The sequence below is a fragment of the Rhinolophus hipposideros genome (assembly GCF_964194185.1).
Source record: "Rhinolophus hipposideros genome assembly, chromosome: 3".
Lineage (NCBI taxonomy): Eukaryota > Metazoa > Chordata > Mammalia > Chiroptera > Rhinolophidae > Rhinolophus > Rhinolophus hipposideros.
This window is the reverse complement of record NC_138049.1, coordinates 10,757,287-10,901,465: the sequence shown is the minus strand read 5'-3', so window position 1 is coordinate 10,901,465 and position 144,179 is coordinate 10,757,287. Positions and strand designations below refer to the sequence as shown.

General features: G+C 39.0%; 2 protein-coding genes across 7 annotated transcripts in view; both read right to left on the bottom strand.

Annotated features, from left to right (window-relative positions):
- TFB1M (transcription factor B1, mitochondrial) overlaps positions 1–25,846 on the bottom strand; it is a 56,577-nt gene extending 30,731 nt beyond the window's left edge. Inside the window, exons 1-4 of one of the 6 annotated variants that reach the window (XM_081034004.1) lie at positions 25,649–25,846; positions 22,501–22,652; positions 8,558–8,666; positions 7,003–7,154 (exon numbers count right to left, since the gene is read on the bottom strand). In XM_081034004.1, coding sequence (XP_080890130.1) covers positions 7,003–7,154; positions 8,558–8,666; positions 22,501–22,652; positions 25,649–25,781 — 546 coding nt within the window. In that variant the 5' untranslated portion in view covers positions 25,782–25,846. Of the gene's footprint in view, positions 1–7,002; positions 7,155–8,557; positions 8,667–22,500; positions 22,653–24,231; positions 24,349–25,030 lie in introns of those variants that run through there. The other 5 variants (XM_081034007.1, XM_081034003.1, XM_081034005.1 and 2 more) reach the window with 5 other exon arrangements.
- Positions 25,847–82,183: 56,337 nt separating this feature from the next.
- On the bottom strand, positions 82,184–138,879 carry NOX3 (NADPH oxidase 3; the record flags this gene model as incomplete). Its single annotated transcript, XM_081033972.1, has 13 exons — positions 138,817–138,879; positions 138,083–138,178; positions 137,865–137,975; positions 136,808–136,892; positions 127,800–127,945; positions 125,102–125,283; positions 121,028–121,157; positions 115,962–116,054; positions 113,934–114,187; positions 107,892–108,054; positions 97,041–97,187; positions 92,749–92,873; positions 82,184–82,310 (listed from the first exon to the last, which is right to left on the bottom strand). Exons 1-13 carry the CDS (start codon positions 138,862–138,864, stop codon positions 82,184–82,186), a joined length of 1,707 nt encoding a protein of 568 aa, XP_080890098.1. The 5' UTR covers positions 138,865–138,879.
- Positions 138,880–144,179: the final 5,300 nt, after the last annotated feature.

The following is a 144,179-nucleotide window of genomic DNA, read 5'->3' as shown; positions in this document are numbered from 1 at the left end:
TTTGTAGGGAGTCAGATGGGTACTTGTCATATTAGGGAGACCACTTTATGCACGATGCAGATGCCTGACCACTGCAGTGCACACCTGAAGCTGAATAATATGGAATGTCAACTATAATTAAAAATATATACCAGGGTGCCAAAAAAAGTATACAAGTGGACACTTTGGTCAGCATTGCTCAAGGAGTAGTTCACCATAATCAGAAGTGTCTGGACACTGATGGTAACCACTCTGGAGCCCCTCTTGTAATTGCAGAAGTTAAACGTGACTTATATTCATCTTTTGTTATCAGTATATATTGAGTATTACAATTTTAATAGTTTTTCCTTTCTTAAAATGTATATACATTTTGTGGCACCCTCTGTGTGTGTGTGTGTGTGTGTGTGTATGTGTATATATATATATATATATATATATACACATACACACACACATGTATATATATATATATATATATATATATATATATATATATATATACACACACACATGTAGTCACAGGATGTGGAGTGCAGCAGAGGGAATAGTAAATGGAATTGTAACAGCTATCTACAATGTCGGAGGGGTAGCAGATTGGTGGAGGAGGGGTATCACTTTGTGAGGGGTGTAAATGTCTAACTATTACACTGTTTTGTACAACCTGAAACTAAAAACAAAACAAAACCAAAACAAGACACAGACATTTAAGTCATCTCGCTTATGTGTTAGGCATCCATTCCTGCCAGGGCAGGGGAGGTCCCGACCATTAACTTGACCCATCCAATCTTTGTAGTAAATACGCACATGGTGTGGAGATGAAAACATGTGAACCATATGGCTTAACTTAGAAGGAAGCAGCACACACACCTGCCCTAACTCATTAAAGAACAATGGAAGCCACAGACCAGAAAGCTCTGCAAAGGACTTCATTAGACTAGCATAAGAGTTAAGTGGTCAATCAACCAGTCTAACTGAATGGATATTTCTGTGATACAGATATTATAGGTAAAGCTATGAAAATTCAAACTCCATTATAAGATAGATGACTGCAATAGCAAAAAGGCCAGGAAACCAAACCTTAATTTTTCAGTAAAAGGAAACCGCTAACCCTGGAACTTTTTTTTTTTTTTACTTTTTTTTTTAATTAAATTTATTGGGGTGACAATTGTTAGTAAATTTACATAGATTTCAGGTGTACAATTCTGTATTACATCGTCTATAAATCCCATTGTGTGTTCATCACCCAGAGTCAGTTCTTCCATCACCATATATTTGATCCCCTTTACCCTCATCACCCACCCTCCACCCCCTTACCCTCTGGTAACCACTAAATTATTGTCTGTGTCTATGAGTTTTTCTTTCTCATTTGTTTGTCTTGTTCTTTTTGGTTTATATACCACATATCAGTGAAATCATAGGGTTCTCTGCTTTATCTGTCTGACTTATTTCACTTAGCATTATACTCTCAAGATCCATCCATGTTGTCACAAATGCTCCTATATCATCTTTCCTTAACGCGGAATAGTATTCCATTGTGTATATATACCACAACTTCTTTATCCATTCATCTACTGAAGGACATTTTGGTTGTTTCCATGTCTTGGCCACCGTACACAAAGCTGCAATGAACGTTGGAGCACACGTGTCTCTACAGAGAAATGCTTTCAGATTTTTTGTAACCCTGGAACTTTTAAAAGCATTCTGAATATAAGAATAAAAGGGGTCAAAGAATTTGCAAGGACAGTGTTACTTTTTTTTTTCCTGATTCATCTAAAAATTTTTAAGTACAAGTAGAAAAAAATGGCTTATTTTTGAAAAGTGAAATAGCCACATATCAGAGACAAAGAAACTAATTAATGAAGAGGTGACTCTCTCCCTGCTAGGGATGTGACCATTAAACTGCCAGGGTCCCCTGGAGATAAAGGGGATAAAGGAGATAAAGAGGCTGATGCTGGACCCAGAAAGAAAAGATCATAGGTCCAGCCACACGGAGAAGGTGAGCATCATGACCTTAGCAGAAACATATGACCTGTGTTCAAGTTCAGCTTTCCTTGTAACTTTAGCTCCATGACCTTTCTGAATGCATTAAATTACTGAGTCTCAGTTTCATCATCTCTACAGTAAGGTTAGATGAGATTTGTTAAGGTTTCATTTATTGCTACCCAGTCTGATTCTATTTCATGACATGTAACTATATACTGTCTGTATGTCCCTTAGTGTGTGTGAGATGAAGCCTTACATTTAGACAGTACAGTCCTAGACAGAAAGGAGTAAGAGGAGCACGCTCATTTATTTCTGTAATGATGCTCATTTATTTGTAACTCACACAGCCAAGCAAAGAAACTTTAGAAGAGCTTTCGGTGACTAAAATACAAAATTACAAATAGTATTGTCAAGAACAAAGAGAGGGTATATAAGAAAATGATGCTATGTAGTCTCTCACTGAAATTTTCACTTGCAAAATGTGAAAAATCAGTCAGAGGACCAGTGTTATCCGTACTTCTAAAGCATGCCATAAATTATAGGCTCAATATAAATTCCTTTCAATATTCATACTAAAAATTAACTGAAATAAACTTATTTTTGTTAAAGAAAAATAATTGCATACGGTGAAGTTGAAACAACACTATTATTAATAACTGCAAGTAACATTGAGTCATTGAAAATATTACTCTACCTCTTAAGCCTGTTCCTTTGCTCTTTCCCAAAAAAGAATCTGAGTACATATTATTTTGCATCTCTGTTGTTCTTCAAGAACAGAAATACTATAATAATCATGTCCGCTGAGAAAAAAAAAATCCAAGGACAAATCCAAAGGTTGAGAAAACCAACAAAGAAAACTATTAGCATGGCCAACAGAAGAGAATGAACAAATTCATGAGCACAGATTCCAAAGCCCTTTGGAAAGTAGAGATGTCATCTTAGAGTTTCTAACAAACACAAAAAGGTCCTCCATTTTTGAGATGGATTTTATGGCCAAATACTCTAAAGCAAAATTTCTCAACCTCGGCAGTATTGACATTTTGGGCTGGTCAATGCTGAATAATTCTTTATTGTGGAGGGCTGTCCGTGCACTGAAGGATGTTTACCAGCATCCCTCTTTTCTATCTACTAGACACCAGAAGCAACCCCCCCACTTGTGACAACCAAAAATGTCCCCAAGGTGTGGGTGGGGCAAAATCACTCCCTTGAGAATCACTGCTCTCAAGGGGCAGATGGGTAAAGAGAGAGGGATGGTTCTAAGAAGCAAAATTCTCATGATGCACTCATACAGTATTTGAGAGCAAGGCATCTAAAGAATTGAACTAATGTAGTCTATTCTCAAACAAATTCTGATATTAAAGTTTTATACAGAAACTAAAGAATTGAACTAATGTAGTCTGTCCTCAAACAAATTCTGATATTAAAAAGTTTTATACAGAAACAACCATGAAGTTGAATAAAATATATGAAACAATAGTTTTCATAAATGGGACAACAGGAAGCGTGGAGATGCGATCACTGGCAGGGAAAGAGGGTGAGCTGAACACCTGCCCAGCTTAGAGCCTGGAGGCCATTGTTAGGCTGCAGCACAAGGCAGAGAACCAACGTAAAGCCCAGAGGTCTCCCTGACTTGAGGAGACAGAGGCTGGAGTTTGGGGAGGCCCAGGCAGCCACATCTGTGGGGCCAACCACTGGAGATATGGGAACAAACGGGTGGGGGAGGGAGAGAGAGCCAGGATTATATTATTATATTATATTAATTACATTACATTACATTATAGTAAAATAAGACCAGTCTTATGTTAATTTTTGCTCCAAAAGACTCTTTAGAGCTGATTGTCCGGCCAGGTCTTATTTTCAGGGAAACACGGGTCTATATGCCCAAACAAAACCCACAACTCAACTCAATACTACAAAATCCAGCCCTCAACATTAAAAAACAAAAAAACCTCACAATATTTGATATCTTGTCAAAAATTACCAGACTTGCAAAGAAGCAGAAAAATGGGAGCCATGGCAAAGAAGGGGAAAATGTCAACTGGTGAAACAATACAGAAATGACAGAGGTAATGAAATTAGTAGGCAAGGTCTTAAAACAGCTGTGTATATTATACAAATGCACAAAGGTGCCAAGGAAAACATGAACATGAGAAAGAAAGATACAGTGTTTCCCTGAAAAAAAGCCCTAACTGTAAAATAAGCCCTAGCATGATTTTTCAGAATGACATCGCCTGAATGTGTCTTTTGGAGCAAAAATTAATATAAGACTTGGTCTTATTTTCAGGGACAATAAGACCCAACTGGAACTTCTACAGATAAAAATGCAATATCTGAAATGACAGAGTAGAATTAATAAGACTAGACACCGCAGAAATGTGTGGTGAATTGGAAGACACAGTAATTGGAATCAATTTTTACATATGATGAATTGCTATATTTTTTTCATAAGAGTTAACCAAATATCCATGCATTTGCTAAGTTATTCTTTGTTTTCTCTGACTTATAATCTGATCGTTATCACACGCGTATGCTAAGTGGTCTGATTCCCGGCCTTCTAATCTAGCCAGTGACCTGTCTCATGCAGTGTCGCAGAGCTCTGATTACTACACTAGAGCTTTACAATACATTTTAACATTTGATAGGCAAGTCTTCTTTCATCGCTCTTCTTTTTCAAAATTTCTTACCCATTCTTGCAGGTCCGTATCTCCAGGTGAACGCTGGGACTTCACTATATGATGTTATTGAAACACATAATTTGAAAAAAAATAAGCATCATTACACTAACCATTTTGCCTTCCAGGGCTATGATATTTCTCTTGATTTATCTCAGTGATTTTTCGAGACTTGTAGTAAAGTTTTGTGGTTATTTTTATATAGTCCCTCTTTTTTTTTCTTGTTTCCAATATAAATAATTATTTATCTCCAAGTATTTTTTACTTCTCTTTCCAATAGTTATATTTTTTATTTACATCAATCCTTACTATAGTTTCCTATTTTTCACTAATTCAATCTTAAACTTTCCCCAACCTGTGTAACTATTCTTTGAATATATGCAAACAATAGGTAATTTTACCAAATTCTTGATCTGCTCTGATGTGAACAGAATATTCTTCCTGAAGATTCCCTCTTCTGTCTTCTCTACTGGGCCTTCTGTTTCCTAGATTTCACATCATCTTTCTTCTTGGTGTCTCTAATCAGACCAGTGCTTATATAGGCTTTTGATAAAGGTCAGTGAAGGGCAGACTTTTCAATAAATGGCACTAGGTTAATTGGAATCGTATGCTAACAACAGTAAAATGGGTTTCTACTTCAACCATACACAAAAATCAACCCCGAGTGGATTATAGACATAAATGTGAAAGGTAAAACAACAAAGCTTCTAGAAGATAACATAGAAGAATATCTTCATGATCTCAGGATATAAAAGTATTTCTTCCTCAAGACACAAATAGCACTAGCCTTACATTTAAAATTACACCAGCTCCTCAAAAGACACTTATAAAAAGACTGTAATAACATGTCATGGTGGATGGAAGAATATCCGTATCACATTTAACTAATAAAGGACTGGTAAGAATATGTAAGAACTCCTCTAAATCAATGAGGAAAAGATAAATGTGCAAAACGCATGCACTTCACAAAAACAGAGGTTACCCAAAAGGCCAATAAACATGTAAAATGGTGCTCAATTTCATTAGAAATCATCAAAAGACAAAATAAAACCACAGACAACACCATTCTCCCCAGATTAACAAAAATATACAAGTCTGGCAATAGCAACGACTGGCAAGGATATGGATCAAAATGAACTCGCACACACAGTTGACGGGAATAGAAATAGGCATAAGGACTTTCGAGAACAATTTAGTATTATCTAGCAAGGGTGAGGATTCGCAGACCTTCCAATCCAGTATTTCTCCTCCCGGGAATATATTCTAGAGATATCTTGGCTATGTGTTCCAGCTGATACAAATGTAAGAATGTTCATGACAAAACACTGAAATTCAGGGCCCCCAAACAGAAGAATGGACAGATAAATTATGACATAATCAAAGAGTGGGCAGTATATATTAGCTAAACAAATAAACCACAGCTTACGAGCAACATGAGAAAATCAGAATAAAAAGGATACATACTGTATGAATCCATTTGTATAAAGGTCAAAAATGGACAAAACTAAAGTACATTAACTATACAGATAAGAATCTACGTGATAAACTATGCAGAGAATAACAAACTCCAAATTCATGGTACTGATTACCGAGGTAGTAGGTGGGGGACAGGAGATAGAATCAAAACGAGGCATACAAAAGGGTGTCAAAGATGTTGGTAATTAATTATTAACTTGACTTGTGTAGTGGGAATGCAGGTGTTCTTTTTGTTAAGCCCCATATATACATTATATACTCTTTTCCATTTGTATATCACAAGAAATTTTTTTTTAAAACAATTACAGTCTGCAGATCCCCTCCTCAACCTCTGCAGCTCAAAACCTGCCCTCGCCTAACCTGTAAGTTTACTTTCTGGAGAGGGAACCTGAACACTCCAGCCTTCGGAATGCAGGCGTAGCACAGTTCAGATGTGGGATTAGATGAAAGTCTACAGACTGAACAGTGAGACACCAACCCCCTTCCTTTTTCAGCTCCAAATCAGTTATAACATTCTTTATCATCCTATTAAGTTTAACACATCAATTATAACATATCACACATCATGCCCTATGTATTAATGCATTACCAGTGTTGCACAGGGTGTCTTCCTCTACAGGTTCCATCTTTCTCTAGTTGTTCCATGGCCGTTGTGTCCCACGTTCACTAACTATACTGCCTTCTTACCCAACAGCACATCATTCACGTTCTCCACAGAAAGCTTACAACGATTACATCTGTCAACACTACATGCTTCACTTTTGGGTGAGCTACTGTTGGGTTTTTCCGTGTGTGTAATTAACTTAGAAAGCAATCTATGATAAAAATGCAGTATTATTTTGTTTTGGAATTCGATCATGTAATGACATAGATGGAAAAAGTTAAAACTTACCTCTGCTACTTCCTTTTGAAAAGTCAATGTCATCTGGGTTCTGCCATAAGCAAAAGGTCCATCTCTTTGAGAAACGTTTTCAAGCCACTTGATAATCAGTGGAGTTGATACACTGAAAGGCAGATTTCCGATAATGTGTACATTTGGAGGATCTGGTTGGCAGGAGAAAAAACAACTTGGAATGGTTTCATCAATATATTCTGAATACAATCTTAGTTAAGAGTAAAATCAAACTAAACATTAATAGCATCAAGTAAAAACATGCAAAGATATGGCTGAGTATTTTTCAGTCCATTTATTCTTCAAAAGCTTTTTTTCCCACAATCAGTTCCATTTTTTTAATAAGGATTTTTTATTAGTTTCAGGTGTACAAAACAATGTAATAGTTAGACATTTATCATTTATATCCCTCACACAGTGATAACCTCCTCCCCCATAAACTATCACAATCAGCTTTGAATTATTAAGGAAAAAATTCTACCTAATTAGTGTTCAGTCAGGGAAGTTCTCAGGTTTCTGGTTTAGGAAAAATATGAAAAAAGAGTTGCTTTGAGGGAAAAGATAATTTGCAAAGTGCCTATGGGGCACGCAAATGAAGCTGTCAGAAGGTCAGCTGTTAGATGCCCAGGAAGGGGACACAGGCTGGATATAAAGTTGTGTCTGCAATATGCAGGTGGGAAGTGAAACCGCAGGACAGGAGCAATCTCGGCAAGTCTGCAGCATGAGGAAAGAGCATGCCCCCCCCCCAAAAAAAAAATCTCAGAAAACAACATGTAAGAGGTGGGTGAAAAAAAATAACCCCCGGCAAAGAATAGTTAGTGAAAGCTCACAGCAATGTAAAAGGAAAAACAGGAGGGCCTGGTATCAGAGAAGACAGCAACTGAGAAATCTTCCATAAGAGAGTAGGTAACAGACAAATGAAGTCCGAGAACTGTCAGATAAGAATTGAATCAATTAGGAGGTCACTGTGACGGGAGCTTGGTGGGGCAGGGACGGGGCGCTGAGAAGAGAATGGCCTGATGGAAGGTGGAGCAGGGAGGGCAGCACCAACCACTCTGAAGGAGCCTGGCCGTGGAGAGGCCGGACACCTGGAGGCAGCCAGATGGGGTGTACCAAAATTGCTCGTCCATTTGTTCTGAGGTAAAAACCATAGGCTATTTATCTATGTAGTCCAAAGAGCTGGAACAGATAAACCCAATAAACACTGCCCACGAATGAGAAGAATTCGTGGATGTAAAGCTTAAAGAAAGGTTTGGGTCTGGCTTCATTTACTAAAACATTTCTTAGTTTACCCCATCCCTATACAGTATCATAAAAATGACAAGCTTATTTGAGTGGAACCCAAAACATTTGAAAAATGAGACAAATAAATCAGAAGAAAAAGTAGTTAGATTTTGTATTTTAGAAGAAAGTGGAAAGCAGAAAAAAATTACAGTGCATATGAACTATTTAATTCTGTTCAGATAATTTTAATAAGTATAGAATATTTGTAATATATATTTTTAATATAAATAATTACAAAAGAAAGTAAGAAAACCAACCCAAAGTGACTTACCATCCTCCCACTGTCTTTTAAGACTTTCTGGAAAAGCCTTTTCTATCTTAAATGTCAACACATCTCCATGGACAATTCTCAGTTTTCCAGGTGCTGCATCAGAAAGCATCTAGTTTACAAAAAGGTCAATAAAATGAGCACCTACACTTTGGTGAATACTGAAACTAATTTTTTTTTTTACTTCAAATCTGTACATCATTAAATCAATCTGAAAAGCTAGAGACTAAAAGTGACCACTAATGAACAGATAGTACACGGTAGCCACTGCAACAGACAACTGTGGTGTTTCACTTTTAACACATATGAATCAGTGGGGACAGTAACAGATAATAGTATAACAAGAGCTTATAATTTCACAAATACAGAGGGTGCCCAAAAAATGTATACACATTTTAAGAAAGGAAAAAAACTGTATCAAAATCACGCTGATGGTAACCTCTTTGAGCCCCTCTTGTAATTGCAGAAGTCAAACGTGACTTGTATTCATCTTTTGTTATCGGTATAGATTGAATATTACAATTTTAATACAGTTTTTTCCTTTCTTAAAATGTGTATACATTTTTTTGGACACCCTCTGTAATGTTAACATAATTTTTGACTCTCAGAATGACTTGCATTTCTGCAGAGATTTAGCAAAAACTCAACTCTTATCTCTAAGTTTATAAATTAAAGACATTATAATGAAATACTGAGAATTAATTAGGAGTAAATCACAAACGTCGAGCTTAATTCAACTCAATCTTTATCGAGTAAATATACACAAATGATTGTACGTATTACCAAGAACTTTAACTTAATTTACAGGCAGATTCAAACCAAGCAGAAAGTCATTGTCAAGGCCAGGCTGCACGGGGCACTCTGAAATACTCTCCCAGCCACAGCGTCCCTAATCCTAATATTTCTTCATCCACAGGTACTTTCAACCTAATGAATTATCCTGCGGGTTTTAACAGTAGCTACATCCCAGCCTATTTTTACCTTCCAACCATTTGCTTCCCTTCCACTTCCTCAGACTTTCTGAGTCAAAAAGATAAAAAGGGAAGATGTGAAGTACCCCTTCGTCTTTTTTTCCTTCATTTCATCCACTTTAGCACCATACCTCAAGATATGCTGTCATAGCACTAGTGCTGGCGCCTAGCTAAAAAGAACCTTATAGCTAAGCCATCTATAAATTGGTACTGTTTAACATGTCCCTGTAGCCAACACAAAACTTGATTCTGAAAGTCCTTGGTAAATAAAACCAGATGCAGCCCCAGGGTTTATAAAGTTTAAGATGCAGGAGTGAATATAATCAATGAGAACAACATCACTAAAGTAAATTACAAAGGAAGAGATGACCCTCTTCCCACATTTTCAGCTCAGGTTGCTCAGAGAACCTGGACTCCAATTCAGAGACTTTGGTCCTGAGCATCCCTTGGGCCTGCTTTTCTAGCTTTTATAAAGCCGATTTTCTCTATCCCTCCCCTTGCCTAACTCTGGCAACTGACAGGAAGGATGAAAGAAGCATCACAGACAACAGAGGCCACGTGGACCAAGGTACCCAGTTTGTAGATTACTTTTGCCTTTGGGTCAACATGTGCACGTGCTTCTTTATAGCACTTATAACACACTGCAATCGGGTACCCGTAGGTTTCTTTCCCCTTAACAACACACGCTCCTTACAGCACCTTTTGTCTATCAATACCTGAATATCCCCTGCAGCTACAGTACAGAGTAAGTGCTTCTTACACATTTGCAAAGTCAACGAAGGAGTGAATGACCTATCCCATTCAGCTTTCTGTGAAGCTGGAAACTTCCTCTCCTAACTTCTGAAATTTGGGGCTCCCCAAACCTGTAAGGTCAAGAAACTCGCAAAGATTTATTTCACTGATAACTCAGGTAGAATTACACAGGTAATGTTTCAGAAATACATAGCTGAATTGTCTATATTGGTAAGAGGCTAAATAGTTTTAGTTTGGGAATCACCTCATTGGGTATGTTTAGCCATGATAATTTAGCAAAAATAATTGCATACCTCTGATATTAAAGCACTTATGGATTATTTTAAATTACCATGATTCGTTAAAACTTAATCTAATGAGTTCCAAATAATAAATCTTAGAAAACATATTAACCTCAATATACCATAAATAAAAAAGGAGATAGCTCTCTATGGAACAGGCTGTTAGTGTATAAAACTGTGTATTTAATGATAGCATTTACCGTCAATGAAGAACATTAGAATTTTTTCAGTAATTATGCTTCACATAATTAAAACAAAACAAATTAGCATACCAAAAACAAAGAGGCAGAACTAAAAGCTTATGTTTCATGATGTCAATATATAGAAAGTAATTAAGTAATTAGTAATTAAGCCTAAAACAAAACAATGTAAACTTGGCTCTCTGGCATTAATTTACATGCTCTGGTAACTCAACCACATTTGAAATGTTCATTTCTTCCTCACTGACACACACACACACACACACACACACACACACACACACACACACACAGAGCTGCATACCAGAAAACTGATGTAACACATATTTACCTTTCTTTTCTAGGTTTAAAGTTACATTTCTATTATGTCTATTTTGGATTCCCCTTATGTCTCACTCCATGACAAACCAAATCTTCCCATTGTTTAAAGGTCTACGTCTTCCATGACTCCGTTGCAGCTTGATCTTCCCTCCCTCTGACTCCCCATTGTAGAAGGAATACTTGTGTTCACAGCATAGCTTTATGTGAAGGGTTTGAAGCAATTGTGGGCAGAGGGGAAAAGTGCTATCCAAACTGAAATGATAGTATGATTACAGACAATAGTCATTTAAACACCTAATGATATTCAGCAGTGACAGAGAAAGACTTTCTAGCCCACAACTAATAGAGAACAATGTTTTCATTGTCATAATGATATTTGGGGATGATGGAGGCGTGGGAAAGATCCATGTTATAGCCCTTTCGGAATAACTGTGGTGCATTACGCTTCAAAGCCCTAGAGGTATTACCCATAATGTGCTCAAAGGCACCACGGACTATGAATGCAGGCACTTGATTACAGCCAAATGAGTATTTTTACAGACACTCTTAAATTGTTCTATCGTTTTTATTTCAGTTTTCAATCCTATATTCTTCCAAAATGAGACATAAGTAAGCCAGAGTAAAAGTTATTCATTATATAAGGCTATAAAACAAGAAATAGAAAACCAAACCATGAAAAGGGGAAGCATATTTAAATTGTGAGAGCTAACAATTCCAGAGATGAGAGAATTGTTAGCTCTTACAAGCGACATACTGAATTATATAATTCTTACTCTCTATTGGAAGTAATTATACCAAGCCTCCAAGAGAGAAAATGTTTTCTTCTGGTATTCAGTTTGTAAAGGGTAATGGCGCAACATAATGGAAAATGCCTTTAATGAAAGGAGAAAACAAAGGCAGACGTATTTTTCACATGGTCCCTTAAACACATTTCTTCTCTAACAAGATCTTAGCACACACTTTTCTGTAGGGAGCAAGTAACGATGGTCTGCCTAGGCAGTTTGTTGGTGATCTAATATGATGAGGAAAGAATTTATGCAATTCTTGGAACTCTGTATAATGATAAATTCCCTGAGAACAAAAACTGTATCAAATAGCCATCTTGTATGCTTCATGCCACCTTCTCATGGTGAGGGGCTCATGGTAGCCCGCCAACCTTGCACAGTGGGCTAAGCACAGATCACACAGCCCAGTGTGAACAGTCTTCCCGACTTGCCACATAGTAGGAACTCAAAACATTGTTGAAATAAGAGCTGGGCAAAAGTGTTAGGATACAAGAATTAAAAAACAAACTAAACTATAACATGGAATGTAATACGTAAAAAATAAATTTTTTATTCCTATATAGAATACACAGAAAGACTAGTGCTATTTTTCAAAAGGAACTTAAGATGTTATAATAGACTTTTCTTAGGGTGAAGATTATAGCATGATTTCAAAAGGTCAGCTGGCTTTGCTTTTTAAACAGGACCACGACAAGGAGAGTGGATACTCATTTACTCAGGCTCATCAAGGAATTAAGATGTTTGATTTTGTAAATTTTCTATTTACTTCTTTAATTGTTAACATTTCTTAAAAAGAAACTTATAGATGGAAATCTTTCTAAACTGTATCGCACAATTCTCTTGTTTTTAAGCCAAGTACAATGAACCCAATTTTACCCTTTTCTTGATGACTTTTTCATTACTGCTTGTAGAGTAATGGACTCCATGGTTACGATCCCTCACTTCTGTACTTTTTTTCAGGTTTTATATTTGCTTTTTATAGCTTTTCTGCCACAGTAATAACTGTTACTTCTTGCTGTTGTTAGTGCGTCTGCTTCTAGCACTGATCTCTGTACTTATAATTTGTAGTGGACTAGGAAATCACTTTGGCTGTAAGCCAACTTCTGCTTATTTGTTAAGTTTTGCCTATGTTATGATTAACCATGGTTATACCTGTATCAAGTTAGTTACATGTGTAAAATATGTAATCATTTCACAACACAAAGTTAAGCAATATTCCTTTTTAAAATTTGCTAGAGATAAAAGAATTTCAGAACATTATTATCTCTGATTAAAGACCGCTTCTTTTGCCAGAATGACTACATTACTTTCTATGTCCCTTTATAAGATGACTGGAAGGAGAATAATTATAATAGCAACCATTTATTGGATATTGGCAATATACCAGACTCTTTACATGCCTGGCTGTTTATATAAATTTCTGTCTATCCTTATAATAACCAGAAAAGATAACTTATTTCCATGCTGCAGATGAGAAAGCTGAAGCTAGAAAAGTTTCAACAATAAGGTCAAGGTCAAAGCTAGTTAAGTGTCATACTTGGGACTTGAACACCAGCTTATTTGGTTCTCAATCCTGTGAACTCTCCACTTTGCCTATCAAGTAGAAATAATCATTCTGTGTACCTATTATAAAATGCAGAGGCAATATTAACAACAATCAATGCCTTCCTATCTCCAAAATTATCTGAAATAAGCACATTACTTAAAGGTTAAAAAAATCCTAGAGGTTCTTACTCTGGCCAAAATGGACTATAAGGGATGAGATATACTCTTTTGCCTTAAACAAATAAAAAATGGACAAAATAGTTGAAGCAACAATTTTCAGACATTGGAAAACAGGAAGTACAGGAAAACCTGCAGAAGCTCAATGAGGCTCACAGACAAGAAACATGAAGGAAATGACATCAAGGCACATCATGATGAAATTGCTCAAAACCAGTGATAAAGAGAAAATCTTAAAAGCAGCCAGAGAAAAAAGACAGGAGCAAAGATAAAGAGGACAGTCGATTTTTTTTTCAGAAGCAACACCAGAAAGAAGAGTGGAGCAACATCTGAGAGTACTCACAGAAAAAAACTTCCAGTATGGTTTTCAAAAAAGAAGGCAAAATAAAACACTTTTTCAGACACACACATGCTGAAAAATTCATTACTAACAGTTCCACACTACAAGAAATGCTAAAGAAAGTCTTCCAGTAGAAAGAAAAGGGCACTAGATGGAAATATGGATGAGGATCACTCAAAACCGTAACCACGTGGGAAAAGATTTAGGAATTTTTGCTTATTATTTAAATCTCTTTAATACAGAATTGACTTTTACAACAAAAATCGCTTGTGTCATGAACTTTGTAACATATGGGGAAGTATGACAGTAATAGCACAGAGGCCTGGCAGGGAGAGATGCAAGTATTAGGTTGTTGCAAAAGTAATTGCGGTTTAAAAGGTTAAAAATACTTGCAAAAACTGCAATTACTTTTGCACCAACCTAATACACTACTGGAAGATCTGTATACTATCACTGAAATGGTATAATTACTTGAAGATAGATTGGGATATGTGAAGATGCGTATTGCATACTTTTGATAAACCACCAAAACAACAGAACAAAGAGTTATAGATAATAAGCTGCAGGAGGCTGAGCACTGGCTCACAAAGATGGCCACGTCCTAATCCCTGGAACCTGTGCCTATGTTTGCTGGCATGGTAAAAGGGACTTTGCTGATGTGATTAAAGAGTATGAGGTGGGGAGATTATCCAATGTAATCACAAGGGTCCTTGTAAGAAGAGGCAGGAGGATTAGAGTCAGTAGTAGGAGACGTAGAAGCAAGCGGTCTACAAGCTAATGAATGCAGGTGGCCTCTAGAAGCTGAAAAAGTAAGGACACAAATTTTCTTCTGAAGCCTCCAGAAGAAATGCAGCTCTGCTGACCTTGATTTTAGACTTCTGATCCCCAGAACTGTAAGAGAATAAGTTTGTGTCATTTTAAGCTGAATTTGTGGTCATTTGTCATAGCAGCAATAGAAAACTACTAATAAGGTAGACATGGTCAGATTGGTTAGAAAAGAACAAGATCCAACTATATGCTGCCTACGAGAAACCCACATTAAATGTAAAATCACAAACCGTGTTTCCTATTTGGAAAAAAGCAAAACACCATTCTAACACTAATCAAAAGAAAGTTTAAATGGCTATATTAATATCAGATAAACTAGATTTCAAGGGAAAGAATATCACTAGTGATCGTGAAGATCATTTCATAATGAGAAAGGAGCCGATTCATCACACAGTCATAACAATCCTAAACATTGATGCACACGGGATAACAGTGCTTCAAGATGGACAGAACAAAAACTGATAGAACTGCAAGGAGATACAGACAGATCTGCAGTTAAGAGTCTGAGATTTCAATACCTTTCTCTCGATAAATAATAGAACAAGTAGACAGAAAAATCACTAAGGAGACAGAATGCTTTAATAACACCAACTTGACTTAATAGAAATTTATGCTCCATCCAACAGTAGCAGAATGCATATATTTTTAGGCAGACCGTATATCCTTTCCAAGTGCATGAGGAAATATACCAAGAGAGATCACATTATATGCTATAAAACAAATCTGATTTAATTTAAATGATTCAAGTCATTACCTGATCACAATGGAATGAAATTTAAAATTGTAACAAAGATCTGAAAACTCTCCAAATTTGCAAACTAAATGAAACACGTCTAAATAACCCACAAGTCAAATAAGAAATTAAAAGGGAAATTGGATCTGAACATTATGTAGGAATTTGGAACTGCTTTTGGAGGTTTTTCTTTAAATCTAACAAATTTAAAAAACACTTAAAAAAAGAAAATTAGAAAGTATTTTGAATGGAATGATAATGAAAACAGAACATATAAAAATTTGTGGGATCCTGCTAAAGCTGTACTGAGAGGGAAATTTATATCACTAAAATGCCTATAAGAAAATAAGAAAGCCTTTAAAATCAATGACCTCAGCTTCCACTTTAAAAAACTACAGAAAGAACAAATTAAACCCAAAGCAAGCAGAAGGCAGGACAAAGATTTCAGAGCAAACACCTATGAAATATACAAAAGAAAAATGAGTGAAACCCAAAGCTGTTTTTTGTTTTAAAGATCAATAAAATTGACCAATCTGTAGTTAGTTTGATGAGGAAAAAAAGAGATACCCAAATGGCCAATACCAAAAATGAAAGAGGCACCTCTGCTGCAGATTCCACAGATGATTGGTTTACCATTAGGAAAATCAACATAATTCACCACATTAAAGAAGAAAAAAGAAGAGAAGTCATATGATTATCTCAATAAACTCAGAAAAATTATAATATTTTTGTAAATCCAACATCCACTCATCAAAACAACAACAACAACAACAACAACAAAACCCAAAACACCCCCGAAAAAACAAAAACAAAAATACCTCTCAGCAAACTAGAATAGAAGGGACTTTCATCCTCTTGAAAAAGAAGATCTAGGAAAAATCTACAGCTAACATCACCTCACTGGTAAGAATCTGAATGCTTTCCCCCTAAGATCAGAAACAGGTAAGGATGTCTGCTCCTACCACTTTTATTCAACTTTGTACTATAGGTCCTAGACAGTGCAATAAGACAAGAAGAAGAAATAGTGGCCAACAGATTGGAATAGAAGAGGTAAAACTGTATTTATTTGCAGATGGAATACTAATATATACAGAATATACTAAGGAATCTACAAAATAGCTACTAATAAATGAGTGAACCAAGGTTGCAGGATACAAAATCAACGTCCAAAAATAAAGAGTATTTCTACATAGTAGCAACAATTAGAAATTAAAAACCAATACTGCGCAGCATAATAGCGTAGTACAATATAGCATAAAAGAGTATGCAATAGGGGTAAATTTGACAAAAGATGTGCAAGGCTTGTCTACTAAGAATTATAAAACACTGCTGTGAGAAATCAGAGAAAATTAATTAAATGGAGAGCTATATGTACCATGCTCATAGGTCAGAAGACTGTATCAAGATGCCAGTTCTCCCCAAAGTAATCTATAATTTCAATTCAATCCCAAACAAAATCACATCAGGCTTTTTTTAAAATAGAAATTGACAATCTATATGGAAATGCAAAGGACCTAGAATATCAAAAATTTTGAAAAAGAACAAGGTTCAAAGACTTACATTACCTACTCTCAAGTCTTACTACAAAGCTACAGTGATCAATACAGGTTGCTACTGATGAATATAGATCAATGAAAGAACTGAAGTCCAGAAATGGACCAACACATACAAGACTACTTGATTTTTGACAACAGTAATAAGTTAATTCACTGAGGAAAAGATAGTATTTTCAACAAATTGTGCAAAAAAAAAAAAAAAAAAAGAATCCCTAACCTTACCTCACACTATATGCAAAAGTTAACTCATATCATACACCTACATGTAAAAGCTAAAACTAAGAAAGTTGTAGAAGAAAACATAGAAATTCTTACTTGGGGTTTTGGCAATTAAAATTTTTTTTCACAAAGTACTGTTACTCTGAAACATGTAATTTTTTAAAAATATGGAACGCTTCACGAATTTGCGTGTCATCCTTGCGCAGGGGCCATGCTAATCTTCTCTGTATCGTTCCAATTTTTTAGTATATGTGCTGCCAAAGCGAGCACTGAAACATATTTTTAAGTACTAAAATTTCATACACTTACATGGGTTAAGTTTGTTTGGAAGAAATTATATTGACTCCATTTTGAGAATGTAGGGTTAGAATGATCTTGCTTAGTGTCTAAACAATCTTCCCCATGGAAAATGTTTTAGAGATATCTTCATAATGTTTCTACTCATTGTAAAAAGCTAATATTACCCAGTGATTCATAGGGATTTATTGTAATATTTTATTCCAAACTGTAGATTTGTATCAAGGTTCGTGTTCCCCTCATTGTGTATCAAGGTTGTGTATCAAGGTTCGTGTTCCCCTCATTGTGTAAGAAGATCAAAGTGAGACTTCTGTCCTTTCTTTTGTTTTGTCGTGGAGTGTTCATAACAAAGAGCAAATTCTGGCAGGGTTATAATTTAATTCACCTGCAGCAGTCAAACCACGAGGTACTCTAACCACCAAATTAAGTGCTCTACTTAACTGACCCTTGGAGAATTGGAGGGGATTTTATTTCTCTGCTTCCCATTTATTTTGAAAGCCATCGGATCTTATGTTGCTTAGAATTTGTTATTGATTCTCTTCTAAGAATTTGCATATTATTCAAGAAATAAGCTTTCCACTCAATTTAACATTCAACTTCTTTTAAAAACTTGAGATATAATTCACATAGAACATTATGTTAGTTTCAGGTGCACAACATTTGATATATGGCCACACTTCATTTACTGTGCTTCACAGATTTTTTTTTTTTCACATATTGAAGGCAAGACCTTCCATCAGCAAAATAGTGGTGAGAAATTTTAAGATTCACTCTCTTAGCAACTTTCAAACACACAATACAGTATTATTAACAATAGTCACCATGCTGTATATTAGATCCCAGGACTTAATTTATTTTATAACTGAAGCGTGTATCTTTTGACACTCTTTACCCATTTTGCCCACTCCCAGCCCCTGGCAACCACCAACCTATTTTCTGTATCTATGAGTTTCATTTTTTTATTTGTTTGTTGTTTTAGATTCCATATTTAGATAAAACATCTAGAAGAAAACATACGAGAACTTCTGAGCCCCAATGTTTCCATAGCACTAGGGATTTTTTAGGGCTCCAAATGAATAACCTTACCTATACCTTTCTAGATTAGCAGTCTCCTGATCAATCCTTAATTAACAGAAGTGCCCAAGGCATGGGGTTAATAATTTAAGTGATTACTTAAATGGAAAATTGTATCGAGTGCTCACTAAATACAAGGTATTCATTTAATCCTCATAATCCTATGAGCAAAATGAGAAACAGACAGAGTTACCTGCCCAAGGTCATACAAACAGTAAATGGTAGAGCCTGAATTCAAACCCAAGCAGTCTGACACTAGAGTATGTGTTCTTATTTTTTTTTTTTGCTGTTATTTCCATCTATTTTTAATGTATTTTAATGGTTTTCATTTTTAATTGACAATTGATTGAATACATTGTCCTTTCTAAATATATACACATGTACTTGAATATATAGTAAAAAAGTGTACTTTCCCTTTTTTTTTTTATTGGGGAAGGGGGACAGGACTTTATTGGGGAACAGTGTGTACTTCCAGGAATTTTTCCAAGTCAAGTTGTTGTCCTTTCAATCTTAGTTGTGAAGGGTGCAGCTCAGCTTCAAGTTGTTGTCCTTTCAGTCTTAGTTGTGGAGGGCGCAGCTCATCTCCAGGTCCGGTTGCCCTTGCTAGTTGCAGGGGGCGCAGCCCACCATCCCTTGCGGGAGTCAAACCGGCAACCTTGTGGTTGAGAGAAAGCACTCCAACCAACTGAGCCATCCGGAAGTTCAGCGGCAGCTCAGCTCAAGGTATCGTGTTCAATCTTAGTTGCAGGGGGCGCAGCCCACCATCCCTTGCAGTACTTGAGGAATTGAACTGGAAACCTTGTGGTTGAGAGTCCACTGGCCCATGTGGGAATCGAACCGGCAGCCTTCGGAGTTAGGAGCACAGAGCTCCAACCTCCTGAGCCACCCGGCCGGCCCCTACTTTCCCTTTTTACCCTCCAATCCTAGAGAATCTCCAGAGAAAACCAACTTTAACTGTTGGTTTTCATTTTCAAAATATTATTCTGGATATTTTGCTATAATTTTACATGTTAATGTCCATATATACATCTACAGAGTTTGGATTTTTTAACAACAAATGGGATTGTGTTATGCATGTTACTCTATATCTTATTTTCTTGTACAATACGTCCTGGAGAGTTTTCTATATCAGAGTATGTGTTCTTTACCGTAAAGCTATACTACAGTGCTTTCACATATTAGACATGTCTTCTCACTTCACAACGTGCTGATAGTGAAACCTATATGAACACTATGTTCTTTCCCCTGAGCTGCTTCATGATAACGTAAGAATTGAATTAAGCTACAAATCACATACTTTCAACTAGAAGATATTTTATAAATTATTACAATTTCTTTAAAAAGTAATTCTATTAGCTTAGAAATCACTAAAATGGAATCCTTAAAATAGATCACTTTTCTTCTCACTTTACTCAGTTTTATGATTAATTCAGTACCTCTAAAAGAAAGTGGTTTTACATATTGAAACATTCTTTAAAGGAAAAAGAAGTCTATTTAATATTTTAGTACCCAACATTTCTTTTCAAGGCAAATTCCTTTCCAACACACAAGGAACTAAGAAATAATTTTGCTTCTTCTACAGAAACAGATAAATCAAATATATATTTCCTGTATAGTAATTTACCTTGAAATCAACCGTCTAATATTTAGAAAACAGAACACATAACTTTTTGATAATCAATGCTACCAATTATTCACTTTCACTATTAAATGATAGAGTCAGCTAATTAGATAAATGATACATAGCTAGAGAGTCAACCTTTTTATTTTCCTTGTGAAACATTACTGAACAGATAAAAACTGCTACCGTGTTTTCCCGAAAATAAGACCTCGCCGGACAATCAGCTCTAACACATCTTTTGGAGCAAAAGTTAATATAAGACCTGGTTATATTATATATTATATTATATTATATTATATTATACCCAGTCTTATAGTAAAATAAGATCGGGTCTTATGTTAATTTTTGCTCCAAAAGATGCATTAGAGCTGATTGTCCTGCTAGGTCTTATTTTCGGGGAAACATGGTATGTGCCTAACTAACTCTTATATGGTAGAGATGCAGCAAGGAACAAAAGAAACAAAAATTTCTACCCTAATGGCTTACACTCCAGAGGGGTGAGACTGACAACTAACAAATAAGAACATGTACATACTGTGTCAGATGATGGTAAGTCTAATGAGACAAGTAAAGCAAGGTGAATTAGAAGTGCAGGGACTTGGGGGGGTGGGCAGCTGAAAAGAGAAGGGTGTAGTAAGATCTTTAGTTGAGATCAGAGAGAATGTGTAAATTAACTGAACAAAAGTTTGATTCACCTACTTGCCTAATAACAAAGAATTGAATATAACAGATTGAGTGTTAACAAGTTTCATTTAAGGGCAAAAAAGTCAGATAAGTATTCCCTATGTCCAGAAAGGGCTAGATGATTAAACCTGAAGGGAATTATGTATTATTATTATTCAGTTTCTTTTTATCATTTCCTAATCTCCCAATAATAATCCCACTTCCACCTCCAATTGAGATACAGATCTTAAAATAAGAAAGCAGTTCAAAGCAAAAATCATGATTAAATTTCACATTTGATCAAGGAACATGTACCATATAATATCCCAAAATAAAATTATAAATCTGAAATCAATTCTGTCAATAAAGACTGGCAAAATTAGGTAAATGTAAATATCATATAATTTTTAAATTAGAAAAACTGGATATAGCAAAATATAATACGAAAAATATCACTAGGTTGATTTAAAAAATCAGATGCATGCACACAAAGTCCTGGATTTTCCAACAAAATTCTCCAACTGTTCTGGCAGAAATTAAACATTTTTCCATTAATACACAAGTATTAGAATGTACTAATTTTAAACCAATTTGTCCTCTTGTATGAAAATAGTAATGCAGATAATTTTACTATTCTATTGGCCTCACCTAATAAATTGCTACTTATCTGAGCCAAGGGCTAAGGGCTCTTTTAAAGTTTTAGAATTAGGGAGGAATCAAACAAAGGCCTTTAAGCCATTAAATGCCCCCTATGAAGAATTCCCCTTAGGAAATTCCAGCCATGATCTTTTCTACTCTTTGCCAAAGTTTTAAAAATTCTTGTCTCTCTTTATTTTAAATCCACATCTGCCTCCCTCCCTTCCCAACTATTTGTTTTCATTCTTTCCTAGAGAAAATCAAAATAAGTTTATCCTTTCTACTGCTAACCTTTTATAGACAGCTCTGAATTCCTTCATTCAAGGCTTTTCTCTAGTTGAAACGTGCCCAGTTCCTTTAAATAGTTCTCATATATTAACAGTTCAGACTGATTGTTTTAAAGATGCTTGTATTACTTCATTCACACCTCATCTTAAATCTCTATCGACAGTGGTACAACTTCATTCCTTCACTTAAAGGATTCTTATATGAATGCCTAAGCTTAACATTAACAATTAGCCTCTAGATTAAGCATCTCTTCTCCATTTTTTGCTTGTAGAAATGATTTTCTGAACTGACAAGAAGTTCTCAGAAGTCATGCTGAGTCATTATTGGCATTATTTATTTTTACTTGTGTTTAAAGGAATGGACCACCCTGATATGCACAACTACTAGTTTTTTTAAAAAAGGTGATACAAAACAATTTGTTTAGCATAAATGCATAAAGCAGGTTTATTCAATTGTGGTCAACAGGCCATGCGAGGAAGCTTGTTAGAAATGCAGCTTTCTAGACCTCTCTGGACTATAGAACCAAAATCTCTGCAAAGGGACCTGGGGATCTGCAGTTTGAGGAGCAACCTATATAATCCTTGGGTACCCTGAGGTTTAAAAGTCATGGCCGAAAGATTTAAATTGGGTTTTTAAACAGACACTGTAAGTATCTCACCTGTAATCCAGGAATAAAGCGAATGTCCTTTTCAACCACCAGAAGTTCAGCAACACCGGCATTGAGAATGGATCTTGTGATTCCTCCTGGCCCAGGGCCCACTTCATACACATAGGCATTTGTCAGATTGCCAGCTTTCCTCACAATTTTATCTAGAATAAAGAGTTTTCGTTACCTTGATTATTTTGGCAAATTTTGGTGTATGGAATTTAAAAAGAAAAAGAATCTCTACAAATTCTTATCAGCCATTACTCTACATACAATATTTATCCAATTATTTCTCTCTCAGTCTAAACCAACATATAGTGGCCTTTCAATATTCTACCACATCAGTGTTTAAAAGTACCAGTCCCTTAACAAAAATAGGATTATCATGATGAATTTCCTCAACTCAAATTTAGCTAATACTGTGTTTCGTATCTGTTCCTCCTCCAAACCAATCATTTCCTAAGAATTGACTGGATCAGCACGCATCACGTCCCTACAGTTGTTGAACAACGAACATTTGAGAAGCAAGACTCATTTCACATTCAGAATTTTCAATGTCCCTAGTTAAAAATCCAGAAGACAAAAGTGCTGTCTGTCTCCATTTCTACCTATAGACACCTAGTTCGTGTTCAATATGGCAGTGGCAACAAATTTCTAGATCATAGGACTTGCAGAAATTTGGATTCTTGGTCATTTTCGGTTTAAAGTTAAATTTAGCAATGGAGGATTTTAAGCTTTGCAAACACGCAAGCTGATATGGAAAAATTATTTTAATCAACTTCTTTAAATTAGCACACCTTAAGAAATCATGTGAAAGCGAGTTTTTAAGGACTCACTGCCAATTAATAATCACTTTTTAAAAAAATCACAATAGACTGGTCATATTGAGATATTAAAATCCAAGCAACTGGGTTTAGTGGAAATTTAGACACTGAAAACATACCAGCACTTCTTGGTTGTTCACTGATACTGTACTTAGTTCCCATTTTTGCTTCTGTAATTGAGAATCTACCTTCGTACCCTGTTTCCCCGAAAATAAGACCTAGCGGACAATCAGCTCTAATGCATCTTTTGGAGAAATAAAATTAACATAAGACCAGGTTTTATATTATATTATATAAGACCCCAGTCTTATAGTAAAAGAAGACTGGGGTCTTATATTAATTTTTGCTCCAAAAGATGCATTAGAGCTGATTGTCCAGCTAGGTCTTATTTTCGGGGAAACACGGTAGGCTTAAAAAGCAAAAAATGACTGAACCATCCAAAAACATGTTTTTAATGGCTGCAGGGAGGTAATCAGCATCCACTGACCATCTGTCTGTCATGGGTGCTTTACATGCTTTCTCACGTCCTTATAACACGTTAACTAAGAACTACTATCCCAATGTAACTACTCCGAACTTCATAGGTTCCTTGTCTGTTTTATTTGGGCCAGGTCATCTAGAAAAAAAAAAAAAGCAAGAGAAGGGGCTCCAGCTCAGGCGTCAATTCTACAACCAATCTTTCTTTTGCCACAGATCCATGCCTCTCAGAGGATACAAATGTGATGCATTACCCACAAGCATTATGGAGTGAATCTAATATTCTCATTTTTAAAAAGCAGAGCTATGACAGTAGGCAGGTCAGTGACTCAGCCCTCAAACTTTTCAGGCACTTTCAAATATAAAGGAATAACAAAGAGGCACCGTCAGCTCACTAAAGCTTGGGTTTCCATCTTGTTCTGCTCCCACCTGAGCTGCTCACCTCAGACAAGTACATGTCTTAATTTCCCTTTATATTGATTCCCAGAGAAGAGAGAATAGTATTTAGATTCTGGAATTCACTTCTGAGGGTGACTGCATCTGGGTTCCACATATCCACCTGAGGGTGAATAACGGCTCACATGAGAAAATATATGTGACTTAAAATAAATATATATATATATATATATATATATATATATATATATATATGTATATATATATATATATATATATATATATATATATATATATATACCTTTATTTTCAGTCCTGAGAATGAAGTTTTATACCTGGAATATGGGGAATGACCGGCAGAAAAGGCTGGTTCTGGTTACTACCAGAACCAAAGAATTTTAGAGGTGGGTAACCTTCTAAACCTTCGTCCAATTAACAGATGAAAAAACCTGAAGCTGAGTTAAGCTATTTTACCCAAATTCATATTGCAACTGGCAGAAAAAAGGCTCCACGTCTAAGAAACAAAACATCTTAGTCGAGCTTTGCGGACGATACCTCTTTTAACTGAAAATGAACTACTTGGTGTGATTTCCTGGTCTTTTTAGCTTCTGAAGAGGGGGCCAAATAGAACGAAACACTAAAACTTCAGTAATAGTAAGTAAGTCCTCCCACAGTGAATTAACAGACACACTGGTACATACATCTTATTCTTGCAGCCTCGTCTTTTATTACAGAAGGGAACATCCCTAAGAGACGGGTGGTAGTTAATTAAAACGCACCAAACCGCGTTTCAAACTGTGAGAATTTTAGTGTACATAAATTCGACCGCATGAAAAGTGACTTACAACAGGGAGCGGGAACGTAAGCACGAAAACGTTAGTTCCGCGTGGACCAACTTGGCCTCGTTCACTCCCACTGGCCGCCCCAGCACTAACACAGCGCGTGTTCAACGTGCATTTACCCAAGGAGCATTTGCGCCCTCTAGGATTCCTCAGGCGCGAGCAAACGTTTCAATGACCAATCCTACGAGTGACACTCCTCTTCGAGGTGTTATTGATGAAACCCCTGCACGCGTTTAAATTCGGGTCACTTGAAACTGCACGGAAAGCAGACCTAAGCAGCACGTGCGGTACCGGGCCACAGTGTCAACACAGCGAGATTCGACTGCCCACAACCTTCGACGACGCGCGGACCCTTCCTCCCCTAGGGAGGCGTCTGCACAACCCGCCTGCACGCGCCCACCGCAGTCCCGAGCGCGGGATTCCGTGGGCACACAAGCGCTCCACGCGTCTGCGGGGCATGGAGGTCTTCTTGCACGAAGCGACGCAAGGACCCGACTGAAGGCCGGTTGGACACGTGCGCCTGACCGGGGTCACCGGCCCGCAGGGCCCGCGCGAAACGCCCCGGCCCACGCCCCCACCGACTGACGGAAGACAAGCCGGGAGTACTGCTAAGCGATCCACCTGTCAGCCTCAAGTCCAGGAGAAAATTCTGGGAGAGCTGCTTCACCGCTTGCAGTCTGAATAACTTAATGATTTCTCGAATCGTGGGCAACGGCGGGAGACGGAAAGTGCTCAGGGTCCCAGAGGCAGCCATGAGCCACCGCGGGGACGTCCCGGCCTCGCGTGGGTCTTTCTCCGCCGCTCAGACCGCACCGGCGGGGGAGGAGCCTGGGAGCACCATGGCCCGCCTCCGAGCCCATCTCATTGGTCGGACCTGTCCCGTCGGAAGCTATAAGCGCGGACAGGAAACTGCGGCGGAGCGCCTGAGCTACTTCCGGCCAAGTGCGGTGCAGGCTGGGTAGGTGCTGTTTTTCTACGCTTGTGGGCGGGCGGTGGAGGAGCCCTGTGGGCCACGCCTGTCGTGGGTGTGCGGTGGCCCCGGCGGCCAGGAGGGCGGGACAAGGCGGGGCCTGGGCGCGCTCCCGGAGGCCGGGGCCGTGGGTCGGTGCAGCCCAGCCACCCGCCGGGGTGAAGTTCTGGCTGGGGGTCATTCCTCCTTCTCTTCTGAACAGTTGCGGGAAAGCTGGTGAATAGAGGAGCGGAGTCAAAACTGTGGGTCGCCGGCCATTCTGTCTTCTGATGAGATAGATGTTGAGTGCCGGGTGGCGGTTTTCTGACTCCCGACTTCAGTGCTCGTTTGTCCCTGTGTGAAGGGGACCTGCCTTCCGATGGGCAACGCCCTGTGTGGTGCGTTAGGACGCGTTTCCGTATCGGTCGAACGTGCGGTTTTTGAACCTGGCGCTGACAGTCTTGTGAAATAAATGGGGTATTAGCAGCCTGAGCTTAGAGCGGAGGAAACACAAACCCAGACGGGTGACGTAACTTAGTGACATCGACACCGCTAGGAACTTGTAGGACCGGATCCAGGCCAGGCCCCCGGACGTGTGCGGTGGCCTCTCTGTCCTCACACCGGCCTGTGCACTGAGGATGGGCTGCCCATCCTCGCTCACCTCCCCACTTTTTCTTGCTCCCGCTGCGAGTTGCAAGTGTTGCAGCCTCTCCTTGCAGTAACTGGAAAGCCAAGGGCGGAAGGGAAGAGCCGCGGGGATGCTAGTGATAGTAGACATTCCTGGAGTGTTTTCCAAAGTACGCAGCCTCGCAGCGGAATGCTTTGCAGCTGTTGCTCATTAATTGTGAAGTTTGCCCGCGGCTGCGCGAGAGGCGGGCCCAGGATTTGAATTCTCGAGTCTGTGCAGAGCCTGCCTTGTGCATAGTGCAGTCAACGTACACAGGCTGTTTGACTTGCCTGGGATGCACACCCAAGTTCAGAGAGCAGGCTCAAGTATGACTTCTGCCTTTCCATTGCACCCGGGAAAACAGCAAAGCAAAGAAAGGTAATAGGATCTCGCTGATCGACGGGAGAATTTACAGGGAGAATAACCCTGGGTTTTTTTTTTTTTTGCAAATTGTTGCATTGATCACAAGTGAGTCTTAATTTTTTTTTTTTTGTATTTCTCAGAGTAGTAAGTTGAAAATAAAGCTAATGGGAAACTACAGAACTACGGGTGTGACATGAAAATAAGGAGTCTCTTGAAATCCCAATGGAAAACCCAACCACCTTTTGTGATAGTTACCTTAGAAGGAACTGGGAGGCAATCGGACGCACCTCGCTTTAGAAAATTGGGATGTGATTTTCACAGAGGTAAGGGGATTTGCCCATAGACACGTAGATAGAAAGCCTCAACTCTTGGTCCAGAGCTCTTACTGTAATCACGACATTCTACACCCGAGAAGGCACTCACTCACGATTACATCCATTGTTTCATCAATGGCCCTATGTGGATGGCATTATTATCCCTATTTTACCATGAAGAAATAAAGATGAGGTCATTCGACTTGCTCAGGGCCACATAGCAAAGTACAGAGAGAGGATGTCCCCTGAGTTCTCTCTTTTCTGAGTTCTGATCTCATGGGCCGCACCCAGGAAGTGTTAAATTTTTAAAGTTAATTATTTAATTAATGTATGTTAATTTTATAATGTTTAAATATATAGAATTTGAATCTGAGTATAAACTTTAATCTTTTCATATGACTAACCAAAATCCAATTACAATAAATACACACAAAGCTGCAAAACCAACACAAAAGATGCATGACGTTAAATCACTGCTCTCAATACAGATGGGCGGGATTCTTTTTTTAAAGTTCAGTTTACCAGCGCTGGAGTGTGCCATGTAATGATGGGATTTTTTTCCATCAGTTTCTTCTGGATCCAAACTATCACCAAATCCATATTCAGAAATTTTGCCTTTGTTGCTTACCTGTCTCTTGGCGGAACACGGAAGCTTCATAATAAGTCGGCTTGTGTCTGTTTTCATTAACTTGGAAACAACTGAAATTGAATTACTTTGGCACTAATGCCATCATGAATACACACGTTGCATGGCAACTGTCGGGAGAATGTTCAGATGATCCAGAATGTGCTCACATGAACTTTTTAAAAGATTAACGTTAACATAAGAATACAACAAAATTTTTAAAAAAGAACAAAAGCGTTTACATGGAGAACTTGTGTATCCCTGAAAATATGTCCTCAGACCTAAATATGAGAATTACTGTCTTATACCATACCATCTTAAATAACCAACATTTGTGAGGTTGTGCGCTATTATTTATTTACAAAGCGTTTTCCCATGTTACTTCACTTAATTCTCGTTTGAATTCTGTGATGTAAATTTACAGAGACATTCAGTGAGCACTGTTACAGTGCTAGTATATGAGTGTGCAGTGGAGTCTTAAATTCTGATCTGACTCTATTCTTTTACTTCTGGAATATGTTAAATAATTGTTGAACTGAATACAAAATTCCATCTTAGGAGAATCTTCCTAGTTTTTAATAGTTCTTGAGATCTTATTTTTATTGTAAATATCTGATTCTCAGTCTCTTAATTTTCAGAAAATTATTCATAACTCCTCGCAAAGCCTATGAAATCAGCAGGGGGTGTTTTAGTAGTGTATTTTACATATTAATGCAAATGGTTTTATCCCTTAAAAGAGAAGTATGCAGTTTCATCAGTTTTGAAGCTTTGAAGTGTGTGCTTCATCTAGATACAGATTTTAATATGCTAAAATATTGTAATTAATACAGAAATTACTAGCGCCACCTATCAATAAACATGAAGAACTACAAATGGTTCATACTAAACTAGAATGCAAAATTCTAATTTGCACAAATCCCAGAATGGTTATGTAGGAAAATTACTTATAGTATTTACTTTAATGAAAATGCACATGTGACTTTATTTGGCATAAGTAATTTAGTGTCTATTTATAGAAAAAGTGCTAATTCTTAAAGGTTGTCATTTTACATTTCCCTGGAAGAGACTTGTAAGTCACAAAGAGCAATATCTTCTTGCCACGTGGGGATTTTCAGAGAAAATTAAATGTGGCTTAGAATTATCAAATTGAACTTTATAAAATAATTATTGTCGTATGTAAAGTGCCTTTTTCTGATAGTATTTTATAATTCTGTATAATATGACTAAATGCTCTAGAGAAATATTAAGAACTGCATTTTACACAAATTTGGGTTTTTTTTTAATGGCTGTTTGATGCCCACTGTTCACAAAGGAATCTAGTGACCTACCTGGAGGGAAGAAAGAAATACATGATAATTTTGAGCAGACTAAATGCTTATTTTGTGGGGATGGAAGCAGGGTAACTTATGGCAAACAACACCCGTTAATTGCCTGAGGAAACCAAGTAACAGTTTGACTATTTTTTTAAGTATAGTGTTTATCACTAGTCCACGCAGCATTTGAAGTCCTGCTGATTATCCCCAAAGATCTGTGAATTACTGTCACGTCCCCTAATGAGATGATGAGGACAGGTGATCCTTCCCACTCAGGATGAGCTGACTCAGGGGTTTTTCCTACACAACAAAACAAATCTTTTTGTGAATGAAGAAAGAGTCAGCATGTGCCAAAGGCATTGGAAAACTAATTAACCTTTATTATATTAGTAGTTTATTAGTTTATGTCTCAATACTCAATTGAAAAAAGATTAAGAATAAATAAAACTATGAATACACTTGGATTTAAGGGTTTTCCATGCAATTAAAAATTGATGTGGGAAAAACCTGTTGAAAGAATGGGAAGGCTCTGGGTTCAACAAGTAAATGGGTCTCTATGTCATCTTGGTGACAGACTCCCTACCTCAGCAAAGGAACGATGGGTGGACTGTTCAGTATGGCCGCATCTATTCCTTCTTTCCGAGTTCTAGGTCCCCGGTCCTTGCCCATCTCTGCCTCAGTCCCCAGAGAGTGTAGGTCAGGCCCTCGGAGGAGGGCATCGCTCCTGTGCGCACACTTGGCCCGTGATGCACTCTTCTCTACAAGGGAGTGATTTAAACTCATTCACAGCAACAGGCTGCCCATTCCTCCAGTGGAGAAGGGGTAGGTGAACACAAGAAGCAGAAGAGTGGGTCGGCTTCCTGAACCTTGTAGAGGGGGTCCAGAGCAGGTGTGCAGGCACCTTCCCGTGTCCCTCTTGGCCCCCTCCCCCGGAGCCCAGTGCCTGCAGACTGCTGTTGGACTTAGCGACTTCCTCTACTCTAGTACCTCCTCCGCTCCCCTAAATCATCCCAAATGAATGCTCTCCTCACTATTCTCTAGAGTACAATGTAAACCCTCATTCCCCTAGGGAATTCTAGCCATTGAATTAAATGACGTAGAGCCAGCTTTCTTACTGTTCCCCAGAGATGGTTATGTTTCTCCACTTTGGGAGCTAGCACCAGCCCGACATCCTGGTCTACAGTTTAGGTTGGCAGCTTTCCTCCTTCACCTAAGGTGAGAGTCTAGACAGGCAGTTCCTGCTTCAGGGAACAGAGTAGATGCTCACAAGGTCGGGGAGGACAAAGCTACTGTGAACTCTCCCATGTCAGCCTTTGAAGAGGAGGAAGGCATCCTGGAAGGGGTGGGAATAAAGGAGAGTCTCTGGCTCCCAGCAATCGACATAGCCTGCACGTGTCGCCTATCTTAAATGAAAAAGGAAATCATACACCTTTTGAGTCAACAGTCCTCTTCAGCTCCTGCCCCATGCCCAGCCCCTCCTTGCAGCCACACTTGTCCAGAGTCCAGTACACCTGCTGTTCTGATTCCCTCATTTCCTGCTCAGTCTTCAACCCACTCTATCCTTGCTTCTAAAACTAGTGTCATCAAGATTCCCAAGGACCTCCATGTCTCCAAATCCAGAGGACACTCATCTATTCTCACCGTACTCGTAGCATGCTGAATGCGAGGTGCCCTACCCATATAGACTGTTTAAACATGCACAGCACGTTCTCCCCTTTTACTAATGAGGAAACTGAAGCACTGAGAAGTTGAATGTCCAAGTTCACACAGCTCTTCACTGACAGAGAAGGAGTTTGAACTTGGACAGTCTGACTGCGGCGTCTACACACTTGCCCTCTGGGCTGGGCTGACTCACACCCCATGGCGGGCAGTATTTCAACCTCTTTTGGAAGTGCTCCGTTCTCTCCACTTCTTCCACGCCTCATGTCTTTTTTTCTTCTCACATGCTCCTCTTCCTCTACACAAATTCTAAGTATATGATTTCTTGGCTCAATCCAAGATCCTCTTCTTTCTTTCCCTGCTTCTTCCCAGGTGATCTCATTAATTTTTATGGATTTAATGCCACCGTTAAACATGCATGCATGACTGCCTGCTTTACATGCCACGGGGATGTCTCTCAGATATCTAAAACTTGGTATGTTCAAATGGAATGCTTACTCTTCTCCATGAAACTTTGCCTCCCCACAGACTTTCTCATACAGTAATTCCCCCAAACTGGGTCTAGCTCTCCCTTCCCTCAGCACCCACATCTCATCGCCATCGTCAACCCCTGAAATCCCGTCTTGACAATAGGTGTCACACTTGACTCCCACCCTCCATTTGCACAGCCAGCATCTTCCATATACTTTCCTATAGCAGCCTCCAATCTTCTTGCTCTACAATCCATTTATATTCATCAGCAAAATAATCTTTAAAAATGTAAATTGGCTCATCTCAGTCATCTGCACACAGTCCTTCAGGGGCCTCCCGTGGCATTTAAAATAAAAATACAATTCCTTGTTATGGCCTTAAAAAGGGAAATCTGACCCCCGCCTAACTTTATCCTCATTTAGATCCACCTTCCCAATGAAGGACCACCATGCTGGTCTTCTTTGTTCTTGCTTCTTCTCTTTTCTTGCACATGTAGTTTTCTCTGCCTAGCATGATCACCTCCTCCTTCGACCTGCAAACATGAATATCTTAGGTTGTATGGCAAAGTGAACTTAAGGTTGCAGATGGAATTTAGGCTGCCAGTTGGCTGATTTTTATTTATTTATTTTATTTTTAAAGATTTTATTGGGGAAGGGGAACAGGACTTTATTGGGGAACAGTGTGTACTTCCAGGACTTTTTTCCAAGTCAAGTTGTTGTCCTTTCAATCTTAGTTGTGGAGGGCACAGCCCAGCTCCAGGTCCAGTTGCTGTTGCTAGTTGCAGGGGGCACAGCCCACCATCCCTTGCGGGACTCGAGGAATCGAACTGGCAACCTTGTGGTTGAGAGCCCACTGGCCCACGTGGGAATCGAACCTGCAGCCTTCGGAGTTAGGAACATGGAGCTCTAGCTGCCTGAGCCACGTGGCCGGCCCCAGTTGGCTGATTTTAAGACAGGGAAATGATCTGGATTATCTGGGTGAGCCCAATGTAATTACAAGCCTCCTTAAAAGTGGAAGAGGGAATTGGAAGAGAGACCCAGAGTGATGGCAGCATGAGAAGGATGTAGCCCAATGTTGCTGACTTTGAGGATGGAGTGAAAAGGTTGAGAGCCGAAAGCGGCAAACCTTCAAGGTATACAGAGCCTCTCTAGAAGATGGGAAAGTGGAGGAGATGGATTTTCTTCCAGAGCCTCCAGAAACAGAGCCCTTCCAACATTTTGATTTTAGCCCAGTAGACCTATTTCAGACCTCTGAGTTGCAGAACTGTAAGATAAATTTGTATAGTTTTGAGCCAGCGAGTTTGTGATGATTTCTTACAGCAGCCATAGAAAACTTAGTTTCTTAAACTGCAATGTGAGAGTTGTAATGGATAATTTATAGCATTACCAACATTTTGTAATATTAAAATATTACAAAATATGCATTGTTATACGTCATAAGATAATGCATATAATAAACCATTGAAACCAGCACATTGAAAGTATTTCACAAATGTTTATTCTCTTCTTCTTCTCTTTTCCAGTCTGAATACACTCATCTAACTATATATAATAAACATATGAATTGTTAATACTCTCATGGTATTGAAATCAAATAACCATTAGAATGTAGTTCCCTTAATGTTGTAACATATGACAAAGTAAGCTCAGAGAATTGCCTGCCCATTTATTATTCTGCGACCCTCATGAAAGATGTTTCCTTCTGCAGATTTTTATTGAGTGTGGCTGTTGCATATTAACTCTGTTCTTTTGCTTCATTATTTAGAGGCATTGACAATTTTAACACCAAAGAATTACCTTAAGGATAGAATTACAAATGTTATACCTTGAAATAAATATGTCATTTGATCTTACTATTACCCAGTTAAAAAACTATTCATTTTAGCCTATTCCATACTTGTTTTGTTTTTTGGGGGAAGGGGAGGGTGAGGAAGGATGAGTGATTCTTCCTCACCCTCCCCCCTCCCACTCTGGTTCAAGCCGTTGTTTCTCAGTCTAGTTGTGTATGACGCAGCTCCCTTGCCCATGCTGGTGGTATTATGAGCCTTGTGCCCCCCACCTCCCCAGGCTGAGGCAGTCGACGGCAGCACACAGCATCCTACAGCAGCTGCTGGCCACTCATGCTGGCACACGTTAGCTGGCAGCTCATGGCTGGCACACGTTAGCTGGCAGCTCATGGCAACCTTCAGCTGCTCATGGCAGCCCAGCTTCAGGGAGAGCTGTTGTTCACAATCTTAGCTGTAGAGGGCGCAGCTCACTGGCCCATGTGGGAATTGACCTGGGTGACCTCGTTAGGAGCTGGCGCTCCAAACACCAGAGCCACCCGACTAACCCCCAGGGATTCTAATTAGGCAGAAAGGTTCAGGTAACAGCTCTTTGTACTGAAAACAAATGGCAGTACAAAACATGCAATGACCATTATAAAATGTTATATAGTATAGTGGAATGTATACACACGATGTTGTGACTGAAATACTGTAATTTTACTGCCTTAATACTATAACAATATTACCTTTAAAACATTTGCAAAGGAATCTTATGATGGGAGAGACTATGGGAGTACTGGCTTAGGGCTATAATAGCTATACCAGTTAATTTATACTGTGTTATGTTTATGATATGACATATCATTGCATGAATCATATATATGTATATATATATATATATCTCATCACATTGGACCATATGTTATATCCCATATCATATAATTTACATATTGCTTATATCATGAGTTAAATAAGCTTTTGTGGTTTCATCCATTAATCCAATCATGACTTAACTGTTATTTCTATAGGCATAATGCCTCCCAAATTCTAATGAATTTACAAATAATTTGTCACAAATTGCCAAACTAAAGTCTGGTAATTGCCCCTGTCATTCTTATTCTCTTGTGCTTCAACTGGCAGCCACTCCATACTCTTCATATGTACTTTTCATACTTTTTAGACTGATCCACAGTAAAAAAAAAACAAAAAAAACTTTTACGTTATAATCCTGTACAGAGAACCCCTTCCCATACACAAATGTTTCATAGAACACTTATCCTGTATGTGATGTAATCTATTTTCTGATCTACTCCATTTAAAATCATTTCTTTCTTTTCTAAAAACTGATTGTTATAATATATTAGATTAGATTTTAACGCTCAATAATGGATTAGATGACCTGCAGTTTGTCTTCTTATTGGCCCCTAAGCCTAAGGAATGGAACATGATATGCTTTTCCGAGATCCCCACTAGTTTTCCTTTATTCTCCTGATGATTTGCTCTGTAACTCACAGGACACATTTTTTGTTTGTTTTTTAAGTTTTGGAAGAGCTAGCAGGGCAAGTCACTAGCAAATGTAGTAGGCAGGTAAAAGATTATATACTGTTTTCTCTCTCTTTCATATGTATTGATTTTGCGGAGTCTCATGGTACATACCAATTTCTGGTATATTAAGCAGGACATAGAGCATTTTGCTGCTTTTCTGTTGTAAGACCAAGGACGGATGGATCACCTTCACTGTGAGAGGAAGCCTTGGGAAGAGATGGGCTCGGAGGTTTATATGAATTAGGAGACTCTTATTAAGACAAAGAATACAAATTATGAATACAAAATTAGATATGAAAGTCAAGACTTATTTGGAATAAGGAAAAATTCACAAGACATGACAAATATTTAATGATAAAAAGCACAAATATCACAACATACAGAAAGGTAACCTGATACTTTTATTAACTAGCTACTTTCAGACTTCTTTGATAATTTTTCCCCTATATTTTTGGGACGCAAACTCTATGGCTGCCTCTTCATATGATAATATTTAGGAATTATTTTCACAGAGGGAAGAGAAAGATAATTTAGTTTTCACACTACCATGATGGATTAAAAATTGTTTTTTATGTTTGATAGTTTAGAAACATTTCTTGCAGCTTCCCAAATCGTTTTTGTTAATGTCATATACATTGTTTGGCTTGTTGTCAGATTTGGAAAACCTCTGTTAGGTTTTTCACATAGATGATCTGTATGTTTTTAGGGGATCCCAAGTTTCCTGTGCAGTGTTTAATTTTAAATGCTTTGAATTGATGGTACTCATTAACCAGCTTGTCATAGGTGTCTTCATTGTAGTGACATATTATGAGTTTATATTATATTAATTGATGTCAGTATTTGGTGTCACACAATCAGGATATTTAATTTTTTCCAATGCATTCATGTGATTCATTCCTCTTTATAAATTGGGTTATCAAACAGCCCATAAGCCTATTCATTACGTCTACTCAATTTATTTATTCCTGTTAGTAAATTACTGCTGCATTTGATATGATGAATTTTTTGGTTGCAATTCACATCTTGGTGGCTGTGAGTCAGAAAAAATTTCTGTTGATTTTATTGCTCTATATATCTCTGTTGCTTTTGTTTCTTACTCCATTATATTTTTATATACAATTTTTGTCTAAGCTCTTTTAATATATAAAATGTAAAGATGGGAGAGAGCACATGCCATATTTACGCAAATCAGGAGTCTATAATTTTGCATTGGTTTTACTGAAATGTTCTAAAACACTGTTCCAAATTGCATTTAAAATGTGTATTCCTAACTCAAATCCCCTCTTCATCAGATCCCAAAGTGTCCTCTGACATCAGGATACCACCTGGAAAGAGACAACAGTCTTCACTGTGGTTAAAATGTCTCACTTTTGCAAATTTTACAAAAGCATACCACCCTGTGAGTACATTTCCAGGGCCCATTCCAGAGCCTTGAAAGCAGCTTGTTGAGGGAAAGGTCTGACTCTTCACATTCCTGAGCTTCAGGGTCAATCTGCCCACATGCAGGAGTAAGGGCCATACTGGACGACCTCCTGGGGACACTGCCATTAGAGGACTAGGCACGCCACCGAGGCCAAACAAGGACTTCTTTACAGTATGAGCATTGTAATTTGTGTTGCCTTAAAATCAGAGGCAAGGATGTGGATGGCGGTTTATATGGGAGGTGACCCCAGGAAGCACAAATGAAATGGGAAGCATGCAATGGGAAAGGGAGAAAGCCAATTACATGTGGTTCAAGAGCAGTTTAATACTAGGGCTCTAGGACAACTAGCCCTCAGTCCCACTGAGGGCGCTTTGAAAAACTTCGGGAAACCCAATTCAGAATTTCCTGCCAGAAGTTGGAGAGGCTCCCACGGGGGAGGCAGGAAGCTGTCAGCCCCCCGGAACCATGGCTGCAGGCGAGCTCAGGAGGACATGGGGAGATGGGCACGGACAGGCACCTGCTGTGGTGTGCGGACCCCATCCTCCCTGAGGACTTAGGAACTCAGAGTCATTTAGAGTGATAAGGAATGTTCAGTGTTACGTACTGTAGTAAGATGACCTAAGGTCAGAAGCGAGAGGGCTGAAAGACAATGTGGAATCATTCCAATTTGCCAAGGAACGTGCTCTAATCCACACAGTTAAATTCTAGAAGCAAGACCTTCTGAGCTAGAGATAAGTATTTTCTTTAAGCCAAATGAAAGCGTAGTTAGAATTTCTAATTCCCTCTACTTAAATTTATTAACTCCTAAGTATAAAGAACAGCGGGGAAATATCTTTGTATATACCAACAAGGAACAATTCATTCGCGAGAATGAATTTTGCCTTTCTAAGTGCTCCTGTGCTGTGGCCTTACTCATTTTGAGGAAGGAAAAACTGGACGACTTTATTCCCAGACGCTGTGGTCACCTGCTAAACACTGGAAATATGGTAATTCAAGGGAGAAACATAAAACATTTAAAGTGAGATTGGGCTAGTAGGAGAATGAAAGCCAGGCTAAGTGTTATATAGAGGTGAGTTCTTGTCCAAATTCAGTAAGCTCTGTGAACCTGGGGAAGCCATTTCCATTCTCTATTCCTCAGTTTCCTCATATAGAAGGCTTGGATCAGTTGACCTTGAAATCCACTTGTAGGTCTGAGGTACTGTCATTAAAAAAATTAAGGGGCTTTATGTATAAATGCATAAAGACACGTGTGCTCCAGTGTTCATTGCAGCTTTGTTTACGAGGGCCAAGACATGGAAACAACCAAAATGTCCTTCGATAGATGAATGGATAAAGAAGTTGTGGTATATACACACAATGGAATACTATTCTGCGTCAAGGAAAGATGATATAGGAACATTTGTGACAACATGGATGGATCTTGAGAGTATAATGCTGAGCGAAATGTCAGACAGAAAAAGCAGAGAACCCTATGATTTCACTGATATGTGGTATATAAACGAAAAACAACAAAATAACAAGACAAACAAATGAGAAACAAAAACTCATAGACACAGACAATAGTTTAGTGGTTACCAGAGGGTAAGGGGGGCGCGGGGTGGGAGATGAGGGTAAGAGAGATCAAATATATGGTGATGGAAGGAGAACTGACTCTGGGTGGTGAACACACAATGGGATTTATAGATGATGAAATACAGAATTGTACACCTGAAATCTATGTAATTTCACTAACATTTGTCACCCCAATAAATTAAAAAAAAAATTAAGTGTGTAGCATGTCATGAGGTATAGGTCTTACTGTGGCGTTGTGGGCTTGATGAAATAGGTTAGCCTTTTTTTGACCTTCAGTTTTCTCATCTGAAAAGTGTTAGATATTCTTTAAGGACAACTCTGCTAGATACAATCCAATGAAATAAAAATGCGTGGGGGTGAAATCTGGAAGGATGCACAGAAGTATGCCCAGCCTGGCCACTGGGTGGCGATCTTGTTCCATGTTAAGAAAGATTTTTATAGTTTTCACCAATAGTGCCAAAGTTTGAATTAACTAAGCATAGTGAAAAAAGATTCTTGAAAGGATACTGAAATAAAATCAGGTCAGCAAAAATCCAGAATTATGGAGGAATGACAATAAATATCAATGCCAAATAAGAGACATAAAATTCCTATTGTCAAAGCAGTAAAACAGGGGTAGATGACAGTTGTGCTTTGGGTATTATTTAAAGGAATATAGGGAGAGGAGCACATTGTAAATTTATATAGTTTTTGAAACGCATGGTTTAAAAGTTACTCTGACATTTAAAGATTTAACTTGTAGAGTAACCTTACAAGTGTACAAGAGCATAAAAGTCTAAGCCTGCAAAGTCGAAAGCAAATCAACGAGCACGTTATTTCTTTTGTCTAAATCTAAAGGAAACACACAAGGGAATTGTAATCCTGTTCCAATATTTTAATGTTAAAGAAAAGGAACCAATCAACAAGTTTTGAGCTTTCTCACATTTTAGAGGAAAATGTGGTCTCCATAAGACAGTCTGGCTCACCTTTTGAATTTTAGAACAATAGGTCCTGGAGTTAATGACCTACCTGCCTTGGTATCTGCAAGGCTTTGAGTAGAGGTCCGTTTCTGTGGAGATAAATGAGCCTCTGTAGGAATGCAGGGGAGGATAAAGGCTTTCTGATCAAAGCACTGCCCACCTCTATCTCTAGAAAAGGTTATATTCAAAATAAAAACATAATCTCCCCAATAAAGCACCAGTGAACGTGAAGGAGAACACCCAGGGGCTTGAGGAAGAGGGTAATGATGGAGAAAGCTGACCCTTGCATGACACCTTACATTCCCCAATATTTCAAATCATGTCTCATAGAGTAAATTGAGGGGTGGTGGCCTGGCATTTTCCACCGCTGACTCCTTTGCTGTCCGTGCGCATGTTTTTCTTCCAGTTACTCTTCACCCTCCCTTGGGGGTGGGGTTGGGGTGGTGGACATAGGTTTCTTCTGAAGGCCAGAGCGTGGGCCTTCTGGCTCTGGTTGCCATGGCTGCTTCCTTTCTCTCCTTTCCTTTGATACATTAGCCATTAGTTTACATAATCCTCTCACAGGATGATGTCCCCATTCAAAAAGAAAAAAAAATGTTATATTGCTAAGTAACCTTTAATAATGCATAGCATTCATTATGCATCTGCTTAATGACACAAAGGCATTGTTTGCTCTATTTAAGGTGATAACAGCAGATCAAAGGCACCGAGACCAGAATGTACTTTAGAAAAGCCAGCAGAGACTGTATGGAAATAATGCTTAGCATTTATGTCGCACTTTATACTCTCAAAGGATCCTGCGATTATTAATTAATTATCCCCCACAATAGCTCTATGAGGAAGGTCAGTGTCATTAGCTCTGTTTTATGGATGAAAAAACAGATAGCAGTTTAAGTGATCCTTCCCCCACCCCAAACATTTAAAGATCTCATGTCAAAGCAGACCCAGGAGTGGGGGCAGCAGGTAAATTATGAAGTGGCTGAAGGGTAAACAGACCAGAGGTGCCCCTTGTGGAGCTTCCATTTCCTTTGATCTGTGTTGAAAACCCTCTGAACAGAATTATGTTCTGGACTGGCGTGCTGCCTCCCTCTGTAACCTGGTTCCTCTGTGTGCTTGTCTTTTCTACACAGTACTGCTTTGCACGTAATTTCATTTTGTTTCATTCATTCATTCATTCATTCATTCATTCATTCAATGAACCTCAACTAGGTACTTAATGTAGTTGAAATGGGTTGGAATAAGGAAGTGAAAAACAACCGATTTTTTCAAAGGATTCTTGCCTTCAGGAACTTTATTTCCTAGGAGACACACACACACCCTCCCTCCTAGGGGACGTCAAGGAGGAAGGAGTCGAGGCCCCTTGTGGCGTGAAGCAGAACCGCACTGAGGAGGTGATGTTCCGCCAGTCCCCCACCCGATGCCTGCCATTCAAGCAGTAGGGCCCTGGAGACCTGGCGGAGACCAGGTACAGATCAGGGGGCCTGAATGTTGGCTACTTGACCTTTTGCCTTAGGACACGCCTTCTGTCGGCGAATCCGATAAACTCATATTCTGCAATGTTTTAATTATTTGTGTGAATATGTTTTCCTTTTATAGAACTATGAACAACATGAAAATGTGAGCTAATTCCGGTACCCATAGCCTGCGGTAGGTGATAATAGCACGAGGCGTCACCAAGTATCAGTGCCCACTCTGTCCTGTGGTTTGTACCAAACGTTGTACAATCTTGATCTTAGTTAAGCCTCGCACCGACCTTTGAGGCAGGTAATGTAGAGCTCCTTTATTTTAATAGTGGAGGAAAGAGAGACTAAGAAAGTATAAACAATTTGCTCAAAGTCACATACAGGTAACCCCTGTATAACATGGCACTTCTATAACACGGTTTTGCTCTAACAGGGTACAAGAATTGGGGAAAACCCTCGCACAACACAGCATCGTAGAACACGGTTTCACTCTAACACACTTTGAGAGTTAGCGAAATCCCAGAACAACACGGAGCATAATAAGAGCTTTTAAGAGCAAAAAATATCTCATTTGAAATTACGGAAATCCCTGAATAACATGGAACATAATAAAAGCTTTTAAGAGCAAATGATATCTCATTTGAAATTTTTCATTTGAGCGTGAATGTCGAGTCAGATTTGACTGCAGAATTTTAAATTTATTAGAATTTTAAATCCATTTTGTCCGTGGAGTATTAAGTTCAAAGGATGAAGATAACATGTCAAAAAGAAAATGCCCTCGGTTAATGGTGCTTAGTAGCGATGATGAAGAAAACATTATTTAATACATATTAATATGTTATACTTTTGGTGAAAATTGCTTTAATAAAGATGTTTCTCTTAATTATAAAACAATGATACATTTTTGTAAATTTTTGGAACCTAACCCCCTTTTTTGTACTAGTTCTTTGTTTCGTACAACACGGATTCGCATAACACGGCCTTTTTTAGGAACCTAACAACCGTGTTATATGGGGGTTACTTGTAGTTCTTTCGGCCATTAAAAGGAATTTAGTGACCTATGCTTTGTGCTAAGCACAGGCATCCAAATGGTGAGCACAACAACACACTGTCTTCCTATTTTTACCTGAAGTCCACTGAGGAAGACAGACGTTAATCAAATAATAACAATATGTCGACATATAATTACAACCTATGAAAATGTCTATGAAGGAAAAATAAAAGGCACAATACAGGAGAGGCTAGCACATTGTGACTTGATCTTATCACAGATGAGTAGGGGTGGAGACAGATGTGGGGGAAAGGCCAAGGTCAGGAAGCTTGACCTTACTTGGAGGCTCTGATGTTTAAGCTGAGTTTTGAAACATAAATGGGTGTTAAGTAGGCCAAAGACCTTAATGTAGGAGGGAGGTGGGAGTGTTTGAGAATCGGAAAGCAGGTCTGCTGTGCAGGCGAGGGAAAGTGTGTCAAGGGGGCGGGGGGGAGATGACAAGAGGAGTTGGGGCCTGACCTTGTAGGACCTTGTAGACTAGGGTAGAATTTGGTGTTTAGAAACAATACATATTCAAGGGTTTTAAGTAAATGCATGCTATGATCAGATGAAAAGTCGGTCTGGGTGAAGTGGGGAGAATAAACTGGAGAAGAGCCAGAGCGTAAAAAGGGAAACTGGTTAAGTGGGTGTTATAGTCATTTTGGTGTGAGATGATGGTGACACCAGGGTGGCAATGGTAGAGATGGCAAGAAAACATACTGTTTGTGAGATATTTGGAAAGTGAAGTGCATAGTTCTTGGTGATGGGTGGGGAGAGGCAGGTGGAGAGGAAAAGCAGGTGTGAAGGTTGATTCCAAGGTTTTTGCCTTGGACAAGTGAGTGAGTGGAGATGTATATTGGAAGGGTAAACGGCAGAGGCAGAATTTGAATCTAAATCTACTCATCAAAATACACTCCTGTCTCCTGAGGGCAAGCAGTATTTGGCACCCTAAAATTTTATGCCTCTGTTAAGATATCGTTGTTTTAACTGGTTATTTTTAAGAAATGAAAGACTCAGGAAAACTATTTGACTGTCTCCCTGATGGCCTACAAGAATTTAGGTAGAGCACCTGCTCTACAAGGGAGCTCTTGTCGTAAGTGACTATAGTTTAATATGAGCTAGTGTGGTGGACAAGGAGAAACCACGCAAGGCCCTTTGATCAAGTCCTCTTTGTGTCCCATTGTTAAAGACGGCCCAGCAAATAGGTGTGTACCAAACATTAGCTTTCCCATCTCCATGTGAGTTGCCAGCCCCCCTTCTCCTTAGCTCAAAATGGCATTATGAGCCTTAACTACCCCATATTCTTAGGGAACCTCAGTATGTGCATACATAATATATTTGGTTATTTTTCTCCTGTTAAGCTGTCTCATGTTATTTAATTATTAGACCAGTCAGAAGAAACTAGAAGAGTGGAAGGAAAATCATTTTTCCTGCCCCACACTCCACAATCTGCACATGTGTTGGGAATCCAGTGCTGAAAATTCTTTTAGGTAGTTAGGGGGATGGTCAAATACTTTTCCTGAGTCTTTCATTTCTTAAAAAGAACTGCACTTCTGGCTTGCTAATATGCATGATTGGCTTCCATCGCCATCACTGGAACCGTCTGGAACAAATACCCTTCACCTTGCTAGTCTAATCTGTCAGTGGCATCAGTCGTAGAAATGCCCATCCAGGCAGGAAGGCAAGAGAGGTGTTTTTTGGGGGAAGGGGTATCTATCATTCCACACAATTTGTCCTTTGACAATTAGACAGGAAGGTTCTGGATCAAAGTGTTAGGGTTTGACACTTTCCTCCACGACTGGCTATCTCTGTGAATCTGGGCACATTATTTAACATTTCTAAGCCTCCCTTTCCTCCCTGTAAGGAGAGAATTATAATAGTATCTTCTTTATCCTGGGGTTGGTGGAAGAATCAGGGCTGCTGCTAGCTTACAGGACACCTTTACATGAATTAGAGAAGAGTTGCCATTCTCAAGTAAAAATGTTTTTGAAGTTCGTATGTTATATCTATCTTGTTAATGACTATTATACGTACATAAAACATGCTGAATAAATAATATAAATTAAAGTATCGAAGATAATATAATATACTAATTTGAATTTTTAATTACAATAATTAGAAAATCAAATTTAAAAATAATAGATATCTGACAAGCCCCAAATTTTAATAACAGTTAATTATGAAATTTCCATAGCAACAAATAAACAAGCACTCTAATGCAATTAGCAGATCATTATGTAGTAATTTCTAATTTATGTCAATTTAATCCTTACTTTGTATATTGTTAATGCTAAATTAATATTAGTTATTATCAGTTATTTGTATCATGAAACTGCCTGGATTTAAAAATAGGAACTTTGCAATCCACTCAATACAAAAAAACAAGTGCAGAGTATATGAGCTGCAGGATATTGATGCTAATAGATGTTTTCAAAAATTTTTTAAATGTAAGGATACTAATCAACCAGTACTTTAGTGAGAAAAGCAACTTCTTATTTAGGAACAAAGGTTATTTTGAAGGTTGTTAGATGATCAAGTTCTTTTAATTAAACGTATTCTTCCTTTGTAAGTACAATTGGAGAGTAATTCATGCAACAATCCTACTGAAAAAAGACATTTTACAGTTACCTGCCACAAAACTGCCTTAATAAATATATAGCTTGCTTATCTCTGAAGTTAAAAAAGTTATGGTAAAAATACAAAATAATTTCAGAATTGTGAGATGGCTGTGATGTGACAGTCTCTTAAAATGGGCTACTTTTGTGCAGTGCACAACCTAAACCACTGTATGCAGTGGTTCTGGGCAGGATTACCAGAGATAATTCTATAAAGTACTCAGCATACACAGGAACTGTCACACCCTGAGTGATCAATAATGTTAACTTTTCATTTAAGTTATTAAACTTACACAGTAACTGAGGTGCTTTAGGAATAAAATGCTCTTCTCCATAACCCAGTTCCCTTTTTGATCAGTACTGAATGTGCTTCATCAGCATGGATCATGTAGTTTAAAGAGCGGTGCTCAGCTGCATTGCACAAACGCTTTCTCAGTTAACATCACCTGCTCTCTTCACCAGCACTGCATTACAGCAGGTAGCTCTGTAATGATGGGATGTACAGTGGTTTGCTATTAGTTGAAATTGCTTCCTCGTTTTCAGATTCACTACAGAGAAAAATCCACATTATGTTTTTTTCAGTGTTTCTCTTTAGTCTTGGTAATGGCAGCAGGCTGGGAAAGGAACCCTAACGCTGACTGCTGAAATAAAAATAACTAGTTACCCCAGTGCACATCTGTACTGGGATATTCAAGGGAAAGCAGTGGGGATCATTTAATCGTGAAGGGTAAGTATATTTCAAGAAAAAGTAAAACTAGAACTTAGCAACATGATTGAAAATGATTCAGGAGAAAAAAGAGTCAAGGATATGGGAGAGATTTTTCAGATTCAGAGCAAAGTATTTAGCCAAAATTCTGTTATGAGCAGAAATGTATGAAAATATGAACATAAGGAAGCAGCAGGAAGTGATGTGGAAAAGATTAGGGCACTGGTTTGGGAAGCAGTGTGGCAGGTAAAGGTGAACGCTTAAAGTTGAAATTGAAGGTTGAAGGCATTGGAATGAGATGAAAGCAGAGAACCGGCTAAGATGTCGGAGCCAAGCCTGACATTTCCACACATGGAGGTGGGTAGAGCACAGCAGTCATTTTCTGCAGGAACTTGGAAGGAAAGATAACTAGTTGAGAGGAGACAAAATTCCTCAATTTTGTTTTTGTTTATTTTCAAGAAGTTATTTTGTTTTTGAGATCATGTCCCAGTATTTTTCAAAGGCCTTTCTTTGCCTTTTTAAAGAAAAATGCCAAGACCTTTCTTTGGCTTTTTAAAGAGAAATATCAATTCAAAGCATCATTAGTTATATGGGGTTAATTCTAGACAAATTATTCTGAGAAAGGAGGACATTATAAGAAAGGTGAGAGAGATGAGGAGACACAAAGAGAAACAATTGGAAAAACCTTGAAAGGGAAGTAAAGGGTGACTGCTGTGATGAATAAGAAAACTGCTAGAGAAAAAGAGAGAGTGAAAAAAAGATAAGCCTAGGTTCTGAGGAAGTGATAGCACTAATAATAGGAACAGTTTTTCTATTATAGGTATGGATTTCCATATTTGCCTATCTGTATATCTATACATATAAAATCAAAAATAATTAAGTCTGGTAAGGGCAAACTTTTCCTGCAAAACAGTTAATATTCTGCCACGTAATGAATACTTCAGGCTTTGTGGGCAATACGGTCTGTTGCAGCTAGTCAGCCCCGCCATTATGAATCAAAAACAGCCATGGGTAATATGTAAATGGATGAGGGTGTCTGTGTTCCAATAAAACTTTATTTACAAAAGCAGATGCCAGGCTGGATTTGGCTTGTGGGTTAGAGCGTGCTGACTCCTGCTCTAAGGAATCTATTCCCCTCACTTCCAGATAAAAATAGGAGATCCAGAGTGTTTCAGTAAGCTACCTTCTGCATAACAACTTGGTGTGGGGGGGTACAAATTGGAGAATAAGAAGTGTTTAGGTGTATGCTAATTTTGGAGGGATCCTGATCTTTTTAAGTAAAATGACACTCAGCTGTACTGAAATTTGGGCTCTCGGACACTTTTTAAATGCTTCACTCTGGATAATTGAGGCTTCTGAGTAGCTCAGCGGGCTTACTCTTGAAGCAACCAAGTCTTTCCATGTTAATTATTTTGGATGGATCACGTTTCTGAGATCTATTACATATGGCCACACCTTTAAAACAGCATATAATTTAACTTTTGTGAAAAAGAAGATCAGGTTTATCACTGAAAGCCAATTTTAGTGCTAAGAGGACCATTAGGTGTCATCCAAGCAAGGGCCCTCAGAAACTACTGGGACTCAGAATCCTGCTTAGCCTATGCAAGCCCCTGTTCACTTATTCAAGGGCACCTGTCTCTTCCCCAGTGTCAGGTGCTTAGCATTTCTCTGGCTGTGAGAGCTCCTGGTCTAGCAGCATCCATTCCCCACCTGCAGCCAACAACCAAGGTGGTCAGAAGATGAGGCTGGTCAGAACTGGGATTCCCATGAGATTTTTTGTTCTCACCTCCTTCTTCCTGACTACCTGCCACCCCTTCCCCAAGCCGCTAGCCTAACAGAGATTAGAAGCCTCATTCCTGGGTTCATTAGTATTGCCCCAAATCCAATAGTTAGTCCTCAGGTCCCTAGCCACGTGAATGCCCAGGCGCTGCTGTTTCCCCATTGGTTCCCGCCACACATACCTGGTCTGTGTCCCTAATTGTTTGCTGCAGCTCCCGTTTAGCTCTGTTCCTCTCTGTTGGGGTTGGGGACGGCTTTGAATTTTAGCCCTCTTGTTCCAGACTTACTTATTTCTTACCCCTCCTGACTAATCCCTGTCGCCCACCTACTCCCAGGAAATACTGGGCACCGAGTCCAGAGACCAGGGCTTCCTGCCTGCCTCCCAGTCTGGGCACAGCGGGTGTCCTTAGCACTGACTGGACATTCGAGCCGGACATGAGCCGCGGGTTTTATTAAGTGCCCTGGTCATTGTGATTTGAACCATTGGCCTAATTCATCTGTGATAGACTCTCAGGTCTAATCCTGACCTTCCAGGCTGAGTCGTCTGCGCGCCTTACCTGCCAGTAATGGAATCACAGTGGAGATACAGCAGCTATTTCAAGGAGAAAACAGGCTCTGAGAGAAGACCCGAGAGGCTTGCCTCCAGTCAGCACACAGCTTTGAGCCAAAGTACTTTTAGGGTGACTGTATGTCCGGTTTGCCTGGGCTCATGCCAGTTTATGTTTGTTTTCCTAGCAGCATTATTAATAGTGCCCCAATCACCGTGCTGATTTAGATGACATTGTATATGGTAACCCTACATGTCTCATCTGAAAAATGGGGGTAATATCGTCAACTCTTTCTTTCTTCTAATGTTGTTAGGAGGACTGAGTGAGATTATGTTTGTAACAGTGTTTGAAATGATTTAAAGAAAACCTACCCTGGCAGCATTGAGGTGGTGCTATTATTCTTTGTTGTTATTAATCTATTTTGGCTCTCATAGGCTTATTAGTTCAATTCCATTTTCTTGGATATGTTTTAGATTGTTAAGGTCATGAAACAAGTTATCTCTAGATTAGAGGGGTGTTAGTATATATACGGTTCCATTAGCAGTAAAAAATCTCATTTTTTCAAGTTAACACTTCATTTAAAAATGTAATCGATTTTTACAAAATAGAAACCTTACCACCATAATTTTCCCCCCACTATTCATGCTGGACTTCTAAATGATAAAAGAGGGAAAAAGATATACAAATAGAATTTTCAGCAAGGGATTAGCAATGAAGCACCCATTGTAGTAATATCATAAAAGAAAAACAAAACACAGAAAAACCTAACCCTGTATGTACAAGTATGGTGTGTGTGTGTGTGTGTGTGTTTAGTTTCAATTCAATTTAAGACATAGAAACTTGATAAATGTACATTTTGCTGTATCTATTTATGTTGAAATGGACAAATATTCTAAGCAAGAATGGAAAGAAAATTGGGATTGGGTAGCCGATATGATGATGAATTAGATCCTGAATAACTGACAGGTGATGGTCTTTTAAACAGTGACATTTCTTCTTTTTAGTAAAACAGACAATCCCATTTGTAATTAAACGTTGGTCTGATTGTTCTGCTGTATCTGAGTGTTGCCTCTGGTATAACAATGTGCTTTCTCAAATGGGATTGCTTTTCTCTTGCTCTTTATCCTGAATGACCTGATCTTCCCCGAATAGGGAGAAAATGTGTTTATCTGAAGGAAATAATTATTTCTTTCAAGGTCTGACAGCACTATTTGGTATGTTACCTATTTCCAGGCCTCTGATGATGCCTCTAGGCCATGAAGGAGTTAATTTTCCTTAAATGGCCAATGTGGGTTCCTTAAAAGGGAGAAAAGCTTTTATGGATTTCACAGGAGGCTTCTCTAGCGGGCGCTACACTAGAGCTACTTTCCTGGGCTTGTTCATTGCTATTTTGTTTTCACGTGGTGAAATGTGATCTGTATTAGAATGACTCTGACGTTGAAAACTGGTAGCCTACACGCTCTGTTTGACTGGTAGCACTAAAAAACCAACCAACCAAACAAATAAATGAAAGCAAGCTGATGAAATTTCATATAATAAAAATGTAGATCTCTGGCTTCTTAAAAAAAAAATTGGAACATTTCATGTCACCAAGTTGGAGTTGTTGGAAGCTAAGTAGTGAGTGGCTGTCCTTCTAAAGCTAACTCCATAACAGGCCTGGGGCACTTGGAACCCTCTCTAGTCTAAGAGACTTGGTGTCAGAGTTTGCAAGTCTTAATCTATACTTTCATTCACTTAACTAATTATAAAGACCTGTCGTATGCAAAACCCTGTTCAAGGAGCTAAGCCAATATGTACCTGGCTCCATTACCCAGAGGGTCTTCTGGAATATCAGTGCCCTGAGATGCTCAGTGGAAGGCATTCCATAGACACTTGAATTAGGATATGCTACATAGTTCCCTCTTGGAAATTCATAACGCATATTCGCAGATTAAAGGCTCTGAAAAGCCTTTCAGTAAGGAAACTTGTTAAATACTCCTTAACCATTGTTTCTTTACTAAAAAATATATTTTTAACTAACATGTATTACCTTTTCAAGAGCTGGTTCTGGGGAACACACTGTAAGAAATAGTGATCTGTAGCTTAGCTCTAAATTGAAGGCTGTTAACATTTACATATTAATAAATGTAGCGAATAAATTAGAAACCTAGGAGAATCTCTTCCAAAAATATTCAAAGGGGAAAAAATAACTGAATTAAAGACTGTTCATCTGTAACCTGCAATAAGGCCCGTAAGATGTACGGGTTCCTATGCCTTTGTTTGTAAGCAACTAACATTGGGTGGAGCTTTATATTTTCTTTTTTAAAATTGCCATTTGTACAGAGAATTTTTCTAAAATTCAGTCAGTGTGGTAAGTGGGAAGAATAAATAAATACTAACTCTTTTGAGGACTGATTCATTAATATACTCATCTATTCATTTAACAAAGCCAAGTCCTGTGGGTTTTACTTCCTAAATGTCCCTAGAGTGCACACAACCCTCTTTAACTCAGAGGTACTACTGTCATCTGTCTCAGGTCGACTAAAAGGCCTCACTCTATATGTTTCTTACACTGTACCCAGGATGAGCTTCTTAAAATGAGAATCTGGAAACCTTTGAATGGCTTCTAATAGCTCTTGAAGATGAAACTCCTTATAAAGTCTGCAAAGCCTTACATGCTTGGGGCACAAGTCTCTCCAGCCTCATCTCACTCACTTGCCACTCTTTTTCTGTGCTGCATTCTCTTAAGCCTTTCAGTTCTTCAGTGAGAAGTCTCCTGCCCCAGGGCCTTTGCATATGTTGTGTTTTCTTGTCTGCAATATTCTCTTCCCCATCTCCATCCCTCCCTCCCACCTTCTGCAGGTGAATGTCTGTCTATTCAAACTCAGCTCAAATATTGTCTCTTTCTTGACGTAGCACCACCACAGCCCTACATCTGTATCAAGTTCTCCTGTTTTATCCTTTCACGTAGCACCCTGTACAGACATCATGATTTGTAATTACATTCTCTTTATAATTATTTAATCAACATTTGTCTCCTTCTTTTGTTTATTCGTTTCCCAGCACCTGGCACAGTGAGGAACAGTCAACAAATATAAATGAAGAGGTGTGTGACAGAAGGTAGAATTTTATGCATATTGGCAAAAGACAGAATTAACCTTTTCGGAGATTTGAAAATAAGCCAAGACTGTTTATGAACTGGGACATTGATCCATAGTGTATATTTCCATATAAACTTTGTTTGCTGGTGGAGGGAGGCGAATGAGAGATGGGATGAAACTAATCTAGCAGCAAACAAAAACAAAATTTCTTCTGGTGAAATAAGTCATGGTTTTCAGGTTGGATAATTCTATACACACAAAATGATTGATTAAAGCTTCCTGCAAGCTTGGGCTATGCAAATATAGCAGGTGTCTATGTATATGCACGGCTTGAGCACTGTCTTCAATTCTTTTTTGTGCAAGTTGCCCCTGTTGAGTTTTTGAATCATGCTTCCACACCTGTCAGTGTGTTCCAATCACTACCTAGACAGGAGTCCGACATGGCCAACGGAGCTCCACTCCCCTCCCCCCCCCCCAAATAAAATAAATATAGTTTGGCTGCCCAGTATGAAATGAATGTGCCAACTTACTTATTTCTGTTTTAATGAAAAAAAGATAGAATGCTCATGAAGCCATCAGTATCCCCTAATAAATTCATAGGGGTCTCCATAACTATGTGTTACATTGGCCGAATGAGTGAGCAAATGAGTCAGGGTAAGCAGGAGAGAGCTCTGAGATTCTGTGGCTTTCTTCACTCGATCCTGTGGTGATCTAATATAACCAAAATCTCTTTTGGCAAATACTTTTTATGGGACATTAAATGGTGCCCTAAGGAGCTCTGAAAAAGTTGATGAGAGGGAAAAGGGCCACTTTGTTCCAGGGAGTGTTTTACCATTCAGGCTGGTCGGTGGATCAATGTTTCTGGTCCATTTCAGCCTAACTGCATTCCATTTGCAATATCACTCGTCACCGTCATCTTCTGATCTTTTTTCCTCCTAAGTCTCATTAACGGGCTCCTCCAAGAGCCCATGGCCACTCAAAAGTGATTTCTGTCAACGCATTCGACAGCAAAAATGCATTCTGACTCATGGTCCTGTTACTGCTCAGTTCCTCTTTGTTTTATGCTGCAGGAAAAAAAAAAGACCATTTCAATCAGAATTGCTGAGAGTAGTGATTAGAATGGATTCACATATAACTGACACTGTTTTCAAAATCCAGTTTTTCTCATTATTGGTAAAATTTTCAAATTGACATGTATTTATTAAGTGCCTACGAGGATTGCCGAGGTTCCTTCTAATTCCGAGAAAATTCTATTATCTTTTCTTGTATAAACCATCTTAGTTTCTGATTCTGTGGCCCTGATTGATATGTGAGTCTGAGTTTAATCTCTGCTCAGTTGAAGAGAATAATCATATCTATTTCTAGTAGCGTAAGCTAAGAAAATAATGCGTCATATGACATAAATTAAATAATCATATTCACTGTAGAAACTTACATTAATATTTTGATTTTTTTAAAGTTAAGGATAGTAATAATATCTCAGTCGCTCTTTCAGCACCTGGGTTACTTCAAATATGAAGGAAGCCGATGTGAAAGAAAACCTAGTCATTCTCATACAGAGAAGAAACGTGACAATATACATGGCATCAACTACCCGTAATTGATAATTAATTCCATTAATATGAGTGACTTTTAAAAATCCTATTTAAAATATGTTTCCAAGTTAAATGTTATATTTTTAAAAAGGACAAATCTATGCTATTTATCTAATGGGTTTCTTGACAATTGAGGAGGGGAGGGGGTGCTGACTCTTATGGCTAGATAGCTGCACAAGTTCAAGTTCTGCCTCTGTTGACACACTTGGCTTCCTATGCCATGATGTGAAATACACTGATTTCAGTGTGCTGTACTTAATACTCATCTGCAACCTGAAAGTCTCTGGGCTGACAGGAAAACACATTTGTCTGGCTGATTTGCTCTTCTGAAGCTTGGCTGTATATCTTAGCCTTCCTCCTCTACCTCTCAGGGAACTGATGGAAAATTCCCCAGGCGTTCGGACCACTTCTTGTAACACAAACTCTATTCTGAAACTATTCTTTGTAGTTGACTATTTTCAAGCCTGAGATTGATATACATTTAATTATTTTAAATTATTGCTTAGGATCTTCTTACGTTTATCACAGTATTTGTGTTAAAAAGGGGGTACCCCTTAAAGAAAACAATGCCTTAAATTTAGTAATGGGCTTTGATAGATAGGAAGTAAATTCTGTTACAAAAACAACTGAAGGAAGTGGAGAGAGTTTTTGGGTCCTTGTTCAGGACCATCTAAATGACACTCAAATTCTCAATGTTGATTTTGACTACTGTAAGTGTAGTGTAATTGTGTGTGTGTGTGTATGTGTGTGTGTGTGTGTGTGTGTGTATCTGTGCATTTGTTTTCTCTTCCCTGGTTTAAGATCCTCAAGCCCTATTTTTTTCAAATTTTAAAGCCCAGCTAACATCTCACTTCTTCAGTTATCTAAATGGAGCTAAGTTGTCTCCATCTACAGTAGTTCCAAAAATCTCTCTGAATCAGGTGTCAGGGAACCTTTCTATTCAGCTATCCCTATGACCTCTATTGTTCTTTTTCTGACGTCATTAAAATGATCTCTAGACTTCTTCATGTTGATTTTAATTAGAGATAATAATGTTGCCTCACTGAACTTGCCAGGGGTAAAATAAGGTATTTTATAAATGCTTTGAAAACTGGAAACCTTTCACCATTTCCCTTCTCCCGTACTCATAGGAAATGGGGCTGGGATGACTCCCGGGTGTGTAGACCACAGGGATTTTGTCATTTTTTTCTGGCAGAACAAGAAGAGGAAGGGGAGTTTCTACAATGGGTTGAGAATAATGGGCAACAAGGATGTTTGTATGTCATCAGGAGCCATAGATTTATTTGTTCGTTTGTTCGTTTGTTCGTTCATTCATTCATTCATTCCATAAATATTTTTAGAATGCCTTCTTTGTCAAATGGCAGGATAAAAGGCTGATTTGGGGGCTGTGGAGTTTTTACTTCAGTTTAACTACTTCTGTTTTCTGATTTGTCTTCGTTCCTCTTTAAAGGGGCTCTGTGTTCTCCTACCTGTGTTTGCCACGTTCAAAGTGAGTTCAATAAATCCTTTTTATTGACAATGATGTTTACAACAAGGCTTTTAACCTAATTTAGCTGCTGCAAATTTCTTACATATGAGTTTTTCTTTTACCACAATCATTTGTCTCCTATTTTCCTTGTTCTTTTCTTTAGTATCATTTAATTTTTTTATATGATTGTTTGTCATTCCTTTTCTTCTCTCCCCTATCCTCTTGAATTCACATTCTTCCTGGGCTAACTACATAGAAATGCTTGAAGGATTTTTTACCCCAATTTTTAAATCTCTTTGATCTCTACATGACATTTTTCCCTTTCTGATAGCTCTTTCATTTTAGTGCTTTTTTCTCTTGCCTTTTATTTGGCATTGCCTTTTATTCCCGAGCACAGTGAAGTCAGTTTTTTTCGCACATTCTACTGTTTCTTTTCAAGTTGGCCTGTATCTAGTCTCAGTTTCTCTCTTTCTTCTTCTCAATAAATCTCTTTTTTCACTCTGATCTTTTCCTCTCTCCACTTCCCATTCTCTTTTCTCATTTTTTTTTTCAAATTATCCAATATACCCTCATCTGTGTGTGTGTGTGTGCGTGTGTGTGTTTCTTCTTTTCTTTTTTCAGTTCTTTTATTCCTACTTAGTACTTTAAGGGGAAGAACGATATGGAAACTTTTAATGTTTTTTTTTAGCTATTGTCAGGAAAGGGTACACTTTCCAGACCTGGCTTCCTAAGCATAACAACACGGAAGGCATTGGGTTTGAGAACCCACCCTACCCCCAACCCTGTAATCAGAGCATTTTTAGGGCTAAAGAGGCAGCCACGAACCCACACCTCAGCCTTCATGCTGAGGTGCTCTTTCTTCTTAGATACACAGAGCCATTTATCCTTTTCTTAAAAACATTCAAGATAACTTTTAGTTTAATAAGTTTTCAATTCTTCAAAATGCCTGTACCTCATTTCATGCCCAGATCACTGAATGAGGCAAGAAGGTCATCTCCACTGGATGAATGAGGCAGTTGGGGCAGGGTGAGTGTGTTTTCTGAGGTATCTCAGCCCTGCAGCAGCCGTGCTGGGCCTGGGAATGACATGGGGAGCATCATGGTCCTAGATCGCAGGTTCCGTCATTCCCTCTAGATTCCAGGTGGGCATCTTCAGTCCTTCCTTTCGTCTCTCACAGCAAGGCAGTATTTGTTGCTGTCCTTCTCTCCCCTCTCTTACACTCCTCTTCCCCTTTACTCTTCCTTCTCTGAGAACATGGTTCATAATTAATATAGTTTTCCTTCTGTACACCATTTGGATGGAAGGCATTGCACTGGGCCTCACCATCTCAGTAATTCCAGGCTGGTGTCCTCCAGTCAGGAATGCTGGGAAGGAGATCCCTGACTCTGGCTGGTGAGGGAGGACCACGTCTCTTCTAGAGGACCACGTTATTCACCAATGGCTCTTCAGTAATTATGTATTGTGCATGGTGATGTGTGTTGGGAGTTTGCAAAAAAAAGACAAAAACGAAAACCAAAAATGCAAATGTACATTCATCTTGCTTCTGCTTAAGGAGATGATTCCTTGTTTTTACTTTTCCTGTATTTCATAAATAAGTACCCATAATTATATATGTTTGGTCAGTCTTTTCATCTCTAGGTCATAACCCAAAATAACACAGATTTCAAGGTTGTTAGAATCAGAAGGCCCCATTCATAGTATCGAAATTTGCCTCCAACTTGGAGGCCAGACTCTGAATACAGTAATGTAAGGGTAGCAGTGACCTAGTTTCAGTTTTAAAAAGGGGAATATTTACCAGTGATAAAGTTGTACAGACTATAAACATTTAATTTTTCAACTCTTGGCAATAATTGTATCAGCTTAGTGCATTAACACTGATTGTCTCGAGGGAAAAACTTTAAAAAAATTGCCTAATGACGGGGATTTGGCAGTCCAAAATTTTCCCAGCATGAGCCCAACAAGGGGAGAAGTAATGAATGTGGTCGTTTGTGTTGAAAAGATAAGGGATTCCTTCTGGGAGTCCAAATACAAATCAGTGAGTGGTTGAGGCTGAATTAGAACTCAGGAATTTTGACTCCTACTCAAGTGTTCTCACTGCAAAACAGAGCATTAATTTGTTCTTTCATTCAACAAACATTTCCTGAGTACCTGTTGTGGGTCAGATAGGTAGAAAATGGGAAGACACAAGGAACAGATAGCCGAGCAGGGAGACAGTCATGTTACTCAACAGAGTGTGACTCTCAGGTGAGTGACACCACAGGTGCTATGGGTTCTGTTAGGGTAGGTAGAGGGTTTAGGAGAACCCCATAAACCTTATAGTTTCTGCTTTTATTGACTATTTCATGTCTGTGTTACACTTACAAAATATGCCTATTTTATATCTATTTATGTCTAGCTCATTTGCTTTTAACTTCTGATATTAAATTTTTCTACGTATAATGAGCAGGTCTTTTTCTACTCTCAAGCCTCTTATACCACTTACGAGTATATCTCCCCTAGTCTGGTGGGTATTCATTCAGTAAATGTTTCCTTGATGATAATGACATGAGGTTTGTTCTTCCACTTCAATGACAATCTCATAAACCCCCATTGAATTTCATTCTGTTTAGGTCTGTCCACTTTTCCAACTTGTGATCCTTATTAATTTTAACCAAGATCATAAAGGTGTGGAGCATCCCTTCCAAATTTAATTGTCATGTTTCCATTGACAGATAAGTGGATAAGGTAGAACTCCATATGAGGCTAACCTTTGTTCTCTGCCATAGTCCTTGCTCACCGTGGGCTTCGTAAGGAGGCTCAGCTCGCCTAGTGTCTCCCTAGAAAGTTTTTCTATAGTCAAGGACATCAAATCAAGTCATTATTACCTAAATGTTAATACTCATTATAGGTAACACATTAATTTTTAGTCCAATTTTTGACAAGATAGAGTTGTATTTTTATGTGATCGGTGCACTTAGTAATAGGTTAGGACCCTTTCATAATCATTATGAGAGCTCTATTTTTGATCTTTTTATAAGACCTGGGACCTAATTTTACTATTTCAAATGACTATAAAATTTTCTAGTGGTAACTTTTCCTTTATGACATATTGTTGGTCAGATTGGTAATTTATTGGATTTGAATCCTTGGTCAAGAACACACTTCTAATTACAAACTGGTTTCTGTGGGAAAATACAATCTGCTTTACAATGACGTATTTTATGATGAAGTTTTTAAGGAATTCATTGTGGCAACAATTGTGAACTACTGACTGGTAAAACCGCTTCAAGTTCAAATTCCTCTCAAGTGTCCCCGAGAGAGAAAAATATATATATATTATTACATTTAAGATACTGACCCAATTTCATTTTTGTTTCATTTTGTGTTTTTGAGAGCAAAGATTTGTAAATTACTTTAGTTTATATGCTTTACAAACAGAGAACCTAAAACCTTATTTATTTTTTATAAGTAATATTGGCATGTTTTGATTTAATATTGTGACCATTGAAAGGGAAAGGGAGAGGAAGGATATAAAAGGTGAGAAAGAAGGGATGTGCAAAGGAAGGAAGAGAATTTGCACAAAGCAGACATGTAGAAGACAAAAAGGCCCAGAGCCTTTTAAAAATTTTAAAGATTTAAAAAGAGAGAGTGCTGAGTGAGTAGAATGAAGTAAACTAACTAAATGTAAGACCTGATAGTTACTAGTTCCATTTTTATTGTCTAAAGGCCTTTGAAATAGTGATTACCCAAGAACCACTGTACACAGATCTCCAGGGCTTATACCTGAGGTCTGGGGTGGAACGACTCAAACAGTCATTCTCTGGGATGTGGTTTCACAATATCACCGAGGAGCAGGTGGAATAGACGCTTGATCTGTGAGATTCTCACCCCTTTTTCTCAATAATGAAGCCACCATGCGGTACACGGGTATAGAAGCCAAACCTGTATCCTTGTAACTTCCTGAAGGCGAGTGGAATCTGGGGTCAGGCAGCCTCGACTGAGTAGAAACCCTCTGTGCAGCATTGTGCAGTCGCATTGCTACCTTCTACACACTTTGCCACTGCAAACGCTGGGGAGAACTCTGCCCAAATCATGGCACAACTGTCTGAGTGTCCTCTGAGCTTGCGCATCCTCAAGTGAACTAAACTCATTCTGTCATGACAAATGGATAAATGTGTAGCGCTGGGCTTAGAGAATTCTGCGCGGCACTAAAACCTCACAAACTCTTTAGCTACATTATCTTATTAATTCCTATAGCTACTTTGTAAGGGATACATTATAATTATCATTCCCATTTTACTGATTAAGAAAACAGACTCACCGAGGTTAAATAACTTGCTTAATGCCACACAGCTAGGAAGTAGCATAGTGAACAACACGACCCTCTCCTAATTCTAGCAATTTTCCTATTATACCTTCAGAACGCTCCATTTACATTCAAAATAGATGCTTGATAGCATGTTAGGGCAGAGATGGTGCAAATACTTCTTAGCTGTGGGAAATACAGGGATCTCATTCTCCCTATGGTTCACATCTGTTGGAGACCCTACAAATCTGTTGTTCTGTCTCCAACACCTGCACTTTCTCTCTTTCACCAGCGAGGTTCCATGCCACCCTCTCTGCTCTTAGACTGATGCAGCTGGTTTTGCCCCCTGAGTCTGCAGAGGGAAAACCATTTGGCTGTGGCTGGTCTGTGCTCCAGCTGTCTCTAAGCGCTTCACTTATTTCAATTTGAGGCTGACTTCAGTTCACAAATAGCCGAGAGCCATGGAGGGGAGGCGTTGGGAGAACCTTCTTCACAGACCACCAGGGCTGCCAGGGATTAATGTCTACCAACAGCAGTCACATTGAATATCTATCCTTAGGTGCCCCTTTCCTTTTATTACACTTTTCATTTCTTCCCGCATCTGCTCTTACGGTTGTTGTATGTGTGTCATAAATATCACTAGAAAAGCTGGTTTATCAAATGTTAGCATAAACTACACTAATAGTATCATCTAGAAATGGGTTATTGAAAAAAAGTTTTAGATCTAAGTGATGTCAGGTTTTACAATCACTAAGACGTACACGTTACAATGCCCCCCACTGGAAAACATTCCGTCTTAACATAGTAAAAATAATGTATATTATGATATAAATTTCAGATATTATATGTAATATATAATAATAGATATTTAATATGTATGTGTGTCGTATTATACCAAGAAGACATTCAATTTATATTTCATAGAAGCTAGTTATTTTAACAAATTACATATACCTCTATTTCACCAAGTACAATATCTTTGATGCTGCGATTAGGAGGGGAAGGATAAAAAGGAAAATAAAAATATTTTTCTTTTTTGATGAGAGTATTTTGGTAGTTTTAGCACATTGGTCTATAATTTATTATGTGGCCAGTAGTAAATAGCTTATGATGGAAAACCCCAGAACTAACTGTCTGCTTCTGAGGATTAATAAAGTTGGGTATTATTATAGGGGAAAGCATCATGGGGATTCATGTAGTTGAATGTGGGATCTGTGCAATTGCTCTTGATAAATGGTAGGAAAGAAACCTTAAGAAACTCATGACTAACTTGCCCAAGGTTTCTGGAGAAGGTTGACAGTGAGTACAGCACAAAAGATGACCCTTGGTGGGAATGCAGACTGGTGCAGCCGCTATGGAAGGCAGTGTGGAGGTTCCTCAAGAAATTACGAATAGAATTACCATATGACCCAGCAATCGCTCTCCTGGGTATCTACCCCAAAAATATAAAAGCATTTCTCTATAGAGACACGTGTACGCCAATGTTCATTGCAGCTTTGTTTACGGTGGCCAAGACATGGAAACAACCAAAATGTCCTTCGATAGATGAATGGATAAAGAAGTTGTGGTACATATACACAATGGAATACTATTCGGCGTTAAGGAAAGATGATATAGGAACATTTGTGACAACATGGATGGATCTCGAGAGAATAATGCTAAGTGAAACAAGTCAGACAGAAAAAGCAGAGAACCCTATAATTTCACTGATATGTGGTATATAAACCAAAAAGAACAAGACAAACAAATGAGAAACAAAAACTCATAGACACAGACAATAATTTAGTGGTTACCAGAGGGTAAGGGGGTGGGGGGTGGGTGATGAGGGTAAAGGGGATCAAATATATGGTGATGGAAGGAGAACTGACTCTGGGTGGTGAACACACAATGGGATTTATAGACGATGTAATACAGAATTGTACACCTGAAATCTATGTAAATTTACTAACAATTGTCACCCCAATAAAATTAATAAAAAAAAAAAAAAAAAAAAAAAGATGACCCTTGGGAGCGTGGAGGCTTGGAATGGATGGGGCCAGGTTTGGGGAAATGTAAATAAAATGTAGTTGGAGATACTGAGTCGACCTAAATAGTTCAGGAAATCCTGGGTTGCCTGCAGTCAACATGCATTCAGAAGAGGATATGCAACTAAGTGGGTCCATCCAATAAAAAGAGAATGGATGCTGGAAAAATGCAACACAGCCAACTGGGCCAGATGTACACGTGTGAGAAACTCAGCTTGTCTCTACTCATCCTCCGCAGCAGGCACTCTCTTTGAGAACTCTTGAGTGGGATTAGAGGCAACTGAGAAGAGCAAAAATTGAAAGCATTTAATGACAGAAACAAAAGCTTGGAACTGAGTAACCTGGTCTCAGGGGCTGTTTTTGGCCGTCTGGTTCTGGGTAACTCCAGACTCAGCCCTCAGCCCTCCACTCCCCCTGAACACTTCCTGCATGCCCTCATCTGCTCCTTTACTGAAATGCGAATGACTTCAGAGCTTTAATCTCCTGTCTCAGGTCTAGTCGCACCAGACATGACTGTGTTTTTTCACTTGGATGGTTTCAGTATTGGAAACGCCACAGGACAAGGCGTTCTCTGTCTTGGTCCTGCCCTTTTCTGTCCTGGCCTCACTTCCTCTCCCGGACACGTTTTTCCTGTTCCTATTCACAGCCATACCGTGTGCCCAGCCACCACATCCCAGTCCTCTTGCTCATTCTCATATCTAGTCAGTTTCCAAGTTCTGTCACGTCTTCCTTGAAAAGCTGTTGTTCTTCCTTTTCTCTGTCGTTTCTGCTCTTCATCTCCCTAGAACTGGGATACACTTTACCCTCTTAACGATTCCCTTTGCAGCCTCACCCACTTCATTTTGTCTGACATACTAAAGCCAGAATACTATTTTTCAAACACTTAAAAAATTATGTTGAAAAACTTGCAAAGACTTTGTTTTGCCACTGGAATAAAAATTGCACGAGACCACATGGTTCTTTAGGGACAGAGTTATGGCTAGAACCCAGGTGTTTTTTTTAACTTCTTTTCCAATACTTTTTCTACTAAAGTGTACTGTGTCTTGTAAATACTAGCATAGGAATTCTTTATCTGTCCTATTTTATCCCTAAATTCTTTAGTGTTTTGTGCTTCATTTTAATCTGTAAATTGTCTCCATTCCTTTTGAAGGTAGGAGGGATCTTAAAACTTAAGTAAATCAGAACAAATGCTGCTCAAAATAAAAATGCTTTTTAAAGAGACAGGTAAAACTGAATATAGTGAACAGGTAGAACCCAGTTTTTTTTGTTGTTGTTGTTTTTTGTTTTTTTTTTTTTCTTTCCAGAGACAAATCACACTGAAAGAATTTAGTTTCACATGCTATGGGCTACTGAATCCAGATGATTTCTGGTTTGGGATTCTTCCTTCACTGACTCTGCTTCCAGGGAACATATCTGTTTTGACCCGATGAGTTGGAGGTAGCCGTTGGTACTAAGTGCTGGCTCTTGTGCTAGGTTTCAAGAGAATGGAATATCATCTATCCAGGAAATGTGGGCTAAAATCCCATTTTTAACAAAATCTAAATTCGGATTAGAGAACAGGCTTTTGATAAAGCGTAAGCACTAAGAGGCCTCCTGCAAGGGGCCTGTAGCGGACTTCAGAGCTGAGAGGGTCGGGGATACGGACACACAAAAGCAGAGAACTGTAGGGAGGGCAGCTCCCCAGCTATGACCTCACAGACACTTGGGGAAACACACTTTACTCAAAATCCTAGATAAAGGCCATGCTGGGCTCAGCCTCCGGAGGGCCAAAGACCCTCTATAGCCCCTCTTGAGACAATAGTTGTTTCAACTATTAGTGGACTTGTTTCTCATGCCACCCACTTAGAACAAATGAGAAATTGGTTCAATGTGCAAAGACCTTATTTGGCAATTTTCATCTTCAGTGCACTTTCCAAATGTTACCTAATTAATCTGCTTGACAGTGTTCCATTTAACAGTTGTACATGTTTCATGTTCATAAATTCTTATAAACTTTTTAATGCTTTGATAGTTCATTTCTAGTTTTTCTTTTTTCCTGTGTTCTTCCAAGGCCAAATGAGCACAATCCTCTGCTGTCGTGGTGCTGTGTTCTCCACATTCTAAATGCCCTCCTACTGGCAGATGGCTGAGCTAGAAAATGAGATGAGGATTTGGGAAGGAGAGAAGGAGCAAAACTGCCTCACCTCTGTGACTATCACAGATGCCACTCAGAGACAGACCTGGCATTCATGCTGCCATTGCGTCGGATGGTGCTACCAAGATTGATCTAGCTCTTGAGCGAACAAGTATTTATTACGTGCCTACTATGTGCTACGACTTGTGCTAAGGAGTAGGGATAGAAAAGTGGTCAAAGCAGACCTCGGTCTTTGCCCTCATGGAGCTTAGCGATCAGAAGCTTAGAGATCCGCTTCAAACACTCCCATAAACGTATGCCTTCTATGTATAACATTTCCCAGGGAAATGAGTTCGACATGCTTATTTTTCACGGGATAAATAAAGCTGAATTTGTTTTAAAGCTTACTCTTTCAAGCTTCAAGGTCTGCTCCCAAGAATTAGAGACAAAACCCATACCCTTAACGTCTAGACGACTAGTTTTTGAGATTTGGGTGTTATAAACCCTGTTAAAAATGTGATGATAATGATGCATTCACACAACAGAAGAAATATAAACATATGTATATAATTTTATTTATATATATTTATATACATATGTGTGTGTGTATACATAATGTTAATACACACATATATGTAGAACAATGTGCATCCCATTTTAAAGAGTTTACAGTCCTTCTGAAGTCCATGCACCCCAGGTTAAGGAACGTCATCTAATCTACACATAGCCACGATCTTATAGACTTCATCTCATTTCGATTACAGCTATCACAATTAGAGTTTACAGATTGGAGAATGCTAGTAACACTGATTCTCATGGGCAAGTGTATTCACTTCTTTGACCTCTTGGATCATTTCTTTGAATAACTTTGGCACTTATTAAGGCAGGACTGGAAATGCACAGAGCATTCTAGCTGTGGATATATGATTAGTTTAGAGAGTAGAATGTGGTTTCTGCATGATTTTAATCTTTTAGTTGAACCAGTACAGTGTCTTTAAAGTATAGCCTATTATGATGGCATGCTCCATGTTCTAGGTGACTAAAACCTCGGAATCCATCATTTTTCCAGGATAATTGGTCTTACGGTTCCCTGAATGTATTCTCTTACACTTGCCTATAAGGAATTTCATCTGCCAGTTTTCTGCTCCCATATGCAGACTGGTGAACTGTTCACAGTTTCCTCTGCATAAATGGCATAATATTTCACTATTAAAAAGAACTTAATGTCATGTACAAACCTGAGGATTTTATTGTAAACCGCCTCTTGTTACATATTACCATCCATTTGTGAGTTGGAATCATTTAAAAAATATTTTCCCTCTCTCCTTTTTTTTTGGAGCCAGTGTCAGTTCTCCTCCAAGATAAAACAGTTAATTAAATTCCATGGTTGGTCCCAAATAATATACAGCTAAATGTTAACAGTGGACGTCTCCATTAGCTAGATTATGGATGATTTTAATTTTATTCATTTTGCTTCTCTGTATTTTCCACATTTTCTACAAAGAATATATATTGCTTTTGCAATTAAAAGTATTCTTAAATACATGTAGTTTTTTCAGGGAATCTTATCCCAGTATTACTGAGTATTTAAATAGAAGACATCAACTGCATTCTCTTTTTCCAGTACTAAGGAGGTGTTATCTCCCTTTCAGAAGCCTTTCTCACTGTAGATTATTTTATTCTTAAATATACAGGGGATCATATCCTTTGGTCCTTACTCATGAATGCTTGTCACATTAGCACTTTGCCTGTCCTCCATTAAATTGATCTGTCAATACAAGTTTCAATGGATCCAGAATTTCACCTTTGAGTTTCTTCTAACCTCTTGGGTAGAGCCCATTTATTTCTAGTGATTACTCAAGTTTGGGAAAGAAAATTGTGACAAAATGCGTTATCGATTCAGCCAAGAACATCCAGTTTATTTATTGCTATTTGATTTTGTACCTGTGACTGATCTGCTTCAAAAGTTAATTTAGGGGTAAGAATGTCCCTAATGCCTTTCTTTATAAACTGATTCATTCTGCTACCTCCTTTTCAGACCTGTACGGACTTTTTATATTGTGATCATCAATCAATTGGTCTCATCGATTCTCTTGTTGTCTTTCTGCCTTCCGTGATGCTAACAAAGATTTTAATACTGGGATTAGTTCCTCAGAAACCTCCCCCAGTTTTTTTTAGCTTAAATTTTAAAATTTGCATCTGTTCTGCTATGTATGGTATTCCTTATATTTTTCTACATGGACATATTAATTTTTTATATTATGTATTTTTTAGGCACTAACTTTTTTTCTTAAACTTCACTGGGCTTGCAGGTTATAGAGAAATAGGCTGTGGGCAAGATTTGGCCTGTGGGCCATAATCTGCCAAACTCTGATCTAGACATTTAAGTGTGGTAGATCCCCCCGACCCCCGTGGTTTCGCTTTCTGCAGTTTCAGTTACCCATGGTCAACTGTCGTCGGAAAATATTAAGTGGAAAATTCCAGAAATAAACAATTCATAAGTTTAAAATTGTGCATCATTCTGAATAGTGTGATAAAATCTTGGGCCATGTCACTTTGTCCCCTGCAGGACGTGAATCATCCCAGCGGCTCTGCGCTGTGTAGACACTTGGTTATCAGGTCGGTTAGCAGATATTTTGACAGAGAGAGGTTGAGAGAGAGAGAGAACATATTTACATAACTTTTATTATAATATATTGTTATAAGTGTTCTATTTTATTATTGTTCTTAATCTCTTTCTGTGCTTAATTTATATGTTAAACTTTATCACATGTATGTACATATATATAGGTAAAAACATAGTGTATATAGGATTCAGTACTATCTGAAGTTTCAGGCTTCTACTGGGGTGTTGGAACATACCCCCATGGATAAGCAGAGACTACTGTATGGCGTTTCTACCCCCAGGAGTTCTATTATATTTCCCTTTTCCATAAAGTTCTGTGACTTGTTTACATTTAAGATGTCCTAAAATTCAAAGCCACACCCGTCTTGTGTGCCTGTACCATATCCTTCCTACTCAGAGTTTTTGTTTGGCAGCAAGAGGCGATCTCATTCCTTACATGCTAATTGTATCATAGTCCTCGCTTGGTGCCAAGTGTTCCCATCTGGCCATTTGGTCTGATAAGACTTTAATGTTTATTTGAAGCAGTTATACATACTGGATTGGTCCTTCACTGCTTCTCCCATCCATTAGCCCTTAGATTAGGACATCCTTATTTTATTACCCTCATTTTTCTTAGATATGTTCTCCACTTCCCCCCCGATTGCTTTATTTGAATCTTGGATATCTCAGATTCTATGTTTTTATCCATCTTCCTCGCCATTTTTTAATTTTAAACTTTCTGAAACTTGAAAAATATCCTTAACTGGTGCTATTTTACCTCAGTCTATGTTTTTCTGTATTGACTCTTACTCATCCAAAAGATATTCTGGTTCTCAGCGAATTGATGAATCTCTTCCTTATACCATTATCTTGTCTGCAAATTCAGACTCTGGAAATCTACTTGTACCTAAAATTCTTCATAGAATCTACTTTGGAAGTTGGGTTGAAGCTGCCGGCCTTTTAAGTTAAATTTGACACTGACATGATTTAAACTGAATCCATATAATTGTTAACCATTTGTCCCCTTCAACATCAGCAGCCTGTTCTGTGACGGTCACTAAGGTGTTATGACACGCAGTTCGGCACATGGATCATGGTCAACATAGCCTCTTAGGAGGCAATGGTCCAATCTGCAAATGAACCCAGCTTCTCTCTGTTCACTAGCATTCCTCATCTTGAAGAAGTTTGGTCAGGGCAAGTGACTCCGGGAAATCTTAGGAGTTAGATTCCAGATAAAGACCAATTGATTTTCTCACTATTTAAATATTTTTGTTTGGTGTGATGAAAATATCACTGAAGTAAGTTTCAAGAGATTTGAATTTTTATCCTAGTTATGTGACCTTAACTGAGTTAAACCGTTCTGGACCTAAGTTTCCTCAACTGAAAAGCAAAGAATTTGATGTAGTAGGCCTTCAAGACTCTTTCTAGCTCCAACATTCTGAGGCTCCAGTAGTGGAGTGTGTGGAACAATGGTGCATATAAAGGTGTGATTTCCAGGACCCTGACCCTTTCAGGTGAAATAAAGTCTTATGTTTTAATTGCTTACCATGTTTCCCCGAAAATAAGACCTAGCCGGACCATCAGCCCCAATGCGTCTTTTGGAGCAAAAATTAATATAAGACCTGGTCTTATTTTAATGTAATATAAGACCGGGTCTTTAATATAATATATAATATAATATGACATGACATGACATGACATGATATAATATAATCAGACCAGGTCTTATGTTAATTTTTATTCTAAAAGACGCATTGGAGCTGATGGTCCAGCTAGGTCTTATTTTCGGGGAAACACGGCAATTCTTTAATATAAGTTTTCTTCAGGGGTGATGGAAATGACTATGTCTGTCAGGACTTCAAAGAACTTTGAAAATTACAACCTTGACTATGCATGTGAAGAATCTGAGACCCAAAAGGCAGACTCTTCCCAAATGGGAAAAGAGTGACAAGTCCCAGAATTAATTACAAAATTTAATAAATAATAGTTTCAGTTTGAGAAATGCATTATCGTTGGTTCCAGAACATTATTTCTGATGATAGTTTCATGATATTCAGTGTATGTTGTTTCAGGTCCAAAGTTCAAGCTGGTTTTAACTTCTTCTTTCCAAAGCTACTTTTCTTAAGAGTTACAATTATCCAAAGAGAGAGAGATCTCTCTTTCCTCTGGGTCCTCAGACAAAGGGTTTTGTTTTTGTTTTTTTTAAAGAAAAATAAAGCAAAGTTTTTATGTGAGATTTCATTCAGATTTTGGATTTGGAATCTGTGTTGCTGGAAACAAGATAATTGAGTTATGACATTGAATTAAAATAGTTTATTTTAATATTAAACAATAAAATTTGAGAATATAGTGTATTTTCCTAATATGTCTCATATACCAGATATATTTCACTGGTAGAGATCAGCATCTGCCCCATGTGGCAAGTTGCTGGACCTCAGGGGTGCTATTGAAAATGTACAGTGGGACTTTCTTCAGTTTCGACTTTGTCTTTGATGTTGCCTGTTGACATTGAACTTTTCTTGATGGCCTTGCCTACAGACACCTGACTGCTTATTTTGGCTCTCTGCATCTGGCTTTGGTCTCTTGGTGTTTTTGCTGCATGTGTGGGAGGCTTCCAGAGAATGGTGCAGAGGGAGCTAGTTGGACCATGAAAACTGGAAGGTATTCTGACTTTATGAATTTAACTTCGGACAAAGAAAACAGGCTGTGGCACAGAGGCTTTATTTGGCATGGTGACTACTAGGTACAAAAGTCAAGTAGAAGCATGTGGTCTTATGTATGTAAAACAGCCTGGCTTATGTGTTGGTGCAATTGCTGGGTGGGTTAACAGGCAAATAAGCCCATGGCCAGGCATACATAAGTGATGGGCAGAGGATAGGAAAGAAGCCACTGAAAAATAATTGTCTTTAGTCACAAATATACAAAGACTGTATGATTCCCTCTATGAGATTCCTAGAATAGTCAAATTCATACGGACAGAAAGTAGAATGGTGGTTGCCAGGGGTTGAGAGGAGGTGGGGAAGGAGGAGTTGTTCTTTAACAGGTACAGAGTTTCAGTTTTGTAAGATGAAAGAGTTCTGGAGATGGTGGTGGTGAGGGTTGCACAATAATTTGAATGTACTTAATAACCCTGAACTGTACCCTTAAAAATAGTTAAGATGATAAACCTTACGTATATTTTATCACAATTAAAAATGTATTAAAAATCATTGTCATTAATTTATTTGGCTTATGTGTCCATGTTTTCTGTTCTCATCAAAATCCACTGTATCTGTTTTGCCTTATGAATTTGGTGACATATCCTCCTAGGAAATATATCTCCTGATTATTAGGCAAGGAAGAGGTCAAGATGGTTACTGGGAGGGCGTCCAGTATGCCACAGACACTTCAACTCCAAGATTAACTTTAGCATTTCCCCAAACCATGGAAAAAAATTAATTAGTAAAGGACCTACTAATTCCATGCTTGTAGCCTATGGACCTTTGTTCTCTTTCCCTTTTAATTTGAAAAATTAGAATAGCTGGGAGAGATGGTGGCAATTTTGTATTTCATTCAATTGCACTCAGAATGTCCTCCATTTTAAAAATTTAAATGTAAGACTCATAACACCTATTTACCTAGTTCTTTAAGTTTGTTATCTGGTAATATGTAGTATATTGTGCTTATTTACAGCACATAGAACACAAATTGCAAATCAACTGTATTTTCTTAAAATTCAGGCATTCCTGGGCATATTTGCATGACTAATAGGGCAGAAGGTGTGTCTAATTACATGAAGAACCTGGGAAAAAACTTGTAGGTCAGTAGAAAAATTAGAAGCTCATTGTTTGGCCCAGGATATTGGGGTTGGAGGAGGCAGGCACACGATACTCCCTATCTCTTCCATCTGAGTTCAAAACCAAAGAAGAATAAAGGAGATGGAGATAAAAATGGCAGTTTTATTATAACACTCCACAGCATGGCTCTGGAGTGGCAGCGAGGGCTTCCATCTTGAATTCCAGAATCAGACAAACTTACCCACCCGCTCGCAGGCACAGGCTCCCCTCTGTAGGCACAGAACCTTCGTCATTGAGCCTTGGCACCTGGAAAGTGCACCACATAAGGTGTCTCGTACAGGCAGTGTCTGAGCTGCCCATGCCTCGTGCTGGCTCCCAAATTTGCCAATAAGATAACTGAATCTTCCTTCTTAGAGAATAGCAAGTGAGGAAATGGAGTGTTTCCAAGAGTGTCTTCTCACTGTTGTCCCTTCGTGTGGGAAGATGAAACTGGGGATCAGGAAGGAGACTTCCCTCCTCCGACCCTCGCCCCACCACAGCACGGCTTGCTCGTCAATACATACAGAGCTGTGTTTCTGAGTTAAGCACAGCACCTGCCACACAGGCTCTTATCTGCTCCAGTTCCCATGGAAGAGGCTACATCAAGACTGACAAACAAACAAACAAAACCCACAAGAAAAAAAACCGGGGGAGAGGTGATATCGAGAGCACAGAACTCAGCAGCACTGGCTTTAGCAGCCTGGGCTGGGACTGGAGACAGCATTTCACGCTGACACCAACGCTGTGGCCTTTGGGTGGTGGTGGCCTTTATGGTGATGTTGGCAGGCCCTGGTAACAGCAATAACTGCCCAGAAATTATAAAAGCAACAATAATGATAAAAGCCAATATTAATAAGCATTTAGGTGTACCAGAAATTCTATTAAACAATTCACATGCATTATAGCATCCTTTAAAATTTTCTTCTTATGAAGTTTATATACTAAAAAATAGAGTGTCGGAATAAGAATTGCCCATTAATCCATCATCTAAATTTAATAATGATTTATATTTTTCTTTATTGTGTCTTTTTTTTGGAGGAAGTACCTGAAGTTGCAGATATCATGACATTATACTCCTAAATATTTCAATATGCACCTCTAAAATATAAGGACTTTTTTTTACATAACCATAACATCATTATCATCCTTGATAAAGTGAACAATAATTCTCCAATATCTAAAACTCAGTCTATATTAAAATTTCTCCAATTCTCCCCCACAAATACCTTTTATAGTTCATTTATGTAAACAAGAATGAAATCATAACATTTACTATTTCTCTTAAACATCTTTTGATCTAGAAAAATCTCCTCTCCCTATTTTTTCCACAGTACACCATCACTTTTTTCCCCTAAATTATGACACTGCTTGATGGAGAGCCCCCTCCGTCTGTATTTCTCTGCTTGTTTCCTTGTGGTGCCATTGAACCTATTCCTTTATCCCCTGTATTTAAAGGCCTAGTTCGGTTTAGTTTAAGCATTTTGGCGAGAATACATCACAGATGTTGCTATGCATGTCATCTCGCGTTGCTTGGAAAGGTACCTAATTCATGGTGTCTTACCATTAAGGACTCTAAAGTTGACCAGTGTGGTAAGGTGATGACAGCCTGACCCCTTTTACTGCATTACATCATCTACGCCTCACAACTGGGGTTGTTTTACACATTTGTCTGGCATACTGACTGCAGCTTCTGTCCCCAGGTTCTCTGTAGTAAAACACTTCCTTAGCTTGTCTCCTCTCTGCAGTGTCTTTCACCCATGTCAGCAGTGTGGCTGACCTCTTCTAAGCGATACAGGTACCCACCTTAAAGTGGTGCAAGAAAAGAGAAAAATGACGGAGAACTATTCTGGGTATTGCTAGGATCACCTGGTAGAAATTTATGAGAACAGAAATCAGAAAAAAATATTTTGTTTTTATAGACTGGTTTCATAAATTTAAAATTTTTATTTGCTCACAGTCTTACTCTTAGGTTATTTTGGCCTGAAAAAGCATGGTGGGACAAAACCAAATGTGTTAGCAGTTGCTTTCCTTCCCTTTGGTGACATAGATGCGGGGATGAGCTGGTCAGTAGCTGCAGCCAGAGTCTGGGTGCTGGGACCTGGGTAAGTGTAAGGGGGGCTCATTTGTACCAGCAGCCAGCACTCGCTGTGCCCATTCGCTTTTCTGTTAATCACAGCCAACCTGGGGCTGTTTGTTCTTGTCTTCTGCATGCTCAGTGTTATTTCCCTATTTGATGGTAAGCCCTTGGAGGACAGGCTTGGGCCTTTTGCTTTTCAGAAACAATGTTTATGGGGCAAGAAGCTGGTCTTGGGAGTCAGACCTAATTAGTTTAGAATATGGGTAACTACATGTATTTGTTGGGTGACCATGTGCAAATGGTTCAATCTTCGAGTCTAAGTGTCCCCATCAGTAAGATGAGGTGATGATGCATGCTTTGCAAATTTCTATACAGATACATTCATTCACTTATCCATTCAACAGGTATTTACTGAGCATGTCCTACCCAGGAAGCCCAGCTCAAGGTAGGCGGGATACTGTGTCGATGATAAGACAAGGTCTTGGCTCTTGTTGAACTTCCATGAATCACATGCGGTAACAGGTGAAACATTCAACATCGTTCTAGAACAAAGTAAAGCTTGAAGCTGGTTATTTTCTTCGATCTCCTCTGTACCGTACCCAGGGTTCAGCATTAGCACTAGTCTGCACTGCAGTGGGGAGGCCATGACAGCGTGTATGGACAGTGAAAACCTCTAGAGGCTCACCTACACTGCTGTGGGTGGGATGGTGAAGACAAATGCTTGTGCTCTCTCTCAGTTGTGGTCCATTGTGTGGTAGCTTCAACATGGAGAAAGCCTTAGAAATAAGGGAACTGAGGTTTCCTAGTTAAGTGTGTTAGGAAAGAAAGGTAAAAATACATGTCATAAATGTAAATTAAAAAAAAAATTACATGTATACCAGAGGTGCCAAAAAATGTATACACATTTTAAGAGATGTTATCTATGTATTACTTTTCAAAGTTGAATGGAATTACGGTAGCAATGTATAGTATGGCGTTCGCTCAAAAGATGTTTTGGGGAGTGATCGATTATACTTCCAACAAATATTACAATTTTAATACAGTTTTTCCTTTCTTAAAACGTGTATGCATTTTTTTGGCACCCTCTGTATTTATATAATATATATATGTGTATATATATATATATATATATATATATATATATATATTAACGTGTGTGTGTGTATTCAGACATTCTGGAGAGAGAGTGGCTAAATTCCTAGAATATTTTCCTTAGAAGTTAGATCATGTGAGAAACTCATTTGAATCCCCTGCTTTGCCTTTCTAATGACCTCTCCATGTGTATTTGTTTTGCTGCCCAATTGGACTGTAAGCTCCTTGCAGACCGCTCTGTTGTCTTGTGCAACATTTCACCTAACACAGCAGCTGTAGGTGTAATTAAGGAGTGCTTATGCCAGAATCACAATTCAGGCCCCAACATTAACCATTCTGGGGTGGCCTGTGTGTCTGGTCAGCGTTTCACTGTTTCCAATGGATATATGATTTCCGCAGAAGCCTACATGGTTCTTTGATACTCTCTATTTTGGCCACAGTTACTATTCCATACCTCTAAGCATTTTCTGCTAAAGAAGCTGACTGAGCAAACCCATGAAGATATTTTTCATTTCCTTTGATGGAGCATAATGCTTTTGTATATAAACACAATAACATAGTCATCACATATGCACTTACATTATCGTAGCGGCTGTGTACTCAGCAGCACTCCTGGCCAGGCAAGGAGCCCAATAGTTCTGCTTTCCATTCTGATCTAAATTATGTTCATAATAAAAGAGTTTTCAATCAAGGTAAATACAATTTCATCCCAGCATAACATCTACATTCCTGCTCTCTCTCTCTCTTTTTCTTTCTTTCCTTTTATTCTGGGTCACTCACCCTGATACATGTGAGATTCTTCTCTGGTCGGGATAACAGCCTTGCTCGTCCATGAACTATAACAACGTCTGTAAATGCATCTCCTGTAACATACCTCTGTGATTTGCAAAAGTGGGAATAAATCAAAGCAGGGAAGGCATGCCACGTGAAGCCAGAAGCTAAATGTTACATCATGTAGCGCGAGGCTGGGGGAAGTGAGAGGCTGCTTTTCCTGGCAGCCCAATATCTTTGTGCTCGTTACCTCTACCACGGCCCCATTAAAACAATCATTCTGAATCTGTGGGAAATTGTCACCTCTTTCTTTCCTGCCATGGCAGCTGGTAGTGGAGGCTGCAGACATTGCTCATTCCCTTCAAGGTTCTTAACACACACGCAAAAAAGAAAATGAAGCCTAATTTGTTAAAAAAGAAAAAAAAAGTGTCAGCTTACCCTGAGGCTCAGCACAGGCATGGGGAGGGGGGAAGGCAAAGATAAATGCCTCTAGGTGAACTGGCACTGAATCTAATTCTCCACTCACTCTGCTGCTCCCCTGTATGTATCACATTAATCACGCCGGATGGGGAGACATTTCAAAAACTTAAGCAATTTTCAAACAAAGATGCACCGTTTTAAAAACACAATAACATAACTTTATTTTGTGATGCTTTCTTTGTACGAGCAATGAATCTGGAAAATGTGCTGCAGATGTTAGTACAAATAATTAATGCTCCGGTGGGGACAGGAGGGAGAAGCAGGAGGAAACAGACAAGTGTAAGCAGAAGAGAAACAGCCGCCGCCTCCCCTTTCTCTTCTTCTGACCTTTCCCAGATCACAGGAGCTGGCCAGGTCTTCCCATTCACTGCAAGGCTTAGCTCTGCCCCAGTTCCTGGACCTATTCAGACAACAGATGGGTAGTATTTAAATAGCTTCATCCCTTTGTCATATAGAATTTCACATGCGAGCTTCCCAGACCCCAGAGTCCTGGGATGTCCCTGGGCTCCGGTGTGCTCTGTTTCTAGGAACTGACCTGCCACCCTCAAGCTAGTCTAGGGATCTCTGCCTCTGACACCCTACCCTGTGGCTTGTACCCTAACTCCTGGGTTTGAAGCTTCCTGTTGATGACACTTACCGTTCTCAATCCAGTATGCTGTCCACCCCAGATTTCTGCTACCCTGGTCTGCTTTCCTTCCTGGGATGTACCTATCTCTTCTTGGAAGTCTCAATGTCCACTGTTGCCTGACCCACGGATCTTCTCTGGGCACTACACTTTACCTTGTGTGCCCAGCTGTTTTTGTACCCTCAGCTGGGCCTGCCTTCCATTCCTCGATCTGCTGTATGTTTGTGCCTGATCCCATATCGTATTTCCCTTCTATGCTGTGTTTCTACCATGCTCTGCTCTTACTCCAAAGTTCGAAGTAAGTAAGTGAATAGCAGTGGAGCGGAGGTTCCTAGAATGTAATGTAGTGTGACTGGCCAAAGACACTGAGCACTAGAAAAGGGCATGTTGGTGGACTGCAGGATTCTTGGTCCAGAATCCTGAAAAATCTGAATCCCAAAGTGGCTGAGACAAGTGATCGTGTATTGAAGGATGGCCACAGTGGGAGAAGAGGCTGAGAGCCTGGGTCTCTATCACCACAGACTTCTGGAAAATATCTGTATGTCCCTCATGAGAGACAAGTCAGGCTTCCTTGTTACAGACAGACACACGATGACTTGGACATACTCTCCTTAGTTCTAGAAAACCAAGTGTCCAATATCTCACCTTTATTTTATGGGATAGGTGCACAGAACCCTCAGCAAGGATGAACTTCGGAAACCATCCACTGAGGAAAATCCATCTGATCCCATGATAACCTGAGGAAGGAATCATCCCTTGCCTAGCCGAGCAAAAATCTACCAAGAATATTTTAATATTATGAAACATATCAAGTGCATACAAAATTCAGCAGATTTTAAATTCAAATTTAAAAATCCAATTTAAGAAAAATATTACTGAGACTAGTGAAGTCTTCCATCTGTGCCCATTCTCTCTTCCCTCTTATCAGAAATAGCAGTGTTCTGAATCTGGGGCTTGTAATTTAATTTCTGTCCATTTCTGTGACTTATTTAGATATGATTATGTGTGTATAAATAAATAATATTGCTTTGCATGTTTATAGTCTTATTTGAGTAGTTCCACACTACAGGTATTCATTGACAACTTTTTTCCCCCCCAATATGATTGTGAGGCTTATTCATGTTGTTCTAATTCTGGGATCAGCACGCTAACTATGGCCTGTGGGCCAAATCTAGCTGGTGGTTTGTTTTTATACACCCCTTGAGCTAAGAATGGTTTTTACATTTGTAAAGGATTGAATAATAAACAAAATCAAAGCAGTAGTCACAACAGAGGCCATATATGGCTGATAAAGCTTAAAATATTTACTACTTGGCCCTTTATGGAAAAAATGTGATATGACCCTTGTTATTTGATTTTTGTCCGGGTTATTCTTACGCCTATGTTCTTCTAAATACACTTTTTAAATTAGCCTCTCAATTTTCACAAAATGCCTTTTTAGAATTCTGGTCGAAATTACTTTGAATTTATGGGTTGTTTGAAAGAGAATTGATGTATCGATGATATTATACTTTTCCATTTGTGTTAATTATCTATTGCTGCTATAACAAATCATCAAAAATTTAGCAGCTTGAAACAACGCAAATTTATTATCTTGTATTTTTTAGGTCCAACTCCAACATGAATTTCACTGGACTAAAATAAAGGTGTTAGTAGGACTGGGTTCCCTTCTGAAGGGAGAATCTGTTTCTTTGCCTTTTCTGGATTCTAGAGGCTACACACATTCTTTGGCTTGTATCCCCATCCATCTTCAAAGACTTCAATTGCATCATTCCAACCTCTGCTCCTGTCATCATGTCTTCTCTGATTTTCACTGACTTTCTGCCTCTCTCTTCTCCTTTTAATGTCCCTTATGATAACATTGGGCCCACCCAGAAAACCTAGGATGAAATTACCATCTCAAGGGCATCCTGTCAAAACAACCATAATTTTATCTGGAACCTTAATTCCTCTTTGTGAAATAACCTCACGTATTCATAGGTTCTAGGAATTAGAATGTGAATCTTTGGGTCATTAGTCTACCTACCACAAGCCCAGCTAGTAGTTTTTTTCCTTCCAGTTATTATATTGTTAAGTTCTAAAACTTGCATTTGGTTCTTTTTATATCTTCTATTTCTTTGCTAAGACTGTCTGATTTTCCATTTGCTTCACGAGTGAGTGCAGTTGTCTGTTGGAACATTTTCATGATAGCTGCTTTAAAATTCTTGTTAGAGAATTCCAACATTCGTGTCATCTTGGTGTTGGAATCTGTTGATTTTCTTTTTTCGTTTGAGTTGAGATTTTCCTAGTTCTTTATATGACAAAAATTTTGGATTATATCCTATACGTTTTGAGTATAATGTTATGACACTCTGATTCTTATTTAGATCTTCTATTTCAGCTGGCAGTTAACAGGTTTCAGTTCAGAACACACATCCTGGCCCACTTTTGTGGTTTGTGGTTCCAATATCGACTTAGTTTCCAAAGCCTTTGCAATGCTATTCAGGTTTCAGAGGCCAGTCTGAAACCTTGGGTGGTATTCCTCACCAGAGTTCAATTCTCTGATGATTTGCTATGTTGATTTTGGTTGATTTCACACACTGGTCACTTGGGAATCTGCCCAGGACTTTGTACACAGATTTAAGAATCCTTCAGCTCCTTCTCCCTGTAATCACGCCTCCCTGCCCCCCCCCAAAAAAAAAAACCCATACAAACTCACCCTAACCTCTGCTAGATAACTGTTTAGTGCAGAGCAGTAAAGGTTGGCAGGTCTCCATTCCACAGTCTTGGGTAGGGTAGGGGACAGTGAAGGGGTAACACCTCTGTTCATGTTAGTGTGGGGTGACTACGGTTGATAAAGTTTTATAATTTTCTTTGTAAAAGTTTCATATATTTTGTTAGAATTATTTTTATTTATTGGCACCTCATATTGTTTGATGCTGTTCTTACACTTCTAAACAGTTTTTAAAAAGTGAACTTGAAGTTTGAGGTAAGTCGGCCAGAGATTTGGAAGGTGAGGCACAAAACTGTCATGTAAAAATGTAATGGTGAAGGTCCTTTCCTTAGGGGATTACTTAATTGAATCAGTAAATTGAGACTGGACGGTTATTCAGCTGTTATCTTTAATATCAATCAGGAATTTTTATAGTCATAAGTGTTTGGAATTGATAATGCTTAACACAGTGCTTCTTCTGTTCAGTCTGAGTAGAAGAACTGGGAGAAAGTAAGTTACAGGCTTCAGGTATTCTTATGAAATTTCATAGGGAGAACAATTTAAGAATTGAAGAAAAGGAAAAAAGTAAAAGAGAAGGAAAAAAATATCCAGCATGATAATGGATGGTTGATGTCTAAGAAGACACTTTATGTTGTAATGAGGTGACCTGTGTAGTTGAAAACATGCACAACTTGCGTGCTGTCCACCTCTTAGAGAAGGGAAAGACTAGTTAGCCTGATGAGCAGGGCTTTATTTGTGCCAGTAGTACGGGCTATAACTATGGACAGGTTGTTGAAGTTGGAATATACATAAGCAACGGCATCGATTTGGAAGTTTCTATGGTACATATCAGAGGTCACAAAAGCACAACTGAGGCTTTCGTGAAAAGTTTACAGGAAAAGGTGGAACAAATAAGATGAAACAGTGGTTTGGAATAGGGGTTTGAAGGTGTGCTGAGGGGAAAAGGAATTAAAGATCACTCAGAGATATTTAATGTTTTTAGTCGAGGGATTTGGGTAGACGATGGTACCCTTCACTGAAATAAGAAAAATTGGAGAAAAAGCAGTATTATGAGGAGAAAAATAAAGAATTTGGTTGTGGATGTGTAAAATTTGAGACACCTATTATACTTCCCAAGGTGGAATAGGCAGTTGGCTACATCAGACTGGAATCCAGAAAAGCAGTTATGCTAGAGTTTTAAATTTGGTATGCATCAACAAACAGATGGTGTTTGAAGCCTTGGAAATGTATGATATTATATTACCAGAGAAGAGAGGAGACAGAAAAAGAGAAGAAGGACTCGTATGACCAAGTCCTAGGACACTCTGACATTTTAAAGTTGGACAGATAAGCCCAAGAACCAAAGTACAAAGAAAGAAGTGTGTTGAGAAGGGAGAGGTGGTCAACTGGTTCACTTGCCGCTAACAGTGAAAAGGAGTTGAAATTCACATCCTTATGAGGTGATGATGGGCCTTGAAAATAGTTACAGCTCGGCTGATAACAATCGAATTGGACTGTATTAGAGAGAATGTGTGGACATTTGACTATGGATAGTTGGTTGATATTGGCAACAGACACACACACATTCACCAATAAAGGACAAATCTAATCTAATAAGTTTTAACAACTTGTGCACAAGAAAAGGAAGAAAAGATTATGGAGCAAAATGGAGACCAGCGCTGTGACGTAGCTTCCACTTTGCCCTACACCTCTGAAGTCCCGCTTGTGAAAAGAAGTGAAGGCAGGTGGGGTATTCTTATCTTTTTCCTCTTCTGTTGGGGAGTTATGAATGAGTAGGGAAAGAAATCAATAGAGCTGACTTTCCCTGTTGGAAGGATTCAAGCTTCACATTTAATTGGGGGAAAGAGTTGAAGCCTGGGAGTATCCTCGCATGGAAATGCATTATAACTTCCCTCCCCCACCCAATTAGTTGGAGTGAGCCAAGATACAGGACAGTCAGTGTAATCTCAGAAGATAAAATGGAGCCCAGGGAAACTAACATAGTCTGCACACCACCCGAGCTGAACTTCCCTCCTCTCTTATACATGGCTCCATCCCACCTGCTCTTCTTTCAGATGACAGAAAAGTGGATAAAATATGAAATACCTAGGCTAAAACCAAGCTTTAGAGGAGAAAACATGATCCACTAAAGAATTTGTACTTGAATGTAGAGTATACCTTCTCTACAGTGACTATTAATTGCAGTGGATTTTCTTTTGTGATGATAAAAATGCTTTAAAATTGATTGGGTACAATTCTGTAAATGTGCTAAAAATTTTCAGTAGTACACTTTCAATGGCTTAATTTTATGGTACATGAATTATATCTCAATAAAGCCTTTTTTCAAAGAGAGAGAGAGAGAAGAGAGAGAGAGAGAGAGAGAGAGAGAGAGAGAGAGAGAGAGAGAGAGAGAGAGAGAACACATGGTCTTAGAGATGATACAGAAAAAAAGAACTGAAGAAGTTATTCACTATATGGAAGAACGAATAAAATGTCTGGGCAGAGTCAACTGACATAAGCAAGAGAAAAAAAATACAAGGAGTATAGCAACCGTGCAGAGGTATAACAGGAAGAAAATGCTGTTTAGAATAAGAAAAAATAACCCAATCTAGTAGAAATCATAACACAAGTAATTCCTCATTATTGCTTCATGTAATGGAGAACTTAATGAGAACATTAATAAAGTAGAGAAAAAAGACAAAATTATAAGACAACAGAATGAGATCTACAGGGATATCGCAGGCCTAAAGTAACAAATCAGGGCTCCAAGCAGCGTCTTTACAGAACTAAGGAAAATTTGTAAACAGTAGGGAATAGAATAGACACCACTGAAAGCTGTATTCCAAGTCCATAATCTCTCCCTAAGATGAAACCCCCAAATCCAAAAAACTAAGAAAAATTAGAGGATTTTTCTTGGTACCCTTGTCAGCATAATCTGTCCTGAACAGATGTGAAGTTCTTTATAACCCTTGTTTACCCAACTTGAGTATTGATATTATACTTTTCATCAAGCAACATTAAAGATTTGAGTAATGGGTACTGCTCCAGACTCTACTGGGAGCATTATGTAACATAAGAAATATACATTTGTTATTTTCTAAAACATGAAATAATTTTGAATTCCAAAACATATCTGGCTCAGAAAGGGTTTCAGAAAGAGACTGTGGACCAGCAATAAAATAGGAGAAGCCACAAGTAAATTAAAGAGACATAGAGATTAAAGTAATTAGAAATCTTGTATCCCATTAATTGAATTTCCTCCTCCCTTAAATATATCCTTTTGTAATTGTTTCAGTGAGGGACATAAATTTTGGTTTTCTTTTATTTAATAGTATCTGTATTTTGCCTTCATTTTTGCATAATAACAACCTCACTGAGCACAAAATTCTCAATTGATAGTTATGTTCCTTCAACACTTTGAAGATATTTCATTATCCTCTGGTCTCTTGATGTTTTTGAGAAGGCAGCTATCAGATTTATTGCTATTCATTTGTAGGTAATTTAACTTTTTCTCTCTGGTTACTTAAGGGTATTCTTCTCTTTCACAATGATGCTTCTGGATGCTGAATTTTCTTTTCCTTTCCCTCCCCCTTTCTGTTCTGTTCTTTTCTCTTCCTCTTCTTTCTCTTCACTCTTCTCCCTTTCCTTTGGTTTCTTTTCTTTTTCACATTTGTTATTGCTTTTATCTTTCTTTCTCATATATATTCTTTTAGATGAACTTTAGAATATTTACCAGTTCAAAACATTTTAAAGAGAATTTAAGTTTTGATTGGAAATTTATTTAACCTATTAATGCATCTGGAACCAATTGATATTTTTAGTATGTTTAATATTTCTATTTAGGAACATGCTATTTCTACACATTTAAAAATTTCTCTATAAATGTTTGTTCATTTATCAAAACATCTTGCATAATTTTTGTTAAATATATGTATAGGTTGGCTACGTTTTTTGTTTTTATTTTGAATAGACTCCTTTTTAAAATTTTTAATCCCATTTTCTATTTGGTTGTTGCGGCTTAAAGAAATCTAACATTTTGAATTTTTTTCTATTTGGATAGGTCAGATTCTACACAGTATGTATGGAAGTAGCCTAAAGTTCAAAACTAAAAAGTGGTTGCAAACAGCAGAGATTTTTAAAGATGCAGCAAAATCTGTTTTTGTTAAAGACTTTATTATTATTATTTTTTAGAACAGCTTTAGGTTTATAAGAAAATTGAGAGAAATGTACAGAGATTGAAATCTGCTTTTAAAGACAAGTATATTCTCATTTATTAGACAAAATTAGTTGACTAAAGAGTGCATTTTATTATCAAATATAAAGGCAAGAAAAGTAATGATTGAATACAACCAAGAGGAAATCTTTTAATGTATTTCATTTTCCTGCTAAAGTAAAGATGGAATATACACATTTGACTGCAGAAAGTCCCCGTTATAAAGACTGAATCAAAATTAAGTGGGGAAATAAATACACAAAAAGATTGGGCGAACTAAAATTAGTAGAGTTTGAGTGACATGCATCAAGCAATACTTACTTAAAGATAGGGAGAAATTGCAATGAAGAGTTACTAGAAATAATTGTTGAGACATCAGGGAATATACCCAACATTGTTCGTAAAGTATGTTTTAAAACCATAGAATCAATGTCAGTATCTGAGGATAAAGTAAAATAATTGATCAATTTATAATTTAGAAATACCTAAAAGAGCTTAAGTAGCTACCTGATTTTGTAAAACAAATCATATCAGACCAATTTAATTCTCTTTTATGACAGAGTGATAGAGGCATTAAGGAACATTTGTAAAATATGGTCTCTTTTAATTTCAATAAATATTTTGTTCTGTTGTATATGGCATGTTATTTATAAGTTAAGGAAGTATGGGGTGGTGTACTGCTCTCAATGGCTAGTTATCATGAACTCTTCCCAATTGAGAGCTTATATATTAACAGGTAGTGGCAAGAATGCATGGTGGAGTTCTTTGGATTCAATAACATGATTAAAAATCTAAAGAAGAGTTTTAGATGTTACTAATAAAATCTGTAGATAGTACTAAGCTAAATAGTAGTATTTAGCCTCTGGTGCTAAACTTCAAAACAATTTTGAAATATTAGAAAAATTAAAAAAAATTTCCCAGTACTAGTAGAAAAATCTAGGTGATATGAAGAATATTTTGGGAACACTTTTGGGGTAAGACAGCTGCAGGGTATGGAAAGATTAGCTCAATGGGAGTATTTAATTTAAAATAGAATCCCAATGTGTTTGTGAGGCAGAGGGTGAACTGGAGCATAAGTGTCAAAATGATCATAGATCAAAATGTAGTAATAAAAAGTATTTGTTAAAAGTGAGAAAGACACAAGGAAGGAAGAAAGGGAGGAAAAAATAGAGAGGCAAACAGAATTTAGTTGCATTGAAAAGCATATGGCATACAAAATCTAAAATATCACTCATCTACTTAGTACTAGTCATGCTTGTATTAGAATATTATGTCTCATTTTAGTCAGTACATTTTAAAAGGATGTGATGAAATGGAAATGGATTTAAAGAAGAGCAACAAGAATGATTGAAGGGCTACAATATATGTCTAGGATGAAAGGTTAAGAATTCAGTGTTGTTTAGATTAGAAAACGGATAGGGAAAGGATGATTTTATTGTCATTTTCAAGTATATAAAAGATTTTTGTGAAAGATAACCCCCATTAGTGATTTCTCAGGTCTATAGAGATGAAAAAAAAAAAAAAGCACAAAGGAGCTTACGTTTAAGCAGAAAAGATCAGCTTTGGATATAAGGCAGGGTGATGGAAATTCGAAATGACTTCTAGAGGAGGTTATAATCCAAGCCACCATGCTAGTCTCCATGTTGAATTGTGCAACATGTGTCAGTTTATCAGTCCCTTCCTCCGTGTGAGAGTTTTGGCAGTGCTCTTCCCCACGGGACTTCTTGTTGATATTCCAGCTGGAGGAAATACTACTTTAGAGGGCTGAAATGTTTGCTTGCCTAAGGAAATAATCACCCTGTAGCTTGGCCATCTAGTGGTTAGAAGTGGTCCAGGAGCTTCCTGGAAACTTGGATGTTCTTAGGAGTGGTACAGAATTGGAAGGAAGAGTAGGGAGACACCTTATTTTGCACAGGACTTCTGCAAGAACAATAACTAGAATGCCAAGACCAGAGGAAGGGCTTTTATTATTTATTATTTATTTATTTATTTTTATTTATTTTTTAAATTTTTTTTATTTAAGTGGTAAACTGACACATGTTGTACAATACCCATACTATTAAGCATGATAACACGTCTGGGGAAAATTCTCTATATCAGGGGTCAGCAAACTATCCACTGGTCCACTATCTGGTTTTGGATAACCTCTAAGCTAAGAATTTCTTTTACATTTTTAAATCACTGAAAACAAATCAAGAGGAGACTATTTCATGACACAAGAAAATTATATGAAAATCAATGTCAGTGCTCATTAATGAAGTTTTGTTGGAACACAACCATACCCATTCACTGACGTATTGTTTGTGGCTACTCTGTTTGTGTACTATAATGGCAGAGCTGAATAGTTGTGACTGAGACCACGTGGTCCACAGAACCTAAAATCATTACTATTTGGCCCTTAACAGGAAAAATTTCAAACCCACTTATACAATACATGCATTTTTATCTCCAATGTCTAGAAGCTTTCTTTGTTGTAATAAAAATGGACTCCTCTGGGGTCGGCCGATGAATATAAGCGGCACATCCTTTGAAGGGTCTTTGACAGAGCTTTTGGCCCACATGAGAACACGCCAATGCTGCTGCTGCAGTGAGGGTAAGAGAGGAAAGAAAGTGTTACAAAGGGGCAAAGCTAGCCAGAGTTATATTAGGTTGGTGCAAAAGTAATTGCAGCTTAAGGGCGGCCACTTAGCTCAGTTGGTTAGAGCGCGGTGCTCTTAACAACAAGGTTGCCAGTTCGATCCCACATGGGCCAATGTGCCCTCCACAACTAGATTGAAACAACTACTTGACTTGGAGCTGATGGGTGCTGGAAAAACACACTTAAAAAAGTAATTATAAAGGTTAAAAATAATTGCAAAAACCGCAATTACTTTTGCACCAACCTAATAAAACTAGTGAAGTGGTTGTGATTGTAACTTTATTTGTTGATTTTTCTCCACTCACTTCCTTTTTTCTCAGATTTTTTTTTCCTACGTTCAGTACCACAGTCTTTCACAGGTTCTCAGGGTCCTTTGATGCCCTGAATTGCCCAGGTAGGGGGAGCTAAGAAGATTGAGGCTGGTGGGCCTAATGACTAGGGAGGGAGTTTATAGAGGTGAGATGGCCTCGATTTTCCATCTCGTGACCTTGATTAGTGTCCTCCTGGTGACTAGAATGTAAGTTCCTTGAGAGCAGGAACCTGGTCTGTTGTCATCATCTCTTACTGGCATAAAGTAGATAATCAGCTCACATTTGTTGAATGAATGAATGAATACATGGTTCTGCAGGTTATTATCTGTGTGGTCTTGGGCAAGACACTGGACCTCAATTTTCACATGTGCAAAACAAAGATAATAATGAACCATTGTATGTTTAATTAAAAGCAAAATGTGATAATGCGTTCAGAAAGGTTTTAAAAGTGTTCATGATTACTAATAACTTGTTCAACCCTGCCTTTTTATAGATAATACAATTTATAGTCCTATCATAGACACATAGTTTATTTCCCCTGTTGGAATTATTTTAATTTTCAAAGAAGGCCAAATAGAAGAGTTGGAAAGGGAAAAGACATTGCTGAAATGTAGTCACCCAACAGTTGTCATCTGGAATGATGGCATTTCCGAAAACTGTTGAAGAGGTATCTTTGTCTATAGTGACTGTCCCAGGGCTGCTCGAATCCTGTGACCAAGACTGCCAGCTCTTCTTATACATAAACAACACCACCGGTGATAGAACTCAGGTTGCCCTGGAAGCTGGGAGGGGCCAGTCTCTACGTGGACTTATAGAGACCACGTTTCCCCTTCTCTTGCATTGTACTGTTCCTTACAGCATTTTTCCAGTCTCTGGCAAAAGCTTAATTAGTTATTCTAGTCTAAATCAAAAGTTCTCCTACTTTGCTGTGCATAAAGTTATCTAGGCAGATTGTTAAATTATAGGTTCCCAGGCTCGAGTACAAGGATGAATTTTTCGCAAGATACTGAAGCACTTGGTATATGAGGCACACTTTGCGAAACACTGTCTTTGAGGAATTCCTCAGACCTTAGGATTAGCCCAGTACACCACCTCTACCTCTTCATACCTGGTTTTTGTTGGGAAGCGCTTCTGTAGCCTTGTTCTTCTTAGCTTATATATTAACATGGTTCTCTGCCGTGTATTGTATCCACGTTGAATTATGTGTTCCAGGACCATAATATCCATGGTCTAATTTGATAATTCAATTACATTTCAAACTCTAGCTTCACAGGAATTTATCGAGTGGATTCATTTACAAATGACAGTATGTTTAAAACCTATAAGTACTATTTTTAAAGACATCATTCCCATGGCTGAATTCGAGAAAGTACTTTTTCAGAAAATATTTTCTATTGAAAAATACAAGTGTATGACTTAATGAAACAAGTGTAAGGTGTTTATGAAAATATAAGGCAGTGGTTAAGAGTGCTGTTGGTCCCACCACTTTGTTGCTGAGCTACTTCGGGCATGTTAAGCATCTCCTCAAAGCTCCCCTTTCCTCAACTGTAAAATGGGGAGAGTGGTAGTACCTCGCTCCTAGAACCCTCTGTAGGATTGGACAGGACACTGCAGGTACAGCTTTCTGCCCTGTGCTGGGCACATGGGGAGCTCTCAGTAACAGGCTGCTTATGTTACTGCCCATGTGACATCTGCCTGCTCCATGAAACTGAACAGAGATGTGATGTAGAGTATAACCCAGAGATGATTCCAGGCTTCCTGGATCAACTCTATCATGAGGCTTTCTGAATTCTGGACTGAAATGTTTGCAATGATTGGTGGGTCAGGCAAAACCCTTCCCAGTGAGGAGTCACAGCTTGGCTCTGTGTCTGATGCCCAGAGGTATCCTTGCATCTAGGTTCACAGATGCTGTTATGGGTGGTGATATTTTTCCATTAGTGTAGGTGTCACCAAAGAGATTGCCCACTGGCCTGTTCCCAACAGGCCGAGATTGCCCCTCCGTCTGCAGCCACAATGACGGCTTACAGAAGCTGGGGATGCTCTTTGATGCTCTGCCTTGAAGACTCCATTTCAAAGGCTTCTGATTGCTGGCTGCCAGGTGTACCACTGGCGTCCCCAGCAGTTCACAGCAACCTTGCTTCTTTTGAAGTTGTGGCTATTATACTGCACAGCTAAGTACACACTTTTCTGTATTCGTGTGCCTGTCATGGTTATGCAATCACCAAAGTCTCATAGAAGCCATTCATTACGTGCCTTCCGCTAAAGCTGAAAGGCCAGTCCTTCGCTAGCGTTTGTGCATTCCTATTCCCACACATGGCACTCTTTTGCTTGACTTGCTTACCCTCCTTGCATTTGTGATTTCAAGTACAATGAATTTGGGTCACAAATGCGAACTGTGAATCATGGAGCTGAGAATCCATGCAAAGTGCTGAAGGCACAGATGCAGCAGCATTGTCTTTTTTTTTTTTTATGAGGCAGTGGACAAGTGCAACAGAACCCTAATAGGGTTGGTAAAGAAAAAAATCTTTCTATAAAGTTTAATTACCCAAGATTGCTTTAAAAAAAGTGCCTCTGTAAAAGAAATATAAAAACACAAGACATTACTCTTCAGTTTACAGCCTGCCGAGTTTGCACAACGCAGGAGGACTTGGGTCAGGGACATTGGTGGCTTTGATCAGTTTGAGCTGCTGACTTTGATGAGAAAGGGACAAATTTTACACAAGCTGCAAAGATGGTTAACATTACAGCATTATATTTAACTCTGACAAACAATAAAGAAAATCCTCTTTCCCCTCTCTTATTTGCTAAATAACTATCATCTCTTCTCTGTGGGGTTGAGGCGTTTTTCAAAAGAGTTCAGCAATACTATGCATGAAAGGCATTCAAAATGTCACCCACCAGGAGATTTCCGTCCAGCAGACATAAGGGAGAGTGGGTATGCCCGGGGGTCATTCCACCATCTTGCTGGATTCCCAGTTCTGTTGCTTTGAGCCCTTCTCTCTTTAAATTGTATGTTTGTTTTTATGTGTTGGCTTTTATGCTTGGTAAGTTATAACCCTGTAGGGGCAGACCCTAAACTCCATTTAAAAAAAAAATCAAATTACTTTATACCCTGAGTGCTCTCTGCAAATAAAATCAATAAACAGAAGCTTCCCGTGGATTTATGAAGGTTTTGAAAGAAGACAAGAGCTACCAACTCGGTATCAGACAATGGACACAACTTCCGGTTAATCTTTCCTAAAGAATGTTTTTCATTAGAAATGCCTCCAAATGATTCATCACATAATTATATTTTGTACAACATCTTCTTTTTCATAACCACGGACGATAATTGTGTGGACCAGTTTTTTTTTTTTTTTTTAACCCATCTTGCAACCGATGGGCAAAACTACCTGCTCTGGAGTTTTCTGTGCATCCTAATTCCTCTGTTGTTTGTTAGGACCTCCAGGCAGCTCTCCCTGACAGCTTCCTCATTGCTGTGGCACTTCTGCCCTCTTTGCACAGACTCCGTCTTCCCTGACAAGAGTTAGGACTCTTGTCCCAGCTCCTCATCCTTCTCACTGTCCGCCCACTTGCTGAGGCTGGTCACTGTGCTTGGCTGTCAGGAGCATAGATGAGAATGCTGTCTTTGAGGGTGTCATAGTCAAAGAGCAGAGAGAAATGAAAGTAGTTGACTTGTAGCATCGGATCCCCGGAAATGGCTGAGCCATTTTCCTGCCTATCCTGTCCCCTCTCCCCTCTGATAAAACACTGAAATATACAAACCTTCATACAGAAATAATCTAATATTTTTGCCATATATAATGATTTGATAGATTATATCCCCAAAGAAACTTCGCAGAGCAATGATAAATCGACCTTGGGCTCACTCACCTCCTTAATCCCACCTACCACAAATGGAGTAGTGCCGGTAGATTTCCTTGAATCTTTCTATTTGATTATAAGTGGAGAGTTGGTATCCTCTGGTGGAAAGGTATTATTTCAATATGCTAACAATATGCCAGTCATAAGTTTATGGTGGCATTATTTTTCTCATGCAGCTATCATTTGTGGAATTTCCATTTCAGTCTATTTCTTTGAGTATTCTGAACATTTTAGTCATGTAATGAATGTGTAGGATATCCTGTTAGACAGAGGGCCTTGTAGGCTATAATCAGAATGTTAATTTCTTAAAAATATCATTTAAAACCATTTTGCACATATGCACGTACAAATGAGAAGTGGAGGGTGTGCACACAGCAAATGTGCTACCAGATGGACACATGTACTCAATTTAGTATAAAGGTATTTTTACATTCTGGAAACAATGGGTGGTCTAAAATACATTCATACAATATGGACTAGAGGCTCCCAGTCATGTGGTCAACACCTTCCTCATCATTGGGTCGGGCTGAACTGTTCTAACAAATGGCAGTATTCTTTTACTCTTTATTTTTTCCTTCCGAATAAAAGAAACATTTCTATGGAAGTCATAAAAAAATGGCCAGCTCTTCAAAGTTTTTATGGTAATTAATTACATAAAGTTTCCCGCCTACAAGGCATGGTGAAGTTATTAGTAGATAAGTCGAAAGTGGCAAACTGTAAATATGTGAAGTGTAAGATCAAAGATTGGAGTCTTATGGAAAACCATTTTGTTCAATTAATTAAAAACAACTGATCCATACATCCAGAAGGTTGAGTATGTGCACAATGTGCGTTTATCAAAAAAGTAGCTAGATGTGACAAAAATATATTTATATTCATTCTGTCTACCTTCTTGGAAACGATTTGCTGATTATCTGAATATCTGTCTAAAGCTTGGGAACATATTGAGAATGTTTACGAAAAATGGAATACAGCTTCCATTGTTCTATAAGATACACTTTTCTATCGACTAGTAAGATGCATTTAGTAAACCTACTCTATTTTAATTGGGAGAATAATTTTCATTATTTAGAGGACTTTTCTATGCTTGTCTAAACTAAGCAATGCATAGCAGTTGTGACGTGCATGTGATTTGGGGCATATCAAAGTCTTACTTTTTATACATCCACTTACTATTTGTTGATCTTCTTTTCAAACTACACTTGTGTTTTTGTAATACAGCTGATATAATTATGAAAATTAATTGTAAATAATAACAATAGAATATACTTTGCCATTTTCAACTTTCAGTCTTTGATCTCTGTTTAATTTTTTTCTTCTCCATTCCTTATTTGTATTCATTTTGATCTCCATCAATTTGTTTCTCTATTACTGTTATTTTTGCAATTTTCTGGTGCCTTTATAGCTTGCACTATTCTCTTTGATCTGCTTCTCTTCAAGCTTTATTTTTGGTGCTGTTTTTCATGTTCTATAAAAAAATATTTTTGCCCCTCTTCCCTTTATTCTTTTGATTTACCTCCTTCTTTTTAGAATAAGAACAAACTCCAGCTTTGAGCAAACAGGTAAATGTTTTTAAAAGAGTAAGCCCTGAGAATCCTTGGCTTCTAGCTGATGAATAGAAATGGTTGAGAGCCCACTTCAAAGGTCCTCAAGAACAAAGAAACTCTTTTGAGACCACTAACAAACCCACCAATTCTTTCTGACCTAACTTTGCCAAAAGATATGAGCTAATGACAGACCTATCTTGTAAGACTAGCCAAGTAGGCTTGGGAACAAACGCATCCTTGACAAAATCAGAGGAAAACATACTGTTTATCTCTTTAATAACCATCTTGAGGAAAATTAATGTTACTTTGTCCTTTGTGCAGAACCATAATTGGATTGTGTGTTTCATCTATAGCTGGACAAAGGCCAGGATATTGAAATACTTCTCCATATTAAATTTTCTTGTTTAAAAATTAGATTTTATTGGCATTCTCTTTCCGAGATTTCTTCATTAAAAGCTTCATTAAACATAAATCTTCTTTTGCACAGCGGAAAACAAAATTATTTTAAGGAGGTCACTTTAAAAGTCTTTTGGGAGGGTGGTGCTAAGCTCTTGATCGGTGACTCGTCTGTTCCCAGGGAGCTGGCACTCCAGGGACAAAATGATACTTGAGCTCTGCCTACATGTGTCTAATATTAATGACATTGATAGCCGAAGCTATAGAAGAAGTTGAGGTACTCTAGAGTCTAAGGCTATTTGAAATACGCTGTTTTCAAAATTTGGGCCTACGAAGTAAGCTGTAGAGGCTTGGGTCTGTGATATCCAAGCCTTGGTGGCCTCTTCTACTCTCGAAGAGATGAAGTCCTCCATCAGGAAGAGAGTTTACGTCCCTACTGTACTAAAAATTTCAGCTGGGCTTTAAGCACGTTGACGTAGTAAATGTTGGTTGTGGCTCCTGAAAAGGAATGAACACACTCCTCACAGGGGCACCAAGAAAAGTCACACCCATGTCATGTTCCTGTCTTCCAGCTGTTCACTGTTCCTTACTCTCGGGGAGAGTGCACAGGCTCACTCTCAGCACTACGCAACATAATTCTGGGGGCAGAGTTTATGCGAACTCAGTTGCACCCTCTGTCTCTTGATGTTGCGTTTCTGGCTCACACCTTTCCCGGGGAAGGGAGATAATTAAATGGTTTGACTTAAAAGGCCTTTCCCACTGGGCTGCGATTTTCATGTGTAACAAAAATAAACAAATATTAGCTTGGTGCAAAGGTAATTGCGGTTTTTGCAATTATTTTTAACCTTTTAAACTGCAGTTACTTTTGTACCAACCTAATCCAATGTGAGGTGTCAATAAAGGAAAATCATAATAAAGAGTGATCCTATCTATAAGAACTTAAAATTAAGATATATCTGCATAAAAAGCCCGCAACATAGGAATATTCATCCCACGATCATTGAAAACTGAGTATAATACATTTATTAGATGAATATTTTTTCCAAAAGGAGAAAATAGCAATAAAAAGCCTGATGTGGCTATAACGTATGAACTTGTAGCATTTTATTAGTTTTCTACCTATAATTTTTTTTTAAGGAAACCATTCTTTTTTTAAGGAAACCATAAATTTTAAGGAAAGCCTCTGCCTGTGGACAAATACCCTATGGTTGTAAGATGAAGGGTGATGACTTTCAGGGCTCAGAGGAGGCCGGCTGGGGGTCCCAGAGCCAGGGCTGGGTGTTGAGAAGGGAGCCCAGAGAAACCAGATTCTCAAACTCCAGAAGCCAGGAGGGGTTCAAAGTACCATATTTGGAGAGAAGATAGGGCGTCAGAACTGGATTCTAGGCTAAGTGTCAGCAAGGGTCAAGGCAAGAGGCAAAATGGAGCAAGTGGGTTTCAGGAGTGGTGCTTGGAGAGTCCCGGGCCACTTGCTATGGGGCTTGGCTGGCTCTTAAAGGTCATCTGAGGCTGAGAGTAGGGGGAAAGTGATTGTGTAGCTGGTCCACTCCCTCTTTCCCTTAACCTTGAAGGCAAACGTTAAGCTTTTCTTGGCCTTTCTCAGAACTCTTTTACTCTCAGGACAATCCAAGGTCAGGAGTAAGTCCCCACAAGCATGCCTTCCAACTATCTCTGCCCTGAGCTGGTGTGAACATGGTGTGGTCAGGAGTCCAGAGCCTGCACAGGGAACACCCTTGTTTTAGGTCCAGGTTTTCTCTGGCAGGTTGCCGGGGCACAGACTGTAGAAAGGGTTGGCAGGAGTATCAGAGCACATGGGGCATGTTAAGTTGGAGAGAATTCACAAGAAAGAGGCCACTGGAATTGCATGGGTGATGAACTTTGGATGCTACCTGGTCACTCCTTCCACACCTCCCTTCTCACCAAACCTCCCTCAGACTCCAGGGAAGTCTAACAAATTCGATGACAATATAAAAGAAAGTGGAATAGTTGTGACACAATGAGAATATAAGAAAAAAATGCAAAAAAAGAGCAGCTAAACTGGCTAAAAGGTGAATAATATTCACCAGAGAAGTATTCCATAGAGCATAAAAAATACTAGAGAATTACAAAAAGTTTAATGAAACGATAACCTCTATGAAGGAAGACCATAAAGTGGCAATACCAGAACTGAGTGGAGAGATGGCAGGACAATAGGGAAATCAAAGGCATTAGGAATTAGTCAGAAATGCCCTACTAGATTTTAATTTACTCTTAATGGTTCAATACTGATAAAATGGACAGGAAAAAGGTCAGGGTGTAGAAGACCTAAATGACATGATTAATAACATACCTGTGAGTAATTTAAAGTCTGTAACCTGCAAATAGAGACTATATTGCCATAACCCCCAAATATTGTGGTTCTGGGAACTCCTGTCAATCTCTCTTTGCTTCTTTGGTGATCTCATCCAGTTTCATGGTTCCAAACACATTTTATATGCTGACACCTCTGACTGCTGAGACTTCCTAAATGTGTATCTCCAGCCTGAACTTCCCTCTATACTCCAGACTCGTATTGATCTGCCTACTCAACATTTGAACTTGGATGTATAACAGACATCTTAAGCTAAACATATAAAAAAAAATGGAACCCCCTGATATCCAGTGCCTGCCAACCTTTCTTCTTGCAGTCATCCGCATATCATTAATTGGTAAGTCTGTTCTAACTTGAGCCATGCCTGCCTTCCACCCAAACCATCAGCACGTCATGTCAGCTCCACCTTCAAAAAATATCCAGAATCGAATTGCTTCTCAACACCTCCACTGCTCCTAATCAAGTTTCCACCACTACTCTCCTCCTTGCTGGTCTCTTCACGTCTGCCTTCGAACCCTTGCCGTCTGTTCTCTCACAGCAGCCAGAAGCGATCCCATTACACACAAGACCGATCACGTCACTCTTCTGCTCAAACCTTTTAGTGGTTTCCCTTCTCAGAAGAAAATCTACAGTCTCATAATGACGTGTACCTGTTCCCCAGTTACCTCTCCTATGCCTTCTCCTACATGCCTTCTCCTGCTACTCTCCCTCTCACCCACTCTGTTCCAATCTCACTGGCCTCTTAGATCTTAGATGCCAGGAACGGTGTCTCCTGCCTCAGAGCCTTGGCACGTGCTGCCCTTCTCTTTCCCAGTTGTCCACATGGCATACTGCCTTGCTTCCTTCAGGTCTTTGCTCAACTATGGAAAGCATTCTTTAAACAAAACCAATATTAGGGCCTACTGGCTTTCAAGAGCTATAGATGATGGAGATTCCAAACAAAGCCTGACTTAGAAGACACATAATAACAATGATAAATGTTTGCGTTAGTGCTTTGTACTTTACCGAGCACTTCAACATGCTGTTTGCTTGTTTGTTTGTTTTTAAATTATAAAAGCAACACTGACTGCATGGTATCATCCACATTTTATAATGGAGCCCAAAAGCTTGAACAAACTAATGTTACACAGCCAGTAACATCTAGAATCAGAAAGCACAGCCTTCACTCCCGCTTTACGGTCCCAGAACAAATGCTCTTCCTCTTCTACATGCAAGTTTATTATATAATGATAAGAAGTGTAGTGATAATTGAAATACGAATAATGATCGCAGCTAACATTTACTGAACTCAAAGTCTGTTTTAGGCACATTATGCATATTCACGCATTTCATCCTCACAGCAGCATAGAAGGTAAGCACTGTTATTGTCTGCGGTTTCCAGAGAAGGAGACTAAGTCAATGGCAGGATAAATCACCTGTTCAGGTGCACTGGTGGTAAGGGCAGAGCCAGGGTTTACACCCAGGCACTTGGGCTCAGATCCTGGTCTTTACCCACCGAGCCCAAATGCCTGCTTTTATAACATTTTCTAATAACATTTTCTGTCTGCTTTGCCAGACATGCTATGTACAGTTTACAGTTGGACATAAGTGAATTCTCCAGTCGGGGGATTACAGATCACCTGTTCACCAAAGTTTTCATGAAAACATAGGTAGTTTAAGAAACACAATCTTTAACTGAGTTTCGGTGTGACAGTTTCAACGTAATCGCTAATTGTCAGATATTATAAACCAGTCAAGCAGAGATCATGGTTCCCGAAATACCCATGACTACTGTTTGTAAGGTCGATGTTTTATCTCTAAACAGGATGCCCATTGCTGCACATTAACCAGCTCATGCCCAATAGCCTGGCATTTCGGCAGCCATTTGTCTCTCCAGGGAGGCGCTCAGCAAGCAGAGGAAAGGGAGTCTCTTACCTGGGGTGATTGTAGGCTATCTGCCGGAACTCATTGTTCCAGTTGGGTCTTCCATAGAAAGTTTTCTGCTTTAATCCTGTAATCACGTCAGTATTTTTATCCCAGTGTAAAGCTATGTGAATAGCCTAGAATAAAAATTGTGGTATCAGATGACATTCAGGAAAAAAAAAGGCATCTGCTACTAAATAAAAGATGAAGTAACTATCCTCATTGGTAGATTTAATACTCAAAAACATTCTTTATGGAGCTGGAAATGCTTGTCACTATCAGGTATCACTGACTCTGCATTTTAGGACAGGAGTCGTATCTCATGTTTCCTCCTCAGGCACTATTGATACAAAGCACCTTCCACATAGTAGATGTGCAGTAATATGGAACACTTTTCTTGAAAAAGAGGAGAGTAATAGAGTAACTACGGCTAAGGAAAAGCAAGCACCACGCTACTTCCTTTCCTCTGCCAAACTTTTAAAAAATTAATCTGTACCTCTGTCCCCATTCACTCACTACTAAACCCTGGGGAGTTGAGAAAGCACTGCCAGATTAAAGGGATAGGAAACCTCCAGGAAGAAGATCTTACGATCAGATCTGCCTCCTAGGTTGAAATGGTTTAAAGTGTACTGTCTGGGTTCAAGTGCAGGGAGGGTGCTGAGTCTGGCAGACAGGACATGGTGGCTGAGAATAACAAGGGGCCAGGGTGGAGCTCTGTGCCGAATGGCTTGACTTCAAATAAAATGAATGTAACCAGGCATCAGGTAACTAGTGGCTGATAGATAAGAGTTGGACCATTACCATACCTAGTGATAATTTTGTTGTTTTTGAGTTCTGGTAGCTGCTTTGCTTTTTATCTCCTGGGATTTCTGTCTCCTGTATGCGTCCCTTAGACCCTTCTGTGGCTCTTGCACTTGTATATTCTACCCTTTGCCACTCTGTTGCTCATATCCTAACTCTTCCTGCTCCTGACCAGTTGGGCTAACAACTCTATTAGGTCCAATTCTTACCCTGCTGCACGCCTGACTTCCCCGGCTGACCTTCTTTTCCATTTAGGGAAACAGCCAGGGATAGGGAGGTTGAGCAGAAAATAATGGAAGTGCCCCAACAGGCCAAGTTGATGATGGTCAACGATGGCGGAATCACAGAAATCCAGGCTGCAGGAAGTTGCCATCAGAGAAGTCTGACACCAGGTAGCACGACTGCTTTTGGGACGGAGTTTGGGAGAAGAACTTCAGGAGGAAGAAAAATGGCAAGAGGAGAGCAGGTTTATCAAGACAGAGAGTAAAGATGAAGTTCAAGACAAGAGTCCAGGAATAAGAACTGAGGCGCTAGTTGTGGATTGAGCCTTGGCAGTGGGCAGAAGCCCTGTTACCAGAACTGGAACTCAAAGTCAGAGTTGTATTAGCCTCCAGATTAGAGTGGCAGCTTTGCACCCCCACAGCCCTCTTGCTTAACAGTAGGACTGACTGGTGCCATGGAGTAAGCTGGTTTCTGCTGTGGGCAAAGAAGACAGAGTCAGTCAACTTACTTTTGACTATTGCCAAATCTAATGATCAATTCAGGCCTTATTCTCCTTGGCTTCTTCACCACATAGCTGAATATTGCTTCTTTTTGATCCCATTTGTATTATAAAATCCCATTTCTTCTACTTCTCTTTGGCTCTTCTACTGATTCAAGGAAGTAACATCAGATTTTGTTTTCCTATCATATTTTCTTGTCTCAAAAGGTAGATGCCTTCCCAGTCTCCAATCTCAGCTCTCTGCATCTGTGTTGGACCACTACTTTCCAAAGAGCTTCCATTTACCTGGTCCCAATTAACATAATCTATAAAGATGAATCCAGACTTTCTCCCCCAAGCCCTCATCTTCCTGCCTCAGTAGAGTCCAGCATCTCTAATTGCCCAACACATTTTTTTGTAGACTTCTTTTTGTTCCTTCAAATTGATCATCATAGCTAAAAAGTAATCTTCCCAAATAAAGTGTGACTTCTATTTACTTCCACATACAATAGTTGAACGATCCTATAAGCGGGCAGTGCAGAACAAGTGGAGAGATACATAGAAGAAAGACAGAAGGTCTCGGCTTTGTGAGGAACTGGTCATCGAAGGGAGGGGCAGCCCATGTGTACAACGACGATGGTAGGAATCAGATCATGATCTTTCTGCACTAAAGACAGAAACAAAGTACTCTGGAGAAATAAATAAATGACTCCGGTGAAACCCCAAGTAATTTTGATTAAGAGAACTGGGGAAGGCCTTACAGGGGACGGGGCTTTAAAACATGATTCTGTGCAGTAAGCAGTGGGGAGGAGAGAGGGCGTTAAGTGACATGTCAGGGAGAGGGGACATGTGAGGGAAGGCATGAAGGTGCACGGCACAGTAGGAGCACGTGCATTGTTTGGTAGCTCCAGTGCCAGAGGAAAATGATGGGAGTGAAACAGAACAGGTGGGTTGGCATCAGTCAAGGAAGGGCCATAAAGTACTTATGAAGAAGTTTTGGGCATTATTTAATAGAAAAAAAGGCCTTTCCTACTTATGGAACTGGTACCATCAAGTTACCAGTCACTAATGTTCAACCGTTTGGAATTATATTTTTTCCATATTTCTCAGCCCAATGCTCAATTAATTTTCAAACCCTGTTGATTTGCCCTGTCTAATACCTTTTCCATCTGTCCCTTCTGTGCTTGTCATTTTGCCACTTTGAGGTTGTTGAATTCAGTTTAACAATTGGCTACTTCTAAAATAGCCTCTTGATTCCTTACCAACAGAACACACCAATTGTTTTTTTCTTGGAATTTGAGCATCTAAAGAATTTCCAACATGACGTGGCAAAAACTGCAGAACGTGTCTATTTTAATTTACTTGTATTCAGGAAAAAAGTGTGTCTTAAACAGCACTTTTGGAAGGGGCAGAGATGGGATGGGTAAATTTGTATTGTCACAAAAATCAAACAGAGCCCCAGTCTTGCAACTCCCAAATGAGTTGCAAAATGGAAACTCAGGATCAATTCACTTTAGAAGCAGAAGAGCAAGCATGCTACCAGAAAGCAAAAGACAAAGGCTGTGCCTGAACTTCACCACATAGGTCATTAGTCAAAAATCCCACTTGAATAAGGAAAATGTTTGGAAAACATAATTAACACTATTTAATTCATTAAGATGTTTCAAGCCTAGTTCCGAAGAAACCTGTTTTCAAATGATCTCAGAGGAATAAATATTTAAGGCTGACTGCAAACAGGACCTTACAAATTCAGTTACCGTAGCTGCTGAATTTTAAGGAAAAGTCTTACTCATGCAGAGGCACAGTCATTATAATATTACAGTGATGTCCTGTAGGGCCAATGTGTGTGTGTGTGTGTGTGTGTGTATGTGTGTTGGGGGGTGGGGAGAAAGTGCTTACTTGCTGCTGGCAGGAGCGCATTCACTTATAAATTTAGTGATTAATGCAAATCTGTTTGGCTCAAACACAGTTCCCTTAAACTGAATATCAATAGGAGCTGCTACAGAAGTGCTGATTAATTGGAACACACATTCTGTAACCTAGCAATCACTTCGCTGGTAGCTTCCATATTTGAAGATTTTAAAAAGATTTAAAATTTAATATTAATCATTTAAAATTATCAACACTGAAATGCGACCATAGTACAATATTTTGATACACATTATTTTCGGTGAAGTCCACCATAACGTTTCTAATACAACACACTGCACAATACACCTGCTCCTACAGATCACCTTGATCTTTGGGGAACACACATACATGTACACAATTTCTAAGAACACCTTAAGAAAAAGAAATCTCTAGATAAATCATGCATTCATAATGATTATTTTCTGTAGGAGCTCCCATTCTTTACAATATAAAGTGTTGAATGTAAATACCAGGGGAATCTTTCTTTTTAACTCAGAACAGCTCAGAGCATAGAATGAGAACCAATTAGGAGCTCAGCAAGACAGTACAGCTGGTCAATAATATTCACTTAATATCACTAAAATGACAAATGCAACTTTTAGTGACATTTTTTTTTTCCCTTGGAGTTCCAAACTTGGGATTGTCTTTCACTAACCACCCTCTTTTCCAATCTTTTTCTATTCCGTGGTAAATTAACTGTAAGTTCTTTCACTGCTATGGTTGGAATAGCTCTGTCTAATCTGGTATTATTTTATTCTCCTTCCCTTTGTAAGAACATAAAAATGATTCTTTCGTGCTACTGGATAACTGTATAGCTCATTATTGAAACTGTTCTTTGCTTTATTATGAGAGGACTTAGATAATATTGCTCATCTCAGAGTCTTATCAATACCTGATTTTCATCCCAGCTAGTAAGAAATATATGGTAACTGAGAAGTTGAGTTTTCCCTAGCTCACTCATGCGTGTTTCCAGTGAGAGTAAGAGATCAGCAAACCACTCAAAAGCACTGGGCTCCCTGCAAATCCAGTAGAAATACACCTGTCGAGAAAAGACGAGAGAACACATTTCACAATGTGCTGATAATCGCAGACTACTTTATCTCCATTAAATTATTTGAGCTCCAATGGGCACTTCTGCAAAATAACATGCTTTTCTCTGCCAGTGAACAGTCACACTGTGATGTCTTTTGAAAAAAATTCACATTGCGTTTGAAAAAGTCCAGAATGAATTCAGAGTCAGGAGGCTGTTGGCCGTGGCTGGTCTCTCTGGATGAAGATCAGTTCACCACATTTCTGGCTGTACTTCTTCTGAACGAGGTTAATAATCATAACTAGCTGTGCTTTTCACTGCTCCCAAAGGGGGATAAACTGTGAGGCCAGCCCCTTCATCTTTACTTATGAGCTAAGCTGGGGGTTTGAACTCTCTTCTCCAGAGACCCCAAAGGCTTGTGCACTAATCCACTCCACCAGCACGGCCTCAGGAGGGTGGAGATTATGGTAATTGCAGAGTCAAGCCATACAGGGCAGAAGTTTCCCCTCAGCCAGACATATCAGTGTCCAAGAAAGCTGCTGGGTGGTGGCTATGGTTGTGTGTCAACTGCTGTAATAAAATTATGTCTAGGAACACTTGTTAGAAAACTCTGTGCTTAGCAAGCGTCTCAAACACACTTTCCTGTGTGACAAGAAGTAGTTTGGGTTTGTTAAAAATAAAGGCTGAGTGTTTGTGCTTAGAGTTTTAGATCATTGTCTCTAGAAGGAAACACGGGGAATCGATTAATTCTGATTTTTCTCATGCTCGTACGCCCTGCTGCCCACTACGGTTTCCTGCACCTCTTCACCAAAGAGACACATCTCTACTGCTTAACAGGATTTACCAGGGGGCTGGTCTTGGTCTCCACCAGCAAATATCTCCTCTAGTAGTCAGTGTTCTTTCTCTCCCCTCTCCACCAGTCAGCCTGCAAGCTCACCATCATTCATGAAAGTTATAGGTGAGAGTTAATTAACAGGTCAAATTCATGAGGAAAGAAAATCACAGAATGTATTTCAAGGCTAACCATCTTGTCTTTTCTCTCCAGATTTGTGCAGGAATTTAAAATACTGATAGGATGAACAGAAGCTAGTGATAGTAAAACCTTTCCTCTTAAGAATTAGGGCTTACATATCTGTGACAGATGATGCTTAGACGGGGCATTTTGAATATGAATTCCAGGACAAATGATACCTGACTGTGTTGGCCCCCCCCACTAATGGTTCCTTTAGGTGAATGCCCCTATGAACCCCCACAAATACAGTGATTGTGTTCATACACTCACTTGTGGACTCAACAAATGCATATTAAATGCTTACTCTGTGTCAAGACTGTTCTTAGCTCTGGAACTATAAGAGCAAACAAAAGAGGCCAAAATTCGCTGATCTCCTGGAATGTGCACTTTAGAAGGAGAAAAAAGACAATAAATTAACAAGTGAAATATAGAATATGTCAGTGGGTGATTAGTACTATGGAAAAACATAAGGCAGGCTGGAAAGGGTTGCAATATTAAATCAGATGGTCAAGGAAAGGGGGCATTTGAGCAGAGACAAGAGGGACAAAGGAGTCAAATGACTCGATGAGGAGCTCTACAGATGGAGGGAACAAGGAGTAAAGAGCCCGGAGGGGCACCTGTCAGGGAAGAGCCAGGAAGCCGGTATGGCTGGAGCTGAGTGAGGGTGGGGAGAACAGTAGGAGAGGAGGTCCAAGGGTAAGACCAGGAGATGCAGGTGTGGGCTTCGGGGCTATTGTTGACGTTTACTTGAGTGAGATGGGAAGGCACTGTAGGGCGTCAGTGTTGTCCTAGTTCAGGGGAGAGACGTGATCTGAGGGAGGACCATGGGGGAGGGATTACTCTGGGTGCTGTGTGGAGAATAGCTCTGTGTGGGGGTGGGGTGGGGGGTGGGGGTGGGGTAAGGACAGGACAGTGGAGGACACAAGGCTGATTTTATATCCTATGTTGGTGATGAATACTGCTATCTTCTTCCTTTTCACTTTGTGGAGTGCCTGATCTAAATTATTCGTTGAAAACTTTAGCCCTCCCTTTAACTTGCTTTGCTCCCTGTGGAAATAGAAAGCCTACTGAATTTAATGCCACTCTCACCTATGCATGTCCCTCTCCTTCCCTCTGTAGGTTGTTTTATCTTCTTAGATAAAGCACGAATGATAGCATTTGGTATACAACAAACATTACTGATTTATTTTCTATTATTTCCTCTTTTTAAGGAACATGCTTCATATACATTCATATAGGAAAAACAACCCAAAAGATCTGCTTTTTTAAAAAACATGTCCATTTTAAATCCAGTCCCAATCATCCTTACTTGAAAAATGGCCCCATCTTAGCTTCCTCTGCACACTGAGCCCTGTCCTTTCAAAGAGAAATCATTTCTGTCCTTACTTTCTTGTGGCTGAGCCATGGGTCAGCATTCTTAGGATTCACCAAGCCATTTATACCTTTTGCTTCCTTGTAATGGCTTTGTGTGTTTTTCCCTCTGTAATTGACTTATAAGTTGACACTGGGTAGCTTTTGTACAAGAGGCAATGCAGGAAACTGAATAGGCTCAGGAGAGGTGCTCAGGCAGGAGAAGAAGAAAAGAGACTTTCAACAGAGGAAAAGGGTATTTACTTTGTCTCTCTTTTATCTCCCTTCCCAGTGAGTGAGAGGGGCACTCACTGGGAAGGGACAGAAGAGTTTCACTCCTGCATTTGGGCCAGTAAGATGGACCTGGTCAATAGTAGAACAAATATCCCAAACAATAGACTGCATTCCATGATCTGTGCTTTCCAACACTCACCCCTGCTTAGTCTCCAAAAATAAAACAACCCTAAAATCAGTTACCGTGTTTCCCTGAAAATACGATCTAGCTGGACAATTGGCTGTAATGCGTCTTTTGGAGCAAAAATTCATATAAGACCCAGTATTATATTATATTATGTCATGTCATGTCATGTCATATTATATTATACCCAGTCTTATAGTAAAATAAGATTGGGTCTTATATTAATTTTTGCTCCAAAAGATGCATTAGAGCCGATTGTCCAGCTAGGTCTTATTTTCAGGGAAACACAGTACCTACGTAAAGCATGGCTTTCAGGATTCTGTACCTGATGCCAGAGGCCCAAAATATGTAAGGTTACTTTTAAAAATTTTGTTGAAAAGAAAATCATCCTCAGTAAAATGACAAAAGTTCTGAACTTTCATAGTAATGAAATTATTTCTTTTACAGGACACATTCCACACGCTGTTGTAGGTATAATGGCTTCCCAGATGTTGTAGGAGACCCTTCCAGGACTGTGTAATGGGGTTAAGGGGTTCTGTGGGCATGTGGCTGGTCACAGGCGTTTGCTGTCACGTCATTCCCAGGCATGAACCACCAAATAAAACTCAGCCGAGTCCAGTCTCAGAGGGTCTGGGTCAGAGCAACACTCAGTGTTGTGCTCTCTGCGAGCTCCCTCTCACCTCCACTCTCCCCACAGCCTAGGCTTCTCTGTAAGGATTCTGCAGTATGCCATGCTGACCAGGTGGAGGCTAACTGGAGCCAGCAGAAAATGGAGCTGTGCTACTTTTTGATAAATGATTCCATAGAACGAAATAAGAAAAGCTACTAATCTATTTTACTACCAGAGCTTACAGACACTCCCATCAGAGGTTCCGGTGCCATAGCCTGGATAGGCATCATGAACACAAGCAGAGGACACATCCATAAGTACAACCTGTATTTCTTTAGACCTCAAATCAATTTCCTAAGGATAGAATGGGTACACAGTTATTTACTTATCTATTTTTTTATGGCCCAAACCCCCTCCAAAGAAGGAAAAGGTAGATGAGGGCATATGTTTAGGGAGTGATGTGGCATAATAATTAAACATTGTGGGCTCTTGAGTCCTGTAACCCGTCCTAGGCCTCTGGCTTCACCTTCTATAAGCTGTGTAATTGGCAGCTTATTTAACTTGAGCCTAGATTACCACATATGTAAAATGACAACAAACAAACACAGAATAACAATTTATGAGATTCTTGTGAAGATGAAAGGGTATGGTTCATGGAAGCATTTAGCATAATGTCTAACAGACACAGTAAGTGCTCAGAGCTTATAGCTGCTATCCTCACTGTCATTTGGTAGAGCTTATAGAATAAACACCACATGTTTGTGTTAGAGACAAAGGGGGCCATTTGCCTTACTTGGAGGTCTGTGTTCCCACTAGTCACTCCTGAATTAGAGAGATGGTGGTCACAGAGGTGGTCACTGAAACTAAACTTTATTTCTAGCATGCATCTGAGAAGCTCAGCATTGGTTACAAAGACATTGTCCTGGAAGATGAGCCTCTTCACTAGCAAAATGCACGCCAGTCTCCATGTGTGCTAAACTCACATGGAAGTGTTTTATAGGGTGCCAAGGTTGACCTCAGCCTTGACCAACACCTCCACCTATCATGGGGTTGCACTGTGATCTTGTCTCCTCCTGGGCAGGACTTTCTGTTCCCCAATGTCATGGATGGAATATTTATGTCTCCCTCCACCTCAATTCATATGTACAAACCCAATGTGATTCTATTTGGAGATGGGGATTGTAAAAGGTGTTTAGAATTAGAAGAGATCATGAGGGTGGGGCCTCCAATAAAGGGATTAGTGTCCTTCTAAGAAGAGGAAGAGATCAGAGTTCACTTTCTCTGTCATGTGAGGACACATGGGAAGGTGGCCGCCTGTAAACCAGGAAGAGAGTCCTCACCAGAACCCAACCATGCTAGTACCCTGGTCTTGACTTCCAGCCTCCAACACTGTGAGAAGTAAATGCTTTTTGTTATAATAGCCTGAGCTGACTAACACATCCAAACTGTATGAAATAACAGAACTGACAGAAGCTCTGAACCAACAGGGTGTTGGAGACTTTCCATCTTGGGAATCATGACCATTTTCCAAAAGGAGAACTTCTCTCTCTGAAAAGAGAAAGACTGTGACTGATGTTTAGAAAACATTAATATACTTCCTCAATAAAGGGTAGCTATTATTGTCCTTCTATTTTGTTGTTCTTGCCAAGGTCAACCTGAATGAATACAACAGCAAACACGTTCTGAAGCAACTATTTCTTCTTATTGAGACGCTTCCTTAATGTGGCATCAATATCCAGTTTTTAAAAAATATAATTATGGCATTGTGTCTCTGGTTAACCATTATAAGATGGAAATGGGGCTTTGTCAACCATTTTTAGTCCTTAAGATTTTTCCTTAAAGCCATTATCTTTAATATTAACTATTTCATGGCTATACTGCTGTTTTGCCCTGTGACATTGTTGGCCAATCAAAATGTTCACTCATAATGAAATAATTACATAAATTGTGGGATAGTAATAATACAAAATACTCTGAAGGCACTATATAAAATGAAGTCAGTAGTTATTGAGACTGAACGTGCTCCAAGCCATTTTATGAAGAAAGTAAAAACAAAGGGCATGCCTCTTCCTTTCTCCTCCCTCCCTCCCTCTCTCCCCCTCTTTTTCCCTTCCCCCTCCCCCTTCTTTCTACCCACCCCCATTCCTATTAATGTGAAAATAAAATGACGCCCTGCATATGGAAAAGGAATGGAATAAGATGCATAAGATATTCTGAACTGTTTAATGGTGAGCCCCCTGGGGACAAAGTGGTGGTGATAGTTAGTCTGGGGAGGGAGACTAATGAAGGGGGATTTTGGACGGAGTATTTTATTTGAATCTTTTACAAGGACACTGTAGTCTTGTATGGCTCGTGTGGTTAATAAACCACGGTATTAAAAATATTAATACCAGTCACCTCCCCACAGGGCTGTGGTGAGGCCTGATAGGGGACTGAAGTCTTCTGAGGCCATCTGGTGAAAGATGAGAAGCATATGTGTCTTCTAGAGAGACAAACGTGGCCTCGTGCTCCCCAGTTCAATTTATGCCAACGCACTCAGTGGTGAGGAGAGATGATCAATTCCAGGGGTAGCCACAGCTCCAGCGTGAGCGGAAGTGAGAGTAAATAATTTCTCAAACTAAACAGGGTAAATTAAATGCATTTTTCATTCTTTAGAAAAGAGAGCAGGCCCTTCTCTGTTTCATTAATATATTTAAGTAGAGTATGGATTTTTGCCTTTCTTGGCCTCTGCCTTGTTCCCACTGGCCCATGCTGTCTTTTTATTTGAATTATCTGTTTATTATTAGGTTAAGAACCCAAAGGCCATTTTGCATGGGAGATACTATAAATACCCATGATCATGGTTATGTATTATTGAGCTGATGAAGGAAGACAATTTATGAAGAAATTAGATTCTCTCAGTTTTTCTATAATCTATTTTATTATAGTCTGAAGATCACATATGCAGTTAAGAAAATGAACCCAGTCGTCCAGTGGGCAGTCCTCTCAGTTCCATCTACATGGCTGTGATAGTGGGGAGAACTAAAATGTGGAAGCCAATATATTTATGTCAGCAATCTTCTCACTCCCTCCCCACACGTGCACACCTATTTCATTCATCATTCTGACAGTTTGCACAAGCAAACTGTCCTAATTTTTTTCAAGCCCTTTTCACAAATTGAGTGTGATGTAGAATTAATCATACCTGTTAGGCAGGAGTTGGAGGACGTTCATTGCTGTGGGCCCTTTATACCCCTCAGCACTCAGCTCCCTCCACATTGCATCACAGACTTCTCAGCCACTCACACACAACCCCTTCACTCGTCTCAAAGGAACCTTGTGTTCTCCTCTGTCTTCCACTAAGTGGAAATTTGGCTCTTATTCCAGTGTTGAAAATATCCCTTTAATATACAAAGGTCAGACAGTCAAGTTTGCGAACTTTCCCCCTGTAAGTACATGGTGGAAAGTTCTTGAATCTGATTGTCTGACCTTCATATCATACCTTTCCCTCATTTTCTTCACAGCAAGCCATCATTATACTTATTGTTATTTGGCCTTCTTGGGAAGTCTCCTCCTAACTCCTTCTCTCCCTTCCTCTCCACCTCCTCCTGACTGTCTTTAAAAAGAAAAGATTGTTAGAAAGAAATTTTAGAAGACCAAGTTCAAATAGAAAGTGCTACACATGATTCCAAAGAAGCAGCAGGCGGTACGAGGCTTGCATGTAAAAATGTATGCCTTTGTGCCAACTGGTGTTTTACATGGGGAGGAGAAAATCCACTGCAGTTAACCATTTAGGATTAAAATTCCAGCTCTGAACTCCTATGCTGTTTTTTCCTGTTTCCTTATTACAGAAGAAAACAATCTGAAAACTAGAGCCTGGATCTATAATTGTGAAGATGCTGTTAGATAACTATACACTGCTTTGCTCTGCTGTACTTTAAAAATTATATAGATGCTGACAGTTTAGTGGAAGGAATAGTATTTATATCTCAAAAGCATGTGGGCGGCCCTGACAAATATTACTTACATAAGACTAATGAAAGCTGTACTCAAACAGACACAAAATTTCTTTACAACAGAGAAGCTTTACTTAAACTTTTCCCATGCATACAGACTCCAAGGGAGTGGATCTGGAGTGTAATTTTCAGCCGAAACTTTCAATAGCACAAAATCTCATTTCTTTCAGAAAAGAGCTTTGACGTTGAAATCAGAAACACATGCTCCCATCCTAACTCAGAGGATAACGTGCTGGGCAACTGCAGACAAATCACTTCCCACACTAAGTACAGATGCTGATTTTCATTGTCAGGTGCAAAGCTAGGAGGTTAAGACCCCTCAAGTTATTTTGTGATTCTATGCTTTTAGCTTCCTTTTCCCCCATATACCATTATTTCTACCTTAGTTTTCAGCTGAACATTGACCCAATATTACCCCAAATTTTTATGTTGTAAAAAACATTGTTTTTTATTTCCAATTCTCTAGTTTCTGTGTTTTTGAATAGAGATCAGTGTCCTTATTTTATAGTTTTGTGGTAACTGCTTAACCCTCCCTCTGAAATAGCCTTGAGAAATCCCCAAAACAGTGCCTCTGGTGAGAGAGGAGGCAGCGTTAAGATTTTGTGGGTTCCTATGTGGACTTTAAGATTCTGTGAATTTCTATAAGAATTTTCCCTCTCTATTGTAGTAAAATAATTGGGATGTATTATTTTAATTATAAAGTTACTGGACAAATAGACTTTTGGGTTAAAAAAATGAATTAACTTTAGTAATCTAGAATCTTATAGAGAATTGTAGAGACGCCATTTTTCATTTTTTTGGGGCACACAGACATTTATTCACTCATTGATTTATTCAAAATTTGTAGACTGTGTGTGTGTGTGTGTGTGTGTGTGTGTGTGTGTGATTATGAAGATATCCAAGGAGCTCAGAGTCTTTTTGGGGAAACAACATATGTTGTGAACATACCCTGGGTGGGAGAAAGATGTTGAGAGAAGGGCGAGGGTGTTGTAAGTCTTGTTTGAGGACAGCGATGAGCTCTTCATGTCAGTACAAGAGGGCCTTGCACGTACTAGGTGCTGACTATCTATTGAGTGAAAAGGTGAATGCAAGTGAGACACACAATCCATCATAATCAGGTCAGATGAAACATCTTGTTTAGTGTAATGGAAACCACGAAGCAATGAGCCACCTCTAGAAGTGCATTTTTCTAGGTGATAGCAAGAGGAAAGAAACAGCTTAAAAGCACTGAGAAATCATGACCAACTATAACAAAGCATTGTCGTGGGATCCAAATGCATAAAACAGGAGGTGTTTTGTTTGCCTTGTGCCATAAGCTGGATATTTCTCTCCCCCCAGAATTCATATGCTGAATGTGAGGACATTTGGTGATAGAGTCTTTAGGAGGTGATTAGGTACATAGGTGGAGCCCTCATGAACTGGATTAGTGCCCTTATAAAAGACTTACAGACTTCTATATGTATTTTTTTCCTCCCTGAGTTGCAAACTACAAGCCAATAAACTTGAGTCTTGCTGATTGAAAAACAAAAAAGGATTCCAGAGAGCTACCATGCCGCCTTCTGCCATGGGTGATGGGAAGGTCTAGCTAGAAGGCAGCCATCTATAGAGCAGGAAGCAGGCTCTTATCAGATACCAGGTCAGCCAGTACATTGATCCTGAATTGGAGAAATACATTCTGTTGTTTCTAAGCCACACAGCCTAGGGTGCTGTGTGATAGCAGCCCAGAGAGACGAAGACACTTTGTTAAACTTATTGTGGTATAGAGAAAAGAAGATGGGCTTTAGCACATGAAGCGCCTGGATCCAACTCTCGTTCTGGGATTTACTAACTCTCTGTGCTTCAGGTTCCGGTTCGATATGGACTCTTATTTCCTCCATTGTGTGGATCAGGAAACCCAGCTCCGAGAGGTGAACTGATTCACTCAGGGTGATGCTGCCAATGAGGGAGATTTTCTGTGAACCCCCACAGTCTTCCCACAGTACGATGTTGTGTTGGCTAGGTCATCTACTTTGTGCTGCTTATGTCAAGGAAAGAGCTAGAGGGGCCCGAGTTGAAGCCCTGAGTCTGCCTTTTATTACCCATGTATTTTCAGGAAAGTCACTTTAGTCTTTCTAAGCTTCGTGTTTCTTCACTGGAAAACAGGTCTTGTATTATCTGCTTTATAAGGTTGTTAGGAGGAATATAACAAGCAAATAAGAAAATGAATGTCAAGCTCTTGTCACTTGGAAACTCATGAGATGATAGCTAATTTTACTCTTACCTCTTAGTTGGGAAAGCCCCACTTTAGAGATCTTCTAGTCTGGCATTGCCCCCAGTGCTTCCCAGAATGTTATTTCTTAGTAAATGTTTGCTGAAGAAAGTGTCCGTGGCTAAATAAGCTTGGGAAGCGTGAAGCAAACTGAATGAGGTTTTTCCTACAGAACTTATTTAATATGTGAATGGATAACGTGACTCTTCTACAGTGGGATTTGTAGTAGCATTTCTTAAGTTCATTTGACTGCAGAATTTTCTTTAGTAGGCCATATCATCTGACTAACGTTCCAGAGAACACACACCGAGACATGGTGATCTAATCAAGCATCTATCTTTGATGGATGAGGAGACTGTAGCCAAAGTGTCAACCAGAAAAGAAGTGGCAGAATCAGCACCAGAGCCAGGCTCTTCTGACAAACTGGGTCTTCCTGAGAGGACACAACTTGGTGCCAGAAGGCTCCCTTTCCCCTCTGCTCTAGGATCTGCTGCTAGTCTTAGGAGGGTTAAAGGAGGGGACGGAGTCTCTAAATAGGACAAAGGAAGGAAGGCAATTTGGACGATCTAATCAGAGAATGTACAAGAGATGACAAAAGGGATATTTGGACCTGGATGGCAACACCAAGTAAGAAAAACCAATGAATGCCAATTATGGCATTTTCACTTCTCCTTAAGACCCTGAGTCCATGAGCCGAAGATATTGAATTGTACACTTGCAACCAGAGTATCAAGCTAAAGAGACCAAGGAAAAGGTTGCCTGTTAATATTACTAACTGCAGCCCAGTCACATAGCCCTTTGCAGCCTGTCCATATTTTACTGACATGAGCAATTACTCGCCCTGCAATGGCAATGAAGCAATAAAATTTATGTCTTGTCATCTTTAACAAGATTAGACATAACCCTTCTCATAAATGTAATACTGAATGGAGATTTTTAAGAACATAAGTATAGTTAAGGATCCTTGAGTTTATCCCTCATTGTTAATTAAAATCCTCCCCAAGAGTTGGCAGATGATAGATATAAGGGCGTTGAGCATTTTAATCCACAGAAGGGTGAACTAATGATTATTTTCCATACCTTGCTCAGCTTCAGCTGGGTTTGCGACTCACAGCATTTGTACCATATAGATTTCAGAAGAGCAGCGAAGGGGGTGACCCCAATTCCTGCAGCGATGCACACACTCACTGGATAGTGAAACACGTCTGTTAGCGCGGCTCCGAATGGCCCGTCCACTGCCAACCTGCAATAACAAAGTCTAGGCGTATGGCTCTTGAAAATAAAGCCATCCTAAGCCAGTGCTTTTATGGGATGTATTTGCAAATGTGTGCAGGCAGGCTGTCTCTGTGCTACAGAATGCCCTATTTGGTGAGCTTGAACTCAGCATGAGGATATCGGGGCCTGCCTCATGGCGGGATGACCAGACAGTCCGGCACAGGTGCCATTCATCGCAGGACAATGCCTGACTTCTCTGGGTCGAGCTCATGCCTCTTCCACGTGGCATACTCTTCTTACATTTCTTAGAAATGTGTGTGGTTGCAAGCATCCTCGAGCCTGGCAGAAGAGGCCTTTTCTTTCCTTTTTGTTTTGCTAACTTCCATCAGAGAAACAAAGCGGAGGCATCAGGGTGGTTTAGAAGGCTTATCTGTCCTTTTGCTAGTGTATTTCTCCCCTGTATTTATTTATTCGGTCCCACGCCTTAGTACCATATATTTATATAATTTTAGCCTACTGGAAGTCATTTGTTTGGAATAAGCAAAAAATGTTGAGATAATTGGTCAGTTATGTGCAATTTCTAAAACTCGTTATTTTAGATTATGCAAACTCAAATTCTGTAATAATTAGGCCAGGGGTGGCACTGATGTTTTATCTTCGCTTAGCAAATTTTTCTGTATAAGCATATTCATTGAATAGATGTGATTGTCTTTAACAGGGTCCTAAATGGACTGGCCCCTGGACTCTACTCCATTTCTCAGGACCCACAAGTCCTGGCTTTTCTTTCATTTCCTAAAATACGTAGTACCCCATTCTGCCACCAGGCCTTTGCACGTGATAATCCAAGTAATGAGTCACTTGGAATACCCTGTGCTAACTTCTCCCATGTCCCCTTACTCGGTGAATAGTTTCCCTTTCATTAGATTGCATCAGTCGTCATTCCCTTGGGGAAGCTTTCATGGACCCTTAGACTAGGTTAAATCCCCTTTTATATAATTTATAGCACCGTGTACCCCTCCTCTGTAGTCCTCACCACAGTTGACATTTTACACTTGTTTTGAAGTGTGTGTGCATGATTTGTTTTGTGTGTGTGTTTGCTCACCACTGCATCCCAGAGCCTCACCTGCTCTCTGCTACGGAGTTATCAGTAACAGTTTGTTGAATAAATCGCAAAGGGAATGTTCAAAATATTTCAGTCAGCAGAATGTATTAAAAACCTCAACTATTCCAAAAGCACACATTTACATATGAACAAAGATATGCTAATTAAAAGGGTTTTAAGTTATTCATCACCGTTCCCTAAGGAGTGTCTGTTGAAGGCACCCCAGGTTGGCCCATTTGGGCTCATGATGTGTCATGAAAGTTCAATTGGGTTTATTTAAAAATATTCCATATGCCAAACCTCCTAATAATTCAAATGAACTCTCCTCAAGTTAACCTTAATTAATAAGGCTTTACTACATATTGATGTATGGAAATGGAAGAATAAAAATAAAGGTCATTAACCAGGAAGAGTTAGTATCTCAGCCCTCTGTAGATTATTTTATAAATAATTAAATAAGGGGAATTGAGAGAGAGAAAAAGAAACTGTCGATAGATTAAAATGTCTTATTGTTAATTGTTTTTTATAATTAGGCATATTTGGGATTTGACACTGATTTGAAAAGATAACAAACCCAAGGAAGAATTGTGTCATACGATCCACAGAAATACATACTAAATAAATTTCTACGTAATTAGAATTCAGAATCTAAGCTGGAAGTGGCAGGAGAAAATATTTATTCCAATTTCCCTGCTAACGTAGTAATCCTTCCTGCCACATCCTTGGTAGTTCGACATTTTCTGATATTAAATTGCAGGGCACCTTGTTCCTTTTAGGGGCAGCTCTAAGCATTAGAGATTTTTTCTCATGTCTCACAGAAATCTGCCTTCTGACAAAAAAGGATTTTGTCTTCTTGAGAAACACACACCGGGTCTTTTCCCTTTTCCTGCGTCTCAGGCGTTTAATTAGTCATTCGTAGCTATGGTGACACCCTACTTGTTCTTTTTGGGACCAAAATATCTCCATTCCTCAAGACACCTCACAATCCTGAACCGGTGTCCTTTACCTGAATTCTTGTTTTTCAAGTTCACTCAGCGATTTCCTCTTTGATTTAGATATAGAGTTTCTACTAACGCAGCTTAGAAAATGCTTCGCTGTCCAGCATCCTGGTTGGTTATGGCCAGCAGCACCCCCCACCCACCTCATCAACCCCCAGTCTTGCCTCTTCCAACCTGTGACCTTTATTCATCTACATCCCTCTCCCTATTGAATCATCACTTTCACTGTCATCTCTGCGGGAGGTGACCTTTCTGATTTTGCTAATAATCATCGCTAACTTTTCTTTATTATGCATCAATGCTCAGGGCTTTACACAGACTGCCACATTTAATCCTAAACAAAGCCTGAGGTACTGTTATTATCGGCTTCATTTTACAGATGGGGAAACTGTGGCACGGTGATACATACATTCTCCAGGATCATGTACAAAGTGGGGCTTTGAACTCAGGCTGTTTGGCTCTGGAGTCCCTGGCTCCAGGCAGCAGGTGAAATCGCTGAAAACTCCAGTATCAACTCTGGGAATCGGTCCTGTTTACTGCAGAAGAGAAAGTCTAAAGGAGCTCACATTCTCTCCCTTTTTCCTGGGCTCAGAGGAAGGCTTTTCTTGGCTCTGGCCTGGGTTTGCCTTTCCTCCAGGCTCCTTAGTCACCACTCATCTCACAGATTCCTGGGCTGGATTAAATCCTTTCTGGATCCAAAGCAGTGAAAATGGACATTGCTCTCCCCAATGTGTTTGACTGAATTCAAGAGTGAAACAATGCTGAGAAATAAAATCATCCAAGGGAAGTCCAATGAAATCCTGACTATGGTGAGGATGTAAACAAACTCCAGGTTTTGTTTTGTTTTGATTTTGTTTTCTGGTTTGACTGCTAATAATGTGTGCTGGCATATATACAGAGGCAGAGGTGAAATGAATGAAATAAATGAAGGGAAGCTGCACTCTTTACTACTCACTTTTATTCCTTCAGTAAATATTTAAAGCGCAAGCTACGTGGGCCTATTCTAGGTACTGAGAATGCCAAAGTGAACCAAAACACATTGCCTTTCCTCATGACACTTCCATTCTAGTGTGGGGAGCTAGATGGTAAACAAATCAACAAGCAGATACCTCATGTGTCAGGTGGTGATAAGTACTGTGGAGGAGAAGGAAGCTGGGCTGGGGCCCAGTGGCTACCGAGTGTCAGCTGGGGGTTGTTGTTTCCTATGAGATGGGAAGGAACGGCTTCCCTAGAAGGACACACGTGAGCAGAGATTTAGGGGGGGAGAGGGTGCAGCCAAGCAGAGATCTGAGGAAGAGCGTTCCACGTGGAGGGACCAGCAGTGGTAAAAACACTGAGGTGAGTGTGCTCTGTGTGGGAGAAAACCAAGAAGCTGCAGGAATGGCCAAGTGCACTGAGGGAGCTGGGAGTGGCACCCAGGAGCCCAGGCAGTGGTGGAGGAGATCACATCTGGCCTTAAGCGGGTGGTGCGCTCCATAGAGAGAAAGCATATCAACTACCGAGAAGCATGTTCTGAGTTTTTGTTGGAGAATTGGCTGAAATGCTAGCTGGTGTGTGAAGGAGAAGGCTGGTTGGTAGACTGGATACTGTGTACACCCAGAGCAGAGACCAGGCTAGCAAACAGGATAGAAGTATCTGGCTTGGTAATGCCAATAAGAGGGCAGGGACAAGTGGTGTATGTGTGTTTGTGTACCTACTTTTATTCCTGATTTTAAACATTTACACTGCATTCTGCACCTTGGAATTCTGTTACATTGCTTCTTTTCCATGATGAAAAAGAAAAGATCTTTGAATGGAATAGTCAGGTGATGTCATCTGACTAGGGACCCTGGTCTGCTTTGGTATCATACCTGTCTTTTATACCAGTGCTTGAAATGAAGGCATATGGTTCTTCCCATTCACTAAACACAACCAAGCCCAGTGCTACGTAGTTACAGTTTGGTGTTCCATGGGAAGGGGGAAAAGGAACGATAAGCTGATTCAATTCTGTGCTTTAAATTTATTCCAGTGCCTAGTGTACCTCCTGTAAATATTTGTCAGATTAAATGAGCTAAAGCACCCCTATTGGGTGCAGGTATGCATTGATTCCTTGATCACATATTTGCTTGGTACCCACTACGTGTCAGACCCTGTGCTTGGCACCAGCCGTCCAGAAGAGGACAGACAGCATCTGGCCCCAGGAAGTCCCATTCTAGGTGTGTCCTTACGGTATTCACCACTCAATTTCTTATGGCCATGACCACTGCTTGGCAGTTCCTGATACCCTCCAGGCATGGCAGAAGAGAGAACCTCTTGATACTTCTTTTGAAATATTAAATTCTTTCACAAATGTTTTTCTCAACACTTTTGTGTGTGTGTGTGTGTGTGTGTGTGTGTGTGTGTGTGTGTCCCTGTTTAACTAGGGCCCTAAACATGAGCTTTGTGTGTTTATTCGGTAACTCTGTAGTGAGCAGGAATTGAGCCTAAGCCACTGTTTATTCAAAGGAGCCAAGGAGTGGTAGTTTACCCTGGGACTTGTCATGTGCCTGGCATTTGTGACTAGGATGCTGTTTTGGATTGAATTGTGTCCCCAGGTGATATGTGGAAATCCTAACCCTCAGGACCTTCGAATGAGACCTATTTGGAAAAGAGGTTGTTGCAGATATAATTAATCAAGTGAAGATGAGGTCATGCCGGAGGAGGGTGGGCCCTTAATCCAACACAACTGGTGTCTTTATAAGAAGAGGCCCCAGAAACACAGAGATGCAAACACCAGAGGGGAGAACACCATGTGACCGCAGAGGCAGAGACTGAAATGCTGTGGCTGGAAGCCAAGGAAACAAGGACTTCTGGCCAACCAGCAGAGAGCAGGAAGAGGCAAGGGAGAATTCTTCCCCACAGGTGTCAGCAGGAGCACGGCCCTGCTGACACCTAGACTTCAGACTAACAGTCTCCAGAACAGTGAGATGGTACATTTCTATTGTTTTTAGTCACCTGGTTTGTGGTACTTTGTCACAACAACCCTCGGCAATGAATCCAGGTGGCATCAGTGGTTTTCTACCCTTCTCAAATCTACCCTCTGCACATCTCCCTTGTAGCAAAATTAAATCATTTGCTTGCATTAGACCTTTGATGTCCTAGAGAACGGAGGCAATGTTTTGCCATCTCTACATTTCTGGCACGCAGTGGAGGTTAATTAATACTCGTGTACATGCATGTGGGACTGACTGAATGGATGACACCACTGACTTTCTTGATTCTCAGATCATTTTGTCATTTGATGAGCTTCAGTCTGTAACTGTTTAGTTCTTTCTCTAGCGTATGGGGCCTGCCAGATCAATTCTGACCATGAAGTATCCTTCTTATGAAGACCAAACTTTACAAATATAATGAAAAGACCTCAGACTAACAGCAGAAAGTTCACAGGACTGTCTTACTCATCGCAGGCTGCGTAGAACCAGCCATGTGACATTTTGGAGCTGGGAAAGCAAAATTCTCCTTTTCTCCTTCGCCTGCTTTTGTTGCACATTTTTTATTTTTTTAAAGAAATGTGCTTGCTTGTATCAGAAATCTGCTAAATTACAGTTGACTGCTGAACAAAGCAGAGGTTAGGGGCACTGTTTTCTGAGCAGATGAAAATCCATAATTTTGACTCCCTCCAAACTTAATGACTATATTTTTTATATGGATTCTCTAATTTTAAAAAATGGACTCAAACTCACCATCTAGAATAAAGATATTACTAAATTCAGTAGCATGTTGATACACTAAAATACCATGCTTTAAAAAATATTCCAACTTATACCTAAAAAAGGAATGGGATCCAACCTTGGCAGGCTCCGGGGCTCCTTGATGGTCTGTCCCTCCACCTCAAAGGCCTTACGTAAAGCTCTCGTCCAGTCTCCTGCTGTCCGGATGTGCACACTGAAGAAGTCCTCCTGGGGTGCGGAGGTGAGGGTGAATGGGTGCCATTCCAGTGAGGATATGGATGGGCATTGTAGCAAGATGTACTGCCCTGGCGCCATTTTAAAGTTACGCTTTTTCATGTGAAGTTCTAGGACTCCAGATGGATGGCTTACCACCTAAACCAGAGCAAGGGAGTTGTTGGTTTTTCTACTCAAGTATTAAGAAAACAGCCTTTATTCCATCAAAGGCTTTTAAATTTTTAAATCAGCTTTTTTTGAGGTCTAATTTACATGCACCATCTGTTACGAGCTTCCCAAGATCTTTACCATCACTTTCCTGTCTGGGTTGACGACTCCAGCATGAATGAAGTTTATTTCCTTCACAGTGATGTCTGAAATCTGGGTAGCTACTACATCCAGGTGCAATGTGGTGTTCAGCATGTGACTTTATGTCTCAAAAGGCCCCACTTTCCTTACCACCATTAACCAGACCCAAGAAAATATAAGCTAGCATACCATGCATTGCATTGCACTTGATTATGCTTAAAGTGATTAAAATACTCGTAGAATTATCTCTATGTCTTAAAAACATAGGTTCAATTTTAAATGATCTGTATCTTTTCTTAATCCTTTATGAATTAACTCTGGTATTTCTTCATTTTAAGTGGAAAATAATCTTCAAACTCACTCTGAAATGTTTGGTTTGTCTTAGTCAAGTCTCATCCAGGTCTCCTGCCTATGTTCTGAGTGTTAGATATAGGAAGCAGCATACAAAAACTCTTATCACTTTTATAAGAACTTTATGCCTTGCTACCTATCAGAAGGAAAGAATGGATTTCCCTTCTGAGATTTCCATCGTATTTCCTGAAAATTTCTCCAGGCCCCCATGTCTTTTTTTTTTTGGCAAGAGGTATAAGGGAACACAATCTAGTGTCTAGATATTCTGTGACAGTATTTTTCCATACACAAGAGAATTTCACCGCATTTTAATCATCATTTCTGTTTCTCCTCTGCCTACTGATATTCGTTCTGATTTGGCTGTTAAATTATCTCCCTAGTAACAGCTCTAGCAGATTTTTCCAAGTTTGACTGTCTAGCTTTTGATATAGCCTCATAGCCTTTGGTGCTTAACTTAAAAACAGTAACATAGAAAGAGATTAAAACAGAAATATGAAGCAATTTCCATGCATCTGCTTCCATGAAGATAGTTAAAGAGACGCTATTCTGTTAATATTGTATTAGCGAATCAGTATAGGTTTGGTTGGCAGAGAAGTTCTTCTTAGATATTGAAAAAACTGGGGGGACAGTATTTGGTACTTCTTCAGTCTCCTGGGTGTGTGTTTGGTCTCCTGCTCATATCTTACTCAAGCATGAGGTGAATACTGGAGAGCTACAAGGTTGAAATAGGCTACTACAGAGCACTCATTGGCTGGGAGGCAGCCCCTCATATATCCTTCTTCCGTGTTTAGAACCCCTTAGCGCCCCCTTTCCCTTTGAACCCCAGGGTGTCTGTTCCCCCATCTTCTTTTCAGTAATTCTAAGTATGAGTATATGGGCTTGAAAATGTTTGCATATTATTTGTGTGTTTGCAGAATCTGTGGTGACGGAAGGGAATATGCTTGAAGTTACTATGTCCAATGTAAAGCATACTCAGTCCCCCTGCCCGTTTCCCCCTGAAGAGAAACTGAAATAAGGAGGAATGCAGATGATTCTCATGCTGTACCATAACCTTTATCAGAATTCTGTGTACCATTCTGGAGCCCTGATTCCTGCCTTCGGTAAAATTAGTCACACTAAAAGATGTGCAGGATGCGAGCAATTATTAGAACAGAAGATGAGCCTCTAAATTACTGACACTTCTGCAATAAAAATGGCAAATTAAAAACTTGGGCTAATAAAAAATTTTCATCTACATTCAGGCTTTTATTCCAACATAAAGCTACATGCATACCTTGGTAATGACAACTTCTTGTTGAAATCGCCAGAACCTAATTACTCTTTCACATGCATACAAGACCACAGGGCCTAAAACCCATTTCCAAGCCTGCAGAGAGAGAGGAAGAGGAAATTAAAATAGAATCCAAATATTTTCAATTTGAACCCAATCAATATATAACATGATGGGGTTCAGACATTTCCCTTTAACTCTGGGCCAGTTATCAACAACAAAGATGTCTCCTTGTATTAAATACCATAACATTCAATTATTCCTTGAAGTCTACGAGCTTATTTAAGAGATTAAACTCTTCTGTATTGGTTTTTATGCTTACTTGATCAATGATGCCTTTCTGTAATTAGAAATAATTGAATTTGCAAAGAAATAAGAAAGCAGATTGATGTTTATGTTATATATGATAGGATCATAAATGCTCCCAAACTCAGCCAAAGTCAAAAGCTTACAAAGCTACACTATTAAGCCAACATAAAATATAGGAAATGAAATAAAAGCATTTCGAATAGTAATTTTGAAGGGCCAACAATGCAGCACAACTTGGGGGTCTGCCTGAAGAAACACATACACCCACACACATACACACTCACATACACATGCACCGCCAGTGTTATCTGGAATAAAACACAAAGTTAGTTTCTCAGCATTTTAAATCTATGTTTACAGAATCAGAACAAAAGCCTCAACAATTGCCTGGAGAATTGTTACAGGAAATATTTCCATTCTTACTAAAGCCCATCCTACATTAACCTTCTCTGAGTAAAATCTGCATTACCGACCATCGGTTTACCAGCAGGCTATTCCTGTATCAGGTGTCCTCTTCCCCTAAAAGGGAAGGGATGGAAACTGAAAAATTTTGAAGACTTATACTAGATCTCATACCAAACAATCCTACAAGGCATATGACAGTCTCTTTATTTTACAGAAGCGGAAACTAGGGCTCAGCAAGATCAAATTGGCCAGCGTCGCAAAAGCCATAAGACGCCCAGTAAAGATGCAAACCCCAATGTGCCTGACCACATGTGCTCTTTCCAGAACCCTGGTGCGTCCCTCGATCATTTACCATGTAATCACACTTCTTCCCGTCCAACACTGACGTTGGTATTGACATTTGTTTTACAAAACATTAGAGCCGTACTCATTCATTGAATTTCAGGATGTTAAGAGTTCTTGGAAATTGAGCCTAATTTTGCATTTATAGAATTAAAAACCAGACGTTCTGGGAACTGATAAGAGTTGCCTAGAGAGACAGAGCTAGAGCACAAACAGCCAGGACTGGAACTCAACCCTTTTCATAATTTTCGTACATTCCCTCCCTGGTATTCTAAATCCATAGCCTTACTCCTAGTACACTTACTATCTTAGAAGCAGGAGGATGTCTCGTAGTTTTGAATTCAGATGTTCACAAAACCCTCATCGATGGATTATCTTCAGTGCTCATTATTTCCTTACCCTCTATCCTGCTCCATCTTTTCTGTTGACAGGTCACAAGCCCTTCAGCATTATTTTTACTTCTATTATCTTTCTTGTTTGTATTTATCATTTGTTTATTTCTGGGTGTGTTTGCATGGCACCTCTTCTCACCTACATCAGCCTTCTCTGCTTTTTCCCTGGGAGCCTCTTGTTTATCTGATAAAGGCTTGATTTATGCAGGCAACACAAAGCAATTTGGCCTACCTATTCTTTTCTGCCTCAGTGGGGTTCAGCAACGTGTTCAGAATAGCGGAGAGAATAAAACCTTTGTCTACCTATGCTGTGGGTGAGGGGGTGATGGTGAGCAGAGGAAAGAAAAAGACAGGAAGGGGTAGACTTGAAGGATGGGGTTGGATTTAGGGAATAAATCCTTAGGTCACTTATGCTCAAATGAACCAAAAAGTGTTTAGAGAATTGGTCTGGATATATACAGAAATAATGGCCAGAATGCAATTCTTTCTATATAAATTTAGAGAGATGTTTGTAAAAGCACTCACATAGTCTCTATGTATTTTTAAAAAGAATCTTTCTTGCCCATTTTAGAAAGTTTTAGACATCACGGACTTCATTTTGATGATGTCAACTCAGTCATAGTTCCTGATTTTCCCATGTTGGTAAAATGGGATGGATTATTATTATTATTATTGTTATTTTTGTATGGTTTGTCAGAAAGGAGAATTGTAAGCTATTTATCCTTGGCTCTATCTCTACTCTAGTATATAAATTGCTCCAGAAAGAGAAAACACGACTTAAGTCCACTGTGATAGTCCTGGGACCCCTGGAAGTTAGGGAGTGAGGGGGAGGTATGGCCCGAGGTGAATCATAGAAGAATGGCCTCACAGCAATGACCAGGTTAGACAAGTGTGAGTGAAGGAAAGGAGGCCATAGCTCAGAGCAAAAGGGGCAGGTGGCAAGGTAGAACCTGAGCTGTGTCTCAGAGATCTGGTTTCCGGTCTTGGGGTTACCATCCCTACCCTATGCTTTAGGCAAATCTTGATCCTTTTTATGCTCAAATTTCTGTTTTGTAAAATGAGTTGGAAGAAATTATTATTTGGGTTTGCTTCAAGCTCTTAAATGTTTTAGCTTTATTCAGAGAGATAAATACAATGTCGGGGATATGTACCATAGAGAGCAGCAGAGAGCTGACAAAATGGTGGGTGGGAGAAGGCCAGAGATTCCAAATGAATTTGAAGAGTATAGAGATGACAGGTCATGGCCACAGAGTAAGAAGCTCTGGTTTCTTGATATGGCTTTGCTGTGAATGCCCTTTGTGATCACAGATAAAAAATTGAGACTCCGTGGGTCTCAACTTCTCCATCTATTAAATAAAGGGGCCGTACTATTTAGTATCTAGGTTTCTTTAATGCTAAAATACTCTATGGATTCTTAGCTTTATTTTTTCTTCTCCAAAAGACTCAGAAAGTCATGGTACAGTGAGTATTTTATGATAGAAATAAAACCACGTTGATTTAAAAGATGTAGTAATGAAACTTGTTTCCTCTACTTTCACTCCTGGTTTTTCATCCCTACCAGAAAATAAGAACATGGTGGCTTGGATTTTATTTTATGTGTGTGTTTATGAATGGCCTCTTTTTCTAGACAATAAGGTTTCCAGGGGCAGGAACCATATCTCTGAATCCTGCATCTAGTGCAATTCTAAATATATAATAGCCAATTGGAAAAAAAATTGCTGAGTGTACTCTACCTCAGTTAACGCTTTCCCCTGTACTGTTGACATCATTCCCTAATAACTTAAAAAGCGTCAGCATTATTATTATTATTGTTATTATTGCTCTTTATTATTACTTACTGATGTCATAGTTAAATAAAATAAGGTGCTTCTTTGGCTAAAGAAGACCAGGTATCTTTTGAGACTGGATTGCATGAAAAATTCTAGAATCTGGAGTTTGTATTTGACTCTGAGTTTCAAGAGGAAAGGGGCAGTGAGACAAGTGGGGGAGAAGGGACTGCAAGATATAATTGGTAATATAATTCCAAAGGAATTGATATAATTCCTTTGATCAGTTCAGTTCCTCTGAGGTGATGTATGAAGCATCGTCCATCCTAGCATGGGGAGTAGCGCACCACTGAAGGTGAATTGATAAACATTCTATTGATAAAAGCGCCATGAAAATGCACCGAGTTAAGAGAGGCAAAAAGGAAGGGATGGAGTCCTGCCAAAACCAGGTTGGTGTGGGGCAGTGAAGCGCAGGAACCCTTCCTCGTCCTTGGGATGCCTTCTGGACTCAGTGCCTATAAGACATCAGAGAGAATATTGTACATCCAGCCAAGCGGTAATTGCACAGCCCTCACATGCTTTGAATCGGGATCCATTAAAAATAATGGGAAAGAGTGACAACATGAATTTGGGTGTGCAAGGAGGTGTTGCCTGGGAGAGTTAGATGGGTCAGTTCCCCCCTTTTAATGGTAATTAATGTCAGCCTGTGCTGCTGCTGGGAGTAGGCTCTGGTCTGTATTCATGAGGTGTGGGAGGGTATTGATTTTTTTATGGAGATGCTGTAGCTGAAAATTTTAGAGAGGCTTTCGTGCGCCTCATTAATATGCAGGTTAGGTAGTAGCTACTGATAGTTGAGTTTAAGACAGAGACAATCTATACTGGCCATTAAAAGAACCACATCCTAATGGGCACATCTATCCTAGCTCTTTCAGTTTTAAACAGTCTTCCCATCAGTTTTCACCCTTAAAAATCCAGTGCTTAATTTATTTGAGGATTTCAGAAACAGTTGACCATTTTATTGTTCATAAGTTGATGACTGAATTCCCTAAATCCCCACCATTTATATCCTATTATCCCATTTTTTATGACACATTTTTTTGACACTTGTTTTCTTCTAGTTTTAATCTGTTGGCTTCATTTTTTTTTCATGCCTCACCCAGCTGTTCCACGGTTTGTATTCTTCTAAGATACCTGAGGAGACCAAATAGGATTATTATTTCTGTTTATGTTTGCCACCAACAGCAATGATTACAGCATACCCAGGAAAGATTTCTTTTGAGATCTTATCATCTACTCTAATTATCATCTACTCTTTTGGCTACCTTAGTCATTATTTCAGTTATGGGAGCTTAATTAAAACAGGAAGTAAATGCATTTAACACCCCATTTTTTCCCCATTCCAAAAGCTATAGAAAGAAAGAAGGCAAGCGTAGAAGGAGGGTATGATTCTCATTTGGCTGTTGCTTAACATTTGTTTGAGAAGTGATGCTATTAGTTCTCAGAATGGAGAAGGGAGAGGGGAGCTGAGCTTGCTGAGAGCAGCGGGTGGCACGCCACATGGTTTTCTAATTCCTCCAGAGACATTACTGTGCTTGCGGTGCTATGAATCCTCACAATATCAGACATCCATATTTAAATGGAAGTAGAAGAACACATTTCAAAATGGACAGAGTGCTTTTGGCAGTAAAACCCCTTTTAAAATTACCCATAACTCGATTTCTCCATTAACACACTTAATAAAGAAGTGGCTTTGTCTCGTGGTGACGTGAGCTGTTCTTTTCTCAAGCATATAAAAGCTCTAGTTATTTTAACTATGGAGACAGCTATTTTAAAAAGCTCCTGGGTTCATTCTTACCGAAGGCTCCTTGCCAGAAAATTGAGGCACTGGGCACTGGGCAGCTGCCTGCCATTCGGCATAGTGATCTCTACAGAAGGTGACGTTGTGTAGCAAGAGGCTCTCGGGAGTTTGGCCTCGCACGATCCGACTTGCCATTAAAAAAAAACAAAATGCAAAAATTTAAAATTGATTTTGTGCAGCCTGGTGATAACACAGATATATATTCTACGGTGGGCTCTGGCAGAATACTTGCACTGTCTCGCAACGGGCTGTCATTCATTTCCCTCAGCACCTTTAAAAATACGAATTTAAGAAGCTTGGAGTAACTTTGAAGATCCCAGAAAAGAAGTGCCCCTCTGTGGTATCTGTGTTAAATTGAAAGTGTCTATATTAGAGAATTCATAATGAAGGGAAATTGTTTGAACACATCCTTTTGTAGATTGTTGAATTTAATTAGGTTACATCTTGTCCTGATTGCTGATTCGGGCTAATTGGCTAACTTTGTACTATTTGGGTCTTTTGCAGATTTATTTAACTTTTACCTTCCTTGGTTTGTTTCTGAGCACCTAGAAATTTTCAAGAGAAGATGTCAGAAGCAGTGCCCTGAATAATGAATTTTTTTTTTACCCCAGGGACAACTAGCAGACCTAGTTTTGACAGGGTCAGAATAGGTCAGTCAGAAGTGTGTCTTCAGGACCATATTGATGAATTTGAGAGTGAAAAAGAAAGCTGGCCTTTGTGAACGGACCACTGGAACAAGAGTCCAGTAATCCTGCTGTGTTATATTTGCCACCAAATGTGGTAAGGACTGACTTTGACTGGTTGCTTGGGTATAATTTCCTCTGTTTACCCATTGGTGCCCAGGTGGCGAAACATAAGAAGATATTGAGGACATGTAATCTGGGAGTTGCTCAGTTCCTCGGTCTTTCTGAATAAAATACATTGATTTATTTTTGAGAAACATGATGCTCACAGACTGAGGCACTTCAGCATAAAAAGGCTCTTGTCCTGGGGAGTCTGTGGGGTAACATGTCCCCTTGTAAAGCACAGGGCCTGGGAGAAGGGAGTGGCAATGTCCTGGGAAACGTCCAGAGAACTGGCATCTTGGCCTTTGTCCCACTCTGTTTTGTGGAAGTCATCTAAACTTGATAACGTCCCTTGGAGTTAGATGAGCAAAGCTATCTCTGAATCTTCCCTGAGCAAATGATGTCCAGACACAGGAAGGGTGGATGATAAATGAAAGCCAGAGGAGAAGAATCTGTAAATTTTTAACAGATTCGTTTTAACACTTTCGTTCTCAGGCTCATTCCCTATATTATCTAAAGAAGCCTCAGAACATTCCGATGCAGTATCTTTTTAAAAATTTTAAGTTTTTTATGTCTTCATCTATGCCATCCCATGATAGGAAGATTAGTGGGCTTTAACACATTCCAATAATCCTACTTTACTTGGCATTTCGTACAGAATTTGCAAATTACTTCTGCTGTAAACAGTAGCTGTAGAATACTTCAAGCTGAGAAGATTAAATGAGGTCCTTATCCCAAAATAAGCCTTTCAACTAAGTTAAAATGACTAAAAAATTTTATCTTATGAAATGTTATTTGGATATTAAAAATATCTCCAACGAAGCACTGCCCACTGAAATCCTCTTGTGCTTCTACAATGATCCAGGGTGTGAAGGTGGGGGAGGTGGGATGCGGGGGGGGGGGGCGGTACGTGCCGCCTAATTTTTGTGAAGAGACTTCTAGGCATGCATGGGTTGTGAGAGCTTCTTAAACGTTCTATAGGGGTTAACACCCGGCATCAGGAGAAGACTCTGCAGGGAGAGGAGGGGCTGACAGTCTTCGGGATGGAACACTTTGGGACCATACACCATCACCCCCAAGATACAAAATGTCAGGGTGAGGGATCCATCACACATTCAGAGGAGCTAGCTGCAGATATTTTAAAGCTAAAAGAGATTAGAAAACCTTGGCCAAGCAGCAGAAGCCATGTGAACACTGACTGAGGAGGATTAGCAGAGGGAGAGGCAGTTGTGTAGCGTACAATATGCCCCCAGGGGCCATTCTTCCTTTCCACAGGTTTGTGTGTCAGACAAGCTTATGCATGGGAAGGAGGTCTTAATCAGGCATAAGCAGCAGCAGCCAATGGACGATCCCATTCTAGGAGTAGGGCGCCGAGATGAAAGGAATATCTAGTGTGTGGGGAGGTGAGAGGAGGCAGTTGACTTGCTGAGGTGCAGATCCAGAAGAGCTACCATCTGGCTCCACACAGGTCCCACAGTCACTGTGTCGTGCAGTCTCTGTTGCCATGTGTTTGCTCTTCCGGGTCTGGGCAGAAATGGAGCCCACCTCTGGTAATGAAGACCCATACTTCATTACCAACAGACAACAAGGTTTGGTTGTCTGAAGACTGGCGCCCTAGGTCTGTCATTTATTCGTCCTGGGAACTTAAGCGAATCAATGAACCTTCTGAATATTTGTTTCCTCCAATGAAATGGGGATGATATCCTGACTGTTGGATAGGAGTATTGTCAAGGTCAAATAGGTCATGCATATGAGTGTTCTTTGACATTGTAAAAGGAAAAAGAGAGGCACCAATTTATGAAATAATTAACATGGGACAAGCTAGTTTATAGAGATCAATCAGTTAATTAGTCCAGAACTATTTTGATAATACAAAGGGTGCCAAAAAAATGTATACACATTTTAAGAAAGGAAAAAAAACTGTATTAAAATTGTAATACAATGAACGATGCTAGCTTTCATTTGATTAACGCCATCTTTTGAGTGAACATCATACTACATATTGCTACCCTAATTCAATTCAACTTCAAAAAGTAATGTATAGATAACATCTCTTAAAATGTGTACATTTTTATGGCACCCTCTGTATTTAAAGACTTGAAAACAGCGTATTGGAGACTGTTATACTTCAGGTGCTACTCCTGCTTCCTGATGAAGAAGATTAACAGTGTCAGGTAGGTGCTGAGTGCCAGAGCAGCACTTTATGGGATGTTTGAGCAAAAAGGAATCTTAAAAGTCAAACAGGGAGACTTGAGGGCCAGAGAATTTACCGTATTTTGCTGTGTATAATGGGCACTAACATTTGTGGCCCAAACTTTCAGGGGGAAAAAATCTTTCATTTAAATTTTTTAATTCAAATTTTTATTTGTTTTCATTTAGGTACTTGTTTTTTGTATTATAAAGGAATTTGAGCATTCATTTTTTTTAAACGTATTATGGTACAAGAAATTTCATATAACCAATAATTACAAAACAGATACAAGGTACAAGAAATTTTATGTACCGGTAACAAATTTATGATATTATGCATCACAGAAGGCAAAGAACTCTTTGTTGTTGCAAGTTCGTCGTAAGGTCAACAAAACCGATTATCGTATTCCAGGATATTATTTTGCATACGGATATCATTATTGATTTCTAGAGTTACACTTTTAACTCATAAGCACAAAGACAAGAATTAAAAACATTTATATAGATACGGAATTAATACTACCCATGTGTAATTCTCATCCTTATTTTTCCCTCACAAATTTGGGCATAAAAGTGCTCATTATACACGGCAAAATATGTTAAAAGGCTTGCACACAGTCACTGATGACCGGTGACAGAGCCCTGGTCAGACAGGCCATCTCACACACTGTCTTCTGCCCCACACTCAGTTTCCTAGTGGATGATTTTGGTCAAGCAGAAGTGACATCTGGGTGTCAAAAATACATATCCTGATTAATCCCACGTACATTTTATTGCGCAAATAGGTTCTAAACGAAACATGGATCTCTGGTCAACCAGCCTTTGTTATAATTCCTGCATGTTATAAATATGTCAAGACGCCCCAAGAGAGTTAGCTAGGAAAAATAAATATAATACTTCACCACCTAAGTCACTTATTTTCAGTATTACTAAAAAAGCTACACTGTGAATTTGCCACCGTGAATGTGCTTTTTCGTGTGATTTACGTGATTTTTAGTCCCTGCATGCCATGTTCCTCCATCCAAAGGACATTCTGAGGTTATTCTGAGGTTCGCAGAGATAAAAATCATACACACTGAGTACAGTAGGGACTTACCCTGCCCCGTGGATGGACAGACTGATAAAGAAGATGATGAACATGTGGTGTGTGTACCAGAACAACTCGTAGGAGATCTGTCGAATGAACTCGGTGGAAGAGGTCATGATTAAGACTAAAGCCAGAGAGATCAACAGGCCAGTAATGCCTGCGATTGTCGATAGTAACTCAGTGCTTGTGTTCTGAAAGAAAGAAATGCCAGGACATTAATATCTTCGTTCTAATTTTCCATTTGGGGACCAATACTTGGGGAGTCCAAGCAAGGAGCAATTCAAAATGTGCTAATCAGACACATATTAGCTTCAAAATGGTCCCCATACAACTCAAAAAGGGAGCTTCCTTGCCCTTTTCTCTCTCCCATCTGATGGCAGACACGTGCTTTGTGATAATTTCATCACATGCATTTCAATAATTCCATGTTTCACCTGTATAAATCAATTTTCATGTCCAAGTTACTATTAATATGTGGAATCGAAATTAGGACAATATGGGAAGATACATTTAAAAATAAAATACGGCAACATATATATATATATATATATCTGAGTTTCAACTTTTTTAATTTTTAAAATAAAAATGTGGATCACCATGCTTAAGTGCATTTTAATATTAATAAACACTTTTTTTGGAGAGGTTTCTTAGAGCAGCTGCAGAGTCTCTTCCTCTGGTAATTATTCCTTGCTTTTGCTTTTTAATTGGAAGGACCATGACTTGCATTTCTTTCATGCCACCTCAGGAGGCTTGGCATAAGACTTTGTAAATCCTAGGTGATCAATAAAGATACAGCTATTCTTATCTGATAGACACACTGCGAAAAGGCCAGAATTCTGACCTGGGGATTCAGGAAATGGTTAAATAGCCTGTTACGTAGAATATGAATCACAAAGCATTTTGTTTTTATTGTGAGTTTCCCATATCTTATCAAATCATCAGTGTTCATACATTGTGTTATGAGCCTTGAGATACCATGAGCTCAATAAACTCACTGTATCTTTTGTCAGTAAAACGTCATTAATTTGGGTTGCTTTGAGATCGAGAGGTAAAATTTGGACAGGGACTTCTCCGGTGTTTACTTTTGATTCATAGAGCAAACAGTGGAAATAAAATTGAAAAGGGTATGTCTAAAACATTTGAAATATTTTTTTTCAAGTGTACTCACACATTGTAGAAATCCACTTACATCATATGATGTGCTAATTTCAAATCATCGCTCTTTGCTTATTAAAGCAAATCCCCCACTTCCCTTTTCTTGCACCATACTTACAGACTGGTTTGAGTTGCAATGTACCCTCTAAAATAATCTCACTGCATCTATTTAGCAATATTCTATAAAGTACTGATACTCACCTTTCTCCATATATCCCAAATTAGAGGGTTTCCTGGACTTAATCAGTACTTACATAGGATATTTCTTCTAAAATTTTGAAACAACTATACTAGAAGTAGTTTAATCATCTTAAATTACTACATGAGTATTTATAGTAAATGCTATTTATTATATAGTCTCTTCAAAATTTATTTTGAAGTTTATTCCTGGGTGTGTGTAGCAATGAACTTTGCAGAGCCTTAGTGGGGAAAACAGTTAACCCCAGTAGGTGCCCGGACAAATGCTGCAGCTCAGAGGAGTACACCAAAGGCATTCCCATAGGCTCAGATCATCTGCAGTTTTGATTTATAATTGTGAATTTTGTGCTTTTAGTTATCATCAGGTGAGAAAATGTAGCTCTACTTGATCAATGGCCTGATATTGGAAACCATCTTAGGATAATTAGGGGACATGACATGGAAAAATTTCCCCCAAGAGAGACTTTGGATTTTGCTTCTTCAAATAAGGGTACATGGACAAAATGGTCACTTGAAGAGATGCCCCAGATGGTAATGGAGAGATTTCCATTTCTGCAGTGTATTGTCTTAGAGTTTTTCTTGGGCAATATAGATTTTTTTTTAAAACCTGCTTCATTTTCTAGATGCATATTCCAATATGGCCGTACATGGCCAAAAGGTTTACTAAGAATAAAGAGGTAGGGGGTAGATTAAGTGACAGGAATGTCTTAATCTCAGCAGGTGGATTTCTGTGGCTACATGTTTGGTTTTCCTTTTGTTTCCCACATGTGCTGCTACTCTGTGCACACAGGTAATTAGCATTAACAATGTCACTAGCCATACAGGTCTCATTATGAAATTAGCTACTTTGCCTAGCACCTGATTTGGCAAACCGGCTAGTCATATGTGTGCCAAAATATGACAGGGGAGAAGATACCCAGAAGGCAATTTGCAAATTGAAATTGAAGACATCTAATTGATGATCTCTGGATTTAGATGGCACTTCATATTCTTTATGATTCTAACATCAGCGAAAAAATATCTAATCACGAGGTGCTTTTCAATTTTAAAATATTAGGGATATAACAGGTTACTGCATTTCCTGTTAAGGTGTATTTATTATTTTTTTTGCTATAAACTAATTAAGTGGCATCAGTTTTTCTCCTTGCTCACAACCTCTTAGAAATATTTATGGCAGAAAAAATAACTTTTTTTTTTTTTAAAGAGGGTGAAATTGATGTTAACATTTGGCAGGAACGTCTTTTCTCGAGCTCTTTCATTAAAAGCTTTTGAAATAGTGTTCCTGATTTTGAAGGGATTGGAAAAGGAAGGATTTTTCAGATGAGAAACTAGATAGCATGCAAGGAGAACTCACTATGTGGGAGGTCCGGATGGGGTTGATGTAGCTCTCATTTGGGGTGTCGCCAAGTTTGGAAAGTGCAGCCAGAAGTCCCTCCGCTTCTGCTGACTGGCTCAGGTGGTAGCGTTCCAGGTTGCACAAATGAGCCGCAGTGTGGATGGCTGTGGACGAGGAGACCATACAGAGCTTGCGCCAAATGGATTTCTTCCTTTGTATTACAGTAACTCAAAAACAATGCCTATATGGTCAGGTTTCTCTGTTAGTGGTTTTTGTAATCAACAAGGAAGAGTGAATTATGTGTACATCTTTCTCAGTGTCTTAAAGTGAGTAGATTGAATACTTCCGAAGATACTGTGTTATTTTCCACATTCATATTCATTATATTAAGAAATCAAGTAAATCTCAATTCACCATAATTTAATTATAAAAATCTGAGCATTCTGAAAGTAGAATAGGTATTATGTTTTATATATATATATATACATATATATAACATATATATATATATATGTATATATATATATATATGAAACTTCTTTCCCAAGAAATCGGAAAGCATTATTCTATAATACTGTATCTTACACACACTGATATATATGTATATAATATATATGATAGATACCAGGGGAAGATATTATTTTTATTCCCTTTCAAACATTATTTTTTTTATTCCTACTTTATGTGTTTTAGCATACACACACAGACACACACACACACACACACACACACACACAGAGGGTGCCAAAAAATGTATACACATTTTAAGAAAGGAAAAAAAAAACTATTGAAATTGTAATACTCAATATATACTGATAACAAAAGATGAATACAAGTCATGTTTGACTTCTGCAATGACAAGAGGTGCTCAGTAGTGGTTACCATCAGTGTCCAGACACTTCTGATGACGGCGAACTACTGCTTGAGCAACGTTGACCAAAGTGACATCTTTCTTAAAATGTGTATACATTTTTTTAGGACTTTCAGTATATATATCCCTCTACACATACACATATGCACATATATTGCATGTGGTATTCTTAGTGGATTGAAATAAGCCAGTATTTATGGAACTAAACCTGTCTGTATATACTTAAGAAAACTTAGCTTTCTGCTTCTGGGAATTGGTGATGTCTAAATTCTAAATGAAGACAACAAGCTCAGGAATACAGCATTATCTAGCCTAAGGAATTGGTGCCCAGTGCTACTCTTTCCTGTCTTGTGAAATCTGTGGGAAAGCCAACAGTTACAACAAACAGACAAGGACATCCTGATGTTTTTGTTGCAAATGGAACACTAGTAGCTGGGTGGCCAGTTGACGCCTGCCATTGGAATCAGATTCAAGTGTGAAATGAGAATTCATTACCAGGTATAGATAATTTCCCAGTTGATATCCTTTTTTTTTTTTTTCTTTTTTCTGTACTCACAGTAGCAGAGGCCACTACTGTATACAATCTCTCCAAGTTCTGGGAAAATTCTGGAATCCTCCATGGCTGCACATTGTGGGTTAAGGTGGGGAAGTGAGGGAAAAAGAAACAACAGAAACTTCTGAAAATATTGGTGTGATTTTGGTGCCTCTGGTGCTAGTACCATATTTATTTAGAAATGCCATCTTCTATTTAGCCTCTGTCACCTGAGTTTCTTCTGTCAGTGCCATTCCCTTCTCTGCCTTGCAAAGTTCTACTCATGCTTTAAGACACAACTCAAAAGTTGCTTTCTTGCAAGCTTTCGTCAGTTCCACAGGCACAAATCATACCTTGATTATAACATTTCCCAGACGTTATTGTTATGAGTATGTATTTATACCCATGTTTCCCAAAGGACTTTGAGTCCACTGGACTGGTTCACCTTGAAACCTTAGCACCTGGCACACTGCTTAGTACCAATACGTACTTAATAGTGGCTTTCTCACTAACAATGAGACGATAGAAAGAAAGAGAGTCAGGAAGTTGGTCTGTACATGCAACACTGGTGGAACGGTGTTTTCTCTGCTCATATTTACATATATATTTGACCTTTTCTGACAGCCTTTAAGTAGAAATCAAGTCAAATATGGTTTTGGTTGAGGCCTGCCTATAACGGTAAAACACATGACAGTGTTTCTCAGTCTGTGATGCTGACTGTCCTCATGGGTTCCGTGAGGTTAACACCCAAGAGACTATTTTCCCCTTAAGTTTCATTTGTCAACATGCGCAGCCACATCTGTGCAGTGGCTACTTTCTTTAGTCTCAAGTGTCCACAAAGCTAGAAAAGCTTATCTAGGAACAGTCTCTTCCAATAAGCTACATATGAAATGGGAACTTTTGCTATGTTAAACACCAACATTCTCCAGGATTTCTAACCACTGTTTTCTGATTATTAACTTAATGTTTTGAAAAAACAGGTGATGTTTCTCATAGCTAACATAGATCGAATGTTTACTATCCCTCAAACACTGTTACAAATGCTTTAGACATATTGTCTCAGGGAATCTTCAGGTATTAGTCTTATTCCCCTTTACAGACCAGCATTCAAAAGGTGAAAGAGCTTGCAGTTCATTAATGGCAAAGGTGGGACAAACCCTGTTTGCCTGACTCCAGGGCCCCACCTTTTGACCTTTTAGGCATATTGCGTCTTTTCACTAATCAATAGTTGTTATACCTTACTTTTTACTGAAAATGAATTTCTCCTACAGGCTTGGCTAAAACACTTTGACTGGATCGCTCGGTGTCTAATCTAGAGTCAGATACTAGCTCCTATGACTTAGGACTGATGACTGCCTTTGGAGCCATCATTGTAGGTGAGTGTAAATGGTTTCACGTTCCATCACTTTGCCCTCTCTTCTCTGCTCCTAACCTTCTTCCATCCTCCGTCGGACTAAATAAAGCACACCAGACAGAGCGGAGCTGTTCCCATTTTACAGAAATAGATATTGAGCTTCAAACCAAATTAGGTGTTGTATTTACCATTACATAATCCCCATGTGACAGTCAGAAAGGGAAAACAGGATAAGTTCTGTGTCTTATATTCTGCATTCTATAACATTCTCCTACTGTGTAGTGACTTGTTGATCGCAATCTATTGTCTGTTAGATTGATTTCCACGTGAGAATTTGACACCGTTAAACTAAATTTAAGTACATTTATTGAATGAACCAAAATATTGCACTGTTTATTACCAGTTCTCTCATAACAGAGCTGAAGAAACTAATGAAGTAGTATAATAAAACCCAAGACACTTTTCAAGAGGTAGCTCCTGAGGGAATATGTTGAAAACTATCCTTTCCAGTTTTTTTCTTGTACTTTAAAATTCATGTCTTACATGTTTCTTTCCTCAAGCTGCCACCATCTTGGTTTTCCTTTTTACATAGGTAGAAGATAAAAAGTGGAATAACTTACTTATCTCAGGAATTCTCAGAGAGAAAACTGCTTGGACAAACTTTGTTTGTCTAAATGTTTTATTTCCTCTTAGATCCAATCTTAACTTTATTGTGATCTTGGCTTGGAACTAGAACTAGCCCACCTACCAAATTCAGGGCTATGGGACTTGATAGACACCAGGGGAGATACCGATTTTGTTCTTTTTCAGACATTATATTTTCTATTCTTCTCTTTATACATTTTAGTTACTTTAGTATGAATAGCCATGTTACCTATGTTTATAGTGACAGTGGTTTCATGTATGTGATAAAATAGTTATATGGCTTCATTTTTCTCTTAGTCATCAGAATCATAGCATGTTATTAGATTTGATATCATGTAGCAGAAAGAATACTGAACAGGATACCTCTCAGTTACTTGGCTTTTTTTCAGCCTCTGTTTTCTCATCTGTAGAATGGGTGAATTGGACTGAACTACACAATATCTAAGCTGCCTTCTAGCTGCCTGTCTCCTGGGTCTCTATCTGAAGTTAACTGGAAACATTTATCATCTAAAAGGGATCTGTAGTCCGATATGAAAGTAATGCAAATATGAAACTCAATGTTTTAATGTTTTCAAAATCAACACTAGATTAAGAGGCTTTTTAAGTTTTGTGGCAAATCCAGTGCCATCAGCTGCACAGGTCACCCTTCCTCGTGTCTCTGAGGACTTTCTGCTGAGCCCTTGGGAGAGCCCAAGATAAATATTTCCAAAACCCACGCAAACGCCAGGCTAAAAGATGCTATATTTGGGTTTTTCCACAATTTCATTTTCTCACCAAAGTACTTTTACAGTTAAAAGAGAGCAGCGATATTGGACACACTACAAATGCACACTTAATTGGTGTGTGAACTTCTGAGTTCAAATAAGGAGCTTTTATTGAAGAGGGAACAAAAAAATCATGAAGGCTACAATTAGAGCCAGTTGCCTTGAGAAAGTTCTTTTCCTTCTTTCTTTCCTTCTTTTTATTTTTCAGGAGATCAAAGGAAGCATAATTGAGGGAGAATCTTGGAAGGGTGGTCAGTTCCTGCTATCTTTTTGTCTGCCTGTCAGTGATAACAGTCATTGTGGAGTTAGTCACCTTCTAATGACATAGCCATTAGAAATAAGGACCCGGGGACAAATACTGGCAGCATTCCTGCAGCCAGAATCGGGCCCCAAACTTTCAAATTTGTGGTCTGATTTCTGCAGGAATACTCATTGACTGTGACACCCTGTGCATGCCACTCATTTGTAAATCACATTTAATCACGCTAGGCTGGGCTGGCGAGAGAGTCTCCTTGGAGCTCCCAGTGCCTCTAGCAGAAATGGATTAGTAGCAATTCTTTCGGGATCTGGCCCTGAGAATTGGGGCCTCTGGAGTTGTCCTCTACCTTGGGGCCTCCGAATCTTTTTTCTCAGTATCCTATTCTGAGCCCACTCCTCTTTACCTGTCCCTGTTATTTTTATTGAGGTTTGTAAACTAGTTTTAGCAACTTATCACTGAGCCCCAATGGGTCGTTGTACGCCCCTGGAACTCAGCAGATGCAGGCTGCAGACTTTGCTAGAGAGCTGCCTGGGTCACTGTTTACAGCGCCCTTTGAAGGAAGCTCAGGCTGCAGTACAGCTACTCCATTGGAAGGGTCTTCAAGGTCTATTGTGGCCCAGAGAGTCCAGAAAGATCTGCATTAATAAGAACGAAGAGGCCGTGGAACCACGATTTGTGTACCAGTGGGGTTCTGGGTGCCTGAACATGATTTATTGGTGGTGGAAGAATGCTCCAGCAGCTCTTATCATCGGCAGGCATGCAGGAAGGCAGGAAGCCAAAATAAGAAGCGTTCCTGTCACTGCGCTTTCGGTGATGCCCTTGATTATAGATACCACTGTTTGCCTCTTCCCTCCCCCTCCCCAGCCACTTCCACCAGGCTCTAATTACATCCTTTAATGATTTGACCAATTAAAGCCTGCAGTTCAACTTATGGGGGAACGGATGAGAAATTAGAGGCTGGCACGCACACTTCGATGTGGATGCAGTCTTCCAAGGTTACACACCTCTATTAAGCCAGTCAGCTATTTGAAAAGCAGCGTAATGGGCGATGCTAATAAAATAAGGATGGGGACATTTTCAGCTGCTCCCAGGCTAATACACCAGAAGGACAAAATGTGAAAAGCAAAGGTACATCTATGAAACCAGGGCTTAGCACTTTTTTTCCTCTCTAAAAGCGCAGTTGCCAGCCACATTTCTTAGTTAATGTGAAACGTAATAATTGCTTTGTCAGGGTTGGGGAGAAGCAGAGCATTTTCTCCCCACCCTCCTGCCTCTGCCAGGAATGGAAACAACCAGAGCGCTGCTGGTTGCCATGGTGGTCGGAGAACTGGAGCACTTTGCTCTCAAAAGCCATCTGCCTTTGCTAGGGGAGCCCCCGGAGATGTTTGGGAGCAGGCAAAGGGGTGGGTGTTTAAGTGGAAGGTGGCTGGCTGCCTGAGAGAACACTAGATTGTCCCTAGCGATTTGCCAGGGAAAGAGGGAGGGAAAGCATCCTGCTTTCTCTTGTTGCCGCTGAATGAGTTCACGCTCTTGAATGACTGGCATCCTTTTGAATCTCTTCACAGACCACATTCTATGTTTTTTTCCTCCCTAAACTGCTCCCAGTTCCCTGAATGACTCCTGTGCTGCCGTGTTGGGTACCTTTCCCCTGAATTCCTTCAGCCTCTTTGGCCTGCTGGGTGATGCCTGCTTAGCCTCAGGCTGACCTGATATGCTGAGGACCTACTGTGAGCCAGAGACCAGGGAAGCCAAGATGCATGCAGCGCAGTCTCAGCCCTTGGGGTGATCCGAGTCTGAGAAATTTCTCTATGTGGTAGGAGGTGCGACTGTGACCTGCAGGGGAGGCGGGCCAGCTGCCCAGACCTGGCAGGTCAGGGGAAATGGACCAGGCAAGAAGTCCTGGATGTGGCAACATCTGACCCAGGGAGGAAGGAGAGGAAGAGTATTTCAGACACAGAGAATAACAAGAACAAAAGCACAGACTCCTCAGGGACTGCCAGTAGCTGGGTACCGCCCAGGGGAAAAAGCAAGGGGCTGTGGGAGAGATGAGACTGGAGGAGCGCGCGGCACTAGGAGCAGAGCCTGCTGGCCACGCTGAACGTGGATTTGATTCTTTTTGCCACAGCAGCAAGTGGATGGCCTTGTAGTCTGACAACTAGTCCTGACAACTAGTGTGCACATCTCATAGAGATGGATGGATTGTATTAGTGTTCTTTTAATTCCACAGAAGGCAGGGCATAAGGCACTTATCTGAGATCACACAAGCAAGGCCTGCTGCAGGGGTTTAAAATAACCTGATTCAAGTCAATTGCTGCCCCTACATATTATACTCCGTTCTGAAAACAGTACTGCCCACACAGTTTCGGAAGGTTATAGCTCCTACCAGAATGTTATGTACACGGGAGACTTTTTTTACACATTGCTGATGCATGAGTACTACTGAAATGTGATTATATAGAGAGAAATATACATGCCCAAAGGTTTAAGGAGAAAACTATTTTATAACACATTTCCCCTGGTTCTTTGCTTTCTTTTCTGATGTGTTTTGATGCTGTGATTTTTTGTTGTTGTTGTCCCTTCTCTTTATAATATCTTTGTAACTTTTTCTGAGAGTTCAATTCTGCCTTAAAGCTATTGCATGGTGATAATAATCTTCCTGCCATTTTACTGTCCTCTCTTCGCTTTTAACATATGAACTTAGGATTCTTAAGATTGTTAATCAGCCTAGAGAGTCCTTGAATTCCTTCTCTGAAGAGCCTTCTAAGGAGCAATCTCAACTCCACTTGGACACCAGCCACTGCAGGGAACTCAGTACTCTCAGGGAGACCTGGTTCTAATTTTAGGTAATTTTGAAGGTCTGGACAAGACTTCCATTTCTGAGCTGAAATCTGCTTCCCCGAGTCTTCATTCATTCACGTAGTCACTCATTCATCAAAGTTATTGGCACCTATGTATAGTACTTGGAGCTATACTGTGGACGTTGGAACAAAAAAATGAATTAGCCTTGTTCTTTGCCCTCCATACCTTAGCTGTTTTTTTTGAGGACATAATGTCTTTTTATTTCTGAACAAACTACAAAGACCATTTGCAAGCATTTCCTGGGTTGGTTTAATCTGGAGTTGAGGACAATCTATGGGGAAATCTCCCCAAAGGTCTCACCACACAGCCAAAGTTGTGTTAATTGGCACTCGGGCACCGTCTGTCATGTCTTGTTACTTAATTAAATCCACATTTGTTTTGAGTGTTCTTTTTCTTTGCTGTTTTTCATGCATGAGAGGATAAATACAAATGAGGAAAACATTTTATACTTAAATTAGTTTGAGGGAAACAGTCCTGGACCATAACTCTTTGTTGTTCAGATAGCCTTTTATTTCAATGTATTTTTTGTCCTACAAAACCACAAGTTAGTTGGTTATTGCCCCTCTACTTGTCTTCTTCCCCAGAGTTTGATCTTGGCCTTGGATGTTAATTTCTAGTGCCTTTCTCTCGAATTCTCTTGTTTTCTAACTCAAGAAATAACAATAATACTTTATATGCCTGTAAAGCTTCATATCTTTTCAAGATCTTTTTATATCCACTAGCTCAAAACTATTCAGAATCTTGTTCACATGATGTTGCTTTTCTTTTTTCTTTTTACTGCTCATGATAACATTTGATAATCATTTTTCCTACGACTGTGAATGAGATTTTGAATATAGGTCAATTTTATTTCTGATGTGAATTATATTAAATAACAAAGTATTTATTTTTCAAGTAGGTATGTATCATTGTCAACAAGCTTAATTATTCACAGATGAAAACGAAGTTTCATAAACTTTTCCTTGACAAATTGAAGGCTTGGTAGAAAAAATTGCATGGGCATAAGTTAGAAATTTGAAAATCCATTTATTTGATGGTCTGACAACTAAATTTGTGAACTCATCCTAGAAAAAGTGCTACATCCCTCATTGTTGAATATCACTGTGGTCACCTTCGAAGCACTCCCCTTGGGAAGCTATGCACTGATGCCAGCACCTAGTCCACCCTTCAAAGCAATTTTGGAACTCTCTCTGGAATGACCATCAGAGCTGTCATAATATTACCCTTGATGTCCTGAATGTCATCAAAATGTCTTCCTTTCAATATTTCCTTTATCTTCTGGTAGAGAAAGAATTCATTGGGGGCCAGATAAGGTGAGTAGGGAGGGTGTTCCAATACAGTTATTTGTTTACTGACTAAAATGTCCCTCACAGACAGTGCTGTGTGAGCTGGTGCATTGTCGTGATGCAAGAGCCATGAATTGTTGGTGAAAAGTTCAGGTTGTCTAACTTTTTCATGCAGACTTTTCAGCACTTCCAAATAATGTACTTGGTTAAGTGTTTGTCCATTTGGTACAAATTCATAATGAATAATCCCTCTGATATCAAAAAAGTTTAGCAATATCGTAGCAACAAGTTTGCGAACTTAATTGTCAGACCTCGTATAAGGTTTATGTGGTTAGATGGAAGAAAAAGTTTTCTTTTACCTAAGGGTGAGCCTTTGGTGAAAGGAAATAGACAAAACTATAAAGGTAAACCTTAGGTATTTTAAAACACATTAGGCAATGAATTATAAGCACTTACTTGCATTAATGGCTATTCCATAGGCGACCAGTTTGTGGAATTTGAGGTTTTTGTCTAAGTGTCTTCTCCATGGTCCTCTGCAGCACTAGAGTAACAGAAATAAAAGTCTTGGCTAGGGAGAAATCATAGTGATGACAGTGTCATGAGAGTTAAGAGAGCTCTGCTTCTAAATTACTGAAGGTGGGGTTATGTGACACAAAAATTAGTGGCCATTAATTAGTCCAACAGGCAAAACCAAATGGTTATTACTGGCTTTTCTGAAACTTCAACTCAATAAAAATGATTGAGTTAGTAGTACCCTAGTTATAAGTCAAAACTCAGGAATGAACCTGCTAATATCCATGCTTATTTGGAAAAGGAAGATAATAACCATCATTGTCATCGATGTTTATAGTCTCTAAATTAATCCTTGGTACACAAAGCAAGGCACTATAGTCATCTATATCTAAATATTTATAAAATTATGAAGATGAGTGTATATAATTTTGTTTACTAAAGGTCATTGAAGGTCTCATTTTTCTGTGCAGTGTGTTTACTCTGTTTAGCAGGAGACACAGATAAGTACCTAACACTGTGAAATCAATATAATTAGGACATGTTCCTTTATGTCTGGTAGGGGTTAAAATCTACATCCTGAAATTTGTGTACTCTGATTGTGCTTTCTGGGGTTGAGAATTCAGAGCGATGTTTCTATAGTGGCATTTGGCTCAACTGCATATTTGTCTCCTTTCAATCAGAAATGGTAATAGTTCAGGCTCTTATAATACTACTTCCATCTTTGTGAGTCAGGTCAGTTTTATTAGCTCTACTTTTCAGATGCAGCAAATGTATCAGGGGAAGGTTGAGTGATCAGTCCAATGGCAAAAGTAAAAGTCAAGTCCGATGTACCGATTTCTGATTTTCAGTTTTAGCTATCGTGTTCTCTCTTACAAAGAAGCAAACCTTCATCTAAACACAATTATTGGGAATTTTATAGTAAAGTACATCTCTGTTTTCAATGGCACTTATATTAGTAAGTCATAACAACTGAAATTATTTCAAATAATTTAGTACTTACGATACTTGCTCCTCTTATAAATGAAATGAGGTTTCGACTGATTGGTAACAGAATTAGCATGCAGTTAAAATTCAGGCAGACTGCAGATGCTCTTGCCCAAGCCAGTGTTGACTATTCATATATAAAGACATGAGAAGGAGATACAGTGAAAACAAGAAAGCTGGGCCAATAGAATGCATTTTGTTTTCTGAAATGATATAGTCACCAACTCTACTTACACCCAGAATCACTCGTGTATAAAAGAAAGACTCTTCCTCTCCATACCAACGGAACGTGTCAATAAACAGATAAAAATTAACTCCCAACCATGAGAGCTAGAGTAGAATGAAAAGAGAACCAGTCAATAGTGTCTTCAACTTTTTCTTCTTTTCAAAATCACTTGGGGTCCTCCTTGGGGTCCAGTTCAAGTGAAATGAGCTTCTCAATATTAATCAGAGTTACTTCATGTCATTATTTTATTGACTAGTTCTTAACAGTATGTATATTGGTAAGAAATTTTTACCTCTTTGAAAAAGATTTTTAACACAACTGGGTATTCTTTAAGGAACTTGAAGAAAAGTACAAAACCTTCTTAATCAACATTGCTATAATGTGTTAAGTCTACGGTGCCAAGAAGGAAGAAATCTTTAAAAAACAACTCAGAAGTACTCTAGAAAAATTTCAATCTCATAGTCTAATTCAAAGACTTCATTTGATTTAGAGAAACATTCATACATTATGCAAAATCAAACTACTTGACTTTAAAAATAATTAAAAATGAACTCAATTGGAAAACAACTTTACATAATTCTGTAAGGATAAATTAAATACAGCTACTGAATGTTTTCTAACAAGTTATAGTTTTTTAACCAGAGTAATACTTGAAGCTATTTAGCATTCCTATCCAAGTTATCCTAAAAATCAGAGACTATTCAATATGGATTTAAAGTTGAATAGAAGAAACAAAACTTACTGCTAATATGACAGAGACACTCTCATTCAACATCCAACACCCCATCATGACAGTTTTCCTCTCTTGCTGTTGGCAAATTCTTTCTTTCATTCACCTGTATAGTATCCTTAGCAAGGGCTCCTCTGCTAAATTATTTTGTCTTAGGAAGCACCTACTGGGAGCAGCTCTCGAGGAATTTCTAATTAAGGACGTCTTGCCAAAGGCACATCACCAAACTGACATGCCTCATGACCTGGGTGAATACAAGGCAGGTCTCTGTCTAATGATTCCTTTCTTCAAAGATCTCATAAGAAAAGAAAGCTCGTTTTATTAAGTTATCCTCATGTACTTTATACCTCATTCATTTTCTACATGATTGCAGTCAAGATGATAATAAGTCTTTATATAAATTTGAGAAATAACCTAACTGCTGAATGTTGGATATAGCAAAATGCTTCACAAGAGCCTTCCCTATTTTATTTTTCTTCTTTACTCTCCCCCCCACCCCTTTTAAAGCTCTTTTAAAAGATATAGAATGGTGAGTAAATAAATATGAATTAAACAATCTTTCAGAAGATGGTGAAGAAAAAGATCTTTAAAAACATCACATATGTGAGAACTCTCAAATCTAAAAGTGCAACTATAAAAGAATAAAGTGATTATTGTTGAGGGATATATGAAATAAGTCCCATTTTTTCCTAACCCCACTTGGTGCACCCATGATGTAAACAAGAATATTCTTTTGTACTTAGTGATCCCAGGAGTGGCCGTCCGTGAACTTGGCCATTCTCTGATTTTATGAAACATGACTGTTAAATACCACTCTGGTGGGTATGACCACTCTGGTAGGTAAAGCTGTCCCAGTCGAAGCAGTTTTCTGGCTAGCCCTGGCCCAAACATTTTATTTAAAAATTTTTGACAATTAATTTGAGTCATCTGAATAATTGCCTAAGCTTTCTAGGTCTTCATGGTGAATGTATTTAGTTATCCTAAAAGAATGAACAGTTTTCAAAAACCTGGTAAGAATAATAATTGGTTATTTATTGACATAAATCATCATCATCATCGTCGTCATCATCATCATCATCATCATCATCATCCTAAATCTTCAATAAATAATCCAGGTACTATGTTAAGAACATTTTGAATATTGTCCAATTAAATCACACATTCAGTCTATGAGGTAGGTACGATAGGTCCCATTACACAAGTGTGGAAACAGGCCCAATGATGTAACTTGCAGTTGGATCAGTTGGGACTTGAATTCAGTTCCCTCTGACTTGAGCATCTTCATTTTAAACACTACCTCATACTGCATATTTTATGAAATATTAATATATGGATTTGTGCATCAAACATGCCTAATATACAGATATTAATTTCATTCTTATAACCTGGAAATATTTAAACAATAGGAACTCATTTAATTTATTCATTACAAATAAATATGTTGTTATCTGTGATTAATTATGCTATCTCTTTCTACATGATACCAATATAAAAACGAATAACATCGTCTTACTGTATGAACCATGTTTTTTGTTTTTTATATAAAAATGTCATTAACATCTTGGGGCATTGCTGATCAAGGAGGGACAGCTAATTCTTAGTGAAAGCAAACCACTTTCATGAGAACACATCTTTGATGTGTTACCAAACCAATCCAGAGCCCATACCCCCCAATTACCTCCTTTATCAAGCTTTCACACACCAATTTAATATTCTCTCTATCCTATGTCACCCCAAGGCCAGGTAGAGGATAAGTAGGCAACACCCCTCCAGCCCAGAGCCTACTGAAATTCTTTAAACTATTCAATCTGAAGCTTGTTCAGGTTGCCATCCTGTCTTGCCCATTCTTTTCTGCAAGAACCACCATATCGGCTCTGGCCCACGCTTTTCCCTTTGTTCCTTTGGCCTCCTAACTGACCCTGGTGCTTCCCAGTGCGGCCCTGCATGGTGTGGTGTGTCCCCTCCTCTACGGAACTATAGGTAATAAACTCTTCTTTCAAGGCAGGTGTCTTCATGTCTACGATCTTAACATACTCAATTAGAACAAATTCCAGGTACATTTTTTAAAAACCTATATTTCTAACCATTTTGAACTATAGTATTACAGGTTAAGCATTTTGATGAATGGGTGAGCTTTCTACTCGTCACCAGCCCTGGCTCTGTTACCTCTTTTGAGCCTTAGTTTCCAGGTTTGTTTAATGGGGCTAATTGTAATAAAGCCTAGTAAAGCCAATCTCGTTCCTCCTTCACCACCAGTTCCCCTAGCACACACCCACACATACACCCACACACTCATAAACACACTTATGCACACCCACACATGAGAGGATGCCTGTTTGGGAGAAGTCTTAGATTTGCCAATAAAAATTTAACAAATTTTCTTTTCTTTAGAAAAGGACATTTAGAAAAAAAGAAATCTCCCTTTAGAAATATATATAAGTACAGGTATTTTGGAAGCATCAACCTGAGGTTAAAGTGCAGTCAGTGAAATATCTTCAGTTGCTTCTTTAACAGTGAGCAATATAAAGATGTAAAGCCTTCATATTCATTTTTTAAGCCAATAATCTTCCATGATGAAATGATTTGTTATTTCTGAAGTGTTTAGGATTTACATATCTTAGAGGCCTTATTCAGTTGGGTTATAAAAATTAATTCAGAGAGAATGCACCTAGAATTTTATCCTATCTTGTCTATTTTAGATTCAGTGAGTGTAAGGGAGAGTTGGAATTTGCTACCCTTCTGTACTCTTCACACAGTGTTACAAATGAAAGGCATATATTGCTGAATAATAATGTGTGGTCACATTGTTTTATTGTTGTTAATTGCTTAGAATATTTCTAGTGGTAAAAATACAATTTAAAGGCTTAGGCTCAAAAACATATTTTTGCATGCTCTATTCTTATTTCTTCAATATGTGTATTCCTCATTTTGAATAGGTAAAGACACATTGTGTTAAAGTATAGCTATTATTCATTTATAGTGTATAAAAATGGTTCATTGTTGTATTATGGATTTATAACTCATGACTTAACTTCATAGATTGTATTTTTGTAGAACTTGCATGGTGCTTAGTTTACTCATATAAAAACGTGAACTTCAAATTGTATTCACATTCATTCAGAGCTCAATATTTTTGTGCAATTGATAGACATACCTTTCCTTCCCAACTTTTTTTTAATTTTTACACTTAAGAATAATATGATGAGCCACTGGTTGGTTTACAATATTTCAATCAGACTTCATAAAACTCAAGATAGAATTAGGCCAGCTTCATAGGGCTGCCTCTGAAGAGAGAGGAAATTGTACAAAATCTACTCAAATGATATAAGTGCTCAGAATTTGATCTAGTCTCACCTAATTGTTTTAATTGCTCATAAGTAACACCCATGTCATTTCTCAGAATTTTCGCAGAACAAATGAAGTGAAATTTACATTGCTTTTTTCCAAGGCAGGTAGTCTTTCTAATCAAATGGGTATATTCATTGGCACTTCCAGCAAATCCACAAAAGATGATGTGAGCCTTTTTCCTTGTAAAGATCATTGATAGTAACTTTCTGTAATGAAAAAGTAGGAGGGAAACAGAACAAAGATGATTACAAAGACAGGTTAATTGCCTGTATATATGAATACAAACTACACTGCCTACACTACATTTCTGGATCCTATTTGCTCTATTACATTTTTAGTTATTTTTAGTTTCTTAGTTAAACACTTGACCCAATAAAGAAATGGTTTGATCCTCAAGGGCAAGATGGATCATGAAGTAGTGTTTGCTGCTGCATACTAAAAATCTAAGTTCTCTGTAGATATACCAGAGTTCATAGAGTATAAAAATAACAGTGCCAAATTTTCCTCTTCTAAGCATTAAACACGTTTTTGCCTTTTCCTAAAACATTTATAAACATCTAGGTATTAAATTGAGAAGAAATGACTAAAACAAAGAAAACCTACAAACACATAAAATCTCAAATTCTTACATGGTTATTTTGAGGAGCATTGGTTGGGATAATTAGATAAATCAGATGTTGGATGAATTCCGTTTTAAAAGGAAAATCAAGATAAAAGACAAAAGTCAAGAAAGTCCATACATTAAAATACATCTGATTTAAAAATAAAATTCAATTAAGTATATCCACCAATACTCTATCCTTTTGCTGAATTAAGTATATTGTAATTTTATTTCAAGAAGCATGGTGCTCTCTTAATATCATTTTAATCTGGCTTGTATCATAAACTTAGTTAACATGATCCAGTTCATGCTTCCCCCCCACCTATGGCATAATTCTTTCATTTATCCCACTTTCATATTTTCAAATGAACACTTACTGAGCCCACGGCATGCGTCACACGATGCCGGGCACAGTGGTGTTCGTGGTCTGGATTCCGTTATTTAGATGCTTAGAATGTAGTAAGAATGCAACAGGTTACAAATGCAACAACTAGAGAATCTTTCAGAGATGAGTGCGTCTTGGAGTGGCAGAGGTGGTACATCTGAAGGAGACTGATACACAAAGACATCTGGGTGACAGATTTAGTCTAGGGAGAATTCTTTCCAGAAGTGAAACAGGCTGGGTTTTGTGAAAAATGATATAGTGTGGAAAAGAGAAGGAGAAAATACGTTTGAGTATCTGTGTCTCTCGAAAAGTCATTTGAATAAGCTCTCCAAACATCAAACAGCACGCAAAAACACTCCCGATTCCAGTCTTCTGCCTGTGGCCACTTCTGGTCTGGTGTGGAAGCCCTCTGGGCTTCCTTCGCTTCCTGTCCTCCTGCCTTCATCTTCCTCGCTCACATGTTTGCAGCACATGTTTTTTTTTTACATTTAGCAAGTAATGTAAACCTCTTCTCCATGTCATTTGGAGGACGCTGACAGTGGAGATCATTGTCCTCAAGAGAGCAGAGCGACTAACTCATCATTTCTTTCCCCCAACTAAGTGGCACAATTCAAAGTCTCCTATTTTTGCTAGTTTTAAATTTTTTGGTTTAGGAATCTGGTGAAAGCCAGAATTACCGTGTTTTCTATACTGTGTTTCTCATACATTAGAACTTAGCAAATGTTAAATAACAAGCACACAAACCACATTCATTTCTTTGCTTCTTAACACACAAGACGGTTCTGTACAAATCCCTACACAGATACAGTTGCAGAATTTTCAAGCAGTCCGTGTTTTTCCTTAAGGTTTAAAAGTGAGAGGGAAATTTTCCTAACCATGCAGTGAATCATTTGACTTCTGAGTTCAGGAAAATTTAAGTTTAAGAAGGCTAGTCTAGAAATTCCTTCTTTGCATATCCAAGCTGTTCATCTCTCAAAAGTCAAAGTGGATGCCAGAATTCCATAGATTTCATTTTTCAAGATGAACATTCATATTTGAACA